Source organism: Aquila chrysaetos, chromosome 12, assembly GCF_900496995.4.
Source record: "Aquila chrysaetos chrysaetos chromosome 12, bAquChr1.4, whole genome shotgun sequence".
Classification (NCBI taxonomy): domain Eukaryota; kingdom Metazoa; phylum Chordata; class Aves; order Accipitriformes; family Accipitridae; genus Aquila; species Aquila chrysaetos.
The window spans coordinates 9,168,640-9,305,810 of NC_044015.1; the positions used below are offsets into that span (position 1 = coordinate 9,168,640).

Sequence of the window (137,171 nt, forward strand, 5' to 3'; positions counted from 1 at the left end):
ACCGTGGGATGTTGCCAGACCTTGCGGACGCGCTGCACGCTGTGGAAAGCAGGATGCTCAATGTGATGGTTAGGTACAAAGAAGCGACTCCTGCATAGGCAGAGCTTTTGTGAAAGTTGGCATGCAGATGTGAGCAAGCAATGCAGGTGTACATAAAGATTTGGATATGCATGTAAAATGCGCAGGACTTCATGCACCCCTTTAGGGTGTGCTTTTCTGCATTCGTGCCCTTGTGTTTGTATCCAGCCATGTCTCTTGTGTACATATGCGGATGCCTGTTTTGTGCATGTACCAACATAGCGTGGAAAGCCAGGTGTGATTTCAGCCCCGTTTCAAGTGTGATCTGAATCTTGCAGCTGGCACGGTTCGGTGGAGGCTGCTGGGGAGGCTGCATGGGCTCTGCACGCCGGTGTGCTCATCTTGCATTACAGGGCAGCGGGGGAAACTGCGTGGCACGTCACAGCCTGGGTTCCTTTACGTATTTCCTGCACACGCAGGCTGGAGGACTGGGCTGCCTTGGGCAGCACTGCGTTTACACAGAGCTGCTTACAAGGAGGCTGGTGCCCGGGCAGCAGGCAGCTGCCTGCTTACCAGCGTGGGTGCTGGTGGGAACACGCTGGCTGTGGCACAAACGGACCTGGAGCTCCGCGGTTCCCTGCGTGAAACTTAGCGGTGTGGCTGGTTTCCTCATGTGGATGCATTTACCAAAAGGTAAGGAAAAGCTTAAAATAAAAAAAAAGCAACCCAAACCGCGCTCCCCGCCCCGCCCAAAAAAAACCCCCAACCAACCCAAAACCGCAACCCAGCACTGGTGTATTTAAATGTCTCTTTGCCTTCAGCTCCTGCACTGCTGCTAAGCATGTTTGTAAACAGGGTCTATGTGTGTGGGACTGTATGGGGACAGCACTTTGCTCATGACCTCTCTGCTGTGTGCTTTTCAGTTGCCACCCCCCCCCCCCCAAAAAAAAAAAAAACAACAACCCAGCATCCCCCCGCAAGTGGATATCACGCTCCCAGGACTGCTCCTTCCTGGGAGGGGACAGCATATACTTGCAGGCTTTGCTGGGAAGCAAATACTATCTGGGGATACTTGCTGGGAAGCAGCAGCGAAGAGAGCAGCTGCTGCAAAAAGCTGCTCCCTGGCTCAGAAGGCGTTTTAAGCAGTGGCTGGGTTTCTGGCTGGCTGGGGGGGAACTCTTCCTCACTTTCCCTGGGGTGGGTGGTGGCAGATGACTCCACGCAGGGTTCCATGGCTTTGCACGTTAGCTGGTGCCCGTGACACGCAGACGCGAAGCAGCTCCAGACCAAAAATCAGTGGGATGGGATAGAAACTGTGTAAACATTTCCTAGGGTAGGGCGCTTGCGCTCTGCTGCTCAGCAGAGGAGGAAGAAGGTGTGCAGCCCCTGCCTTCCTCCTCCCCGGGCTTCGGACTTCCCAATGGGGTGCGAGGAATTTGGGCCCCACCGTGCCCAGGGAATGCTGCGCTGCTTTTCCAGCCAGGAAAGTAATTTTTTTTTTTTTTTTTTTAATATGTGGCAAAAGGCATAGAAGTTACTGCAAGTAAATGAAATGTATCTAAATCAATGAAATAGGGTATTCATTTCCTGCTGGGTGGGGGAAGAAACCATCCATAAAACGGTCCTTGGCTTTCTTGAGGGTAAATTAATGTGAATTTATACTTTGGCTTTATACCTTAAGACTTCTCTGTCCTTTTTCTGATTTGCTTAGATAATTTATTTCCAGTTCAGCTTGCCAGACAGTGACTCCTGAAAGCACTGGTAACTTGAACCAGCCTTTGCAGTCAGGAAAATGGGTATTGGAGTTCCAGCTTTTCTAGATACTAGATAGATATAGAGAGATCAGGTCCTACCTGATTAACCTCTTTATGTTGTGAAAAGCTTAGGAAAGGCTTCTGGTGAGGTAGGGTCTCCTAATTGCCTATGGAAGCAGGAGGGATTAAGGCTGGCTTTTTCTCTCTCGTTCCAGGTATCGGATCAGGGACTTACCAGGACCGTGTGTGTGGCTACTATCCAAAACTGAAGGGGAATGCCCATCTCTGCCTGCCTGCTGCGTTCACCACCTGAAAACATTGCTACAGGCCAGCTTATTAGGTAACCAGTAATAAGTCTGAGGTAACACTTAGAGCAAGAACACCCTGGGCTCTCCCCTGTCCCCTCAACCAGACACCCCAGGGGACGCCTGCCTCGGTTGCAATTAGTGCTGAGACCAGGCACACGAACACGATGGGTGCGTGTGTCTGGGTAAGTGCTAAAGTCATGCTTCTCGCCAGCCTTAGCTCTTGGCTGGCACTGGCGTTGCTGTCCTAGTTGCCCCTTGCATAGATCTGCAGGACATCAAGTGTAAACGGTGAGGTTTCACAGTCTAATAAAACAAGATTTTCTGTTTATTAACTAGGTGAAGCCCACGAAGCCCTTAAAATAGCAGCCTGTCCTACCTGGCGTGTTGCGTCAGCCAAACCCAGAGCATTCTCCACAACGAAGGCACTGAGCATTGCACTTCTCCCATCCTTTGGTGGGGTCTCTGGGCGCAGGTGAGGAACATCAGAGGTACGGAGCCCTCCCTCTGACCATCATGGAGCCCACAGCTCATAGCCAGCAGGAGGCATCTACCCTTTCCAGCACAGAGGCAGCAGAAGACCTTGCCCTCAAGTTAAATGCTGCTGTGAGGGACAGTAATAGAAAAGATGTGCTGGAGCTGCTGGAGAAGGGGGCAGATGTGAATTCCAAAGCAGAAAGTGGCTGGACACCACTGCAGAGTGCCGTGCAAGCTGATGATGAGGACCTGGTCCGGCTTCTGCTGGACAAAGGTGCTTGCCCACATGCCAGGAAGGACAATGGTGGCACTGCGTTTACTGAGGCAGCGATAGCAGGAAACGTCAATATACTGGAGCTCCTCCTTGATCGTGGGTTAAAAATTAACGACCACGACGACAATGGCTTCACAGCTTTCATGGAGGCTGCATGGTATGGGAATGAGGAAGCCTTGAAGTTCCTGTATAGCAAGGGAGCAAATGTGAATTTGAGGAGGGCAGTTAGCGAGGAGAAATTGAAACTGCATAAAGGAGGTGCGACAGCACTGATCGATGCTTGTCGGAGGGGCCACTTCTCGGTTGTAAAGACTCTTGTCCAAGAGATGGGGGCTGATGTGAATATTTGTGACAACAAAGATAGGAATGCCTTGATCCATGCCCTCAAGGAGGGCTGTGCCAAGGAAAGATACGAGTCGGCTGTCTCCATAGGCCATTTCCTGCTGGACTGCGGGGTTGATGTGAACAGCAAAGATGAATGTGGGAAAACTGCCCTCATCCTAGCTGTTGAAATGCGGAGCCCAGATCTGGTGAAAGCTTTATTGGAGAAGGGTGAAATAGATATTGATGACGCAGATGAGGAGGGCAACACAGCACTGATGGTGGCTGTAGCGAAAAATGATTACAATATAGCAGAGTTGTTGTGTGAAAAAGGAGCAAGGACTGATGTTGGGAACCTTATCGCTGTTGCGAATAGGAACCGTGCTCATAACATGGCACGTCTTCTTCGCCAGTATAATGCCAAGTTTATTCCAGAAACCCCCAAAGACTGGGAGCCAAAGAGCAAATGCTGGAGGGACCAGCTGAAAAATCTTCATAAAATATATCGCCCCATGATTGGTAAACTGAAGATATTTCAATACATCCAGCAGAGAATTTGGAACACTTCCCAGGGTGGCATCTACCTGGGGCTCTATGGTGGGACAGAAGTAGCAGTAAGAATAAGCCGCAGTACAGAGGGTGAGAAAGAGAAACAGTTCTTCGAACAATGTGGTAACTGTGAACATCTACTGAAGCTCTTCTGGGCTGAGAAGGCAAGAGGCTACATGTACTTGTGCTTCCCCCTCTGGGAGAAAAACCTTGAAGAACATCTGCAGGAACCAGAAGACCAAATGGATTACAAAGATGCTCTGAGGATGATCTTCCAAGCAGTGAGAGAACTGCATTCCCTTGGATTTGCTCACCAGGATCTGCATCCCAGCAACTTTTTCATAGGTTATCTTTTGCTTTCTCAATGTTTTCATTTTGCTTTCCTGTTGCCCGTAGTTTAGAGAAGAAGATGCTTCATAGCTGTCTGTAAAAAAACAGATGTCTTTATGCAGAACAGGGTGTCTGTGGCATTAGCACTCCTTTCTGAATAAGTATAGATATGTTCGCAGACAGCCACAGAGGAGTGAACAGAACGACTTTACGTCCCATTAGATCTGCCCTCCTTTCCAGGGCTTTGCAGATAGATCAACCCCCAGCAGACTTCTTCAGAGATTTGTCTTCTAAAGAAGGGGCCATCCAGAAGTCAGTGACAGACTGTATCAAGGTTTTCCACCATTATTTGTTAATAATTTCTCTTATTTCCTCAGATTTAGGTGGCAAAATTTACTTGGCGGACTTTGATAATAAAAGAAAGTTGATTGAAGGCAAAAAAGAACTTGTAAACTCAGATTTAGAGGTAACTTCCCTGCTAATCAATGTATGCTTTAAAATTTCAGGGTCTCTCTGATATCTTCTGTTGCTGTGAATCCTATGGGAAGCCTTTCTGCATCCTCAAATAGAAAACACTTTGATTTTTGGGAAAGCCCATATAACAATAGATACTGCATAAGAGTGATAGTGATTAGGATGCAAGGCTGTGGCTGGTGCTAGGATGCCTACATATACCCTGTGAGCATGATTATGGTGCCCATCTCCTCTGTCTTTGTGCACAGAGCTTCAAAGTTTGTGTGTATTTGTATACTTCTGCACACCTATAGGTGCATGTATGCGTCCACGTACACAGTCTGCTCATTTAGGAATACTAGTCCTCCTTCATTTGGTAGAAAGTTTTATGCATCTCGCACATGAGCAGTGATGTGTTTCTTTGCAGGCTCTCAGCAGGCTCATGCTGTATGTTTTAACAAGGGGTAGGAAACCCCTTCACCAGGTCAGTCCCGAGGATTTGGCTGATGATTCCCCAGATTACAAGGAGGCTCTGGATCTTGTAAGTAGCCTGGTCTCTCATGATGAACGAGGCTTGGAAGGTTTGAGCAAACATCCCTATTTCTGGAGCAAACAGACGTAAGTCCTGGGAGTATAAAGGAAAAGCTTTCGGTGCAGGATTTGTCTGTAGTGCTGGGAACAGTGATGTTCTGTTGCAGCTAACGAAGCTCCTCGTTCCACAGCAGGTTCAAGTTCCTGAAGGGTATATGGAATAAAATCAAAGTTCTCCGCAACGAAAAAGCTGTCTTTCAAGCTCCTAATACTACTGAAAGTTTTCCTTATCCATGGTGGACCAAAGAGGTAATCCTCTTCTCCTTGGATTGATACGAGGTTTGAGTTAGACATTTAGGCAGAAGCTTTGCCTGAGTGTTTCACAGGCCCTGTTTAAAAACATAACTGGAAAAAGTAGCCCCACGCAAATACAGATAACTGGGGGAAACAGTTACATCTAAGCCACGTAGTCAAAATACACCAGACTAAAGACATTGATGCTAAAGGGAGCTCTGTTGACTGGGGTGATAGTAGGGGATGGTTGTTATAGAATTAGCTGGCAAACCTTCAAGGGTGTTTGTTGGTGACCCCTTAAGACAAGGACCTCTGGCCCTTGCTGCCAGCAGATTTCTGGCAAAAGTGTTTTGTTAGATTGGCTCAAAAGCAGTGAGACCAGGCCTGCTTTTGCAGGTCGCATCCTGGAAAGACATGCTGCATTGTTTGAGATCTGACGGTCTTGGTTCTGTACAGCAGCCCATGTGGTCCTTTCAACAGTGGCATGGTTGGATCAAGATTCCCGAGTCCCTCCTGCCCTCCAGACATGCATGAAAATCTCCTGTGCCATGTTGACAGTCCTAATATGAGTGCCATGCCTTGGCAAGGGAGGAGAGGAAACGCTTAGCAGAATCAGGGGGTCTGTAAGGTGCATGTCCTGCAGAGTGAACTCTTCTGCTCATGTTGGGAAATATGCTTTTAAGGGTCACAAGATTTGTCCATGTAAGATGATATCCCTGCAGAAAGGCAGTGGCTGTGGTGAGTGGAGGTAGATGTGCTGCTTTCGTGTGTGTGAAAGGCAGAGAATAATCTATGTGCTTTTTTTCAGATTGACAAAAGTGTTCTGAATTTCATGGAAAAAACTGGGAAAACAAAACCATATAGCAACAGCATCACCGACTTACTGAGGTTCATGAGAAACCTGGATGAACACCCAAATATCAGGTAGATGTTCACATCCTTGCCCCTGCTGCCACAGTTGCATTGCATGGAGCATCTGGATATCTGCAAGCGTCAGTGAGTTTGAGAGCAAAATCTTCTTCAGATGCTTTTCCAGAAGGGTGAACACAACTGGGACGTGGGAGAAAGTCCGCTAAAGCCCATTTGTTAGAGGGGCTGTGTCCTCAGGCAGCACAATAGTGTGTGAAAGATTGTGTGTCACAGCAGCAAGCAGTCTGGAGTCAGCCCTCAAAATCGCCTTCCTGAGGGTAAGAAAAGGAAGTTAGCTCACAGGATTAGACCTCTGACTTTGAAGCAAAATCTGACTCCCAGATCATCTTGCACAGATGAACATCCTCAACCAGAGCCTTCTACTCCAGAGGGATAGCAGCAGCTATGAAGATTTGATGGCAGCTCCCTCTGCACCCTTGCCTTTGCAGAGCAGCCAGTGGGCTGGAGAGGCATCTGCAACAGCTAAGGCAGGTCATGGCTCTACAGCAGAGGACACTGTGAACGTGTCCTTCTGGGCTGGTATTTTTGCTACAGCTCTTGCCATAAATCCTGGAGGGTTTTTAGATCACTCTTAAATATTTGTGTCATCCTTTATATCTTTGAAAAGCCTCCTTATCTACCTCGCTAGTATTTCCAAAGTGCTGATGTTTACTGTGCTGAAGTGCTTTGAGATAGGGATCTGGAAGCACTGGTCCTGTTAGGAGGTCTTGACTCCTAAAGAGCTGCCACAGTCTCCAACCCTCTATGGTCATGGGCACTTACATGTGAGGTTAGAGGTGATGTTAGCTCCCAGTGATGGTTTCATTGATGCTGGTGGCCAGCACTGCTCTTCACTGAAGATGCAGGTGGGATTAGGCAGATGGAGGTGCTGGAGGAATAGCGAAAAAATGGATTGAGGGGCTTAGGGAAGGTATAGAAAAGCTGCAGCTCAAGGATTTCTAGGAAACCTTCTTGTGTTATCAGAAAAGCCTCTGGAATGGCTTTTTCTCTGCAAGGGAGGAACCACTTGAACCACTTGACTCCTTGGGCAAGCTTTAAAAGTCCATTTTGTTTTTGTTCTCTTTCAGGATCAGCAACAGAATAGGAGACCATGCTGAGTATTTCTTGAAGCTTTTTCCAGCACTTACCATCTATGTCTACAACAGTTTACGCCAGAATCCCAAATACAGTCACTTTGCAGACATTCAGGACCCTTCTCTATAGGACGTCATCGCCTCCTGTCTCATGTCTGATCCCACCATCACTGCCTCCTTTTATTCCCTATTTCTTCACCTGCAAGAGAGCTGAAGAAAGTGGGTAAGGAGATGGGAGAGAGCACATGCAGGGACAGAGCATGGAGGACTTAGACTAAGAAATGAAATATGCTTCAGAAGTGTTTGGTGTAACCACAGGCTTTGGAGAGGAACCAAGCTGAGTGCCAGCCTGGTCCCCCTTGACTACCTCTGTCCCTCCGGGCTTATCTGCCTCTGTGAGGTGGAGATCAAGGCCCTGATCCTTATGGAGAGCAGGGAGATGTGGGACAGTCCCCATATACCCAACGCATCTGGGAGGCAGGAGAAGAGCTCAGGCACTGCCAGACAACATGGGACTCTCTGATAAAGGAAAAGGAGTTTGAGCTCCTTGCTAGGGCCAATATTCCCTACAACTTGCACTGATGAGCGGCTCATCTACCCCTAGAAAGACATGGATTCTCTCTTCTTAGTCTTTTTGAAACACAGCAGCCAAAAAATGAGATGCCTGGGCAATGGTGTGGCTGCAGAGTTGCCCTTGGCCCGTTATCCCTCTGATCTGGTAGAGGCACACTCAGGCCAGCCTGCTGGGACCTCAAGGACTTCTTTTGGGGGACGCAGGAGATGTTTCCACAAGGAACGGACATAAAGAGAACAATCCCACAAAACTCTGCTACTGTGAGTAGTCCAGGCTCACCTGAAAAAGGTCGCTGGCGTCAAAGGGACTGCAGGGACCGGTGCACAAGCACTCCCTGCCTCCAAAACAGTGCTGCTGGTGGTGTATAGCTGTCCTCCTGCCAGACTGGGCTCCCTTGCACAGAGCTGGTGCCCATACAGCTGCAGCATGCAGCCAGCTCAGAGCTTCGATGCTGGAGGCTGGGTGGTACAAACCCATTTCTGAAATACTACGGCATGCAATGTCTGTCTGATTGTCCAAGGGCTTGCTTGTTTCTCGGCTGACACTCTGTTTTGCATGATGGTTTTATGTTGCTTATGGAAATATTTTTCAGCTGTTGAAAGGATTTTTAACTTAATTGCTGTTCTTTCAGTTAGCCTATAGAGAATCAAAATTGGAATAAACTTGCCTGGAAAACTGACTGTACACTCATTTATGACTGAGGTTCCCACATCCCCTCTGCACAGAAAGAGATAGTCTGGAGTACTATAAAATAGACTGGGATTTTTGGCCTCCCTGTGGAGATGCCTCTTGGTTGTTTAGGTAAGGTGGCGGATGGTTTTGTCACTGCTCAGATAAATTGCTTCTGGCCCATATGAGTATTTGATGGGAAAAGATGTTAGGAAGTACTGAAGCCTTCCTGTCCTCGGAAGCAAGCTGTCTCTTGTGAAATAATGGGTTGCATGGTGGGGGTTTTTACATTGTTTTTGTGGAGTCAGGGTGAGAGTTTCATGGATGAGTTGAGGTGTGAAGATGAACATCAATGCTTGCATGTGCGTGTTTGTGTACATGTAAAACTCTGGGAGTGGATGTGTTTGACCCATCTCCCCTACAACGAGTGGCTGCCCGAATGCATCATTGAGCCCCACACATCTGTTTAGCTGTGTGTGCTTATCGATGTATGTACCTGCGAACTAACGGGCATTGCTGTGCGTGAGTTGGGTTGCAGACTGCCATGCATGTGCTCATGGCTCATGAGGTCCATGTGCCAGCCTGCATCAGTGGTCCTGGCTCAGAGCAAAGGCCCTTTTGATGGTCTTGGGAACCAAGAATGTCGACTCCTCTTGTGTCAATATTTTTATTTTTTCCTTTCCTCCCTGCTGTTTTTTTCTTGCTCACTGTGTCTTTCTCATGCCCAGAAAGCAGGAGGACTCCCAGAGATGCATGTCCAGGTCTCAGCAGCGTGGGGAGCGGGGGTGCTATGGGGAGCACGGTGGCCCCATGCTGCAGCAGCATGTTTCTGCTTTTGCACAAGGACAGGTGAGGCCATGGGCTGGGCTCCTTCAACCTCTTGTAAAATGCCACATTTCTGGCTTGCTTTGACCTTTGTGTCTTCTTGCATCGCTCTGCTGTTTTGCTAAAGGGCTGTGACTTGGCAGCCTTAAAAGGCTGTGGAAAGGCCCTCCTGAAAGCAGAGAGCACTCAAGGATGTCCAGAGCAGAGCAATGATTAAACCCATGGAGGCTGTGACTTGTCTCTCTGGGTCAATCGGGCCCCTGGGAAGAATTTCCAGGGAAGGCTCATGTGGTCTGCAGGGCCATGTCCTTCTTTCCGATAAGCCAGAGGTGCCGGCAGGCTGGTGTCAGAGGAGAAACTTGAGCCATGCACGGCATCTGCAAAGCTTATTGCTCACAGAACGTCAGGCAAAGGGAAGAGAGGGGGGGATGCAGGGCTGGGACCAATGCTGGGGAAAACACCAAGCTGCCTCTTCCCCTCGCAGGGTCTGGGAGGATGGGCGAGCGCTGAGCGAGAGGCCAGGCAGGATTGAGAACCAGTGGCAAGGACAGCTGGACAGTATTGCAGCTGGCTGGTGTGGCATGCCTGATGTCGCAGCCTGGGGAAAAAGGTGTCCTGGGGAGCCAGGGGCAGAGCCAGCTGCTAGAGTTAGTGCTGCTTGATGTGCTGATGGCTCCCAGCATCCGTGCCCATCTGGGAGGTGCTGCTTGCCTTTGCCTTGTACAGGCAGGCTTGCGGACCATGCATACTGCCCAAGGGCATGGTGATTTGGTCCTACACGCTTCACTCCCCTGCCGTCATGCCTGTACATTGTGTATTTGCTGTGCCTCTGCCTTTTTCCTCTGTTCCTGCTGGGTGACCCCAGGGGCAGCTGGCTCAACCCAATGTGATGGGATCAGGTGCTCCCCATCCTGTCATTTGCCTACTGAGGACATAGTTGTGTGCACAGGGATGGCCCCAGGTCAATGTGTCTCATTTGCTGAACTGGGAAAAAAAAAAACCCAAAAGTCCGCAGAAACAGTGGCACTCTTAGCTGTGGTTTGCTGCATTGAGCTTCAGGCACATTTGTGAAGCCTTCTAGGGACTAGGGTCAGCTGGGATCAGGCTGCAGAGCCTGAAGTGTTAGTGAAAAGCACACAGAAATGCAGGTAGGTTTGGGGGCTGAAAGCTTTGGGGGCAAAATCAAGTTACAGCACAAGGGAAATTTTGAGGAGCTGGTCACAGTTCGGGTTGTAGGAGTGGCATCAGCTTCCTAAGTCCTTCATTTATAGAAATATTCTTGGACTTTGGGTTTGTTTGTTTTTTTGATCCTCCAGAAGCAAAGTGTTGATAATCATAACTGACAAATACGAAACATGTCATCATCTGCCTTAAATGCACCTGTGTTATTCCCTGGATGCAGTCTTCTAGGATCTGAGGGTTAAGAAGTAGCTAAAAATAGCTCAAAATTACAAAGCCGAGAGCTTGCGAGGGAGCTGTCAGAGGCAAGGTGCAATAAAGGCCATGGTTGTTTCTTCGTGAGGTCAAATGAACATTTGGAATTTCTGCAGCTTCCTGGCGACTGGGCAAAGCCACTCCAACTCAGTTTCACCTAGGGAAAATGAAGGTCTTTGATATGATTTGGTTAGTGCTTTGTAAACACACTGGCTTTTAAAAAAAACACACCCAGGCCCCAAGTCAGGCACGAGCTGATTTTGATCGGAAAATCAGAAAGGCTTTGGCAAGACAGGCACCATCTCACCACCCAGGGACAGCTGAGTAGTAAACCAGGTGGGCTCTCTTAGCCTTGCCACCCACAGGAGGTATTTAATTTGTGTGGAAATTGTGGAGGGGTGAGAAGCTGAGAAGGCTGTAAGCCATGCTGAGCAGAGGAAGGCAATCCCAGTCTTTGGTGAGAAGCGTGGCTCACTGCGCAGCAGGGCTGGAGCAGTTTCTAGGGTTGGGTGGTCTTTGAGGAGCCCCTTCCTCGGGCAAAGTATTTACTGTTGACTGCTTTGTGGCTTTAAGCACCTTCCAAATTTCTTGGGAAAGACCTCAAAGGTGGTGTCGTGCTGTGCACCCAGTGTGATATTTACACTGTTAGTGGGTCCCAGCTATGGGCAATGCAGTCTTTTACAGATACATATGAGGAAGGAGACTGGCGTGTGGACAAAGATATCTCCTCAGGGGGAAACACGCGTCGTGGCATGTCCCTGCTGTAGTTGCAGAGGTGCAAGCTGCTGTGCTATGTTACCATGCAGGCTGGAGGATGCTGTGAGTTGCTTTATTTTTAGGTCTTACTGCTGATTAAGTGCAAACTATGCAGTGTGTCTGGGCTGCTCAGCTTCCTTGGGGCACACCCCTGTCCTGCTTGGCGTGGACAGTGCGTTGGGAGGTCTGTTCTTCCTCGGAGGTCTGTCCTTTCCTCAGTGCCTGCAGGGAGGGGAGAGATGTTGCATCAGTGGCCACTGCTGGTGGAGGCAGGGTGCGGGTGGTCAGGGATGAACAACACAGCTGTGTGCTCCCCGGGGGATGTTCAGGGCATGGAGAGGTGCAGCAACTGGGCATTTTCTGTGCATGTTACTGCAGATGGTGGGGGTGACCAGCATGCTGCACAGACCCACCCAGTTGGCCTTTGGGTTTTAAGACTGCCTCTGTGACCACCTACCTGCTCTGCAGGACCAGAGGCAGACTTGCTGAATGAGAGCCTTTTCTCAAGACTTTGATCTGAATCTGAGAAAAACAACATGCACAAACTTCCCATCATGGACTGATGCAGGGAGCCCTAAATTTAGCCCAGCTCCCATCCTGGCAGCTGGAGCTCCCCTTGAGAGCAGGAATGCTCCTTTCAGCATTGGCTCACCTTTTTGCTCCTCCAGTGGCTCCATTTTCTTCTGGGGCTGGGGCAGCAGGATCTGGACCCCTTTCAGGAGCGTGAAGACAATGACGGTGTGATTGCCTGGTGAGGGAGAAGAGATGAAGCAGTACTGTGAGGCAAGTGCTCTGATGGCAAATGAGGGAGGACAGCAGGATGCGTTGTTCCCTTTGAATCCCACGGGGCTTGTATGGAGGTCAAGGAAAGGTGGTTGAGCAAGGACATGAGTTACCCAGGTCTCCTTGACTGCAAAGCTGTTTGGGGGCTGCGGGGCAGGGGTGACATCTCCCACCCTGGCTTTGCTGCAGGGTTGAGGTGTCCTGGGTGGCAGACAGGAGGTTTGCGAGGAAATGACATTTGGAGAGATGGGGACAGGCGTATGCACAGCTGCCCCCACACACAGATGTGCTCTCAGCTTTGTGCCCGCATGGGTGGCTTCTCCCAAGAGGAGCACCGTGTTCATGCCCATGAAGTGGGGTGCAGGCAGTATGTCCAGTCTCAGCAGGACCGGCCACTCTGCTTCGTGTAAAGGCACAGGCAGTGCCACAGTGACGCCTGGTGATGGGAGATGGATTCATATCTGGCACCTTCCCAGCCGTGCATGCACTGCGTCTGCGTGAAGCAGCAACCCTCAAAATAAGAGAAAAGCAAGACGTGGGTGATAGGAGGTTTTCTCTGGAATTACAGGTATTTTTCCCTAGCAATTTTAGTGCCTTTTAAAGACAACATAACCAATTTTTCCCAGCTGAAAAGCAAGCTCTTTATCTAAAGTTCAGAAAATCGAGATCCTTAGATAAAGGTCATTGGTGAAAGTGTGATAAGGTGCAGAAAGTGTCCCGAGCAAAAGGTGGCACTGGCATTAGCGCAGTCAAGAAACAGCAGCTATTTTTGGGTTGCACACTGATTTGGTTTGCTCCTCTCTGACAGTCAGGGTGCTGCAGTCGGGTGCCTGCGGGTTGGCAGGTGACGCAGAGCAGGAGCCAGCCTGCGCTGCACCCTGCGGGTACAGCTCTGCCCTACCAAGGCATGATGGCATCTGCCCTTCCTACTCAACCAGGCTGAATGTGCCAGCCATGCAGGCTAGGACAGGAGAAATGAGACAGGTCTGAGAGATCACACATCTCTTCCCAAGACACCCAAGCTGAGGGATTTTATCTGCCCAGCTCTGGTTATTCGTCCCTGTGAGGTGCTACAAGGAGCTGTGGCTTAGGGACAATCGTCCCAGGGACAATCACTGCAGGATTAATGTCCATGTGAGAAAGAGCACAGTCTTTTCTACATGTCCCCAGCTGTCTCTCCAGAGCAGTTTCTCAGTGCATTCACTCTGAGGCTCTGTGTAGTTAAATATGGGCTGCACTGCTTGGGCAGCGGTGAGATTGTCCTAACCCTTGCAACAGTTTGATTAAATGTCTGTCTCTCCCCACCGGTTTCCTGAAGACCTTGGCAAACATGTGTCTTTGTCCCAGATAACACAGCAGGTAGCTCCTGTGTAACACAACGCTTCTGGCTTGGCACTAGCTGGGAATATACGTGCGATGGGTTGGGTTTTGTCTGTTTTTCCTGGTGCTAATAGGCTTTTGCATTAAAACAGCTACGTTTGAGAAGATCGTAGAAGTGCAGTGAGGCTCTGTAACAAGGTGGAAACTCAAGCTGAACACTCCATTTTATCCAGGGGAATACCCAAGGTGTGGGGTAGTTTGAGCTAATAGACATGGCTTGGCAGTCTTGGAGCACGCCAGCACGGGGGTCTGTTACCCCGGCTTGGCTGCAGAGCGGTAGCTCAAGCACCTGCCTGTAGGTATCAAAATCCTATAACTCTGCTGATTTTTAACCAGAACTTGACAGTGATAAATGACAGGGAGCAGAACACCGGCTTGCTGGCACCCATCAAAGCAAGATTAGTATGTGCCTATTTTGGTTTCCCCTTTAATCAAAAACCAATTAGACAATTTCCAAATGAATATTCAGTCAAGAAGCCAGGTTGTCAGGCAGACTGACAGCACTTAGCACCACTTTCTTTGTGTTTTTCAGTTTAGAGTTATTCAGTGTATTGAAACTGAACAAGTGGATGAGGAAGGAAGAATACCTTTCTCTTTCCCCAGACGTGTCCCATTGAATGTCTCCTCAAATCCTGATGAAGCTTATTATCCATTCCATATGCTCAAAGCATCCTCTATGTAATGCCACTGAGCCTGCTGTTTGGCTGCATGGTTCTTTTCCTTTTCCTGCTCCCATCTGACTTGCAACCCAAAAGATTAGTTGCTTTATTTCTGTTTTAGGATGTGTGCAAAAGTATTTTTAACTTAGTTATCGAAGTACACAAGAGTTATGCAACAGCTCTTTGCTCACGAAGTCTCTGCACCCACTTCTCTATTTCCCAAAGAAATTTCTAAAAACCCACTGGGCAATTTTGACTGAATTTGATGGAAAGGAATGATTTCAGAGATGCTTCATTTTCCAACAGGCCTGCACCGCATAAATCCTCAAAGCTGTGTGAAGTGGCTGTGTGAAGGAAGGAGTTTGGCTCTTTTAAGGGGAACCCCATGGGACACCAAAACCCCAGGTCTGGACATCTCTGCATTGGAAGAACAAGCCTGAGGACAAATGTGGAGCAGGGAGACAGGCACTCAGCTTACTTGGGCTGTAGATGTCAGATGATTCAGAGGAGGTTTTTGTACTGGGGGAAGAGATTGGCACCCTGTCCTTTGCAGAGACCCGAAAGCTCCTCATCACCTTCCAGGTGCAGAACCTGTATGAGAAATACTGAAGACAGCAAACCTCCAAGCAGACATCTACACCTGAGCTCTTGGGGGATGTCTTGTCTGCGTTTTCATCATGTCAGAGGAACAGGTGGCTGGAGAAAAAGGCTGGCACCCACAGAGCCTCCCCCACCTTGGCAGAGAGGGTATAGGTACCTTCTCCAGAAGTGCATCAGGATGGGGAAGATGATGACCTTGGCCCTGTGGTAGAGGACACGGTTCAGTAGCCCCTTGGAAGATAAACTCCAGATTAAATCTCTCTCTTCTTCAGAGATGTTTACCTGGCCACAGAAGAGACCTTGCTTAACCAAAGCAGTTTGTGGTGCTCCTGATGGGCCCTAGAGGCACGATTCTCTCCCTGACCCCACCTTGCATTTCAGCAGTCTCTAAGAAGAAATACTAGTTACATCCTGGCTGACTGTCCCAGATACAAGGGCAGGATCCCCCCTGGATTTCTGTGGAAAGCACTGTGCTGTGCTTTCCAAAGGGAAGATAGGCAGAGCCATGGCTACTGCAAGGGGAAGAGGTGGGCGCAGTGGGGAGGTGATGGTGGTGACATTGACCTCTGGAGAGTGAAAGGACTGAATTGGTGGCGTGCAGCACTCATCCTGGTGCTTCAGCCCTGGCGCTTCTCCAGCAGGTAGGGGATTTCACCATCTCCTTGTCCACACACTGGTCCTCAAATTATCCCGGTCAAGTGCTAGCGTGGGTCTGGTGGTGGATCCATCCCATGCAGCCCAAGTGGAGGTCCCAAGCTCCAGAGCACACTCTGAAGCTTCAGAGCATGTTTTGCTAGAGCAGATGCAGACCTCTGCCTGGTTCCCCTTTCCCCACAACCGCTTGCAGCTGCGATGCAATGGTCTTGAGCAATGAGCAGACAGCAGCCTTCAGCCTTCCTGGGTGGGTCCCAGGATCTTACCCGCAGTTTGGGGGGAATATCAGAGTTCAGGAAGAGTTTGCTGATGATGGTGACTTTCCTTTTGAGAAAAGCAACTTCCTTTTCTGACTGCATGTTGCGGGCTGCCAGAGCTTCAACTGAATCAGCCAGCCTGGAAAACCTGCAAAGGCATGTGGGGTCTTGCTCTGAGACAAGTGCTCTTGACTGCTAGGCTAAGTAGTTTTGTTCTTGCTTAGCTTTGTATTTACTGGGCCAGAAAAAGCAATCCACAAGGTGTGGGACAGTGAAACAGGAGGGGTGAAAAGCCAGTTCCCTCTTCTACCACCCTTGTGGTCCCAACGTTCACCTGGGGGATGTGATGTTTGCCCTTCTTCAGGAAAAGAGGGGAACCAAAACCTGGTCTTGTGCGTGTGGGGGTGTGCTGACTGCAGGGCTGTTGCCCGTTGGCCAGGGCTTGCCCTTACTGGTTTGTCAGGGAACTGGACAAAGTCAATGGAGAAATGCCACAACAGGCACGTCAAGAAAGGTGTAGGCAAAATGTTAGATTGCTTGGGACTATCAAACCAAAAGTACTTCCAGGATACCCAAACAGGAACCCTGAGCCAGGGGACTTCTGGTTGAAATGGAGGCTTTTGGGGGCTCCATGAGTAGATTAGATGTAGACAGCTACGGGGTGAGACTTTGGTTGTGTCCTATGACAGCCGGATACCAGCCTTGCACAGAGGTGCTAATAGGAGTTTAGGGGTGGCACCACAGACCTTAGGATATGCTAATGAATCCATGGACCAGGCTTTATCTGCTGCTGAGAGATGGGCACTACCTGCTGGATGGGTTTGGGCCAGAGCCAAGGGAGACTGGTGGTACCTGAGCACCCGGTGGAAAGGGAACTTACTTGTCGATCTCCAGATAAAACCGGAGGTCATCGACGAGGAAGTTGACAGTAATGAGCTGGCTGTTAAACAGGTGGCGTTTCACTAGTACTACCTCCTTGTCTGGTGGGGTGCTGGTAGAGGCCGTGTGGGAGCGGCAAGTGCTCACGGTGCTGCTGCTCTGCATCGAGCTGATGGGCAAGTCTGAAAGAGGGGAGGAGCTGTTGTGTCCTGCTTCTCCCAGCACTGGGTTTGAGGCCAGCTGGGCATCTGATGCTGAGCTATACGCTGCTCCTTCTCCTCACCTGTGCTTGCTTTACCGGCATGCAAGTAATTTGCTGAGGGTCATTCTACCTACGTGGCCTACAGCCTTCCGGCAGCCAGGCTTTCCAGGGAATTCAGACCCATCCAGTGTGCAGCCTTCCCTCTAGCTTAGTAACCTCCATCCATCCTCCTCTTTGCACCCATGGAGTGCTTATGTTCATTGTTTTCATAGGGGATGGCCACAGTACATTAGATCAAAAGTCTGCTGGTCTGTCTAGCTGTTATCCTGTCTCTGATAGAGGCCACAAGAAGATAACTAGGGAGAAGGAAAGGTAAAAATCTGTGTTACTTCCCCCATATACAATATTCTCCAGCTTTCATAATTTTCATTTCCAGGGACTTCTTGATCTAGATAGGGTTTCTATGTATTTAGCAATTTCAGTAGATTCCTTTTCTAACTGCTTTTCCAGCCTCCACTCGAACCTGTGTGTAAACTTTCAGGATCGACATCCTTTGGCAAAGCACTCTGTAGGCCAGCTCCCCGTTGCATAGAAAACAATTTCCTTTTGTTTATTTTTTGGCCTGTGTCACCTTAGCTTCATTTAGTGCCTCCTGTTTTTCGTGGAAGAGTTGCAAACTTGCATATACATTATTGCTTGAGGATGCAACAGCATCATGGGGCACCCGCACCAGAAAACCAGATGTTGCATGAATGTGTATGTGCGCAAGTTGCCTGTGCAAAATTCTGGACCTCATCTCCTGACTCCAGCGCCTAAGTGCACAGATTTCTGCACAGCAATATCTGGCATCCTGAGATACCCGCTCTTCTGGCTCTTTATATGCCTCCAGCAGAGAAAAGTAGGTCATCATACGGGGATGGGAGATGAGCCACAGGTTTCCCCCATTTACTTCTCTGCCTAAACCCAGGACTGTCTTGGGGAGGGAGGAGAGAGGGTGGCAGGAGTCTAGCCATACTTTCCTCCTCATTTCCTAGTTCCCGACGGAGAAAGTCCTCAAACTCCGCACGGCATTTGTCATTGCCCATCTCTCTCCGGAACTTGCAGATGCTCTTGACCACGTCGTGAATGGCATACCAGGCCCACCGCTGCGGACACATGGCACAGCTCACTTCAGCCAGTGGCTGCAGTGATAGGGCTTGCTCCCAGACAGAGCCCTCCCGTTTGGACCTACCACTGTGAGCTGGACAACCAGAGCCCAGCCTTGGCAATGGGATTTGTGACCCAGCCATCATCTTTGCTTTCCAGTATTTCTTAGTTTCACTGGTGGCCATAGGTGATAGTGTGAATCACTTGGCCAGTCCTGACCAAATCTGGTGGAGCCTGTATGCAGCAGGACTCCAGAGCCGTTAGGAGTGAGGCTTTACCTATCAGCTCCATTTTTGCAACTCTCCAAGTCTGACCCTCTCACCCCATTTACATGAGCACCACTTGACCTGCACCATCTCCTCTCTTTCTTGCCTGGACAATATCCCCAGCCTGCCAGCAGAGAGGGTCTTTCCTTACCAGCTTGTCTGTTATGAAGTTCCTCATCCCGTGCTGCAAACAAAGGTTAGACTTATGTGTATCGCTCGGGGGGAACAGGTCCTGGTACTCTTTAAACCTGCCAGATGGGAGATCAGAGAGAGAGAGAGAGCATCAAGGGCAGCCAGACTCATGAGGAGTGGTTTGGTGGGAGGGTAGCTAAGTGGGGGGAGCAGCTGACAGGGATAGCCCTGGGGTTTGGGGTCCCACTGGACTTCTGCTCCTGGAGGAGGTTGGAGAATGGGACAGGGGCCTGGATCCCCTCCCCTGGGCTCTGTTCTTGCATGTAGCAGGCTTGGGAGGGTCTGTCCTGCTTATCTGCAGCACGTTTCCTCCTCCAGTCCAGCACCCTGCAAGCCCAGCAGTGATTTGGTCCCCGTGGGACCTGCCAGCCTTGCACAGGTAAATGTATCAGCAGCTGCAACAGCACTTTTGCTGGGGTGAGGGTCTGCCTGGGATTTTGATGCACCAGCTGGTAGTTCATAGGGAAATAGGTTTGTAGCAGTTGCTGCCTGTCACCTTGGGATGGGATGCATGTTGGGAACGATGTGCTTGCATAACCACTGGGCTTAAAGAACCAGCTTGACCCAGGTGCTCACCATCGTTTTTCCATTGCTTTCTGGACAAAGATCTGTGCTGTCATCAACATCAAGGGGCTGACTGTTTCAGCCTCATTTATTTCTTTGATGATAGAAGTGTGGCAATCCAGCTGTTCCTCTGGAAGAGAAGTGCAGTCACTGCGTGCCCCTGCCAGCCACCCCCGAACCACCACGACATCTCTTCCTACCCTCACATCTGCACGTGGCACCCTGTCCCATGTCTGCCTGCCCTGTCTTCTGTTTGCTGAATTTGGCTGTCTCATCCCTTTTGCTCTCTATACTGTGCTGATTGTGTACTTTGGGAGTGAAGCTGTGACTCTAAGAGCATCTAAAGAAGACAAGATAGGGAAAAGCTATTTCTGCCACTGCAGGAATTGCATGTTGCAGGTCTTGGTCCGTAGATCCTGCCAAAGAAGTAGACCACCTTCCTAGAAATATAAGCGGCGGTGGAACACCTCAGCAAATAAATGCTCCACTGGATGGGAAAGGAGAATTGGCAGGTCCCTGCAAGAGGATATAAAATCTGCAAGCAGCACCCAGCTCAGGGAAAAGAGGCTTACATCATGAATAGAGTAAAGGTAAAGTGCAGGTTGGGAAGGTCCTACCAGCTGGGATTTCGGCATGGAAATAATTTCTGATAATGCTGTTAATGAGGAAGCTCTTCGTCTTGGGGTTGGTCTCTGCAACTAGCCTCTCCACAGCCATCCAGAAACACAGTGGTTCATCTGCGTTGCGCTCCTTGAGGAACTGCTTGAAGAACTGCAGGTGGGCAGGGTTGTGCAGTACTTTCATGAAGTGCCTGTAGAGGAGGAGACACCAGGGGATATGATCTCTGTGCCACCAGTGACCTGGAAAATAGCCAGGACCTCGGTGTTTGCTTCTCCAATGAGAGAGAGACACCTGAAGAAGAGTTAGAAATGTGTGGATGAGTGGTGTGTGGGATCCGTGAAGCAGATGGGCCAGTAAAGGTAGGTGGAGCACAGCCTCCCTTGTCTGTCTTGCGCATAGAATCATTTAGATTGGAAAAGACCTTTAAGATCATCATCCACTGAGCCAGTGGGAATCCAGGGGGGATTCTCCTGACAAGCTGTTTCTTTTCTGCCATAGGTGTACCTGCCCAACAGTTTTGCTGCTATGTATCCAAAGGAACTGGTCTCAGCCTGAAGAGGAGGCTTCACCCAGGGAGTCAAGGAGAAGGCACGACTTTGGGTCTGTGATGGAGACCTCAGAACCTGCAAATGGACTGGGCAGCCCTGCAGAGACCAGGGGAGGGAGGCAGGTAAGGATGGGGCACCTGGAAGGACTGGTGGGAGAAGGAGGTAATGCTCTCCCCTCTGGCACTTGCTGAGAATAAACAATAGTTTGCCACTGGATGGCAGAGGGCTTCATGCGTTTGGCCATGGAGAGGGTGTTCTGGAGTGGAAAAACCTTGCCACTTGCAACTGGTAGATCAGGACATTATTGATAGATGTAAAGGCAGAGGACAGCTACATTGAAAAAAATCAGCAGAGCATTGGAAAACCAGAGCTGGGAGTGGGCTGGGATTTGGGGTCATTTATGAGGTTAGCAAGCCCTTATCTGAGGACCAGTGGACTGGGTCAACTATTTTCTTTGTTTAAGTGTGGCTCCTGAGACTGACTTTCACAATAAACAATAAATGCTGCCCTCACTCGGGACTTGTGTCTTGGTTACCATTTATATCCCAATGTGGAGCTGCGAGGACTCGCGTCTGGAGTATTCCCAGGAGGTGAGACATGAGCCACATGGACATTCACACGGTCAGTGAGTGCAGAGATCTAAGTGTGGTCACAGGTTGACTTTAAGTGATTTTTCTGGGAATCTGAGAGCTGCCCAGCTGCAGTACAGATGGCATGCCAGGGTGTGATTGAGGATGAAGTGCATGAGACATGCACAAGATGTGAGGAGTAAATCTGAACTATGGGGTTGGGGGCATGTTAAAGCATTTTTTTCCTTTCCCTGGTAACTCTACAGTTCAGACCCACAGGCCACCCATGCCTACATCTGAGAGGGCCCGACGATGAAGCAGGGAGCAGTGGTACTACAGGGAAGCACTGGGAAAAATCTGCTTCCTGAAAGAGTGGAAGTAGCAAAAAACAGCAAAGCCCTGTGCTGCAGGGTGCCAGACCTGGGTCTTCTAGACGGCTTCTCTACCGTAACAGTGGTGGACTTTGTCGTGCTTGATTTCGTTTTTCTCACAGGAACAGTCGTCTTCTTTCTGTTCTCGGGTTCAACAGCTGTGGGGATAGAACAGGGTTGGCCCCTTTCTTAGGTGACAGCCAGAGCCTGCTCACAGGTGTCCTCAGGGCAAAGGAACCTAAAGAAACCCAAGCTGTCCCCAGAGCCACCATGCTGATGTCTGCATGGTGAGCCCAGCTCAGGAGACACTGGGGTGCTGTGGGAACTCTGTGTGATTTGGCCTCCTTGGCATCTGCTTCAGAGAAACTCTCCCACTCCCACCTTCCCTGGCTGGATTAACACCCCAAAACATACGCCTTTCAGAGGTGGCTAGGCCTCTCTCTTCTTCTGGAGATGTTCTACTGGATGATGGCATGCAAGCAAGGAAGATCCCTGCTTGTCCAGTCCCCTAAGGGTATGCTGGAGCACCTTCAAGGGCATGAAGGTTGGAAGCCCGCCCACCCCCACTGCTTCTAGCCTGCTCAGACTGGACTCACCAAGTGATGGGCTTTTGAGACACAGAAGCTCATTTTCCTTGCTTGGGCTATCCACAGCCAGCAAGGGTTTCTGAACAGCAAGCACATTTGATGTCATCTTCTGGGAGTCTGCATCAGACAGAGAAGCCAGGACAGATCCCATGTTCATTCTTCCTGGCTATGACAGCCCTTCAGCACTTGCTCCGAGTGCTGTACTGTGACTGCTACCCACCTTTCCTTTCCCCTTCTCTGTCCTGTTCCAATGATCTACCCGTGACACTGCATTTCTCGGGTATGACCAAGGCCCCACAAGTTACCTAAGGGTTGCTACAGGTGACTGCTGTCATTCTCAGTGCACTGGCAGGTGCCCAGAAACTTGATGTCACTCTCAAAAGATCATGTGAGAAGAAAAATCTGAGGTGTTACACCAGCATAGGCAGTCCCGGTGTCCACAGGAGAAGGTCATGATGTGGAAGGGGGGTGACAGTGGCTGTTGCTAGCTTTGGGTTTCAGTGACTTTGCTGCAGCAAAGTCTGGTGACCCAGGCCAGTGCAGGGATGCAGCATCTGGTGCCTCTAGTACTGGCAGGAGGGAATTTGGCCCATAGGTCACTGCCAAAGCTTGGATTACAGCTCATGGCTCCCAGATACCCTGTCCCAACCCACTCCATGACGTCCACGTGCTGTCAACAATACAGCAATGCACTAAAGCCTTGATGAGGGGCAGTGGTCACCACAGATGCACAAAGCATGCTTTATCAACATGAGCCCTGGCAGAAATTCAGAGCCTCCACTTACCGGTCCTGCACAGGAGAGATTCCACCTCTGCCTGGATGGAGCCCCCTTTCTGGAGGTCCCGAGTGGCAATTAATCGCCAGTGCTTGGAGGAGAGACCTTCCAAGTTCCTTGTGCCATGCAAGGCCTGGCTCAGCTTCAAGGATTTGTTTATCCGCTGGGACAGGAGGAAACATTCATCTTTCCCGACAGCATGGCCTTGCATCTTGGGCATCAGGACATCACTCTGCAGAGACTACAGCAAGAAGAGCAGAGGGTGATTGCACAGAGCACGTACCCCAGCTTAGGAGCTGCTCCAGCACTATGCCCGATAGGCTAGCTGCATGTTTTACTGTGCCTTAGAGTACAAACCTACCCAAGTTAGATCTCTGCTTTAACTTTAAACCACCTGGAAGAAATCTACGTGAGCATGAAGCTCAGCATAGACCTTAAACCTACCCGTGCAGCTGCTTAAAGCTGGCTCACATCTGCCTGCAGCTGGGATGTACCGGCGACATGCAGCAGGTCCCCTGGGTAGTCCAGACAGCGGCTTGCCAGCAAAGGCAGCAGCTTTCCTGAAGAGGTCAACATCCACCCAGGAGGGCTGAAAACAACCCCGAAGGTGTCCCTGGCAGACAGGTAACCTCGTGTGCCTTTTCGGTTGGCTGCTATCCCTGGGGCTGGCTCTGGCTGCTGCCCTGGGAGTGCCTCCCTCACCCCCCACCGAGACCCTCCCACAGGTTTTAGCCCTCCCCAGGGGCGAGAAATTTGCACGACTCGCCAACCAGCAGGATCAGAGTAGCTGGTTTCTGACCGAGATACGTGCTGCTGAGAGCAAGCACCAAAAATAACCCTGTTAAGTCCCGGAGCAGTTCCCCTGACATCAGTGCAGCGAGACCCGGGAGGAGTTTGGCTTAGGGGATGGTGCCCACAGAGAGCATGGCCTCGACACCTGCTGAAGTGCTAATTGCACTCCCAGACCAGGTCTGTGCTCTGAGGGGTAATTTCCTTGTCAAGAGATACTTAAAAACCTGGGCAGCTAATTAACTTACAATCAAGAGCATTTAATGAATGCGGGTCAGGAGCTGCCAGCCAACTTTTCCAAAATGCTCAGCTCTCACTGACTGAGACACTGGCATCTCTGTGAGCCAGGTCTTTGGGGGCACTAGCACTGACAGCCTCTCCTTACCATTTCCAGGATCAGCTGCTGATTTTACATTGCAGTTTGAGGAAAAGCCTAACTGTTGGTTTGAAGGACACCGTCTGCAGTGAGCAAAATTGCCTGCATAAGTTGTGCAGGGACCTAAGCAGGTGGGATGCTCGGAGGTTTCTGTCTGCGAGGAGGTTTCCAGGTATAAGGCTAGCAATTAGGGTGTTAATAAACGGGAGGTATTAGTGGGATTTCTGCTGCCAGGAGCGATGATAGTCTGGGAAGATCAGTGCTTGTGTGACTCTGCTTTCTTAAATCATCCCTTTACACAGTGGAAAAAATATGTGGAAAACTTGAGCGTGGTTGAATCATAGGCTAAAAGGCTGCATGCCCTCTTCCCCCAGTGTGCTGGCCAGGCACTCGTGCTGGGACAGGGACATATGCATGTGTGTCTGCACATGAGTCACATTAATAGCAGTATTCACTGTGGGCAAGGAAAAAAGGGGGAGTTAATTCCCAGAAGTGTTTTGCCCATGAGGCAGTGCCTGCTGCTGGTGCACTGCCTGCTGCTGGTCTCACCCCCGCCTACCCTGAAAGACTGCATTTAAGTTTCTCCCTGCTTTTGGGCCGGGTCATGGCCCCTCTCAGGGGAGCTCTTGCAGGGCATGCCTGCAGTGCTGCTGACTTACAGGATGCCGCAGTGGAGGAGCTGAGGATTGTTGCTCCGGGCAGCTGGAGCAGGGCCGGCTCTGCCATATCACCCTGTGGCTGCGTTGGCTGGGGGACAGAGTGGGAGGCTGGACTGCTGCAGCTAATGCTAGGCTTCCCCTCCCTCCCTTTCTCCAACTTTTCACATCCCCACTGTTGCCTGTGCGCCCCACGAGGATGCCCGTGTCCCCCATGCGTCCCTTTTACCATAGACTGGAGGAACGTCTTGTCATCATCAGCCAGAAATTCTTCATAGCAGCTGCAGAGCACCTGAGGAGGAACAAAGGTGGGTTGTCCTCAGCCGGTGCTCCAGCAGCAGCTGGCACCCCCCAGCCCTGCTGTACCCTGAGGTTGCAGCTGTGACACCGTGGGCAGGTTACAGCTTGCTGAGATGCCCAGGACAGCTCTGCCAGGAGCTGTACACCCAGGTTGGTCCATTGGGCTGCTCAGTGGCTGCCCAGAAGGGCTTGGGTTGTAAATGTGTTTTACTCATGTTGTGCTGGAACCAGCAACTCGGACGCAAAAGGATGGCCACTGCCCTGCCATCCCTTGGCGTGTGCACCTAACAACTGAGGTCACCAGCTGCTAAATGACTGCTCACCTCTGCTCCGCTGCCCAGCAAACCAGTGAGGATGCTCCTCTCCACTGGCCTGGCGCGTCTCGGTCACTGGGTCCAGTGCAAGGTGGCTTGCGACTGTCAGTTTTTCCCTTCCTAGCCTTTTTTCAACTTCATTTTCCAAATACCTCAATTCTCAAACATGCCCACAGCCCTCATGACAGCCCAGGGGTGCCAATGCCAGCTGTGCCTCCCAGCCTGACCACTGCCATCACTGCTCTGTACCTTGCAAATCTCCTTCTGGGCTCTGAATATCCAGGAGGAGAATTCTCCAGACAACAGATGGTTCCGCAAGCTCCTGAGAGTCCTGGTCTCCAAGGGAAGCTGCTGGATGGTGCCCTCCTCCAGGTAGGTCTTGCATATATTCTTCCCGATCATATGACGCAGGAGGAAACAGTTTTCTCTGCTGGGGTCCAGCACCACGGGCAGAAATTCCTCCAGGTCATGCCACAGGTCCAGGAGATGAGTCTCCACAGGCCGGTCCTGGCACTTCAAGAAGTCCCTGAAGGGCTGACCTGCACAGGTGTCAGCACTAAGGGCCCAGGGAAGGAAACTGAGGGTCTTGACCGGATTTTTCAGGGATGGCAGATGGACAAGGGGTGCAGAAGAATGCAAGTTAGAGAGGACTTTCTCTTCACAGAGGTCTTCCAGATTAAGGACCCGCTCTGCACGGGGTCTAGGTCTTTTGGGAGAGGCTGCTCCTCCTTTGCCTTGAAAGGCAGTGTTTGCAGGATGCTCTGAATGCTGAGTAATCAATCCCAAAGCATCCTTATCTGGACGTGATTCCTTTGTGCTCCCAGCTGGCCCCGGCTGCCTTTCTCGTTGCACCTGAAAACTGGGCATCTTCATTTCTTGGGTGTCTCTTCCCTCCTTGACCAGAGCCCAGATCTCCGCTTTGGCCTTCTTGCTGCAGTAGGGCCCTGACAAACCCTGGCTCCTTTTAATATGCATCGTGAAGAGATTCTCTGAAAAGCCTGAGGGTTCCTGTGAGTTGGCCCGTAATAAACGCTCCTGATATTCCTGCAGCAGAGGCCAGCATGATTTCTCTTCCTCCATGCCCTTCTTGCAGTGGATGAAGAATTTAGGGAGCCAGTAACTCTGAATCATAAAGAGGGCCCGTTCCTGCATCTTGCTTAGGATGTCCCTCCTGGTGCTGATGGGCTGAATGTGCCTGGCTTTTGGCAGCAACCCTGAAAAGGATACAGGGGATTACGATGGGGAGATGGCTCCGTGCAGACTGTTGCCCAGCCAAACAAAGCTGGTGATGGTATCCCATCTCCCTGGGAGCGTCCTGGAAAGGCCACGTTTCTGGAAGGGCAGTGCTCGTCTCCAACTCCCATATTTCTTACCAACGATGGTCCTGCACAGAGTGACGACGCTGGAGCCTTCACGCAGGTGAGTGGCTTTCAGCTTGTGGAGCAAGGACATGTAGAGGTCCCTCTGCCTCGCGTCTGACTCGTCAAGCCCCAGGAGCCTTTCGGTGGTGAGCCAGAAGTTGGTCAGTTCTTCCCCTATGGATCAGATAAGGGATGGGAGTTGGAGGGAGTCCCCAAAAGCTCCACTGATGAGCAAAGTAGCCTGTGTTTAAAAAAAAAAAAAAGAAAGGAGGAAAGATCACCTGGATGAACTGAGGGAACAGTGTAGAGAAGAGCCGGGTTATGCATTGACCTGGCATGCAGCACCCATGCTGGGGCTCTGCTGCTGGCTCATCTTCCAAAGCTCTGTCTGGGGTCACAGTGTCTCCCATCCCACCAGTGCTTACCCATGCCCTCAGCTCCTGTGCCGGTGTCCTGCCAGGTAGCTTGCCCACAGCTGGCCGAGAAAGGGCTGCAGAGCACCCCATGCCCACCTGCTGTTCCTTGGATGAAGGCCCGAAAGTTCCACATGCCCTGGCTCCCGCTGATGCACTTCTCCAACAGCCACCAGTCAGCACTTTGCCAGTTCAGCAGTTTTGCTGTCAGAGAGAGTGCAGAGCATGGCATTAGGGGTTGCATGCAGGAGTGGTCCCCAAGAAAGCCCTCCAGACCCCACCAGCCCACAGAGGCTGCCAGAGGGCAGCGGTGCTGTGAGCCAGGAGACCAGCAAATCGCACTGAAATGGGAGTTTCAGACAGGTTGTGGGATGCACGTGTGGTGTTTGCAAGGACAATCAGCTCACGTCGGTGATAGCGTGCCCAGTTATCGTGCCTCTTCCCTTTACAAACATCCATCTTTTTTGCTTGAGTTTGGGGCTTGCCCTCAATCTCCTTCAGTCTGAGGTTCAACCCAACTGGAGAAGAAGCAGCAATGCATTCAAAAATGGCACTGGAGCAAGCCTTGATGAATCGCTTATTTCTTCTGAAATTAAAATCTGCATACCTGCTGCCATAGCTTTCCTTCCAGTGGCCTTTCCTTGCCTTGACATGCAGGCTGACAAAGCAGTTGGCTGGGCTGACATGGCTCATTTTAGGGGTAAACTGAGCACAATTCAGACTTGCTGCCGGTAAGACAGACCATGGCATAGGCCTGTTTTCCCAGCATCAGACGAGGAGTGTATCACAATACAGTGTGAGAGCTCTGGGCACCCTGCACAGCAGCAAACCTGAAACTCCAGGACCCCAGTTTCCTATGCCCGAGGATGCTCTCCAGCCCCGCTCCACCCCTGAACCACATGGTAAACCCTGCTAAGCAGCTATTTCAGCTCAACTCCACAGAGGCAGCAAGCCCATACTAACAGAGCTGTGGGCTAAAGCCCCGCTCATCCTGTGGAAACCCTGGGATCTGCGGCATGCCTAAAAATGGGACGTGCAATGCCTTTTTAACCCGGAGCAGAGGCATGACCCGCTGGGCAGGCACCAGGCGGTGACAGCCCTGGCAAGAGGAAGCCCTGCTGCAGCGACGAAGCCGCTCCGATTTCCTCCATGCCGCGATGACTCACCTGCTTCCCCCGACCGAATGAAACCCAGGAGCTTCTGGCAGAGGACAAGGTGGAGGCACAAGCTGGATCTGCAGAAGTGAGGCAGCCGGTGCGTTTCCAGCCAAGCCAGTAACGCCGCGGGGCCAGGTTCCTGCATTGCAACCCCCGTGCCCAAGAAGAGGATTAGGCTGTGAGCAAGGAGCCGTCTCTTGCCTGGGGATTAGGGTGAGTAACGGGCCCTGCTACGGGGGAAGGAGGCTGGGGAAGGCTCCCTGTTGCTAGACAGCGATGCAAGCCATCCCTGTGCTGAGAAAGAAGGGGAATAGTTGAGCTATAGCCCCTGCCTGCATCCCCACGAGCTCTGCTTGCAAACCTGGGAGACCCAGTGCTGTGTGGCTGCCTGCAAAGCTGCCTCCCCTCGCAGCCTGCCTGCTTTGCGGGAGCCCAGACAGGAAGGCACGGCATCTTTCCGGCAGCGCCGAGAGGAGCAGGTTCCCTTTTGCTGTGGGACCTGAGCACCGCAAACGGCGCTCGTGCCTGTGGGGAAGGGGGATGTCATGAGCCAGTTTGAGGATCAACAGGACTTCACTCCTGGTGAATGCAGGAGGAATACAGGACACCAGGGGCTGACGTTCGTGTCTTCCTTCTCTGCCACCACACATGCTCTCCTTAACTCCAGCTATCGATGTTTACTGAGGGCTGGATGGACCCCATAAGCTGCACCAGGACTTTAAATGTCTTATGCTTTTCCCAGGGCTTAAAAGCAAAATGACGCCTGGGTTTGACATAATCCCCCGGCTGTACGAACAGGAGAGCCAGAGAGTGGCCTAAGCAATGAGAAACCAGCTCCTTCCCTCCCCTGCCCTGTGCCCTTCCTCCCTCCTCCTCATCCTCCTCCCTCCTCTCAGGAGGCATTTTCTCACCAAGTGGCTTGGCAGCTCTGGCCAGAGGTCCCACTGGCCCATGCTGCTGATGTAAATGGGTGTCTGGCCAAAAACCTGTATCAAAAGGAAAGGGGAGAGCTGAAAGAGATGGAGGGTGGCAGGGGAGCCCACAGCCCAGTGGTTCTAGTTAGTCCTCACTACGGAGAAGGGCACTGTCTTCCCTTTCAGACCTCTGTCTCCAAGCTGAGGTCCTCAGGTTTCCCCTATTTTCCAGCCTGAGTGTGGTGTATTCCCAATTTTCCTGGGGGCCTCTAACACCACAGAAGCTGAAAGTTCACCTGAGAAGAGCTCAGAAACGTCCCAGGCTTTATGGTGCAGAGTGGACTTACCGGAAGATTCAGAAATGTGTTGAAAAAATCAACAAAAACATCATCTCTCAGCAGGAGCCCCATGTCCGTAGAGGCTATGGTTGCTACAGGGGGGGAGAAGAGAAAGTTACCTGGGCTTTGTGTTGCTGAGTGTGATATAAAGGTGAACTAAAAGATGAGTTTTGAGAGGGACAGCTCTAGAGGATGTGCGGCATGGGCTTGTCCAATGCACACGTGGGAGGATTGGGACCCGGAACAGTCCATGAAATTTGGGTCCCAGTGCACCCATGTGCTTTGGGTGGGTGGCACAGGGTGTTTGGAAAGCACCAGGTTCAGCTGCACACAGGAGCTGGAAAGTTCGAATGGCAGCTTCCTAAATAGCAAAGGTACATAGTTCATGGAGGCTAAGTACAAATGTGGTGGCATCTGCAGGGCAAGAGAAAGGAGATGCTGGAGGGAACAAGCTGTGCTCCTCCACTGTACCCAGACACCAGGCATAACCCTGCTATCATGGAGAGGAACCGTGTGCTGTGCTGTGGTGCTGCTGCTCCAGCCCCACTGCCCTGATGCCCTCTGAGTCCTCTTGCTCAGGTTCTGGTAGCAAATTCCTCCAAATGAGCAGGCACCATCAGGCTGGGAGCAGGTTGTGGCTCTGGGTAAAGTGACAGTAGCTGCAGACCTCCACCACGTGCACCCAGGACATCAAGGCAGTGTGCTACTAGTGCCAACACCTCCCACTGTCCTGTGAAGTTTTATTCATGTCTGAAAGATCTGGATGCAAAGGGGTGGGCTGGCATCAGCTAACTGATGGGTGGATGGCCTTGGAAATGTCTGCTTGTGTGAAGGCAGAGCTGTGTCACAAGGAGGACCCACATTTCAGAAGCCTAGCGCTGCTTTTCACCCACTGTCCCCTTTGGGGTGTGCTTGGAGGGGCTGAAGCCTCCAGCAAAAGTAACTCACCAGTGGCCGTCATGTTGCCGTGTCCCGGGGATGTGTTCTGGAGTGCCACGCTGCCTGTGACACGTTTGTCCCGGCGACTCCTTGGGGGGGCTGCAGGGCTCTTGGGCACTGCAGGGCTCTCAGCACCTCCCTCTTTGCTGTCCTTCAGGGAAATGTCACTTTTCTAATCACCAGCCCTGCAAGCGCACTTGGGCAGTCCTGAAATGAAACCCTTCCCCTCGCCCCACTTGGGCAAACTTCTTGCCTTCGAACTAGGTTCTTGGTAGCACCTCGGCACCGTGTGCGGTTGCTGTCAGCACATCTGCTCAGGTGGTGACGGAAATTTCACAGGAGAAACATCTCTGCTACATCTGCCCCAGACAGAGCAACCGCAGATTTCTTACTAGCTGTCCTGCTTCATCAGATCTGGGGCTGAGACCCAGTCTTGGAGACCCTCCAGTGGGAAGAGGAGAAAGAAAGAAGGAACCACATCTCTCTCTTGCAGCAGTAACCTGTTTCCCTGGCAGGAGGGGGAATCTGCTCCCCAGGTGGGTATTTGATCCCCCTGACCATAATGCCGTGGTGTCAGACCTGGCAGGACTGCTAGTGCCCTCCAGGTTTTGGGCACCGTCATGCCTGGGGTCTCTCATGTGCCCTGTAGCAGAGAAGTGGGTCTGCTCGTCTGTAGCTCTGTGCTGTCGGTGGGAGTGGAAAGGGTTTCGTGGCCTGTGGAGAGCGTGGAGCAGAGGTTTTGTGACCTCTCCTGCACTGGACATCTCTTCCGTGCTTGCCTAAGAGGGGAACCGCAGGATAGACTCTGCCAACCTTGTGTTTCTAAGAAGCCCTGAGCTTTCTCGTTCCGGCCATCACCAACACGCAGTTGCGTTGAGCGTCGCGTCCCCTTCTGTGGCCGTGGTCCCTGTTACTGTCACCTGCGTGGGCAGGTTAAAACGCACATACCCTGGTGCGCAGCCAGCCCGGAGCCACCTCTGCGCAGAGCAGCGGCGGGGCAGGGCAGCTGCCCGCACCCCACGGCGTCCCCGGAGCGGGGTCACCTCGCGAGGTGGCGCTGTCAAATCAGGAATGGGAAGCTGTCCCCAGCGGCAACAGGGCTCAGCGCCTCAGCCGTGGGCTGGGGGCTCCGCGGCCGCCAGGAGCACGGGGACGACTCCTAATTAATGGCGGGGCTGGTGCTGGCGACCCCAGGGTGATGGTCCTGGGCTACCGGCACCGGTTCGCTCCGTCACCCTGAGCGAGTGAGGGCGTTTCTTCGGGCATCACCGTGCTGCCCTGCGCAAGCGGGGTAACCGGTGCTACGCCAGGCCAGGGGGGACGCGACAGAGACTCGTGAAAGCGTGTTAGAGGTCACGGCTGAACCGTCCGTGCGTAAGTGTGTGCCCTGGGGAGGTCACGTCCTGCCACGCTGCAAGGCACCGGCCACGCTGCATTAGTTCAAATGGTCGAAGCTGTTGGGTTTAACGGCAGCGGGTGCTGCGCGCATCCTCGTGGTACGCATGGGATGCACGTCCTCGTGGTGACAACGAAGGGACGTTGTCCTTTGGGTGATGCTTTGCTTTTGGGCGGCGGGGGCAAGGACTGGCTTATGCCCTGCTGCGGGATGGCTTGGCAGTCCCTGCTCTGCGTTGGCCGCTGCGGCGATGGCTCCGGGACGGGGCCAAGCGCAGCCCCTTGGGGATGCACACGCACCTTCTTTTGGTCACAGCCCGGGCATATCTGCTGGTCACTATGCCAAAACCCAAACTGACATGGGGAAGGAGCAGCCATGAGCCACAGAACATCTGCTTGTCCTAGTGGTGTCAGGCAGAGCTGCGGGAAGGAGTTATGGGGATGAGTAGCTCCGATCACAAATTCATAAGGATTTATGCTGCTAAGCCCAAGAGATGAGACAAGGGGTTAGGGATGAGCTGGCGTGGTGGCTGTCTCACACATGAAAGACGCAAAAGTCCTCAGGGAAAGGTTGCAACTGTCAAAAAAATATATTTTCCAGTTGGCAACTGACCAGATGCCCAGTGAGCTCCTCAGAGACTGATGTAGCGCCGCTGGTGCCCGTCTGGCTCTGGACTGACCCCAGGGGGACTGTGCCAGTTTCTGCTGAGAAAGGACCAAGGTTGTGAGTAGGAACAGGCCAACACGGTTACTGTGGGAGTGCACAGGGCCATTTCCCTGGAGTCTCTCCCCAAAAGGAGACCCCAAGAGGTCTGGCAGAATGGAGCTCCGCTCAGCCCGGCTGCAGCTTCCCAGGGTTTGCTCGGTGCATGCATGGGCATGTCTGCCCTCTTCGTCTTGCTGCAATGGCTCCTTGTAAAAGGAGCTCACGTGAGCTGTGTGGCTATTAAGAAAAAAAAAAGAGGCTTAAAAAAATAGGCGGATACATGAGCACAGCCCAGATTTAGAAGGGGGCTCCGAGAGGAACGCAGTGCCTGGACTCTGTACAAAGATAAGGGCAGGGTTGCAACACCAAACACGTCAGAAGGGCTTTGCTCGCCCTCTGTCTGAGCCCGAATTACCCACGTCCTCTGTCCCCCCACACAGGGAGCAGCTCACCCTCAGCAGACCCGAGGCCACCTCTGCCAGCGGCAGAGCCTCACACTCCCGGGGTGGCAGAGGGGACGGGGCAGGGTTTCTTATCCTTGCCCAACGTAAACTGGCACGGCTCGCTGTGGCGGCGAAGTCCAAGGCTGCCAGACTGCGGGGTCAGCCTTGCCGCCTGTCGTCGCTGGCTGCTCGCAGCCTCCCCATGCAGCCCAACCTGCCCCTTTTGGTGCTGTGGGGAGGGTGTTTTCCTCCCCCCAGCTGCAGTCGGTACTTACTGACCCACAGCGACCCTGAACACCTCAGCATTGCTTTTGGTCTCAGGTGATGGTCTACAGCATCTGCAAGGTGGGAAGCTCCAGCATGAGGGAGCGGTGCAAGCACCTTGATGCACAAACCTGCTCTCCCTCTAGTATGAGTATTATATGCCCAGAGTGAGCTTTTGGGGGAAGATTGGTTTTTTCCCCCCCCATACAGCCCCAGCCTGTTCTCATATAAATAGTTTAGGACACCTCAAAGACTGTCAGCAATGGGTGTGATCCTTTTGGGCCCACAGCACCTTAAAACTGGAATTGTCTGAGGTCTCAGGTATGGCAGTTCAGCTTTAAATACTAATTTCTTTCTTGAACGTATTAGGATTATTTTTTTTATATGTGATTTTTCATGCTCGGTCTCCTGGGTGTGTAAGATTTGTTTGCTCAGCGAGGACATCTCTGGTATTTCCTTACATTAATTAGAAGTATTTTTGAGTCTATTGCCATCTGTCCATAGTTTCCTTGCTTGGGACTGACCGTGAAGGCTGGGCTCTGACCCGTTACACCTGGCAGCCCTGCAGCACATTCTGCATTTGCATGCCTCTTCTCCAGCTAAAGCAAAATCACTTGTGTAACCTTATACGAGTGTCTGGGTCTGTTGACTTCACCAGTCCAGGTTAAGCATGTGTTGTGGCAGGACGCGACCTAATTCAGCCATAAGGAAGGGACACGGACAACAGCACTTTGCAGTTACCCTTCATAATTTACAATGTTGGGCCCGGATCCTACCATTGAATCCACTTGGGCAGCGCTTTGAGGATTTCTGCACTCTCACTTATGGAGCTGTGAAGTGTATTAGGCTGAAATTAATCTGCCAGCCACAGCTAACACAGCCCTGACCTAGCTGGGAGTGTGTTTAGCAGCATGAACAGCGCTAATAAAAAAAGGCAAAAAAAAACCCCAACAAAAACAACCCTGCCAATGCACACTGTGACCAATTTCCAACTGCAGGGAAAGGCATGTGCTGAGCACTCCCTAGGATATTCTCCACCCTTGTACAGAGCAAACCGAGCCAAGCAATTTCTAGGTCTCAAATCCCGCCTGCCCCTGACGTTCTCATTTTCCAGCTTCCCCTGGTTGCTTTTGAAGGCGAGCACGTGCTTCTTGGTGGCGGCCCCTGCTCGCTGAAGACGCTCGGCCTCTGCGCAAGGTCTGCACGTGTGCAGGGCAGAGCCGGCGAGAGGTAGGTGCTGCCTGCCGGGGTTGCTGCCAGACTGGCCCCCGAGCTGGCAGCTGCGATGCCCCTTCTGCAAAGAGCCCTGCCCGGGGGGGTGCCAGGGAAGGGGGCTGCCGGGGCACGCAGCGATGCCACGGTTTCTTGCGAGGGGTGGGCAAGGTGGGCATTGGACACAGCAACCGGCACCAAGGTGGCTGAAAAAGGGGTGGAGAGGGAGGTGCGAGCAGCCCGGAGGGGGTTGCACAAGGCTTTCTGGGCTGCTGCAGTCCAAGGCCCCTCTTCCCCTAAATGCGTCATGGGCACGTATTGCAGTCGAGCTGCAAGGGGAGGGAGCTTTTTTTCTTTGCATGTGCCTCTGCACTTTTTTATTTATTAATTTGCTTTCCTAAATTGCCCTTCTCTGCAGCCCAGGTAATCCGCTCTGCCTCCGAAAGTCCTCTGATCACCAGCCCTCAGCTACCCTTGACCCTGGCAGCATCTTCAAAGGGAGCATGGGCCTGCTGCGGAGCGTGCAATGTTTGCTCACTTATCGGGCGAGCAGCTACCGCCTCCCTGCCTTGGGGGGTTTCGTCAGCCTCCCGCAGCAGTGCTCCGGGGGAGACCGGTCAGCCACCGCTGCTTGTACAAGGTCAGTCCACCCCAGCACAGACGTTTCCCCTGTCCCGCGGTGAGCTCCCTGTCCTCAGTCGGTGACTGCTGTTTGAGTCTTATCAGGGCAACTTGTTAATTAAGCACTCACTAAGGCGTTAGGTTTATTTTTCCAGCCCTTGCTAATCATGGGTAAAAGGGGCTGCATCTCCAGTTCCTCCAGCCCCGTGAGTCCCCCCGGAGCCCAGGCCCCAGCAGTGGTCGGCACGCCGTGGTGGGTCCAAGCAGAGGTAGCTGTGTGGAACGGTAGGCAGAGATGGAGGTGATGCACCATCAGGACATCCAGCCCATGTCTGGTCTCACTCGGGTGCGTTTCAGTTCCTTATGCGGGACCTCACAGCCCAGAGCTCTTTCCTAGATGGGTCTGAAAATGGCGTATCTGAATTTGGGAATGTTTTAGCTGTTGGGCACGGAGACAGGAGAGGTGCTGAAGATGTCCCTGCTCATTGCAGGGGTGGTTGGACTAGATAACCTTTAAAGGTCCCTTCCAACCCAAACTATTCTACAATTCTATGATTCTCTGCTCGTCCCTCCTCTCTCCCACCTGTGCTACTGCTAGACGCTGGGGCATTTCGGGTGCATCAGACCTCCTCCTAGGATCTAACTGGTCACAACAAATGGACCATTCCTCCTCCCTGTGTGACATCTCTTTAAAAAAGAAATCATTAATTTCTATTTAAGATTTATTTATTTTTTTTAGTGCTGGTAAAAGGCAAATGGGTACCTGGGCTTAGCAGACCAGGTCTGCAGTCTGTTGGGGCTGAGATCCCCAGGGGTGGCCAGCTCTCCAGCTGCAGGGTCTTCAGTGAGGGGCCACCCTTCGAAATGGCCCCAAGGGAGCTGGGGAAGAGTCCCAGCACTGCTGGAGCAAAGCCAACAGCCACCTGCCCCAGGGCCTGAGCCACAGCGAAGTTTCATATCCTGCCTTTTTAACCCTTGAATTCCACTCCCTCTATTTTTCCTCCCTGTGGTGTGACATTTCTGCATTTTAAGGCATTCCCAAATTCATAAGGCTGCACTTTCAGGGGGTCTCAGCAGCCAGGCGGGGGTGCAAGGCCCCTGTGCCGAGAGCAAACTGCCCAGGGCAGCTGGGGGGGGACATGAAGATGGGGAGAGGGGGGACACCAGGACAGGGATGGGGGGACACGTGGACAGGGATGGGTCACAGCAGCCCCAGCAAGGCACAGTGGGGAGGGAAGCCATGACCCCTTGCTGCTTGGCTCCTGGCTGGGGTTGCAAAAAGAGATGCCAGGGTGGTGGTATCAGACTGGGCACACATAAAAGTGGGCACGTCTCATGCCAACTGTGAGAAATGCGACTGTCCTGGTCCCCAGACCTCTCCCGGGGAGACCAGGGACTTGGCCGTGTGCTGTCCCTGCCAGGTTTGCATTGCTGCCTTGGAGGCAGAAGGCTGCAAAGTCCAGCCCTGAGCAACCCTCCTAGCTCACCAGGCGCTTTCCAACCCTGGCAATGCTCGCAGGATATAAACCGCGCCGGAGGGAAGTGCCGGGGCAGGCGAATAAAGGTGTTCCCACGAATTAATAGGAGGAAAAAAGAAAAACATGTGCCAGTTGGGACTCGCCCCCGGAGCGGCGCATTGTCTCTGGCAGGCTCGCTGCGCATTTAGAGCGGGGCCCTTTGAAGGCTGATTTAAATCCACTCCTGGGAGGTGTCACCTGTTGGCATCGTGCCTTCCCCAGCTCCCCGATGTGGTTTTTGTCTCGTTGAACGCTGGCGACAATAAGGGTCACTGGAGCACGCAGCTGGGCGAAGGCACAGGCTGAGTCGTGTTTCCCAAAAAAAACCCCGGCAGCCTGCAAGGGGAGGAGGGGAAGGCAAGGCTGTAAACAAGCCGCCCTGAACCCTGCGAGATGGCGAGGGGACGCTTCTATCGCCCGCCGGCCTCCCGGGAGAGGGCGCTGGCCCCGCGGCTGCAGCGCCCGGCTCTTCTCTGCTGGCTCGTAAACATGTTGTGCAGGGCGAGGGCAAGGCACTGGGACTGCCACCAAACCTCCCCCCGGGGCTGGGAGCGACGTCCTCCCACCCCAGCCGCGAAACCCTTGCCCACGCTGGGGGTCTCTCGCAGGTGGGGGTTTGCTGGCCGGCACGTATTTATCGCATGGAGAGGAGGTGTCTACCCCGCGAGCTGCCTTTGGTCCTCTCTTCCCTTCGGGGTTGTTCGGAGCTCAGCGGGTGAAAAGAGGGGCTGCCCAGCCCCGAGGCTTGGATGGCACGAGGGTCACCCCGCGCCGCAGGGACTTCCACCTGTAAAGACCCTGGGCTTGTTTGCAGGCAGCTCTGGTGGCCAAAGTATCTGGGAAGTTTGCAAGTAGCAAGCACGTTTCCAAGAATTTGGAGCTTATCGGTACTGTCAGTGTCCCGATTAAACAAATCCTGTCCGCAAACCTAGGGAAAAGGGCTGGGCACGGCTTTACATTGCCTGTGGCTTGACAGCTTCCCTTTATGGGAGCTATTTTGGGTCTTTCCTGGCCTGGATGGGTCTCGGCACCAGCTCCTGCCTCCTTTTGCTTCAGCCGAGCTGTTAGATTCAAGCGACCGCAGCTGGACTTGATCTGAATACGAGATCCTGAGCTAATTTCTATGGGTAAAACGCAGCACTTGTTTGAATGTGTTGAAGCCTTTGCTCTATACATGGGGTGCAGGAACTGGGGCAGTGGGGGAAGGCAGTTTCTGTTGTAATGCTTGTTGGCTTTGCCTTGCCCAAGCAATGGGAGGAGGTGAAAAGCACCTGCGTTTCACCTTTTCCTGGACAGCCTCGGGGGATTAACACACACTTGTGGCTGCTGCAAGGTGGTGGTAAAGAATGAGCCGGGTCATCCCAGGAGGTGTGTAGCCGGCTCTTGAGATGGGCCATAAATCAAGGCAAGGCCTTAGCCAGCACTTCCACCTTCTGGCTGAGGATCCAGCTCTCCCTGGCCACTTTCCCCCCAGGCTCTGGCTGTGCAGAGGCTGTGTCTTCAGTAGGGTGGCTGTGACGGCCAGGAGGGTCCCTCTTTTCGTGGGATATAGCAATTTTGGTGCCACCCCCCCAAAGCTGGTGTGGGGCAGCCCAGGATCCTGTCGCCCCTAGACAAGCGTGTGGGTGGTGTGTGCTTGGCCTCGTACCTGTGCGTGTGTGCAGGCATGTGTGCAGGGGCTGCAGCTCCTTCTGCTAGTGCTGGCATTGCTCTCCGGCCCCTTGGGTGTGGGCTGGGAGGTGCAGAGGGCTGAGCAGGAGCGGGGATGGGACAGTGAGCGAGCTGCCGGGGTGGAAAAATACTGGGCAGTGCCTGCAGTTTGCTGGGTGCCCCTTGCCACCCGGGTGCCTCTGAAGTGGGTGCCCCCACACCCACGATGGGGCTGGGGGATCTCTCCTCCCTCGTGTAACAGTGACCGATCCTGTGCCCTGGAGCGAGGGTTTTGGCCGCAAATCCAGGTGCTGGAGCCCGATACCCGCTCCGAGGGGCAAAGCGGGGCATAGAGCAGGTACTGCCTGTTCCCCCACCCCCAAACGTGTGCACCGAGCCAGAGCCAGGGCTTGGGGGGGCTCCAGTTCCTCCCTCTCTTCCCCGCTGCCCCGTTTACCCAGGGCGACCGATTTCCATCCCTGTGAGTTACGCAAAGGCAGCCGCTAACGTAACCGCCGCGGAAAGCCCTGGATCTGCTCCTGCCTCCGCTTTCCCAGAACTATGCGAGATGAGGGGTTATTTCTTTCGGGCCGGGAGGGTTGCAAAATGAAACCCCCACCCCCTTCCCTCTGCCTTCCGCTCCCCCTCCTTCCGTGTGGGGCGAAGCGGGGGGTTTCCCGGCGACTGGAGCGGGGGGGGGGGGCAGCCCGACCGCGGTGCCATCACCGCTGCTGCCGCCGAAGGAGGAGGAAGAGGAGGCTAAGGGAGGTGGGACGGCGGCCTCTTGTCCCCGGCCCCCTCCGGCCCCCCACCCCTCCGGCCCCGTCCTGCCCCCGGCCCGGCCGCCGCTGCCCAATCAGCGCGGCGGGGCCGGCGCTGCGCCGCCATAAAGCAGCGGCGGGCGCGGCCCCGGGAGCCGAGCGTGGGAGCCCCGCGCCCGCCGCCGCCGAGCCCAGGTAACGGCCCCGCGGGGGAGGGGGGTGCCCGCGGCCGGCCGCCACCCGCGCCTTCCCCGCTGCAGCCCCGGGGCGGGGGGAGACACAGCTCCGCCTTGTGCCGGGACCGGGGCTCTCCGGTGGCTACAGACCTTCCGGGGGAAAATTCCTGCTTCGCTTTTTTTTGTTGTTGTTTTTTGGGGGTTGGGGAGCGGAGAGGCAGCGCGGGTTTTCTCGCGAAAACAGATGTTCTTTGCAGGTTTTTTTTCGTCGAGAGGCTCCTTAGCTGCTTGCTAGAATAAGGGCGCTTCCCTCCCTGCCAGGAGATGCACGCGTGGGTGACGCCTGGAGTGGGGCCCGTGGGGAGCCCCCCCGGCCAGCACAGAGGAACCCCGCCATAGTAGGGTGGGCTGGGGAGGTGGGGTGCGCAGCCCGAGCCTTCCTGCAGAGGGTTAGGGTGTTGAAGTGACTTTCTAAGTCGCTTCAAATTTTTAAATAACGTGCGTTTCCGAGCTCCTGCAAACGCGCGTGATCCCCGGTTGTCGTGGTCCTGACACGCGGGCTGGCTGTCCCCGGGAGCCCAGCTCCAGGCTGTGCTGGGCTTGCAGGGATGCTGCAGCTCTCACCGTCTGGGAGCAGAGCCCCTTCAGCCTCCCTGTCACTGCCTGGAGGCTGCTGCCTGGGCTGCTCAGCGGTCGCTTGCGGTGCCCGTTGCTTTTGCGCTACCTCCTGCCCTAGACAAGGCTCGTATAACTTCAGTCCAGCGGATTTGAGAAGGCAGCTGGGGCTGGCAAGCCCTCCTCGCTGAACCGAGTGCATTAAGAAAGCCCCAGCTAAACTTTCCTGGGCATTAACCTTGCTCCGGTACAGCGGTGAGCGTGGAGGTGAAAAGTTCACACGGGGCTGAGGAGCACTTTTGGAGGCTGCTGCTTGGTGGATAAGACTTAGTTTATTGGCAGGACGTGGGCAGGAGTTTAGGTATTGATGGGATGCTTCGAAGGCATCGCTTCTGGAGCAGGGCTTTCCTAGCTGCCTGTGTCTGCCTGAGCTGCTGTGTTTTCTGCCTGCAGAACAGCACGGGACCGCTGGAGACGGCAGCCAGCCCCATGGCCGAGTTGTCTCATGCTCCTCTGTGGCTGGGGGGGTGAAAAAATCTGGGAGCACAGGGAAGGACTCACGGTTGGGGTTGTTTTTTGTATCGTCCCTGCAGGAACCCCCTCGTCCGGTCTGCAGCCATGGCCACCTCAGCGAGCTCCCACCTGAGCAAAGCTATCAAGCACATGTACATGAAGCTGCCGCAGGGGGAGAAGGTCCAAGCCATGTACATCTGGATCGATGGGACGGGGGAGCACCTCCGTTGCAAAACCCGCACGCTGGACCACGAGCCCAAGAGCCTTGAAGGTGAGAGGGCAGGTGCAGGATTTGTGGCCCCTCGCCAGGTGGAGAAAGCAGCCAGACTTGGCTGCTCTGGAGAAAGGATGCCATTTGTCTCTTTGTATGGCAGAAGGGTGGTGTTTGGGGAAAATGTTGCTCCTCGCCCCCTTCCAGTTACCTCCTTCCCCAGATACCCCAGGGGAATGCTCCCAGCTCTCCAGATGTGGCGTTTCAGCGAGATGCCCAGGGTTGGGAGCCCATCCCTGGCGCTGCCCCCGCTGCGGAGGGGGCTGTTGGCAGGGGCTGGGGGCTGTTGGCAGGGGCTCGGCAGCCCATTGACTCTCGAGTACTCGTTTTGGCCGGAAGTAGTTTGGCAGAAGAAAGTGGAGGGGAAAGAATGGAGCTATCCGGTGTAATTAAGAGCTTGTGTCCCTCAGAACAAACAGTCCCAGCTTACACAATAATAGCATTAGGATTTTCCCCAGGTTGCCATGGTGCTGGCTGGAGACAGTTATGAAATGAAAATACTGTGTGTGACTGAGCAGAATTATCTCTCTTTTTTTATTTTTTTTTTTTTTCCCCTCTCCTTTCCCCTTTTTCCTCTAAGGGAGTGGTTGGCACAGCTCCTTTGAAATCTTTGTGCTTCCCATCCTCCCACTTTCCCCCCAGGATATGGAGAAGATAACATTCCCCGGGTGGAGTTCACTGCTGCTCCCGCTGTGCTTTGACCTGGAGGGCAGTGCACAGCCAGGAGGGGTGGGCGAGGGGGCCAAGATGGCCATACTGCTCCTCCATGTGAGACTTCACCTACGTGTGATTTGTTTTCCCACTTTCTCCAGGCCATGCAACATGGATAAGGGTATTTCATGGCTCCCCTCATTCCTACAGCTTGAAGATGTCATGTGCTTTGCTCTTTCTCAGCTTGCCCAGCCACCTCTGCAAGGAGACTGGGTGCTCTGCCTGTCCCGGTGGTTGTTGTGACATGGGAAACATCTTCACTGCTGCTCGGTTTGCTTGGGTTTGGCCAGCAGCCCAGCTCCTTGTGTTTCCCAGGGTGGCTGGGGAGTTGCACTCCCCTGTTTTTTGCTCATTTTGGTTTTTGGGGGTTTTAGGTTTGTGGTTTTTTTTTTTTTTTTTTGCTTCCCCCATTTGGAACAAAATCAGCTGAGCTGGGATTAAACCTATTGTAGGCCTGTTGTTTATAAGCATCTTCACCTCTGTAGTACCGGAGGGCGGCAGGGAGCCCATCCTCCTGGTGACTGGGGACCCTGGGTCACAGTGGCTTATTCCTCTCTCCGCTCCAGATCTCCCCGAGTGGAATTTCGATGGCTCCAGCACCTTCCAGGCTGAAGGCTCCAACAGCGACATGTACCTGCGACCTGCTGCCATGTTTCGGGACCCTTTTCGCAAGGATCCCAATAAACTAGTTCTCTGTGAGGTCTTCAAATACAACCGCCAGTCTGCAGGTGAATGGACCTTCTCCTTTCTCCTGGTGGAGGTGGTGTTTCCGGGAAGGGGATACCTATCCAAATGTTGTTCGTGTCCTTAGCTTCATGCATGACGCAAAAATAATCCCTGCCCTGAAAGTAAAAGGCAAACAAAGTGCTGGTGGTGGAGGAAGGGCTGGTCCTGGGATTCTTCACCCACGCTGCTGGGATTCAAACTGTAAATGAAGTGGAAATGGGGAATGGAGGTGGAGATACTAATAAGCCTTGTGTTGCTTTTCCATTCTAGAGACAAATCTCCGACACACCTGCAGACGGATTATGGATATGGTGTCCAACCAGCACCCCTGGTTTGGGATGGAGCAAGAGTACACTCTTCTGGGGACAGATGGACATCCTTTTGGCTGGCCTTCCAATGGCTTCCCTGGACCCCAAGGTAATCTTTCGGGAGTCTGCGCCGGACCAACCTAGGAGCATTTGAACTGTAATCCATGTGACGCAGCTTAAGTGCTTCAGGCGAGCTGAAAGATTCGAGGTGTTTCTAGAGCTGAAGGTGGACAATAGCAAGCAGGATACTGGCAAAAATTAACCCACGAGATTAAGATTGTTACAGAAAGGCTGAGATGGTGATTGGCCACATCCAAATTTGCTGCTTGGTTTGTTAGTCTGCAGGTGACTTGAACTCATGCCCAGCATGACAGAGCACAAGCCCAGACTCTGAGGGACTCACTCTCCATCAGTGCTCTGCTCTGCTAGTGCTTCCATTAAAAACAGATTTGGGGGCTTTTCCACACATCCCAAGCCTTTGGAGAGTTCTTCCCTGTGTGTGCTCTGTCTTCACTGAGTTTGAGCCTTTTTCCTTCTGGAAACTCATGTTCCCCTTGCTGTTCACCTGTGCCATTGCAGGTCCGTACTACTGCGGTGTAGGAGCAGACAAAGCCTATGGCAGAGACATTGTGGAGGCTCACTACCGAGCGTGCCTTTATGCTGGTGTGAAAATTGGAGGAACCAATGCAGAAGTGATGCCAGCCCAGGTAAATTGTTTTAGGTGCCTCGTGGAATAAGATAGTACAGAAAAATCCCAGGCAGTGTGAGCTTTTGCTGCCTGCTCCGGGTCGTGTAGTTTTTGTCGATGACTGGAGCATAAAGGGGTGGGAGGTGCCTCACAGCGACTGTCTCTGCACCACTGAGCCAGTGACTCCTCCTCTTTGTAGTGGGAGTTCCAGGTGGGACCATGCGAAGGGATTGAGATGGGAGATCACCTCTGGATTGCACGCTTCATTCTCCATCGGGTGTGTGAAGACTTCGGTGTCATTGTGTCCTTTGATCCCAAACCCATCCCTGGGAACTGGAACGGTGCTGGCTGTCACACCAACTTCAGTACCAAGAACATGAGGGAAGACGGAGGTCTCAAGTAAGTTTGTTTTGAGATGGGCCAGTAGCATTCGTTTGCTAGGCAGCAGGCTGGACTTGGTAGCAGTGAGCTTTTTGCAGACCTTTTGCCCACATGGGAGACATCACTCTGGTGCTTGGCATTATGTTTGAGCCTTTCTTCTGGATTTTTTTAAAATTTGTTTATTTTGTATAACGATACGCTCCCATCTTGGTGCTGGGTGGGAAATTCAGCCAGCAATACAGCTCCATCGGTGCTGACGGAAGCACAGGTGGCCAGGATGCAGCTATTCCTAACGAGCTGTCCAGCTCTTGATCTGCCAATGCTGGAAACAAACAAATAAATTCAGCATTGGCCTTTTTTTTGTATAACTATAATGAAAGAGAAAGAGCGTTTGCTTCTGTCTAGGCCAGGCTGTGGAAGCAAATGCCATGTTTTCTTAAACACGAAGATCCTGGAAATGTAAAACCTGAGTTCCCATATGGGACTGATGTGCTGAGTGCAGGCAGGGACCTTACAGCACTGGGTTGCAGTGGAGCTCTATGAAGGGATTCCTCCTGGCAGCTGTGTTTTCTTGCCTTAATCTTGGCGATACCCTGAGATAATGAGCCAACCCGTGACCGTGTGAGCTTCCGGAATGGAAACTTCTGTGTTGAGACATCTCCCTTCTGAGAGCAGCTTCCCCAGGGGCAATGCGCCTGTGGGACTTGGCCATGGGTTGAACTGGTGTTGTCTCACACACAGCACTCCCGAGGAACCCTGTGGGATTTGGCCACGGGGATCCTTTTGTGAGAACCAGCTTTGGTCAGCAGTAGGAGTGGAGAGAAGCCCTGCGTTGAGATGATCAGAAAAGCGGGTTGTAGGGCGTGAGGCTTCATCATGAAGTGGCTTGGGGACAGCGACGAACCTGTTGTCGCTTTGATGCAACAGTCAAGAGTGGCTCAGCTTGTACCATCCATCAGACACTCACTGTGTCTTCCCCTATTCCTTGCTCCCTTTGCAGGCACATTGAAGAGGCCATCGAGAAGCTGAGCAAGCGTCACCAATACCACATCCGTGCCTACGACCCCAAAGGGGGGCTGGACAATGCCAGGCGCCTGACGGGTTTCCACGAGACATCCAACATCCATGAGTTCTCCGCTGGCGTGGCAAACCGCGGCGCCAGCATCCGCATCCCCAGGAATGTGGGCCATGAGAAGAAGGGCTACTTTGAGGATCGCCGGCCCTCCGCCAACTGTGATCCTTATGCTGTGACAGAGGCCCTCGTCCGTACGTGTCTCCTCAATGAAACTGGAGACGAGCCTTTTGAGTACAAGAACTAAGCAGACTGCGCCCACAGACACCGCCTTCCCCCCCCCACTTCCCGCACCCCTAAACTTCCCTTCTAGATGTAATCCCGAGGGTACAAGATAACACGTTTTGTGTCTCAGTAACTCTTGTTGTCTTGAGGTGGGGAGGAGGGCAAATTTAGTTTTATCAATGTCTTTTTGTCATTGACTCTTCAGAAGACGAGAGGAGGAGAGGTTGTTAGAGAACTTTTAACCACTGTTTTATTTTTTGTCTAATTCTTGTGTACATCTGATGGGATCCAGTGGCTTCCAGGAACAGACTGCACACACAGAAAGCCAGTAGATGAGTGGAAAGCTTAAAACTATATCTGACTTCCCCAAGAGGCAAATTTGGGTTGTTAGCCGGCTCTCTGCAGACTGATGGTTCTCTAAGGTTGGTGCCCTTCTGTGGAGAAGGGAAGACAGGAGCTGTGATGGAGCCCCGCGTGCTCCTGCCTGTATGGTGTGATGGGGAGATCTTCACCCTCTGGCCCCTCTGAGGTTTCTGGGAATCTTCTGGCATTGAGCTCAGCATAGGAGCATTGAGGAGAACTCCTGGTTCTGTCACTGGAAGTCAACTGGTCTCTGGCTCATAACACAGAGTGAAGTAGTATTTTTCTATTTAAATCTAAAAACAACAAAAAAATTATATATGAAAGTGGTTTGTTTTTTTGTTTTTGTTTTTTGTTTTTTTTTTTTTTTAAAAAGAGAAGACGTTCCAATGACTCACCCAGCTAGAGCAGGCAGAGCTCCTGAGGATGTTGTTGGAGGGCCTCCAGGTGGGACTGAGGGTGAGCTTGGAGGGTTTGGTGGAGGAGGCTTGGGTAAGATCTGTTTCGGCGTGGAGTGGAGTTTGCAGGAGGCAGTTCCCAGACCTGGGAAGCCTGCAGAAGCATTTATTGCTGTAACTCGAGCAGCCGCGACGCGCTCACAAGCATGTAAACAGGAGGAAGGTGTCCTGAACTAAGAGTTGACCGGTCAACTTAACTGTGTTCTGGACAGAGCTGTGGGTGTTTTACTTTTCCAGCAGGGTTAGCATGTCACTAAAGCAGGGCTTTTGATAAAAGAAAAAAAGTTTTAGATTTTTTTTTTTTTCATAATGTTCTTAGTTTCTAAAACTGAATGGTTTTACAGAGACCGTTGATGTCACTGTTGTGTCCTGGCTCTTGGGCTGCCTGCCATCCAGCTGTGACGGGGGCTAGGAGAAGGGAGAGGCCACCCCTTCCCTCCCGGCCAGCCCTGGCACCTCCCAGCTCATGCTGGGGGGTTCAAACGTTCCAGGATTTTACACTTGGGTATCTTAGATGGTGCCAGTTATATTCTGTTGCATTTGGACTTCTTCCGAATAGGTTTTTTTTTTTTTTTTTTTTTATAATAAAAAAAGAAAAAAAGAACAAAACATTGATTCCAACTTCTGCCTCCTTTCTGTGATTCATCCTGGCAGCTTCTTTTGTATGCATGTTGCCTTCACCATTTGAAGTGGGTAGGCTTTTGCTTTTCATTTGTGGGGTGTTTTTGGGGGGGGCAGGTGTCTTGCAATTCATGTGTGCTCTCCAAAAAAATGGGGTTTTCTAGGTGGCTATTGATTCTCCAGGGAATGATCATCCAGCTGTGACTGGAGTGGGAAAGGGACTGGGCTTGTGAGTGTCTATAGGGAGGGTTATGGGGTAAGTACAGGTGTTTGTGCGTCTCCCCAGCCTCCTCCACACAAGTTCTACACGATGTAGAAATCCCACAGAAAATAAAATTCCAGGAAACTTCATGAAAAAAAAGGGGCTTTGTGGAAGAGGACCCTTTCCCAGTCTGCCTATGGAGAAAATGCTGCTCATCTGCTTTTGGTATAAAACCAGGCATTTAGAAAAGTAAGCAAGGTAGTAGAAATGTGTCATGTTGCTCTCACAGTCCTTTATTTAGCTTGTGATGCTATTTCCCAGCTCCCCGAGAGGTACTTTGTTCAGGGGTGGATGCTTTAACCATTCCCATCTTTAAATCTGGATTAATCACACACAAACATACTGTTGGGCTGATGAGGCTGTTCCTGCCATCACGTTTTTGTGGACCAAGCAGTCTTTTGCATCTCCCTTCTGGGGAACATTCAAGGCAGCACCTTCATCTCCACAGTCCCAAAATTACCCTCTCTCTCTGTGCCTGTGTGGGGTGGAGTGTCACTGGAGCAGAAGCAAAGGGGACACCATGTCCTTTCCTCCAATCGTGATGTGACCACGAGGACTTTGGCCGCTGTTTGAGCTGGAGCAGGGGTACTGCAGCCAGAAGAAAGCCACGCTGCTCTGGAGTAACTCATGAGCCCAGAAACGTTGGGGTTTTCTGCTGATATGGGTGTGGGGGTGGGGGACAGCTACTGTTCTTTCTGCCTTCCAAGAAAATGTTACAGAGGAAAAAATGGATTACACCTAAATTAAGGAAACTTCTGTAAGGGCATTTGCACAGAAGGAAGGACAAGACATGGTAATGCTTTTTTTGAGATTCCTGTACCTTGGAACGCTGTGCATCCTTGAAGCTAGAGCCCTGTCCCTCCAGAGCCCCTTTTCTCCTGGGGAATGAAGAAATTGGTAAAAGGGGCCGTGGCTTAGTTTTGGCCACCAAGAAGCACCAGCAGCCAAGGCAGTAGCTGATGGGCAGCCAGATTTTGTCCTGGAGCTAAACAGCATCTCCCTGCGCCTCATCGATGTAGAGATGTGGAATACCATTTGCATGTCCCTGCAGAAGATGCCATCTCCAGGCTGGCCGTCAGGGTGGTAACAGGAGCAGGCATCAGTCCTTTGCTTCTCCAGCTGCCTTGAACATAAATTTAGGACAGGAGCTTGATGCTTAATGGTTCCTCTTGTTCTCAGCTGAGAAAGCATTTATCCACTCACTTCACAATTACCCAGCTGAAAACAAGGTCAAAACAACATTGTGCTGCAAAATGGCTTTTAAGATGATTATTAAAAATATATGTTAAAAAAAGATCATAATGAATTAGAAGGAAAAAAAAAAATCTCTCCTTTCCTCTAGACATTGTTTTCTGATTTTTTGCCTAAAACCTCCTTGCTGAGTCTGCTTTGCAGTTACCTGAACACCGTTTCCCAGCTACATAGGGTAGAGAGGCCTCCTCTTAAGGCTGTGGAGCTCTTGCAAATTGAGCCTGAAACCTTCAGAAGCTGAATTTACTGCTTATGTATTTATATAAAACAATTTGACTCTTAATATTAGCCTCTCAAGAGGAAGCAACTCCCTTTTCTCTGCTTGCTCACACATTCTTAAAATATGAACAATGATACAGAAATGTTCACTGAATACAAGAAAATGCAAGTATCAGTCCCAAAGGGTCAGCTAGGCACATTGGAGCATCAGGAACCGCTCCAAATGAAGCAGTCAAAAATAGCACCAGCTTTTTGAAGTGCCTGTTGATTGTACTCCCTTTTAATCAAACACCAGCTTAGGAGACAAGGCTGCTCCAAAATGATTAATATATCTGCTCACACACCAGGCTCTTCCCCATAACTGAATTTTAAGGCAATCAAAATAAGATTAGCCACAGCTCCCTTCAAATATAGCCTGCAGCAGATGAGCTAATCAAGATCACACTTGCAGCATCTTTTAACACTGGGCTGTGCCAGCCCAATTACCGTGAGGACATGAGGGCTTTTCTCTTCCTGAAAAGCCTGATGAATCAGATGTGTCTGCTGGGGTTTCTTCTGCCCTTTCACACTTTCAGAGTGCCCTGATGCTGCTCCAGTATCCACATACCACTTATTTTTTGTGTGTGTTTTTCAGTGCTATTTGATCTTCCTAGACTACCCTTTTTGGTATATGAGCTTTCATATCCTTATGCAGCCTCTGGCTGTGACCACATCTGCCTTCCTGAACACAGCTTCTGGAGGAGAAATCACCCAGGCTTACGTGGGTAAGGTTTTGCTGAGCTGTCTTTTGGATGCTGTTACCTGGGGGGAGCGGGGAGAGAGGCACTTCGTGTTGCGAGGCAAAATTGTTTTTATTTCTCCGAGTCTGTGTTTCTCCCTTTTTCTGGGATGTTGATATTGGCTCATGTGACTGTCCTCCATCTCTTTCTCCTGGTGGAGGATGGGGAGGGATGGTCCCAGGAAGGGAGCCAGACACAGACTGCTGAGGGGGTGATTTGCAGAGCTCTGCAAAAGCCTCTCTTTGTGCTTGAACCTCATGTTATCGGAGCAGCCTTGCTTTGCTCTCTTGAAATGCCTCCTGGAGGTCCAGCAGCTCCTCCAACGTGGTGTTCAGAGAAGTCCTGGCTAAGATCTATGCTTGCTGTTCATCGGCTGCATTGTGAGCTGGTGCAGAGCCATAGAAGAGGGGCTGCAGGTCCTTTGGCCTCTTGAAGGAGGCCAGGGCATGCTCTGGAAAGGTGCTGGGGCCCAGCCCACTGGGAACAGGTTAAATGTGGCTGGTTCGTAGTTTCTTGTGTGACCCAGATGAGAAAGGTGGTGGAGCTGGGAGGGGAATCCTGCCACCAGGGGTGTCAGTAATTTGGCTTCAGCTGAGCCAGGATTTCATCCTACTTCTTCAGTTACTGATTAAATCGAGGACAGCCGCTTAGGAAACAAGTGGGAGCTCTTGAAAAGGAAGGTCTGCTTAGGTCTGCCTGGCTTCTCCAGCTAGCTGGATGCAGGGTCAGACCTGGGGTGGCTCGTGAGTGGGTCCTCCACCCACAAGTGGTTCTCCTGGCTCTTCAGCTGGGACTAACCACCTATGTGCAGTGCCTGGTTTCACCATGCTGCCTCTTGCAGCTTTTAAATTGAGTCCTGACTCTCTTTGCTTGCTGATAAAGGGGCCAGTCCATCTGTAGGATCTGCAGTATGGAGAGACAAATAGCTTTTCCTGAGGCCGTGTAGATTATGGGGTATATCAGTCACTGAGTAATGACCCATCTGGATGCCTAAAGGTGTCACTTGTTAATTGCCTGGATCATGAGGAAATGGTGATCTCAGTTTGCTCCTTGTGACTGCTCTGAGCCAGTGCTGGGTGTTTTGGGACTGTCCCCCTCTCTTGTGCAATGACCTTTGATGAGAACATGCAGAGAAGGGCTCTGGGCAGACCCAACCCTGACGTCTGCATGGAAGCATCTCCACGGTCTCCATCCCCAGTGGGAGATGATGTGGATCAGAGCCTCTCCCAGCTGCTCCTGGAGGTGTCTGGCCTGTGTTTGGAAGGAATGAGATCTGGGGCTGGGTGCTTCTTACAGGCTAGGCCCCGAAACCTGCAGTGGCCTTGCATGCAGAACATGCATGGGTTGACCTCAACAGGAACCTGCCTGGCTGGGGAGAAACCCAGGGTCAGAGGGGGAAATTAGGGGGAAAATCTGTATTCTGTGACTCCAGAACAAGCACCAGGGCTGCAGCTCTTCACAGTCTTGTAGGATGACGGGCCCCTTTGCCTTTGCCCCTCCTAAGCTTTCTCCCTCACTGCTCCTTTCCTCCCTTCCCTGGTGAGATGGTGCAAGACTGCTGTGTGTGCAGGGGGGCTGCTAGGCTTTACCTCAGCCAAAAAATTTCTTTTTTTCCCTCCCCCCACCCCCCCATCCTGGCCTGCCCACAGGCTGGCACGGCCGGGCTATTTTGCTTTCATAAGCTGTATTATGTAAGCCACGTCTTGAGTGGGGATGCAGTGCCAATTTGGACTCCGCAGCGGGAAGGAGCCGCATTCCTCTGCCACAGGGTTTAATCCCTGCCTCCAGCCACAGTTGGTTTGCTGGGAGGAATCAGAGGGCTCTGTTGAGGTTTCTAATCCCTTGCCCCAGGTGGAGCCAGCTCGTTTCTGCCGGAGCCCTGCTTTCCTTTGTCAACAGGTTGTGCCCATGACTCCTCTTAGCAAGCCCTTTCCTTGGCTGCTTGGAGGGTTGGCCTAGGCATGCCCACCACACCTCGGGACCTTCCTCTCCTCCCCTTGTTGGTTGAACTCTCTGTGCCCTGTGGCTTAGATTGCACTTGCTCAGAAAGGCGGGGGGGGGGGGGGGGGTCGGGGGGAGAAAAACGGCAGTGGAGACTTCTACAGTTCCAGCCCAAAAAAGAGTGGCAAAGGTGGGTTGCCAGGCTGGCGTGGAAAGCAGGCAGGCCGCAGAGCCTGGGGAAGACCACGTCGGTGCCAACAGCTTCTCTATCTGTCCCACCGCTGACTGCCCTCCCAGGGTGCCATGTCTGTAGGACGTGACCCTTGTCCCACCAGGGATCTGGGGGAGCCCTGGAGACCCTGGACCCAGGGGTTCTGTGGCACCAGCCTGGCTGGGTGTAGGGTGCAGGACAGCAGTGGGTGCTCGAGAGGGTGGTTTTTGGCTCCCCAGCAGCCTGAGCCTGCTGCCTTAAGCCCCTGAGCTCAGGATTGATGATCTTCAGGACTCCATTTGGCTGGGCATGGGCCATACCGGTTCCGAAGGAATGGCCCTCTTCTTCCACTCAGGTTTTAGATGAAGCTGACAGCAGCAGTGCCTTGCTGTGTGTTTTCACGTCCTGTGGGTGGATGAGGCACTAGACTCCACAGTTTTTGCTGGCAGCTTTCCCCAGTGCCAAACATGCTGTTAAAATGAGAATTATTGATCAGATCCAGGTTTGGGCTGCTTTTTCTCATCACAAAGCCGGGTGGCTCAAGCCTGTCTGTATGGCTCGTGGAGACGCTGAGCAGCTGGCTGAATTGCCCAGCTGCTTCTGTCCTGAGCCAGAGCTTGGCCAAAATGCCTAAAATACTGGGAAAGCAAGCGAATAGGATCCTCCTCCCCTACTGAGCTGAACCTGTAGGATTCTGGAAAGTATGCTGGCCAGCAGGTATTTGGTAAAATGTGAGGATCAACATTTGCTTCAACCACAAAAAGCAATCTGCTCAATGCCTCTCCATGTTTAGGGGATCCTGAGCAAGCCACCAAGTTTGAGGTGGGAATAGCTGTGCCCAGGGCTATGTTGTCCGGATGCTGTTTCCATTTAGGAAGCTACCCAGGAACAGCTGGGCTTAGAGATGGGCTTAGCCTGTCTCTGAAACTTGGAGGCCAGAGCTTCAGCTGGCTGAATCACTGAAAACTATGTGCTTGCTCTGAAATACAAGATATTTTCAGACTATTTTCTGCCCAGATAACACATGCAGGGTGATTAACTGGCTCCATTTTTTCCACTTCTCCTTGTGGCTGGCTCTCCTGGCAAGATCTCCATCAGCTCTTTAAAATGCTTTCACTGTAACATGGATGTCTTCCCTTTGGCAAATAACCGTGCCAGTGATCAGTGGGCGACACTGTCACTGTGGGCTGTAGACCTATGAGGAAGCATTTCATTAAGAGAAGAGATTGCTTTGGCATGGAAGTTTTTGATCTGTAATCTCTCTACTGTGAAGAAAGCTGCTCATGAAGCTGGCTGGGGAAGGAGATGGTCTCTGGCAGGGCTGTCCTCTGCACCATTTTGGGGCTGTGCACAGAGCTGGGGGTGTGCCTCATGTACCAGGAGCAAGGGACACTCCATGGATGGTGGTTTGGGACCAGAGAGCATCCTAGCATGCTAGCAGTCTGTGCCATGGCAACGTCCTGGTTGGAGTGAGGTGTTTCATCTGGGTCGTTGGGTCTCTGTTTTCATGGGGAGGGAAAAGAGAGTTGGAAACAATGCTATATTGCTCTTAAAGTGCAAGTTGTAGAGCTCATGCATGGCAAACCCTACTCACACCTCTTGGTGCAGGGTAGAGCATAGCTTAGAAACATCACGGGGTAAAGGGCAGTATCCAGGGCCCTACAGAAGGTGTCTGCCTGGCTCATACAGGCAACAGAGAGCAGTAGGGGTTGAATACAGTCTGAATGACGGTACTGCAACAACCCTGTGTACAGGGAGCCGGGCTCTGGCATGGTGGGAGCAGAAGAGCTTTGAATGACTCCTGTGATGCACCCACAGTGGCTCCAAAGCACCCGGGAAGGAGCTGGCCATGCAAATTGAGCCTGCGCATGAGTAGGCACAAATCTACGTGGTTCCTCTTGAAACAAAAGACAGCCCTTCTCCATGTTGTGTCTTGCAAAGAGGCAGCCTGGGCTTGCTGGGGAGCTCGTGCTGGAGAAGGCCATGAAGCCTGAAAGATGGGAGCTTCTGCTGGAACATCTGGTCTCAGTAGAACAGAAATCTCTATGCAAAGGTTGGGGCGGAGGGAAGGCAATGATGCCATGTGGGTTCTGTAGAGCACCTGCAAGACCAGGGTGAATGGGTTTCTAACAGGCCGTAGCTGAGCTGGATCACTCCCAAGGTGCTTGTGCAAACAGTGTGTGACCCTGGTGTTATGGGGCATCTTGGGTGGGAGCTAGTGACAGCTCAGCCCAAAGAGCTCTCTGACACCCAGCAGCTCACTCTGCTCGTTTCCTCCTGCTCGTCTCCCCCTCCTACCCAGCCCGTGGAAACTGCTCACATGAAATTTAAAGCAAATGCTGCAATACATGTCTTTTTGTTGTGAATAATGTCAGGCCTTTTTTTGGCGTGCACTATTGAAGCAGCAGCTGTATTTCAACCAGCTGGCAGCACTCTGGGAGATCAAGTGTTCTTAGCAAAGTTGGGCCAGATCTATGGCTGGTGGAAATTGGTGTAATTCTGGCTGACCTCAGTGCTGAGCTGCTTTATACCAACTTTGAACTGGGCTCCCAGACTCAGGCTCTGGGGGATTTTGGGGAGAGGAGAAGTGCTCTTTGTAGAGGTGGAGTAGTCATGCATGCTGTTAGTGGTGTCTGTTGGAGCAGGAGGGTGAGGAGCTCAGCTGTGCAGTCAGGCAGCGGCTGCCGCTGGACAGGATTTCAGTTGTGTGGGGAGGTCTCTGAGCATGTGCTGTTGGATAGTCCTCTTCTGAAGCATGAAAAAAAAATTATGACACTCTTCTGTGTCCGGGGTATCTGGAGCTGTGTATGTGTGTATTGCTACACTCTGCCTGTGCATGCTGCAAGACCGGAGCACCAGCCCTGCCAAAACATCCAGCCCTTCTGGGAAGCGTCCGCAGCACTGTGTGCTTGTCCCGCAGGATACGCTGTGCCTCCCTCTGCCAGGTAGTACAGGGCAGGTGCCAGCCCTTCTTCTGGGCTTGGGAACAACTTGTTTTGAACATCGGTGGCAGGAAAAGCAGGAGCAGATGTGCCTGTGGGCACTGCTGGCCTGTCTCCCTGGCACGGGCAGGAGTCGTTCCTCTGGCATTGCTGCCCGCAGGCACCTGCCCCTGTGCTGCTGGACTCCTGGGACATGCTGGACCCCCCTGTACCAGCACTGCCCCATGCTCTCAGCCAGTCCCCTGTCCTTTGCACAGAAGGTATTGGGCAGCAAAGCTGCTCTGTGTGCTGGATTAATTAAAATAGTGTCTCCTCTTGATGCTCAGCTCAACCCTCCTGTCCCTCTGCTTTGCCTGTCCACTAATGGGTAGCTCAGTGTGGGAGTGGGATGAGAAGGATGTGGGGGACTGGAGAAGGCTGGGAGGAGCTCAGATGAGAGGTTTTGGTTTGGTTTTTTTTTTTTTTTTTTTGCTTTGGGCCATTTGTTATATTCTGGTCATGAGCAAACATGCAACCTTTCTCTAAGAAAACCCTGATTATTTTTTCTTCCCCCCCTGAGATTTGGTTCTTAGTCCTGAGGAACTGAGGGGACCTTTGCTGTCAGAGGCACTGTGTCCATCATCCTGCTACTATCAGAGACTTTGCTCTGTTTTGTACCTCCCTCTGCCCCTTGTTGAATAAATGAATGCCTCCGTCCTGGCTGTGCTGTTCCCAGTATGTGTGCTGACTGGTTCCAGCTTGCTGTGTCTGCAGGGACCGAGGTGGCTCCTCCAGAGCAATGTGGATGTGCCCCCAACACAGCGGCAAGTGGAAACAGCAGTGATGGGAGCAGCGGGGGTGAGAGGAAGGCACTGAATAAATCACGCCTATGGATGGCTTTTTCTGCCTGACTTGGTTTCTCTTTATGAGGAGCTGCACAGGGTTTATTGTCTTGCACATTTCTGCTCCGTCTCTAGGTTTGGTTGGGTGTGCTGGGCTCATGACGCATTTGCATGGGTGCGCTTTTCCAGTGGTGTTGACATCTGCTGATCTCAGATTGCTTTCCAACCATTAAACCCTATGTGGCAAGAGAGAATTAAAGGAGGGGAAGACACCTCATTAATTTTTACTCCACCCTGCATCCTTCCCATCTCTTTCCTCTTGTAGAGACAGGGAGGAATATTGTTTTGCTTGCCCTAGGGGGAAATTAGATGCTATTTAATTGCCTACCACCACGTAGCGTGGCTGTTGGAGTCAGGGGCTAAAGGATGCTGTGCTTGGCTGTCACTGCGTGGCACTTCAGACAGGATGGTACCTCCCAAATTGCTGCCTAGCCTGTGTCAAGGCTGCTGCTCCTATTGAAGCGGAGAGGGATTTGGGCAAAGTGCGTTCCTCCTTGCTGCCTGGATTACTGCCCTGAGCAGCTGAGTCCCTGGTGTTGGTCACAGTGAGCCCTGGCTCCTCTTTCTGCCTTTGCTAGAGCAGGGCCACCAGACCGATCTAACCAGCCTTCTGGGCAGTCTCCCAGTTCAACCTCCTGCCTGCCTTGGTCCCCGTGGTTTGCGGGATGCTCACACAGGCTGTGGGTCCCTGCAGGGGCGGCTGGGGACCGGGAAGTTCCCAGAGGAGGAGGACCAGGAACTGCTGAGTAACGAGGCCAAGGAAAGGGCGAGCTCACTTCTGCAGTCTGTCGTCAGCGAGAGCAATGAAATGATTAACATGGTGGGGAGGCTGGGGAAGCGAACTGTTTGGAAGAAGTCTCTCAAGCTAGCGCTTGTGTACGCTGTAGTTTTAACCCACGGCGGCACACAGCGTTCAATCCTTGCTTCGGCTCCTCCAGACATCTCCAAGTCAGCAGCAACCCTCACCTCCTCGCACCCAGCTGTGTGTGAGGTGGGCTGAGCCCATACCCCTGCTTCCAGTTGCAGTTCCAGAAATCAGCCGCCGCAGGGTAAACTGTGCCCTAGCAGGGCCATGCCCTTTGGGGTTTTTTTGTTGTTGCTGTTTTGGTTTTTTTGAGTCTGTTGCTATTTTGCAGGTGGTGTAGCAGAACACTGCTCTGCAAAGCAGCTCTGTATTTGAAAGCAAAAGTGAGGCATAGGACGTATGGTTTTTAGCATCCCAAATATATTGAGATCAAAGGCAGTTTTCAAGGAAAATGATGGTTATTGCTACCTGCCAGAGTGCCGATGCAGCCTGGGATCTGAAGAGACACATGGTGCACGACCCTGCTGGGTCCCAGTTTGGCTCCTGCTGTTCTCCTGGGCATGGGACCGAGATGGGGATGGCCAGGAGCCAGGCTACCTTGGGAGCTCATTCTGGTGGGAGAAGCATGAGCTTCCATCCTAGCCCAGCTCACAGTTTCCAAACCACCTGACAGTGCTGAGAGCAGCCAAGTGAGACTCAGGCAGCAAAGTCCTCCACTGATGGGTGTCTATTTTCCTTTTCAATGACCCCAGCTGATGTTTTATAGGAGCTGCAGAGGTTGAATATCTAAGGGCATTTTTTTTTTTCCAGGTGGGCTTTTTCTAAGCAGGGAGTTGAAAGCATGAACAAAGAACATGATGATATTCTAAAAGTGGTCATATTTTGCTGTAGCTAAATCTAGCCGTTGTGCCAAACGGAGATTTATTTCTCAGTGACATCATCTGCAGGAAGATGGACTGTGCTTTCCAAGCAGTAGTAGCGTTGTCGCGGCTGCTGGACTGGTTTCAGGTGATGGGCAGCACAGTGTTTGTCAGGAGAGGTAATACTTCTGTTAGACGCACTGGATTGCTGGAAGAGAAACAGGTGACCCCCTGGCACAAGGGAAAGAAAACAAGAAATGTGTAAGCAGAGATGTGGCCAGCTTCAAATTAGGTACATGAGCTAGCTCTGCTCCTGACCTGTCCTTGGTTTGAAGACTTCTTTCTCCATCTCAGACCTAAGATGGATTTGGGCCAGCATCTCTTTGGGGTTTTCCTAGCTGTCTCGTTAGAAGATAATTCCTTTCACTACAAACTTTAAGGACTTGACACCTGTAATTTATCCATCTTAACTTTCCTATGTAAACAAGGCTGAAAGAGAGACTATAAAACACGTATGGTGCTTTTCATAGCTTCCCACCCCACGGTGCTGGGGAAGGGGCGTACCGGGTGGGAGGTGAGCCTGGCTCTCGGGGAGGCAGGCGGAGATGGGGAAGGGAGTCTGCTCCAGGAAGGGTTAATGCAAACACCTGGCCAAGTAGGCAAATCCAGCCTCAATGGCTCCCAGCTCTGCTCCTGGGGTGATATCTGGGGAAAGGGCTGGGGTGGGGGGTGTGAACCCAATCCTGCTGTGGTGACGCAGCATCTGAGAAACGCTGCTGGAAGTTTGCTGTGGAAAAATGACTCCACCTCGTAGGTGTCACACCGGGGCTGGGGTGAAGCAGCAAGCAGGCAGGGGAAACAAAGATGCCTTTGTCACTGTTCCCCTCGCCCTGCAGAGCTGCCTGGCCCCATGCCAGCGAGGTGCCTGGCTCACTACTGAGATGAGAGGTTTGGGGGAGGCTGGCTGAGCAGCCAAGAGCTTCCCAGAGCTGAAATTCGGTGGTAGTTGCTCTCTCACGTGGAGGTGCAGCCTCCCTCCCGGCAGCAGCGTAATGGGGCTCGGATGGGGTAACTCCTGAAACTGCTGACGGGGCTGATGCTTTCCCTCCCAGCCCGTCTTGATGCGGCAGAGGTGCTTATAGCGGGGTGGGTGGCCTCTTGAGGTACATCTGTGCAATGGCCCGGGGTGGCCCCAGCGGGCAGGGGGGTGCAGGCATGCCTGTATAGCACAGAGCGAGTGGGCACAGGCAGGCTGCCTCCGGGAACGGGATGAGCGTCAATGCGTGGGTCCGCAGCAGGCGGGCGCGTTGCCAGTTCGGCGCTGCCTCTAATCGCTGGCGTTCTGACCTCGGCCAGAGATGCCCTTGGTCCCGTCTGTGCCAAACCACCCTCCGCCGCGCAGGGCTATCCCCTCGCCGGGCTGGAGGGAAAGCTCGGGGACCCACACGCACAGGTGTCAGGACTGCATTCTTTGCTCTGGAAGAGGGGGAGATGAGTCCCTCCAGGTCTAGGATGCACTCTTAGAAATGCCAAATTCTACCCAGGGGATGGAAAAATCCCATCCCCTGGGATCTCCAAGCAGCTCGTTCCACCAGCATGAAACCCATTTAAACTCCATCCTCTTTTTGGGGGTAGGAGAGGATGCATCCATCCTCACGCCCGTGTTTTTTCTCCGGTTCATAGCCACAGGGCAGGTGGGAAGCAAGATCTGCTCGTACATCCCCCCCTTCCCCGCGATGCCGTTCGTGTCACACACTGCTGCTCCTGTTCTGGAAAGCCCCTGGGACCGCGAGAGTTAATTCTTCATCCCAGCTGCTTTCCTCCTAGAGCTCAGCAGGAAGAGGGATTGTGCTAGGCAAGGGGCACCACTGCGTAGGGGGAGGAGGAAAAAAGCTTCGTGTTCAGACCTTTTACCTAATTTCCAAAGGTTCAGACCTGAGGGCCGTAGCAACACGAGCTGCCGGCCGGCATGATTGGAGGCGGCGGGCTGCCCTCCCAACCAGCATCCTCGTCGATGGGACGCGGCCAGTGTCGAGGCTGGCGTTGGCTTTCTGCCTCCCCTTCCCCTTGTCCGCAGGATGAGCTCGAGGCATGCGGTTGTGGGGTTTTTTTTCAGCTGATTGCCTTTGCTCATTTCAAGCGTGTTTTGCTTGGTTTCTATGAGTTTTTTTTAAAAACTTCTTGGTGCTTGTGAAATCAGATGGCATCCAGGAAGGGCTGTTCTCATGAAGACCTGCCTAGAAATTAATAGGGTGGTAAGAACCCAGAGAGTTGTCGTATATATTTGTATAACCATGTAGAAGTGAGAGGGGGTGGCACTTCGCAGCTACAGAAGAGAGTTTGGCCCACAGGAGCTTGAGTCCAGCAATACTTTCCTTTTACCAAAGTCAAACAAACCTTTGCAAAAATATCAGGGATTCCTGCAAATCAAAGACATGACTTTGGGGAATAAAAACTGCAAAAGGTTCTTGTTATGCCTATAGCTTGCTAATTCTCCTTTTGGATTTATTAGTGTGGTTCAACCATCAAGTTCATCTCCAAGCGCAGCCCATCCTGGCAAAACATCATGCAGTCTCTATGGGGAAAAGACCCAATGAAACTTGGATGTGTTCCTGTGGGTTTTCTGAGCAGCAACCTCTTGCTTTGGTGGCACCGTCCCGTTTTATTCCTTGGTAGCACTGCAGAGCTGATGCAGGTCATTGAGATCAAATCACTCGCAACACTTCCACAGCCGCTCTTTGGAGCAGAATTGCAGTTTAATCTGAAGATGTGAGCACTTCTGACAGTGCTGAATCTGTCATGGCAGTGAGTGGTCAGGGAAAGGAAGCAGTAAAAGTGGTTAAAAGCAAAAGCACTTGCTAGGGAAAAGATGGGGATTGTAGGAGCAACTGAGCTGATTTAAATAGAGCTAACCTGTATTCCCCAGATCTTCAGGATCACTCAAAGCTTCAGCAGAGCAGCTAAGTTTGATTACATCTGTGTTACGGTTCTCTCGTGCAGCAGGCAGCATCTTCCTTCAAGCCTTCTTCCTTGATGAACCACAAGTTTAGCAAAGCATATGCTTAAGCAATGCACTGAAACCCCTTAGTTCTCCTTACACTGGTGCCAGGTTCTCTGTCATGGGGAAAAGTTTTTCAATGCGAAGCTGGCTGCATTTCTACTCTTTCACCTAGCTTGTGCATAGCAGTGTGTGTTTACAGTTGCTTTCCTAGAGAGGATCACATGTTTCTGCGTGTGTTATATTTGTCTTCGAGTCAGAATTAGTATTTAAGAAAAAATAAGGTCGATATACTCCAGACAAAGCTACCTTTGTGTTTTCTGGAGGCTTGCTGTGCTCAAAAGCTTTCTGTGCATCCCTGTAGCGTTTGAACCCTGCCACAGAGCAGTGAAACACAGTTCATCCCTAGGGAGCTGTGTGCCGAGAGGATCAGCTTCCCCTGGATTTTAATAAGCCACGAAATTGGGTATTTGGCTGTTTGCATTATTCTAGTACTGTAATTTGTGTATAAAAAAATTTGCAATTTTTAGTGCATTCATCTTAAAGATCTATTGTCATATTTCTATTCTTAGGTGCCCTTTGAATGTAAGGTTTTCTCTTCAGCCACATCCTACTCCAGTGCTTATCAGCCAGTCAGTGGTCATATACAGCAGCTCTGAACAAATCCAGAGGTCTGGATTTGGGGCTGAATAGTGTTTTGGGGAAAGCAGTTGCAGGAGAGCTGCTGTGTGAAATGACTTTGGTTCATGTTATATAGGAGTGATTCTCCACCATTCCCTGTTCCTTCCACCTCATTTATAGGGTACTTCTCATGCACCACTGGATTTGTGCAGAAAAGCCTTGAAAGCTTGGAGCATCTCTTTTTCTCCTGGGAGCGCAAGCCTGCAGGCATGTTTCCCTTGCAGGCGTAGGGCAGACGAGCTGGATTGCTCACTTGCATTCAACTTTCTGTTCTTAAGGAATCATTGTAATATGAATAGCATCCCTATCAAACCAGGTTCATCCAAAGGACAAGGCCATATTAATTGTTTGCAGAACTCCAGCAAATAAAACAGGATTCCTCCTGATTCCTTATTTGCCTGCATTAACTCCAATGGCCAACTCAAGCAGAGGCCACAGAGCTCGGCAGCGGGGCTGGAGGGAGGCAACAGCCTTTGGCAAGTATTGGACTGTGCCCACCTTCCCAGGTGGTATGATCAAGCGTTATGGAAACAACTTCTGGCTGGAGCCTTTAAATTATGTATTTGGGAGAAAAAAAGAGTGCCTATCACATCTAGGGGTCTAAATGTAGAGAAGAGACCTGCTGTGAGCAAGGTTCTTTTCTTTGAAGCCATTTACCATGCTCTGGAGTAAGGTGGGGAAAATGGATAGCAATAATAGTGATAAAATAGAAGTGTGGGGCATGGCTCCCTTCCCAGGCAAGGACTGGCATCCTAAAGCTTAAGGGCCGGAGTGCAAGAAGCCAAAAGCTGTAATGACTTTCTGTGTCCCAGGGAAAAAACAGGTGACACAGGGCATGGCCAGGGCTCTCAACACCTGACATCTCAATTGCTTCTGGAAAGTCCTCTTTGGTCAAATTGGTCATCTGCCTAAAGAGAAAAATTTGCAAGCATCTTCCTTTGTGTCAATGCAGACCTGATGGCCAAAAAACCTTGTTATTCCAACCAGACTGTCTTGTCCAGCCATCGCTGCTCTCAGGAGCACATCTGGGTGGTTTCTTTGCTGATGGGCAGCCAGGGGTCTGTCCCACAAAGCACATTGCTGCTGAGGCTGAAGGCTTGGAGGCTGAGCTCTTGGGGAAGGCAGGATGCTTGCTTGGTGCACTGCGTGGCAAAAGCTAGTGTTGATGCTGGCGAGGCTGCTGGCTCACCAGAAGGGCTCATGTCTGCAAAATTTCAATCTAGGGCTAAATTTAAACACCAAAATGTAGCGTTTAGAAGCCCAGAGAATAGCCCAGCCCTCGTCTCCAGTGGCTGCCTCTAGCCAGCCCTCCCTTTGGCAAGGAAGAAGCTTTTGTTTTCCTAGGACTCTGGGCCAGCTTGGAATAATAACACCAGTGAAACCCTCCCTGCCCCAGCACAATGAAACAACACTCTCAATTCCCAGATGTGCAAGAGGGAAGTGCCCAGTGTGTCTCTTCCTGATGCTTCCCTTCCAGATGTGGGGTGGCAGGGAGCCGGAGGCAGCCTGTTGCCAGCTGGGAAGTGGGCTGGGGAGTGGGCAGCGGAGTTTTCCCCTGGAAACCCTCTGGATCTCACTGCTTGTGGCTGGGGGAAGCAGTTTGGACTGCCCCGCCAGCTATTCAGCTGGTTTGCAACAGCTTGAGCAGGCTCCTTCTGTGCTGCAGCAAGGAAGTGCCCCTCCAGCAGAGGTGAGGATGCCTTCCCTCCCAGACATGTCTTCATCCTCAAAGAGCCCTTGGTCCCCATCTTCTCCTCCTCAAACAGTCCTCGGTCCTCATCATCTCCTGAGCAACACCAGCAGGGCTGGACTCTGTTAAAACTCCTGCAGGCAACTTGATGGGACAGAGAGACCCATCACCGAGAGACTCATCCCTCTGCTCAGTCCCCGTGTCCCAAGGACAGGGGTCAACATGAAACCACCTGATGCGTGAAGCCTGGTGCCAAGGTCATGCCGAGCGAGTTCCAATTGAGCTAGTGGCCCTGTGGGCTGAATTTGGAGATTGGAGCCCGTCCCCCTGGGATGTGGTTGGGGATGTTTCAGGTTCAACTGGCCCATGAAAGGTGCCTCTTTTGGGCAATGCCCCAGACAGAGGGATTCAGGCAGTGTGGGAAGGGGCTGCCTGCTGGCACAGCTACGTCTCACGGTGCCGGTGGGCGATGCAAGCCGGGGGACTGCATTGCGTGACCCAGTTTGGCTGTACCTACCCGGTGGAAAATTCCTGCCCATGGGCAGCGTCCTTCTGCATTTCTTTTTAAGCAGTTCACTAAGGATGCAGCTAACACACAGAGATAATAGGTGCTGACAGGAGCCTGGCAGCTAATTGGGTTTTTGCCTGTGCTTACATGATATTTGTAATTAAAGGAAGGTGGGAGGGGGGTTTGGTGCAGGAAGGGGGCAAAAGTACATAGATGTGATGGGAGAGACCAAGTTGCAGAGAAGCTGGGGCTCTCTGAGGAGGTCACAGGAGGGGATGCTTACATTAAAAGTCAGTGTCAAGATTACTCATATCCATGGCATCAGCGTGGATTCCCTCCCAAGCTGTCAGCGTGCCAGGGAGGCTGGGGACAGGGTGTTCTCCCGTGTGGGATGGGGATCCAGAGCCCACGTGGTGTCAGAGCTGATCCATCCCCATGTGGCAACAGTGCTGAGCACTGGGAGAGGTCACCTTAAATTTGGGGGTGCTCATGGCATTTCCCTGCAGTCCTGCAGAGGCTCTCTGCTCTTCCTTTTCCCATCCTTCCCTTTCTCTTTCCCCCTTATTTTCATGCAGCAGTACTCGCCACCTGTGTTCTCAGAGCCCACCCAATTGGGGTGGATGCTATGCTGACTCTTTGCAAATCAAACCATTTATTTCCAAAGCGTTTTTTGCCCAAATTGAATTTTCCATTGGGCAGCAAAGGTGCTTTGTTTGGCTCTTTGTTTACAAGGAAAAATGCGCACCAGAAAAAAGCCCAGTAGGTGTAGGTTAACTTTCAGCTTGAAGCTGTTTCACTTGCCATGAAGGAATGGTGCAGGTGTCTCAAATCAAACATGTGCATGAGTCTTTGCAAGATTAGATCTTGTAGTTTGTCTTCCTGAATGTGTAAATATATCCAAGGGAAACCTTTGCCCTGGTGGCAACTCAGGATAATTTCCAGTCTATCTCAAAAAGAAATCTTGAATAAAAATAGGAAGATTTAGACACACAAAACCCTCCAAAAGACGTAAACAATCTGTCTTCAGAAGGGATGTATTTAAAGCAAATCAGAGAGCAAGTAATATCAGGAGCCTTATGGAGATGCTGGACATCTGAAACCCCATGCTGGAAGACGTTACACAAATGATGGTAATTCAGGTAGGGCACCAGGTAAAGCCTAGCTGTGGGTCATGCTGCTCCAAAAAGGGGGGGAGCATAAATGTTTTATACAGGGCCGAAATGCCGGGGCTGTCCTCCTGGCTGTGGAGCTGCCTATTGCTTGATGCTGGATATGCAATTCCTGTCCAGAAGGGCTCACATCCGCAAATGAGGTATACAGGCTGAGGAGCGCTTTGAACCAGCATCTACAAGCACTCATGTCCCTCTGCCCTGCGCCGCTGGGATCAGAGGCACAGAGGGGCTCGGGGAACAGGGCAGTGCGAGCAAGGTAGTGGCGAGCCATGTCCTCTGCGTGCCCGTGAGCACTGAGGCTGAAGGAGCTGGATCTCAAAACAGAGGTGCAGTTCCCAGCTGGGCCAACCTTTCCCATTTCTCAGGGATGTCGCTGGGATGTTAACAGGGATGCAGGAGAGGCTGGCTGGGAGAAATCTAAGCGGCTGCTTTTCCCAGGCTCCCCAGCAGTGATGTATCTGCCCAGTGCCAGTGAAGTGTTATTGCCACGGGCTGGGTGGTAGCCCCAGGGCACCCTGCCATCTCTCTGAGTCAGCTGGCCCAGATATGAAAGAAAAAACAGAGGTGGGACCTACCAACCCAGCAACTGCCACCCCAAAATCTGCTGGCATGGAGAAGGCATGTTGGTAGGGCTGCAGAAACAGCCTGAGCTATATCCAAGAGGATGCCTTCAGGTACCGTGCAGGGAAGATTTCCAGGCTGAGCTTCTGGGTAGCAGTGTGGTGTCAGAGGTGTGCAGCATGTCCGTGCATGGCCCAGGGGAGGCAGGAAAATCTTCCTGCTCTGCCTTCATCCCTGTCTGCCAGATGGAGGGAAGGTGTTGCAGCATCCTCAAACCCCAGTGCCCTGGGGCCTGAGATTGCTGTCCTAGTGCCTGGGTTTGCAAGTGATGCTCAGGGTTTGTGACTGACTCACACCCTGTTTCCCTGCATGGGTAAAGGGCTCATATACCACTTAGAGAGCCTGGACTCCAGGACTTCATTCATCCCAAAGTGGCTGGCTGGGGCTCTGGTGTCACCTGAGCAGTCTGATGGCACAGGGCGGAGGAAACCCAGGATTTAATCATCTCATCAAAGGTTTGGAGACCTCCAGCATCTCCAGCAGGGCTGCCACCTCTGCTTTAAATTAAGAGGTAGGAAAAGTTAAACAGAGTTAAGAGGAGGGGAAGAAGAATAAAACATGGATGGAGCCAGCCCTGTGTTAGAGATAGGAGGCGTACGGCTGGGGGAGGAGGAGAAGAGCGAGGAAGGGGCTGGCTGCTCCCTGCCAGCCGCTTGGGTAATATCAACGGCGGTCATGTGCAGAGATCTGCTTTCGGCATAGCCCGCATGTTTGTGCGGCATGGGGAGGGGTGCGAAATCAGCTCCCGCTTCCAGGAATCCTCCCAGCACAGGATATGCGGCGGGGAGCTGGTAAACATGATACAACTGCTGAGCTGTAACTCAATCAGTGCCCTGCATTAGCTGCTCCCTGCCCGGGGACCTCACTAGCCTTATGGCTTCTTGGGGTGTCAGTGCATGGGACAGCGTGTCCCAGGGCAAGGGGCATTGCTGGCTGTGGGTTGGGAGTGATGGGAAGCGTGGTGGGGAGCTTCCACCGAGGGTCTGGGGGCCAGGGCAGCTTCTCCAGCCCAGGGCGGGTGGATATTCCTCGGGTGCAGCCTGGGTCCAGCTGCTGCTTGCAAACCCTCTCTGGCCTCAGCCACGGGCTCCTGATGTCAGAAATAGCCACTTGGCCGAGAAGCAAACATCTCCCCCGACCTTCCCTTCCCCACCTCCCCATCCCGGCGGCGACAGGAGCCGCGGGTAACAGCCTGCACCCATTCACAGATAACACCAGCTCTCCTGCGCCGGCTGCCAGCACGCCTCGAGCTGCTCCTAATCTGCCTGTTCGCAAAAATACATCTCGCTTGGGCTTTTTGTCCCCCTCCCTCCCTTCCCTGCCACTCAGGAGAGCTGAGCTGCTTTATCACTGCGCGCAGGGAAACCATGACCTCCACTGCCTGCTGTCCCCTTTGGCTGCTCATCCCTGGGAGCGGTGGTGGGCTGGCATGCCAGCTGGGGACACGTGAGGGGACATGCGAGGGGACACCCGCTGCTGTGCGGTGGTGAAGGCAGAGCACCTGGGCCCTGATTTCGCTGTGTCCCCAGATGCGAGAGGAGCAGGGTGGGAAGGGGATTTTGCTATCACAACAAGTTATGTTAATTAGACCAGTGTCAGGCTTGCAGATGGTTTCTGCTAGCAGCCTTGACGTGGGGGCTGAGTATTGATGACCCCAAGCACGAGACCTGGGTAGGTAGGAATGGGAGTGAAATTAGTTACTACGGAGCATAAAGCTGCACGGTGAGGATGGGGAAGAAAAGCTCCTGCTGCTGCTTTGGGGCTTCTCTGAAGTGGCAGCGGAGGAGATGCCTGGGGGCAAGGACATCACGAGGGTGAGATGCTCTCGGTGGGTGGGGACGGGCTCCCCACGGCACAGGGGACCGCTGTGCCCAGCCTGGCCTGCCTGCAGCAGATTTGGATGAGCGGGGCAACAGGGTGCTCGGAGGGGTGGGAGAGCCCAGGGGAGATAGGAAGAGCTTGGCTGGCCTGGCTTAGCAAAGCAGGGAGCGCAAGGGGGACGTGGAGCCTGTCCCCTCCTGACCCCATACCCAGTTCTTCAGCAAATTGGCCCCAGTTGATTTCTAAATATATTCTTCAGCTGAGACCAGGGAAGGACAGGATCTGGCCTTTTTTTTTTTTTGTCCTCAACTTCATTTCTTTCACGAAGGGGGACACAGCCAGGGGAGGCAGGGCCTGGCCAAGCAGCCCCCTGTGGGAAACGGGGTGGGTTTCGTGCCACCCGCCGGTTTATTTGTATTTTTAGAGCGCGCCGCAGGCACGAGGTCACCAAAGTGAGTGAAATTCCACCCCGGAGTGGCTCCCCGTCCCCATCCCACTCCTCGGGGACAGGCTGGAGTCAACAGCTGAGCCAGGGCTCAAGTGTCCTGGCTGCGGCAGTGCCCGGCTGAGGCGAGGGGCTCGGGCAGCTGGGTGGGTGGGTGCCGGGGCTCTGGGTGGAGGAGCTGGGGACCAGCAAGGTGGTGGGCAGAAGACAGCCCTCCTGATTTTATCACTCCTAGAAGACCCCCCCGGGAGTGAGGGTCTGGCTGTGCCATGCTGGAGACCCCGGTCTTGGGGGTGGCACAGGGTGCCCGAGGGCTCTCGAGGCAAGTGATCTCAGCAGGGGATATGTTTGGTAGGACAATGGGCACCCTGCCCCGAGGGAGCTGGGGCCCGGGGATGCTGAGACGAGACTGGGACAAACTGGGGACGGGTGGGGAGCCTGAATACGTCGAGGAGGAAGCAATGGTGTACCATGGTTGCTCAATGGAGTGATGAGTTGGCAACGTGGTGAGTCAAAAGCTGGGGAGGGGGGGGAAAATACTAGCAAACAGGAATGTGTGGGGGCTTAAAATGGCACAGCACATCTTCTTGAGGACAGGGTCTCTTCATCATCTCCAGCAACAAGTGATGCAAGTGAAGCACCTCACTAGGGCTTGGCATCGACAGCAAGTGAGTCAGGCAGGCGGGAGTCCCACCTCTTGAATCACTGCTGGCAGCGATGCTGGACGCAGCCTCGCCTTGGCACTGGGAGCTCCCCCTTCCCGCTTTTGCTTGCAAGGGGTGATGGAGTCACAGCCCCCATGGGGTGGCTCCAGGGGAAGATGGTCACTTTATGAGCTAAACCTGAAATAAAGAGAGAAACTGTCCCCTGGGATGCTGACCCAACTGGAAAGCATAGTAAGAGATGCTCCCAGGAAGAGCAGAAAGTGTCAGATCCTTGCTTTAAGGCAAGCTGAGAGTTGTTTGAGAGCTGCTCCTTGCGAGGTGTGAAACATCTTCCTCTGCTTTTTCTGATGGTCTTCTAGGAGATGGTTTTCCCTGCTTGAGCTACCCAAACGCTTGGCATCGCCCGGTTCAGGTGGCCCAAGCACCCAGCGGTGATCCCATATGCGGGGGGGGCCAGTTGCTTTCATCCAGAGATACATACACTGATAGGAGTCAATAGGACAAACGTTCAAACCATGGCTTGAACCTCAAAGGTAGTGCCGAGGAGCTCTGCGCAAGGGAGCCGAACCCCAGGAGAAGGGGATGCAAAGCACTGTTCTTATTGCAAGAAACACAGCACAGCCTTTTCCACGGCTGCTGTGTGGCACTTTGCGGGCTTGCATCAGGGAATAACATACCCTGTTATATGTGGCCTGGCATTTCACTAGCCTGCCCCCCACCCCCTTTGATCTCAGACCTGGGGACTGGGATCTCTTTTCTGAGCCATCCTTCCCTGGTGTGGTGGCACAGGACAATGTGATGGGGAGAGGCTGGCTGGCTGTGCAGGGCAATAGAGCGGGCAGGGAATGCCCCATGGGCATGCTGAGTCCTCTCTGCCTGTCCATGCTGAAAGCAAGGGCTCCCTCCACCCTGTGCCCACACCTCACCTCCAACGCACTACAGTTTTGGAGTGATTTTTTTCCCTCTAATACACAACCCAGTGCCTGCCTGCACCTCCTGGGTGTCATACTGCCAGACCATGGCTCTGCTCTGGAGCATCCCCTCTTTTTTTTTTCCCAGGCCTTGTTCTCAAAGATTCATCCCCCTTTTTTCCAAAGCAGGCTGTTTCCCCTAATAGCAAGCGCCCAGCCGCCAGCAGCTGAAGGCTCAGTTGCTTTGCCTTATGCACAAAACTTTCCACTTGTGCTTTTCGTCTTTCCAGCCGAGGGAAGCCTCTCGCCTGCAGAAGCGTGCGGGAAACGTCTGCCCTCCTGTGTTCAAAGTCCCCTCCAAAGAGAAGCCAAGGGTGCACTGACCTCACGGAGTAAATATTTTCCATGACATCTTCCGACATCTCCTTTTGGGCTCTGTACCTATAGCTGACCCGGCTCCGGGTTTGCAGCCAGCCTGCCTGAACTCCGCTGGTGCAGGGAACGGGGCTGAATTCTGCCTTCTCCTTGCTTCCCTACATGTCCCCATAAAATGCCACTGCCTGAAGGTTTCAGTGACCTCTCTGGACCACCCCCCCAGGGACTTTGCTGGCAAACGAGGTGGCTTGTAGACACTGAATCCTGCCAACTTGCTGTGATGGTTTCTCCAACACCTCCCCTCACCCACTCGCAGATATAACACACTTGTGGTTACGGGCTGCTGCCAAGCCAGCTGGGATGCTGGAGGCAGCAGCCTTAGAGCAGGCGCGAAGCATCCGTGGGCCAGAGCTGGGATGCAGGGAGGTTGTTTTGAAGTGGGAGCAACTTGTCACCAGGCAAAGGAGGGGACACTTACTGACTCCGTATCCTTGCTGCTCACCCAGCTGAATGAGAAGGATGATCCAACAGCTATTTTCCACCTCCAGCCTCTTACTGCTCTTGTTGTGTTGTTCGCCTATGGACTCCTTCCCCTGACAGCGCTCTTCTCGAGGGGACAGTCACATCTGGCGCTGATCCACGATGGGTCTTGGCTGCTGGATTTACAACGCAGGTACTGCAGAGCCCAGGGCTCTTCATGGACGAGCTCTATTTTATTTGCAACCACAAAAAGTCGGTGGCTTTCCCCCACCGTTGGTTTGCTAAGAGGAGATGCTGTGGTCATTGTCCTCTCGGGGCTTTTCAAACCACGTGCTGGTTCCCAGGCCCAGCGCGGTCTCCCGAGAGGGACCAGGGCGTTTCATGCCACTGCGTATAGGATTGGATCCCTACCACCCTTCCTCTTGTGGAACAGGGAGAAAACACAATATGCTGCCAGAAATAATGCCAAGCATGTGGCACACACCAGGAGGTGTCAAAAGATGCTCACGTCAGCCTCACAGGCAGCCCTGTGCCTTCTGCATTGGCCATGTAGGGAGAATTACCCAAGCAATTTGCTGTGGGCATTACAGAGCCCTTTATTTCTAGGGCCAGGTGTCACCTATAGCAAAAGCGCCTCTGCAAATGAGGCAAGGAGACCAGCTATGCCTGTCCTTCTGGTAGCTCCTCCTCAGTTTGTGTAAGAGATACCAGTGTTTCCCAGTTCTGCATGGGAAAAGTGCCGATCTTATCTATAGAGTTATTAGTGCTAGAGAGAAAATGAATATTAAACATCCATTAGCCTGGGTGGTTTTAGGGGTTCTTTTTTGGCTTCTTAGCAAGCTTTTTTTTTTTTTTTTAACAGATCTCTTTTCGGCAGCCAGGGAAGTGTTTTCCACTTGATCCACAGCTTGCCTGGTGGTAGCTTCACAGGAATGCTTAAGGATTTAGTGGAGTGCTTGGTTGGACCAGCCTGTGACTTCCAGATATTGTTCTGCACCTGCTGCAGAGCAAGTGATGGACCTCCTCCCTTCATCCCATGCTCTTGAAGAAATGTGTGTGTCTATGTGTGTGGTGCCCAGCACTCCCCTATGGCTGCAAGCCGCACGGTCTTGTGCTGACGCATCAAATGCACAGGCTGCTTTTGATGAGCTGGAAAAGAGGGTGAGCTCATTTGCCCGTCCACTGAAGATGCACATGTCACTGGCACATTTTTGCACCTATTTTTGTCTGCTCCTTGGAAGAGGCATGAATCCTTGCTCTTAACCAAGTGCTGCACTCCTCCTTGCAAATACCAGGGTGGATCTCTGCTCCTGGAGGACATGAAGGCTGTTATGGTGTATCCCACCTGAAGGTGACAGCTCAGTATCAGGGGAAATGGGACTCTGCTGGAAGTACCTGCCTGTTGGACATGGCAGGCTTTTGGGGAGGGGTGTTGCATCATATGTTGGAGGTTGACACTTCGCTGGATGTATAAATCTCGGCTTTCCTGGAGGCCTGGCTCTTCCCTGGGGCTGCTGCTCTGTCTCCTCGTGTTTCTGGGTAGAGGAAGCTGCAGCTAACCTCACCACAAACACAAATTAGTTGTTTTTTTGTTGCTTTTTGGGTTGCGGGGTTTTTTTTGGTTTTGTGTGTTCAGTTGGAACAATAAAACATCTGTTCCTGAGCCCAGCAGCTGGACCAAAATGAAATGACGTTAGCATCAATTATCCTCCGGGATGGGGAGGCTGACGGGAGAATGGTGCAGATTTCCTTAACACTGAATAACAAATGAGAACAACAGCTTGGCTAGGTGGCTCGTGTTCCCGGAGAGTCTCCAAACAACCCGCCAGCTCCAGCCCTCACAATGGGGCACCCACTGTTGTGCACCGCTGCTCTGGGTACCAAACATTAGCTGTGGGGTGAGTGGCAGAAATGCTTTTGCAATGATCAGAGAATGAGACCCATTTTTGGTGGAAGGGCTTACGGATACTGTGGTGGCAGAGACTTTTCTGAATGCACCAACACAATAAAAATACCCTGATACAAAATCAAAGCACTTTTTGGGGGGGGGGGGGGGCGTGCTGCAGGGCTGGATGTGCACCCACCTGCTGCAGGGCCAGCGCAGAGAGCCCCAGCTGGGACATCATCTATGGTGGGCACAGGCAGCCAGTCTGGAGCAGAGCTGGGGTTCACAGAGGGATGGGATGATGCAGAATCACGTTCCCTGGGTACAGAAAGGGGCTATTAACGGGGAAAAAGGGAGGGGGGGGCGATGGAGCACAATGGCTCTGATTTGTTGGCAGTCGTGACCTACAGTCCCTGGCAGCACCTCAAAGCAGCTGTGAAGTGCCAGTCGGTGGCGATGCTTTGGCGCGTGATACGGGCGCCTGACCCTGGCGTAAGGCTGGGACACGGGCTGCCCAGTGGGGAGGGCACCGACCCGGCTTCTCCTCCCTGGGGCCCTGCAGAGGAAACCCGAGCACACTTGTGATGGGCTGAGCGCTCCTGGGACATGGTGGCTTTGCTTTCCAGGGCTCTCCCCAAACCCATCTGCCCTGCTAGCCATGCCTGGGTAGATTTTACCTCTTACAGGACTCAGGTTGCCTTTCTGCCCAAAGTTGGGTGGATGCAGCCGCCGCTATGGACAAGGTGGTGTCAGGTTCCAAGCCAAGGATGGACGTGCAGATACTGCGAGCGTGCACACACACAAAAATACCCTCCTGTCCCATCCTGAACAAGCTCACTGGAAGGTGGTTATTCCCCCACGTCCCGGTAGCACAGAGAAAAACCGTGACTGTGGGAAAACTCAACAAAATTATGAGAGAGTAGCATTTTTATGAGCGAGCTGCTTTATACCTGCACAGCCAGATGCCTGAATAACTTAAAGCAGGCTTCAGGAAATAATTTGGGCTGCTGCAATTTTGAAGCCTCTAAAATAGCTTTCCTGCTCCCAGGGGAGCTGTGAATTTTTAGGCCTGACAGCTTCCAGCACCCCGCAGGTGAGGTACAGCTGCTCAGTGTGGAGAACCCCCCCGCCGTGGGGCAGGGCTGGGGGAAAATGGGGCTTATGGGGCTCACTAGTGATGCTTGTTGCAATTTTTGGAAGGAAAGTGAGTGTTTGGGATGAGAAGCAAGGGAAAAAGCGCCTGCTTGAGAATAACAGCTTGCTTCGAAAACCCAGCAGCATCAAGCACCCATTTTGTCTGGCTTCTTCCTTGAACGTCATGGGTACCACCACGGGACAGTGTGTCTGTGATGGGTGCGTGCCCTGGGCTCTGTTGCGGTGCATCTGCACACCCAGGTGCACTCCAGTGCTGCAGCTCTCGCAGGAGCATCACTCAGCAAAGACACTGCTGAGAAAACCCCCTTGCTTGCTTGCCTGAGCTGTTTTACTCTAATCCCTATTGCCTTTGGCCTCCAGCCTCAGTTATATCAACAAGGCACACTGGGCCAAAACTACCCCAGGTGACACGTCCGACGTGCATCGCCTCTCTGCTCCGAGTCTGGGCTCTGTGGGTGCTCCTGCCCTGCCCTCTCCTACCAGAAAATGGAGTCCAGCTGGGAAAATCCCCAAAACTTCACTCAGAAGAAACTTGGCAGAATTAGGAGCAAAAGTAAAGGAAGCTTTAGCTTAAAAGAATAATAATTAGAAAAAAATCACTTTTTGTCCCAGAGCAACTGAACTTACTCCAGTATGTCTATTTTTTGTTATTTTGTGTACTGTACTTCAGCCTGTTTTCTCAAGCCTTGCAAAAGTGAGTGTGTCGTCATTCTGTTTGCCTGTCCGTTCCCTTACTAACATGCTGAACTGGCTGATTTTGGGTAGGTCTGGCAAAGACATTAATTCCTCCGCAATATTCAGGTCTTTCTGGCTGTATGAAAATAGGTGCCAGTGCTGGAAGCTGGGCTGATCTCTTGCAGAGGGGGAAAGGCCTGTTGGGTTCCTGGTTTCCCAAAAACTCCCGGGGCAGTAATCCCATTACCTGGAGCATCAGGCAGCCGGGGAAGTGTCCGAGTCGGCACACAGCAGCCTGGGCAGCAAGGGGAGCAATCCGGGATGCCCTGTGCAGGATGCGGGCGGGCAATGGATTTAATAAGAAAAGCTTTTTCCCTCCCTCCCAAGGATGGATTAGGGAAGAATTCGTCAGCCAGACGTAAAACTTGGTAATCCCTTTGTGCCGGGATGAGGAGGGCTGTGCTGAGAGCCCAGGGTTTGCGTGCGGGATGGGGTTGCCCTGACTCCAGGCATCTCTTCCCCTCCCAGCCTGGCAGCACAAACAGCTTGGAGAGACCCTTTGGTGCATTGGGATCTGGAGGGATGGAGCCAAGATAAAGGCTGAGCTCCCTGCACCCTGCCTGATTCTCCGGTGATCCATCTGAAGTCTTGCCTTTTCTTCTTTTGACCCAGTTAGCAGTGGCCTGCTTTTCCCAACCTGCTTGGTAATCCTAAGTAACAGGAGGCAGATGCCTAAATGTCTCTTGAAGAGCTGGACCTTAATCCCTACCTACAGCTCTGGTGCTCTGGCTCCCTGTAAGCTGTCACACATCTGCAAGGACTGAGCCTCCCGCGCATCACCCTCCCCTATCCGGGACAAAATGTGTCCTGAGGGGCGCGGGGTGGTGGGAAACAGGGTTTTGTGGTCACCAGCCAAGGAGCCAGTGGGGCAGAGCTGGGATATGCAGCACCCACCTACGGATCATCACCCAGAGGAGGGTTCAGAGAGCTGGATGGGACAGAAAATGCTGAACAAGGTGCAGGAGGAGCACTGGGTGTATGCAATGCAGTCGCTGGCCTAGGGGAAAGGAGGTGGGGTAGGGAAAGAAGAGGAAAAAGCAAGGCAGGGGCAGCGTGCTGTCTGCCACATGGCATCTGAGACACTGGTGGGATGCTCCGTGTGGGTGGTGACCAGGCAAGGGATGCCCGGCTCTGCCTTGTCCCAGTGGCTCTGGAACTCTTCCTGCTGCTGGGATAGGGCATAGCCCCAGGCTGGGGTTAAAAATGTAGTAACATCTGCATCCCACCTCAGTGGGTGTTTTGTGCTCCCTAGGGCTCCCATTCAGCCCTTTTGGCTCAGGGGCTGCCTCCAGCCCCCAACCCAGCCTCGGGCAGCTCTGGGGGGGGGCTGTGGGGCTGCTGGGGCCAGGAGCTCTCCTCCCCCCAGCCCCCTCACCCCTTCATTTCAACACACGCCTCCACCTCTGGCTTGTTTGCACAGCTCAAAATGTTCCGAGCATTATCAGTGTTTGCACTTTTGCCACTGTTTGTGCTAGTTGCATTTTAAAGGCAATCAAGTCAAGCATTGTTTGCTTACAAGGGAACCGTATTTTTTTCCCTCATTAGACAATCCAGCACTCCCCCTAAAACACGGCACCAACCACCCCTGTAAGCCCTGGGCCTGCTCAGGCTACCGGGGACGATGTCCCTGGAGGAAAAGGGGCGTTATGTGTGCAAATGGACGCCGTGCATCACCCCATGGCTCTGCCTGCCAGGCTCTACACTCCATGGAGGGGGCTGAAGCCAGCATCCCCCCTCTTTCACCTTTCAGCTCGTCCCCTGAAGCAGGTGCCGAGGTATCCTAGGCCACACAGCCCCGGCAGGCCCTTTTCCAAGTGAACTGGTATTACCCCTGGCAAAGCCGCTTCACCCCAACTAAGTCCCGGGGCTTACGGGAGCAGAGTGGGAGCCGGGTGCCGCTGACGACACCGGGTGATGCAGGTCCCACCGGTGCGGGAAGGCGACCTCGCGTGTGCTGCCGTCCCCGTACGCTGACACCGCCTCCCACGTGCCAGCTCCGACATGCTGTCCCTGTCCGGTGGGTTAAACATTAACAGGTTGGGGCCAGCGCAAGGCCAGATGAGTCTCAGGAGTGACTCGGGGAAGGATGTTATTTCTGGAGAAAGCAATACTAAGAAAGTGCCCTCCTCCATGCTGCTTGGTAACCCTCTCTGATCTGGCTGCTCCTCCATCCCTGCTCATGGAAAGCTTTCTTCCATCATCCTCCTCGGCTCCCCAGCTGCTTTCTCCATCTTTCGTTCTGGTTGAGCAGGGGCTTGCTGAGCTGCTCAGCGTGTTGCTCCGTGGACGGTATATTTCATACACCATCTAAGGCTGACCTGGCCAAGGAGATGCTGCTGGGGTGTGTGCTAAGCCTCTCGGGGTGATGCCAGCTCCGCCACTGGCCCCGCTGCCCCTCCGAGCCCTTGGTACCACTCCAGCACCCTCGCAATGGGTCAGAGCCCATTGCAAATCCTGCTCTCCGCAGCCCCTGGGGCTCGGTGGCTGGAGGGCGACCACAGCTGCCCATTTTTCCTGCAAAGGCAACGCTTCTTGCAACCAATCCACAGATTAACGTAAGGCATTTTCTCTGCCCTGCCAGGGCACACATGTCCTCTTGAAAGAGCAGCCGTGATGGCTCAGCACCAGAAATACAGTGTAAACAAGGTGTCTGCCGGCACCCAGCTCTGCAGGGACAGCCTGGGGCTGGAAGGGGCCAGAAAAGGCACAAACCACGCAGCTGTCAGTGGGATTTAAGCTCGCAAAAAGAAAAAAAAAAAAAAAAGAAAAAGAAGAGCTGTGGAAATGGCAAAGCTCTCTCTGGGCTGTAAATAATGGCAGCAGCCGGCTTGCCGCGACCCGAAATGTCGGTGCTGTGCTGCAGTGCCGGGCGGCTAACCCTGCCCTCTCCTGGACACCAGCTCACCGGCAGCCGGGCCCCTTGGGGAAATTTCCTGAATTTTGAAATGATCCCCCAAGAAATGCAGCCTTAGCTGTTTGAGGGGTGCAGCTCACACAGGCCTGTTGGGCCAGGGGGGCTGGGGGAGGATGGTGGCATAGCAGAGCTGGTTTAGACCGTGAGGCCGTGCTCCTTGGATAAGGAAGAAAGAAACGTGGGAATGCCATCTGCAAACCAGGACTAAAGCACGGGGAAGCCCTAAGAGAGAGGGGGGCATGTGGAGGAGCCCCACAAGCTGCATCCCCGCAGCGGGGATGAGGTCCTGCAGCTGTGGGACACGGCCACGGGGCAGGATGGGACTGACCGAATCGGCGTAACCCCTCTGGTGTGCCAGTGGCACTGAGCCAGGGACAGCCCTCGCTTTCCTGCAGCACTCATGCATTTGTGTGCAATGCCTGGGTTCGTACCCTCAGGTCCTGGGGCTGTTGTTTTCCACCCCTGCTGCCCAGGGACGAGTGAGTGCTGCTGGCACGGCAGTGCAGGGAGCCACGGGAAGGTGACTGCTGTCCCACCACGCTTTGGCCTGACGGCTGGTTTTGCCTGGCGTGTCATTTCTTTTTTGGTGGCTGCTGGCGTTACCTGTAATAAAGCAAACAGTGTGCCTGACTCAGCTTTAAATCTGTGTGCTGTGTTTACTGAGATGGCCAGGAAAGTTTGGGCTGGGATCACTAATGGGAAGCACAGATGGGACAGGGAAAGGCACATCGCTTGGTGCATCCTCACGCCTCCTTGGCCTTGGCAAGTAAGCACTGGTGGCTCCCTGAATTTCCCATTTTTCTCATGGGGACCATTTTCCAGACCAGGAATGAATGGCCACAGTCTGCCATGTAACTTCCAGCTGCGCTCTCCATCTCAGAGGGGATGGCTGCTGCAAAGCAGAGCGAGGCTGCAGCAATGCCTGGCTGCCTGCAAACCCAGCGCTGCGGCCCCCAGCCTCTCAGTAATGCTGGGGGGGGTTATTTGGCAAGCCAGGGTGGATGTCACTTGCTCTGGGGAGGAGGAGGCACCCACTGCAGCTGTAATTCACAGGTCTGGAAAGCAGCCCGGGACGTGCCTGGTGCCGCCTGCTCCCACCCAGCGTGGGTTGAGCCGTGCAGGTGGGCACAGGGCGCCTGGCACACGCTGGCACTCAGGGAGCTCATCCTTGCCCAGCGCAGCCTTGGCTGCAGCTCCTCTTTCCATCCTGTCCTCCCGGAGCATCTCTCCCCCTCCTCCTGCCACAGCCAACAGCTCACCCCCGCTTGCAGGTCCGGGCCAGCGGCACTCCTTGGAGTACTCCAGGCTCTGCCAGTGCTAATTTCCCTAAGAAACAGTGATGCCAACATGTTGCAGGCACTGCAGCATGGTGCAAGCTTATGGGATTAATCCTGCCTTAGCCCAAACCCAGGCACTGCAGTGTGGGGTGAGCTTGGGTAGGAGACACACTCGGCTCCCTGTATCGCATCCCAAAGCCCGCAGGCAGGGAGCAGGGGCTGACATGAACATTCCCATGGTGCTAATTGCTGTCTGTAATCCCAGGATTATGTTTTACTGCTTGTTATATCCCTCTCACAGCTCCCAGCTCCGTTCCCTACCCCAGGCCAAACCAGAGCACAGCAGGCCTTGGGATCCTCCTAATTAAATGCTTTTTTTTTTTTTCATTGCATTTTTTAATGCAGTTTAAAACACATGACATAAAGACACAGCTCAGCTCAGAGACCCACATCCTTCTGCCACCCAGCCTCCAAACCCACCCAGCATGTCCCTTGGGATCAGAAACCGAGTGGCGAGCCCGAGGGGACAACTGCCACCGGGCTCTTGGTGGACCCCCCAGCACCTTCACTTGCGGTGGCTATAAAAAAGGACCCATTTTTTGGGTGTGTCTCGAGCTGCTGGGGTCCATCCTGCAGCACTGGGCAGAGCAGAGCCCCGCTGACCCCAGACAGAGCAGCCGTCTGTGGCATCCATCAAAATGCAGGCACCTCCTTGGGAATGGCCATATTTCATCCCTGGATCCGGAGCTGTTTATGAAATTATCAGGGCTAGATGTATGGTGATTTTTGTTTCAGCAGACACGCTATGTGCCGGGCACCTTGCGGGAGATAAATCTCTGACCTGGTAATCATATTTCTCCTCCTTTCTCCCTTCCTGGCTTCAAATAAATAGGTTTAAACTGGTCCCAGGTCTCTGAAGAGGTGGTGCTGAGAGATGGGAAGAAAGGAGGAGGGAAGGGCAGCAGGAGGCTCTCCCAGCCCAGCATCTGGAAAGTCCTGAGGGCCTCCTGAGCAGTTTCACCATGAACCCAGGGGCCTCCAAGATGCTGCAAGGGACCGCGTCTACTCATGCTTTTCCCTCTTTCCCACCTCTACAACAGATCACCAGCAAGAGGGTCTGCTGAGGTCGGGGAGGTGGAACTGGATGAAACCTCTCACCAGCTCTTGCTGCTCTTCTGCAAACACCTTTCTGGCACCAGCAATGGCAGCCGTGCTGTAGCTTTGTTGCTTTATTTGATTTTACCAGGTCTGGTTTTAATGGATATTTTTGCCTTTTATGTGGCCCAGTACTCAGCATAGTTCATCTGGGAGGATGCTTGACCCATACGCAGCTCTCCATGGACGGTATAAAAGCAGGGGATAAGGAGACTCGAGGTCCCACATAAGTGAGACAGAAGTGGGGGGATTTGATTTATACCACACTGTGGGCAACGGTGCTGTGGGGCACCAGAAGTAGGCTTTTAGGATCTGCTCAATACAGGATTGCAGGCTTCTAAAAGGCTTTTGAGGGTGTCTTGTGCACAGCCCCAGATTCCTTTTGAGCTTTGCTTTCAATAGTGAAGAACCCATCAGGAAACCGCAATGCAAAACCATACATATACCTGCCTAGAGCAGGGGTTAAATAGTGGGGTTTTTTTACACAGCTTCATGCTTTCCTGCCTGTCTGAACACTTGGCAATAGACTGTTTGGTCCATGGGTTTTTTGTCCAGAAAAAAGCAAACTGGTCATGTTTTTAGAGGTTCAATGAAGAAGCATGAGATCAAGGACAAGAGCTCACCTCATGACAACAGCTGCCTGCCTTGGTGCTTGCTCAGTTTGGCCGTACTGGTTAACTCCTCAAATTATCAAAGTTTTAGAAAGCACCTCTCTAAAAAAAAAAATAAAAATCCATACACTGATATCTTTTGCATAGCAGCCATGGACGTGTGCATCAGCTTTCGGCTCAGAAAGGCTGTCAGGGTGGGTCTCTGCTCCCTCTTCCTCCATGTAACAAAAATTATTCAAATTCTTCTCATCTAATAGCCAGCTAGCGGTCTTGTACTGCGTCGGCTGAAGAGCAGATGCAGCTCTGGCAGGCAGTCAGAAAAACACTAAATGAGCAAGTTTTTCTTCTGCTTCTCACATCCGCACCATTCCTCGGTGCTTGCAAGTGCGTGGTGTAATCATCCTCCGTTTGTTTTTACGGCTTCAGTTCCAGAATAGATGGGAGCAGAAGCTACAGTAAACTCTGCTCCTGCTGCCGAGAGCTGCAAGAAAAATGAGGACGAGTAGGAGGCAGTTACTACTCTGTCCCCTTGAGCTTTCTCTGTTAAGCACTTAATAACTGAGATACCCCAAATCAAGCATGACAGGTGCCAAATGGCAAAGGTGCTCTTTACTGTGTAAAACACTCACAGACATTTGCTATGATCTGAATATCCATGAGCTCAGCCTGCTTCTCTGGCTGATTTACTTCACCAGCTAAAATATAGCACCATTCCCAACTTCCCGTCAGCTGGAGAAGAGGCTGGGTGGAAAGCAAGCAATATTTGCCCTTACACAGAGCACTAGACCCCAAACAGCCTGGGAAAATTGGCGAGGCTGTCGGACACCAAGCCTGTTCTGCCAAAACATAGACTGGGATGGCACAACGTGCAGGAGGACGAAATGAAAGATTTCTTGCATGGAAAGGAAAAAACCCGAACGCTTCTTGCACCAGCAATTGGAAAATTCTTGAAGAAAAAAACCCTTGTATTTTATCTTTTTAGGTAATTTATGTAGTTCCTCTGGGGACAGGTAGGAACTGCGTGGTGATGGAGCGTGTTGGTGCGACCCAGGCACCCAGGACACGACGCAAATATTGCACGAGCAGAAGGCAGAAGGTCCCTCCACTCTTACCTTTGCACCTCACTGGTTTATGCCCCTCTCCTTCTCCCCAGGTACTGCCATGCTGCTGCGGGCTGGCTCTTTGGGCTAACTCTCCATCACCTTCCCACCAGGCCAAGGACAGTGCAGGGGGTTTGCTCATCCTCCCACCTCAGCTGTGCAACCTGCCCAGCGCAGCCGCCCTGTTCAGGCAGGCTTGGCACGCCTAAAGCAAGCTGTTTGCAAACAAAAACACAGCCAATTGCCGCATCTCCCGCTGATTTATGTGCAGAAGGAAAAGCTAAGCTCAGCCTTGATGTCCTGCTTTTTATTCTACTTGGTTTTCCAGACAGGCAAGCCGGGGCCCAAGGAGTTCAATGAGTGCAGCCAAGATCAGACCACAAATCAGGGCTCCGTCAGCCCGGGCGCGTGGGAGCCTCCCAGCTCAGCCTCCCGGCCAGGGGCTCCTGCAAATGATTTATTTTTCACCTGCTGCTTCCTTATTATTAGTGCATGTGCTGCAGTTCCTCATTACTTCCGAAGAGCTTATTTGGGACTCCTTGTCCCCGTGCTGGAGGGTCAGTCGTGGCCTCACAGGGCGGGCTGGTCCCTGCCGTGCATCGTGCAGTGGGGCTGGAGGATGCCCAGGGTCTCCAAGCAATGGAGGTGCCTTTGCTCACCCAACTGCCAACTGTAAGCAGGCAGACACCAAGGAAAGAGCTGGTTCTTCCTTTGCTGGGATTGTGTTTTTGGAGCAGCGTGGTGGAGGGCTGAGTCAGTGGGGGCTCTGCGAGCCTTCCCACGCATCCTGGGGCTGCAGTGAGAAGGGAGAAGCTCCACATGCCTGTGTGACGAGGGTCTTTCTTTACCTCAGCCATTGCACAGCCTGAGCTTTCAGGCAATTCATTTTTCCCACCCTTGCCTCTAGGCAGGTTTCATTTGAAAAGGTTAATCTCTGGGACAGGGGCTGCCCGGCACAGATACAGCTCTGGCCATGCACTAAGACCTTACCAACGAGCAGCAGCAGCAGTTCATAATACCATGTCGCTCCAAGCACAGCTCCACCACAGCCTTTGCATGGGAGCACAGGTTATTTTAGCTTGTCTGAACCTGCAGCGTGGTTGCACAGTGTATTGGGTTTGCGTGGCAAGGTTTTGGTAGCGGGGGGGCTACAGGGGTGGCTTCTGTGAGAAGCTTCCCCCATGTCTGACAGAGCCAGTGCCAGCCATCTCCAAAATGGACCTGCCGCTGGCCAAGGCCGAGCCCATCAGCGATGGTGGTAGTGCCTCTGGGTGAACAGATTTAAGAAGGGGAAAAAAGTTGCTGCAGGACCAAAACTGCAGCCAGAGAGAGGCGTGAGAACATGTGAGAGAAACAACCCTGCCGACCCCCCAGGTCAGTGAAGAAGGAGGGGGAGGAGATGCTCCAGGCGCCGGAGCAGAGATTCCCCTGCAGCCCATGGGGAAGACCATGGTGAGGCAGGCTGTCCCCCTGCAGTCCATGGAGGTCCACGGTGGAGCAGATATCTACCTGCAGCCTGGGGAGGACCCCACGCCAGAGCAGGGGGATGCCTGAAGGAGGCTGTGACCCCGTGGGAGGCCCGCACTGGAGCAGGCTCCTGGCAGGACCTGTAGCCCCATGGAGAGAGGAGCCCACACTGGAGCAGGTTTTCTGGCAGGACTTGTGACCCCGCGGGGGACCCACGCTGGAGCAGTCTGTGCCTGAAGGACTGCACCCCATGGAAGGGGAATTTCATGGAGGACTGTCTCCCGTGGGAGGGACCCCACGCTGGAGCAGGGGAAGAGTGAGGAGTCCTGCCCCTGAGGAGGAAGGAGAGGCAGAGACAACTTGTGATGAACTGACCCCAACCCTCATTCCCCATCCTCCTGCACTGCTGGAGGGGAGGAGGTAGAGAAATCAGGAGTGGAGTTGAGCTCAGGAAGGAGGGAAGGGTGGGGGAAAGGTGTTGTGTAAGATTTGGTTTTATTTCTCATTACCCTACTCTGGTTTGACTTGTAATAAATTAAGTTAAATTTTCCCCAAGTCGAGTCTGTTTTGCCTGTGACAGTAATTGCTGAGTGATTTCTCCCTGTCCTTATCTCAACCCACGAGCCTTTTTTTATATTTTCTCTCCCCTGTCCAGCTGAGGAGGGGAGTGACAGAGCGCTTTGGTGGGCAACTGGCATCCAGCCAGGGTCAACCCACCACCCACAGCCAAGATCGGCTGCAGTTAGAGATCCTGGTGGAGGGGCTTAATTTCTTAACGCTTTTCAATATTCATCATTCTTAACCCCAGCTTAACAAGGAGCTTTGTATGCGCAACCTCAGAGACATCCTCCAGACCCAAAAAAGATGGACTTGAAGAAGGTGGTGTCTTGACAAGCAAGACCTGTGCAAAGTGGAGGCTGACATTTAGCCGGGTGTTGTTCCATGCCTGGTGCTGCTCACTGTGGCTGAGCCAGCATCACAGGGGCATTATTCTCTGGGTCCACCAAAATACCCCAAAGCTGGATCGGGATGAGCAGAGGGGTTGCCTCTCTCCCTCCATGGGCGGAGAGCCTGGCACCCGGTGTCAGCAGGGTGGCCCCGGGACACAGACTGTGTCACAGCCGTGGGACTGACGCTGGCGCTGGCCTTAGGCCAGCTGTGGGAAGGTGTTTACTGCTGCCATAATAACAGCAGCTAAACAGCTGGCAGCTTCCTACAGAGCCAGCACCCTGCTGGGCTGCTGGGGGTGGGGACAGGGACTCCAATGGGCAGAGCCTGCAGTGGGGACGGTGGAGAGGTGGCTTTGGGGAGGCTGGCGGGGCCCTGGGGTGCTCGGGCTGGGAGCTGTGCTTGCCGGGGCTAGGGTTTGCATGGGGGGGGGGCTTTTGCACCTCCGTGTGCAAATCCAGGGCATGTGGCTTGTCTCAGCTCTTGAAGGTGGCTTTCCTCGGGATACATGATCTGGGGCGACACCGAAGCACCCCAGCACCACAAAAAGTGCAGAGCGCCCGCCTTGCTGGGTGAGCGGAAAGCCGGGTGGTGCAGGGATCTAGCAGGGACAGCAGCCCGGGCTGTGACAAACAGCATCCTCTGGTCACCGATCCCACAGGGCTCCAGCCCCAAAGACGACCAAGATGTTATAAGGCGGTTTAAAGATTTGTTTGCAGTTCCTAGGCTTGTGGGGACTGATGGCCGTGTGAACTGCCCCCTCTTCAGGCAGAAGGGTTTAAGATCTTCTCCCTGGCCCCATTCCCCCAAATCAGAAGATTTCAGTACACTACAATGCTATAAAACACAATTTGAGGTGCAGGGAGGTGGGGTTTCTACTTGTGGTGCCAAACATTGCCCTGCAGCGAGGAGCCACCAAGGCCCCCTGGAAGTGCTGATACCAATGTGTGATGCTCAGCAGGGGTTACTTTGACCTACAGTGTCCAGGGCTGCAGCCCTTAAAGTTGTAACTTGATTCTGCAGCCCTATAAATATGACTAGTGCACCCTATAAATATGACTGGTGCAAAACAGTAACGGTAACTGCAGTAACAGTCATCTAATCCGATTAAATATAACAACTATAATCCAGCAGATTAACCGACTGAGTTGTAGGGACCCCAGGAGGAGTCTCTGCCTGGTGCTGGCTGTGGGCACAGTGGCCGAGGAGAAACGCCAGCCAGCTCTTCATTGATGTGAAAGCACACTGAGGATGAGGAGTTCTGCAGCGGTGAAGATGGCATATGGCTGTGCAATGGTCCAGTTCCTAGAGAGGTTCATGAGGAATTCGGTATGCATCCTTTGGGCATGGAGTCAGCTCTCATGTTGCAGTGCAGATGTTGCTCCATACCTGTTAGGAGCATGGTCTGTGTCTGGTGGTTGTTGGAGACTGATCTCTCTCTGAAGCCACTGTGCCCTGCCTTGTTACCAGCCACAGGCTCATTACCTGCCTGGGAGCTGCACAAAATGCTCAGCTGGTGCCTCCCTGGCACGACCCACCCATCTCGTGGGTTTTACACTGGGAAGCTGTTTCTTCCCTTTATATAACCTGCCTAAGCATGGATTCCTACATCAGTCAGTGATCAGATGACACCAGAAGGGGAACAAAGGGGTTGCAAACAGATGTTTCAAAGCCTCCCTCTTTTTCTGCAAGAAACAGGAGGCTCATAGCCACAGCCAGAGTGAAACAGCAGAAAAACCTCCAGCAGAAATTCTTTTCCAGCCAGAATTGTCCCTCTGTCACTTCGTTCCTTCCTAATATCCCTGCATGCCCCTTTCTGCTGGATTAGTTGGTGCTAAGGCTTCAACAGCCTGTGAGGAGACATCACCCTTCATCTGAGAAGGAATGACAGAGCCTGAGACCTCACAGCCCCATAACACTGACATGGAGCAACCTGATTTAGGGTGTAGGAGATGCCTGTTCTGCCCATGGCTCCCTCCTTTCTTTATAACTCAGCTTTCTGTCCCTTATTGCCCACCCTAGGCAGCATCACCAGACAGGAACCGGCAATGGCCACTATCGCCTTGCTGTGATTTTTGTATCAGAGATGATGAGGAATAGCAGTGCACAGCAGCTACAAGGTGTCTGTCCTAGAGAGACCAAGCATCCAGGCTGTCTTCGTGTGCAAGCACAGGCAGGTGAGCCCAAGCACCAGTGCTTGAAAGCCCATGCTCTGAATTGCATTGACTATTTGGGAGCTTTGAGTCTTCCTTTGGTGGGTCTGAGAGTGAAGATCACCGAAGGAGACTTGGACCAGAGCTGGGCTCTCATGCATGCATTGTGGTGGGAATCACAGGACCATTCATTTGGAGCTGATGTCGGTGAGGAATCAGGGGGAGGGTAAGTGTCACCTGCTTCTCCAGTGACTGGAGAAGACCGACCTGGAGGTTGTCAGCAGGGCCCCATGTTGCAGGGTGCTCCCCAGCCTCCCCCAGGCATTGCCCATTGGCAAGGGGTCTGGGCACAACTGGGAATGAATGGGGCCCAGGGGGACTCAGGGGCTTTGCCAGACCTACCTGCATAGTTAACCGCACACTTCCAGGGAAGAGGAGCATGTGGGGTAGAGCCATAGGGCATGGACATTTCTCAGCTGCAGCACAAACCACATCTTCCTCTTTTTTACTACTGTAGGAAACTTCATTTGGAAGAAAATATTAGAGCACATTGCCTGGCTGGCTCTGCAGAATGCGGAAAATAAGCAGCAGGGATGGGAGCCGCAGGGAGGGGTGGGCAGACTAGAGGAAAACCTCACCCCAGGCAGAACGGTGCAAGGGCTGGGGAGAAACTGTCTGCATGCCATTTGCCAGTCATCTTTGCAGTCCTGGAAACAAGCGCCGGATCCTGGAAACGCTGCTGGAAGAGAGGCTGTACCATGAATTTGGAATGTAAGGCAGCACCAAAGAGCCAATAAATACATTTGCATGCACATCCACACAACCAACCTTCTCACCTCTTCCCCCTTTGACACCCAAACATGGTATTCGACCTCTGGGATATATTCTCCCCCGCTACCAGAGGCCCCACCTGAGTCCTGTCCAACATGTCATTCCCAAAGTTCACCCTCCTGTTAATTATATTTCCCTCTCTGATCCTCCTGCCCTGCCCAGGTTGGCTCCTGTCCGAGTGTCCAGGGCAATATATGGCAAGCAGGAGGGCATGGGAATCACGGGGCTGACAGCAGTAATTTATAGCTCATACTGCAGTGGTTCTGAGTTCATGAGGGTGGCTGGAAGAGCAGTTTAATGAAGTGCAAAGGAATGGGCAGCATGAGATACTGAAGCTGAAAAAAATACCAGCCTACTGCTAAATAATTTTCATCTGACTAGGCATGTCCTGCAGTCTCTAAATCCTTCATCCCTGCTTTCCCCGTGTCCCCCAAACCAGACACTCTCGTGTGGAAGGTGGGTCCATCCCCCTGTGACCTCCACAGTCCACAGCAAATGGATGGGAACTGGTCCCAGGGTCATCCTGGCAGGTCCATCACGCCATTAGCCAACGAGGAGCGGGGAGCAATGTCCCGGGAAGGTCAGTCACTGCAGCAAGGCAAGAGGATGGAGATGGAAAGCACTCGTCCGGCTTCTGAGTTGCTTTGCAAGAGAACTGGGATGGAGGTGAGAAGCTGGTGCAATGAAGGCATACTGGATACCATATGCACCTTTGATCCCATCTTGCTTCCAGTTCCTGGAGGCAAATGGTCTGGCAGACACTGACGGGATCCCCCACTGCCAATCAGCTTCTCCTGTTCCTGTTTAGCCCACAAATTAGACTCGATGTCATGGCTGTGGACAGCAGTTTCCAGACTAATGGGGCAGAGCCGGCATCCTTATTCCGACCTTTCTTTGTGCCCACGTTGGAAGGAAAGAGATGTGAGTGGCTCCTTTCCCCACGTGCACTGAACGGGAAGGTTGTGCAATGACACAGGACGGTGGTGGCCTCAGCGATGCCCCTTAAAAGCCTGAGCAAACCAGAGGCCCTTCGGGGCACTACCGGCAGCGGGCAGGGCTCAACACAGGCAATGCTGCTTCTGCTGCTCGCTCCTTGCTGCTGCCTTGCTTTATGCCTTGAATGGATTTCAAAGCTCTTGGCACCACCCCCGAAGAGCCACAAAGACCCGGCCCTGGAAGAGGGCTGCGGCTAGAAAAGCAGATGCTATATCACTCCTCTTTGCTGGAGGACGGCTGGGAAGAGGAGGCCCAGGAAATGAGGGTGTATTTCATGTTGACTTTGCTATTTGGTGCAATGCCAGAGTATTCAGCAGTGGGGGAGGAGGGGAAGGTTATCTTTGCTCCAAAGAAAACTGAGTCTCTCCGCCAGGGAAATCTCCTCTGAGACTTGAAAACCGATGGGAAGGTTGCCCTTGATGCTCCGGACCGGCGTGGCGTGCCCTGCCACAAGGTCGCTGCCCCACAGTAGGTTCAGCTCAAATCACCGGCAGCAGGGGGAATTACTGTAACCGTAGGGCCATGCCACAGCTAACACCCTCCTGAACATGTTTTCCCTCCCATAACCCTGATGCAAAGCTGGATGTCCTCCCCTTGCTCACTCCCTGCCAGCTCTTTCCCATCCTCCCAGCATAAAAGGCTGAGCTCGAGCCCAGCCAGCCCCTACCCTGGTTGCCTCACGGACATAGGGCTGCTCTGTAGGGACAGACACTCGTCCTGCTGCTAAGCCCATCCGTATCCCTACTGTGAACTTGAGTTGGGGAGGGAATGAACCCCCTCTCTTTCTTTGGACTGTGACAAAACCAGCCCATTTCCTCCCACTGCAGCTCTTGCAACATCCGATACGAAATCCAGCTCCTGAGCTGTTAGTTTGGCTGATGTTTTCTACAGCGAGCTGTAGACCATGTCTGTATTTTATACCATGATATCATATAGGATATCCTATATATTGTGCCTGCATCCTACTTCTCACTCAAGCCCAAGTCTGAGTGAGCAGGTGTCTGGGATGACCAGTTTGCCCAGTGAATACCATAACCAGCCCAGGGGCACCCAGCACCTGCCCTCTCCCTGGCTCTGCACCTATGGGTGAACAGAGCAGTGAGTTTGCTGGATGAACGTCTACCCTGCCTACAATCAAGTCTACTAGAAGACTGTATCTGTCCTTCAGCCGTCTGACACCAGCCATCCTCCCAGCTCCACTTTCCAACCTGTCGTCGCTGGCAGGGCCCTGGCTGCTCTTCTGTTACCTTGCGGGGGTTGTGTCCATGGGTGTAATTCAGAAGGGCTGTAAGGGTTAAAGCTTGGGGCTTTGAATCTTCCAGTGCTCCTCCTCTGGCTGTGTGCTGCAGGTGTGCAAAGCCAGGAAGCAATGGCGGTGCTGGTTATCCATGCAAGGTGCGTGCTTTTCAGGCCAGATATTCTGTGTCCTGATAGAACTCAGTGGAGTCAATGAGAAGGGCAGATGCTGAGAAACAGATGAGGGAAGCAGGGCACAGCAGAAAAAGACTCTGAAATCTTTTTAAGAAATAACACCTATTTATTGACACAGCCCTCCCCGGTGCTGCCCGCCCCATCCCTGTGGAGGGAAGATCCCGCACGGCCGAGCTGGTCCCACTCGCCCGGCAATGCCCTCGCCCCCCAGGAGCTGTAATTCGCAGTGTTTCCCGTGGGCCAGTGCAGAGCGGTCCATGGCCAGCTCCAGCAGCTGGTGTGGGAAAGCTGCCACGGGAAGTCCTGAGCTGCTCCATGCCCCCAGGCCCCGGCTTTCCTCACCCTACGCAAACAGTTTGTGCAAGAAACCCCGCGCTCAGCCTCTCCCCGGGGTGGAGCACCACCAGCACACCCAGGGACGGGCTGCCCTTGCCAGCCTCTCCCAGCCACCCCTGGCACAATTTTGCCTGCCGTTCCCCGGGTTGTTTGCAGTCCAAGCTCCGTTCCTGCAGTTTACCCAATGGCTGCACACAGGGCCTGCAGGATCCCGCCTGCCTGCTCTTCATTCACAGCCTAGGGCACCAGCTTGCAGCAGTCGCTGTTTTCTCCCCAGCCATTTAGGGCCCCTGGAGCCAGCAGCATGTTTGTCCCATCCTCCCTTCAGCCAGTGCTGTGTCATGACACCCAAAATGACCAGGGGAGCGTGACAGTCCTCTCGAGGTGGCTGCAAAATGTTCAGATGTCAGGACAATCCCGTCTGGTTGGTAGTACTGCTGGCAGCAATTTCCCTGCAAGACATGTAAGCTGCGTGGTTACCTGGCATCCAGTTTTGCACCCTTTGCAACAAGGCCACTACCTTCAAGTCCTCAACTTACTGAGATCCCATAAGGATTTGGTTGCATTAAGCCACTACACACCTTTCTGGGCCAAGGCTTCAGCACGATGCAAATCAGCAGAGCATCACTGCCATCAATGCAGCAGAGCTCCTCCAATGCTACGGAAGAGCAGCTGCAAGCTGGCCTCCACCTCTCATCAGGCATTGCTGCATCTCAGCACAACTGTGCATACGAGGAGGCAACATGGGACACATTATCCAGCTTGCCCTGCCAGTCCTGGGTCCAAAGACCCATCCCTTACATCAGGGATGGGCATTGGACATCCCTGATACCTCTGTGCACTAAGCGTGGCTCATATGTTGGCAAGCTCATCCTGAGGTGCTGGCCCATAAACATGCCAGAAAAGACCAAAATGTGTTAATTATTTTGCGCCTTGTAATTGTCAGGTCATGTTCTGTGGCTGCGAAGCCCAAGGGACCTGCAAAAAGCCCTGATACAGGGAGGAGGCACAGGGACAGGCAGCTCCCCTGCAAAGTAGCTGACGCCCTTCAGTTAAACCCCCTGAAACCCAGCACATTCAGTGTTTTCATCCCTGCACCTACCACAGCTACTTCCCGGGGAGTTTCGGAGGGCAGCAGGCTGGAGCCCAACAGGCAGCCTGCTATCAATCACACCCCAGCGCCCCAGGACCGCTGGATTTACACCAGCCCAGCCTCCCTGCAAACACAGCAGCTGCTGCAAGCACGGTCAGAGACAAGGAAAAACAGCAAAGCAAAGAGGAGGGGACAAAAAAAACCCTCAGAGCAGGCAGGAAAGCCTGAAAAGATCTGGTTGGACCCAGGGAGGATGAAGCCCTGCTTTCCTTGCTCTGCCCTCCCTCCTTCTCCTTCATCCCACCCCTAAAAAAAATGCTTCTCTGCCTGCAATTAAAAACGAGGCTTCCTTGAGCAGCAATGAAATCTCATTTTTTTGTGGGGGTAGGCTGTGTTACTGGGAAAGGACAGGGGCTGCCTCCAAGCTCCGACCCACGCCTCCCCTCCGGCCCCGAATTAAAAAACAAGCAGCTCCAGAGGAAGAAGGCAAGAAGGAAAACATGCCGTTCCCTGCAACTCTACCAGCTCCTGCCTCTCGCATCTCAGCAGCGGAGGCCCTGGCCTGTTGGCAGCGTGCGGATTGGCCGGGGGGGGTGGGAAAGGGAGCCCAGTTTGGTGTTACTGGGCAGACTTGGAGATTTTGGGGGAACGGAGGGGGGGACGCAGCACACACACGCGCTTGCGTCAGAAGGGGAGCGTGCACAGGGCTTGTTTTGTGATGCTGGATTCCAGTTCGCCTCCGCCAGCGCGCTGGGACACAGCGTCAGCTGCTTTCTGTCTCACGCTGCTATTTGGGAGACGGCGATAGAGGGGGGACGGGGATGGCGGGGGGGTGTCTCTGGCTCTGGGTTGGTGCTGGGCTATGCGGTGCCCGCCTGAATGTCCCCATTGTGCTGCCAGGGAGCGAGCAGGAAGCGCTGGCATCACCCCTCTGCGCGCCTTGGCACCCCCCCGGCACTCTGCCAAGACTGGGGACCCCGGGAAAGGGGCTGTTCCCCCAGGGCGATACGGGGGGGGAGGGAGGGAGGGGAAATAGGAAGGGAAAAGAAGGGAAAAAAAACCAAACAAAAAAACAGGGTTTGGAAGTAGAAAATGTTACCGTGCAGAAAGGGGATTGAAAGGGAAGGGAAAACCACAGCCAACCCCTTTGTCTGCTACACTTGGGCATTAAAAATGGCATTTTTCTTGGGGAACAGTAAAAATATCCCCCTGCCACTGCCCCCAAATGCTAATTTCATTCGAGAAGCTGGGTTTGCACAGGTGGCTGGCCCGGCACAGGGCTAAACGGATCCCAGCAGGATGTTTCACCCAGCCCTGAAGCCCACTGCTGACTGGTCCCTGGAGCCACCCCTGTGCTTTACCGCTGGGGCTCTCCCCATTTCCACCCAAACTCCCCCCTCTCCCTCCCTGCCCACAGGATGGGTGCCAGGCAGGGGCACCCTGGGTGCCTACACCCATCCTGACCACGTGTGGATGTAGCCAAGCCGAAGAGCCTGGGTTCACCTGGACGATGTCTCCTCCATCACCAGTGCGGGCTGAGAAACTCCAAAGCTGCTCAGCACTCCCACACAGCTTGACAGCACAAAATTAAACCCGAAAGCAGAAGACAAAAACTTAAATGGGAACAGGAAAGGATTTATTTTTTTTCTTCCTTAAAACGTGTGAAAGCCAATTGATTTCTCTAGGCCAGAGCCCAAGTACAGAAGCAAAATCCTTTCCCAACTCACCGTGCCAGATGCCTGCTCCATCCTCCTGGGCAGGGGTCTGGGGTACCTCCGGACGAAGTCTGTGCCATGCTGAAGGAAGTATGCAGGAGTCAAGGCTTGATGCATGGAACTGAGGGGGGCTTTTGCCCCCCAAAAGTTACCTTAACAATCCTAAAAAAAAAAAAAAAAAAAAAAAAAAAAAAAAAAGATATTTTTGAGTAACGTTTTGAAGAGCAACTACATGGCCTCAGGGCCCTGGTGCCCTGTCAAGGGGTAACACAGGCTGGTAGGACCCTTGTGTTGGCCTTCAAGTGACAAGTTGTGGGGCTGGCCTCATTCAGCTTTTTTTACGTTTTAATTTTGCTTGCTCATTAGCGTGCAAACCAGAAAGTCCACCACCCTGTCCTGAGCAGAGGGAATATAAATAGGCCCACGGCGCTGGCACCATGGAAGCAAGCAGGACTCACCCCATGTGAATGAGAGAGGAACCCACCCTGGTTCCAGTTTCCCAGTGCTTAGTACATGACCTTTGCATTAATTAAAGGGCTTTGACATTGGGAGGAGCAGAGACTCGTTTATTAGAGTAGCACCTGCAGTTACAGCGCTGGTGGGGAACACCACTCATGAAACAATGTGCCCACTTGTTCAGATCCCAGCACATCACAGGCAAGCACACAGAGGACAACTTCCACCCCGGGGAGACCGACCAGGGCCCACCACATCCCCCTCCGAGGGGGTATCTCACCCTCCAAGGACTTTGCTTACTCATGCCTTCATCATAAACACACAGGACCGCTACAGATCCACCTTGGCCACCCAGCACAGGGAGGCACCTTCCTGGTGGCCCTCAGAGAGATGGGGTAGGTGACAGCAGCTTGGAGGCCAGCCTGGAAGATGCAGCCCAGGGCACCTCTGAAAGCCAAGCAAAGCCCAAGACAAAAGCATTTGGAGAGCCATGCTCATTAGAGAAGAGAGTGAGGTGTTTTTCACTTGTGTGATGTGAGCTTCTATTCATGGTTCCTCATTAGGACTCAAATGACCTGTGGACCTATCCCAACTTTTGGTTGGCAGTATCTGCAACTCCTATCAGCTTGCAGTCATCCATTGGGCAGGTCACTCGAGGAAAAAAAAAAAAAAACCGTGCAATTATAAACCAGGTCCTTCCTTGTGTTCAGCCTCAGTGGACACTCTCCTAGGGTGACCAAAGACACTGATCTGGGCCTTCTGCCCTCTTCCCATTCACTCCACGCTCTGGCCAAGGTGAATACCAATGGATTTTAATTAAAACTTCTTTCCAACCACAATGGTGGGCATTTTGTCTGTTAATTACAGAACAGACAGCCTCTCAACCAACTGAATGACTGTCCAGTTGGCCAGCATACCCTTTGCAAACCAAGAGTTGGGAACATTAGCACCAAGCACAAGAATGGTCTTTCATAGTAAGGACACATACAAAACAAGAGGTGAATGGTCATCATCATCATTAGGAGGCAAAAATGAGAAGAACATTTTCTTCTGCTGGGTAGGGTGGAAACTGGGCTCAGAGCCTGTCTCTGCTATGTTGAAAAACCAAGATGGGAGAAGGACAACCACATCTGACCCTCACACCTATTTCACTGTTAGAGCAAGCAGGACAGTTCATTTGCTTTGCACTCACTCCACTTTAACCTTTTCTAGTGAAAGGATGATCAGATTTGTACCCGCTGTTCCAATGGAGGTCTTGGTGGCTCTTGCCCTTAGGGTTTTAAGGTCAATGGAGAGGCCTTGTCGTGAGAGTCCTCTAAGGGTGCATCTGCCTTTTGCATGACAGCATTCAGGCAGTGGCTCACACACACTGTGAGATCAGCGGATAGTCGGAAGCCCTTCTCTGTTACCTCCAGAAAATCCTATGAAGTCCTATCTTATCATATGTTGTTTCTTCTCAAGCTCAAAGACTTTGTGTTTTATACTGCTGAGCTTCATACCGTTGTTGTTGCTCCCGTCTTCCAGGTCATCCAATTCTCTTTTTATAACACCTATAACTTCCTATACTGTCGATACCCTCTCAGTTCTGCCTCATTCACACATGTCAACATTGTTCTACTTTTTTTGGTCATTCACAGAAATATGAAACAAGACAGGCCCCGAGGCTGACATCTGGGTAGCTTCAGATTCTTCACCTTCCCTTCTGCCTGACAATTCCCCTTGCAACGCCAGCCATGGCCACCTGATGTGCAGTCAGCCCAGACCCACCTTCATCCCACTCTCCAACCATTTCATTCTTCAAAATCCATTGGAGATCTTACAGCCTTCCCTGGCTTCTCCAGTGCAGTCCAACCATCCACAACAAGGATAGGCATCCTCTACATCAGAGGACCGGCTTTGGTGGGGATATTGGAGATGAAAGGAAATCTTCCAGCTATGGCATTTCTCTCTTTGAAAACAACCCGAGGCACACACGTGGTAGACTTGGGCTGTGTTTGTTGACACAGCACCGAGCGTGGAGCAGCGTGCAGAAAACCCACACCACCCTTGCCAGGAAAGAGCATAACGTCGCTCACCATAACAGCCCACCTGGGCTGGACACCACCCAGCTGCCAAATCCACTTCCCTTGAGCCGTCCCCTCATTAGGCTGATTATAATTACCTGCCAACCTAATTGCATCCTTTCCTTAGGGAGAAGTAAGCTTAGAGATGCTACTCCTACAGATCGTGGCTGGGAAGCTACTGGTAATTGGAGGGATATTTTTATAACCTATACCGAGTGCCTTAAATCAAGAGAGTGGATCTAGGCATGCAAAAAGCTGTGGTGTATATCTAAAGCATGCTGCTCATGCTCCTCACGACTTAACATCATCATTAGCACAATTCACTTGGCAGACAGGAAAACCCCAGCTTCTGCTTTCATGCCCTCCAAGGGCTACAGCTTCAAATGTGACACAATTTCAAGGGTGTCCTGGTTGGTTTGCTTGCTCAGAACTTAAGCGTGGCTTTGCCTATACAGGGTAGCACAGAAAAATGACGTGTTCTTTAGTGACAACACAGAAAGATTCACCTTGAAGATAAGAAGACACCCCCCCCCCCCCCTCAATTTCTAAGCGTGGCATATGCTTCAGGAAGCCATACTGTAGTCTTTCTGCCCTAAAATCATTGCCAGCTTTCCCCTGGAAAACAATACGGGTGTATTTGTAATTGAAGGATGTCGACCGGAGGATGAATACAAGCTGGTAAGCAAAGTTTTCACTTTCAAATGCTACAGCTTTGCTGTTTGGAAACTTTCTCTGTTTCATGTTCTCCTTTCCAGCCAATTCACATTTTTGTTTCAATCTTTACAGCCCCAGCCAGGCACTTCTGTGCAGAGCTGTTGTTAGTGTGTCATGGATAGCAACACATACCTAAGGGAAGGAGTCAACGTTTGCTGGAAACAGGCCTGGCTGAACTCCCTTTCCCCCTCCCTAATCCAAATGGCCCCCAGCTTTGGAAAAGTTTGCCTCCAACTCTGAACTTGTTTGGCCCCAACTTCTATAAATAGTCGGAACAAAACCTCCTGGGCCAAATGCCCTGAGTGTTTAGAAAGCTTTGATCCCGCACTGCTTTTTGAGAGCTTGAGCCTTTTCAACTTGTGCAGCTTGAGCCCATATTGCTGCTCAAAGTGGAGCCAGGGAGACCCAACCAGCGGGCTGGGAAGCAGGAAGGTGTTGAGCCCTGTGTGCACCCTGAGTGCGGACCCTCCTTATCTCTCCCATGGCGAACCAGCAGCAGTGCAGGACCAGAGGACAGAATGCTGAATTGGAGCCACAACACCCGCTTCGAGTCCATGGACCTCCCCGAGGAGAGCCGTCCCTTGGCCGCAGCCAGCAAGAAAACCTTCCTCCTTCCTCCCAGCTGCCGTGTTTGCTTTCTGTCCCCATTTCCCTGCGGGTTGAGGGTGCTTTGCTTTCCCCTCCCTCTGGGTGTGCCTGGATCTTGTGCCTTGGCACCGCTCGCCTTGGCCAGAGACGGAAGTGGAAAGACACAAACATCGGGGGAAAAAAACCAAAACAAAACAGAAAAAGGGCTGCTCTTGCAGTATTTCCAACCCATCAAGCCTGGAGTGGGAATCCTACGAGAAAGCCAGCTCTCACAAAACCCCAGGCCAAGAGGTTTGGATAAGCAGCCCCAGGATTTGCATCCCCCCCACAAAGATCCTGATGGTTTTGGAGGAGCACGGCTCCTTAGCTCTACTGGCCGCTGGCGCTTGCAGGGGTGCTCAGCACCCACAGGCCGGCAGCTGGAGCAGGCACCTGGGCATGGGGCTCCTCAAGCCTCCCCTGCCCAAGGCTGGTGCGGCTGCACAGGAAGGCCCTCGTACAGCTCCAGCCACCAGCTTGTTCTTCCCATCTGGGCACAAGAAAGGGACTCTAAAGGCCGCTCCAGCCCGGCTTTCTAGGCTCAGTGCTGCAGCAGGCAGTACCTGCCTTTCCTACCTCTACATTTTCCATGGGTTTTTATGTGTGCGGCTCAGAGCCCCCAGGTCCCAGCCAGGAAAACAGCTTTCTGCCTTGGAGGAGAGGGGACCTTGCCACCCACCATGGCCGGCAGGACAGACAACCAGGACAGATGAGTTTCCTATGAGTTTTGCTGCAGCCTCACACTTGGCCAATGCTTTTCCCCAACCAAGTGACTTCAAGGTAGTTACAGGACACTTTGCTCCAGAACAAACTCCACTCAAAACTCTTGGAAGTATTTCAAACCCCAGCAGCAAGCATTTGCTCCCTGCCTTCTCACCTTGCCCTGCAGCAGGCTCACAGTGGTGAAATCGTGGCTCTGTGGAAATTCAGGGGAGCTGGCATGGGCTTGGGATGGCACATCTCTGGGGACCCAGCTTAGCTAATACTGCATTGGGAAAGGGCTGAGGTCAGCCCCATCACCCTCTGTCACTGACAGGCATCTAGCATGGGGGCAAGACAGCCTGGAAATTACTCCTTAGAGGAAGTTATAAAGCAGCCCAACTTTAAGGGAGCAGTGAAACCCCACGCACAGAGCCCATTGCAGAGAGGACCGGTGTTCGACGCGCTCATAGCCCCGCTGCGTCCCATGGTGTGTCAGACGGGGCTTGGTCCTGCTGCCTCGTGGGGCAGCTGAGTCACAGCAAAACCCTTGCAGGGGACACCCAGCCTGGCCGGTGTCCGCATGGTGTCCAGCCTGGTGTCACTTCTAGAGCACCCATCCTCGGCTCTCCGAGGCCATGGGACTTGCCGCCTGAGCCCTGCCAGGGAGCTTTGCCCCCTTTTTCCTGTTTGCTGCTCACCAATACCATGGGGCAACCCTCACCCACCTGCAAAAATGGCTGCAGCACCCAGAAACCCATCACCTCCCCGCTTCCCAGGCTGCAGCACCCCGGCTGGGGTGGCTGCTCCCCAGGGAGCACGCAGCGGGGACAGGCCACCCCACTGGGGGTTTGGCAGCATGCTGCCTCGGAGGCAAGAGCTGGCCCGGGGCTTTGTTTTATGTCCTGTTTATCCTGCCGAGAAAAACAGAGGAGTTCAGTGTGCAGGAATCTCGCGCCCTCGCCCCACTCCCCCGCCGCATGAAAGCTGCTGAGCAAACAGGAGAAAATCAAAGGCGATTGCACCCCACTGGCAGCCCGCTGGGTTTCCGCACCGCCGGCCCCGCTGCCAGCTCTTACATAAGCCGCCGGCTCAGCCCGGCACTGCGCTCGGGGCTTTTTTTCTTGTAAACCAAGCAGCTGCCCCAGCGGAGCCTCTCCGGGACCCTGCAGCTGTGCTACCCCCTCCGCTCGTCAGGGAAGACTTCTCTCCTGCCTCCTTGCCAGCCTGTCGTTTCTTTTTTCCCCCTGTCAAATAAGATGTGAGACCTGGGCAGCCCCTCTATACACAACCATGCTCCATTCAGCTGGTCGTTGGCATGGCGGGGTGTGGGTGGCGGTGACAGCATGGCATGGCGGTGACCATGGCATCCTGCAGCCTCCAACACCATGAGCCACCATCTCATTTCATCCCACCCTCATCAAGACTCAGCACTGGGGCATGTTACCTTCTCCTGCTGGAAAAAGGAGATGCTTTGGTCCAAATCTGAGCTTCATAAGATCAGACCTCACTTCTCTCTGCTTTGCACCCAGAGCATCACAGGGGCAGTCACAAGAGGTTCGGCACCGGTGGCATGGGTGTGCATCCTCTCCACCAAGCACAGCCTGAAGCACCAGGGCAAGCTGTCCCTGCTTTCTGTAAGGGCGTCTTGATCCTGTCATCTTTGGTTGTCAAGCAGTCCCCAGGTGTAAGGGCATCCCCAAACACATGCCCTGCATGGGTTATGAGGACTCATTTCCCCATCTCTCCTGGGCATGACCTCTCAGCAGAACAGGAATGAAAACCCTGCAGACATAAAAAGAATAGGAAAATCCCCAGGAAAGAATATTAAATCCCCTACGTATCCACTCCTCACCATCAGCATAGCCTCACCTTCCCCTCTACCACAAGGTTATTCTCTGATTTGGCAAGGTGACAGCTGCCAAAGGAGGACAAAGAAGAATGATGTCACCCTACCTTCTCTTTTCATCCCTACCCCTTTTTTTCTCTCTGCATGCCTTTCACTGCGGGAAAAGGAAGAAAGCAAAGTTTCATGCTTTGAGAGGTCACTGGGAGCCAGTGCGTGAGCAGAGGTGGCTCTCAAGGGCCCCACGCCCCTACCCACCCACCCAGCCACACCAGTCCCCCTGCTCTGTGGGGTACCCTGGAAAGAGCTCCCCAGACCATTGCTTTAGCAGCTCCGTCCAACACCGGCTAGACCTGCCATCCATCAGTCTTCGGCAACACGCTATCATCCCCTACCATGCAAAAGTATTCTTACTTCCTACATGTTTTTTTACTCTGTTTAATAGTTTCTGATGAAAAGCAGTAATAAAAAACAATATCAAAATGCCATTTTCCTGGGTTTCACCATCATTCAAACCTAACAGCATGGCAGCCACGTTTACCTGCATGCTCCCCGAGACCTCAGTAGGGAACTCCTCGCTTTCCAGCATGCACAGTGGAGGGATTAGATCAAATTAACTCATACTTGGAGCTGCGGCAGGATCAGGCAAATCCTGGCTCAGCTATCTCTCTTTAGACTACATCGTGCAAACAGAAGGGCTGGAAACAATTTTACTTTAATTGCTTTTTAAAATGCAGCCAGCAGATGGTTTGGTAACCCGAATTCATGACTCTTTCCACAGCTCCAGGCTGCTGGCTTGGAAACCAAACCCAAGAACGACCCAGGTAGTGAGGGACCCATCCTGCCTGCTTTACCAAAGTGCTGGCCATGATGCCCAAGACAGGACAGCCCAGGCTGGCCGAGAGGGACACCTCAAGGCTGCCAGGCCATCGGTTGCCTTTGTTGCATGTCCTGTCTGCAATCCCCAGCCACCAGCACCAGCGGAAAGTTTTCTCCATTTCCGGCTGTTGGTCTCAGCTCAAAAACTAGCCAAATATCACTTGGGCAGCCCAGGACTGTCAGGGACATTAAGCAGGCTGGTCTCCGGTCCCAAGTGTTATTTTTGGTCGGAGGCAACAGGCTGGCTTCTCCTGAAGAGCACTCGCTCAGCATAGGACAGCCAGAAATAAGGGACAATTTGAAGTGCACCACAGCCTGTGGTGTCAGGGCCACCATACTCAGAAACACCCTGGTAAGCCTGGAGAGCCCATGAGCATATAACATGGTCCGCAGCTTCCCGGGAGAGCATGGCATGGTCTCTCCAGGGCACGGGGGGGACACTCCTTGCCCACACATCCCTTTGTCACTTGGTCCCTGGGGGCTGTTCTCACGAACCTGTGCCTGAGAGCATCCTAGCTGCTCCTGAAAGGCTCATGGGTTAAGCAAGCAGAGTCCTTTTCTTGCTGGCTCTCACCCTGACCTGCTGTGTGACTTCCCACTAGTCCCTTCACCTCGCCTTCTCCACGGCGGTCACAGGACTGCTGAGCCAGTGTTTGCGATGTCTCTGTGCCCATCAAACTGGGAACGGGGACTGACAGGGCTACACGCTGGTTGCAGACCTGTGCACTACAGCAGGGTTTTAATACATCCAGGCTGACTCTCCTGACCCGAGTGGTTTATCCTTCACATGTAGTCCCCACCTCTCTACGAAAACCTACGCGCTCAGCATCCCACTGTACCCAGCTGCAGAGCTCTTCCCCAAAACCAGCCACATCACAGTGCGGAGAAATTAAGGTCGTCCCAAGAACCTCGCTAACGTCTCGTGAAGCAGGCTTGTTTTTCTGTTACAAAGTAATTTGAAATTCTTGGAAGGCAATCAGGAAAGTACAAAGTATTCCAGCTCAGGACAGCCTGGGACTCATTCCTTAGAGGCACAATGGTTGTTTACTCAATCCCTCATACATTAATATCTAAAAATTCATGAGTTCAATTGTAAACAAGAAGTACTGGCTTTACAGTGTTGTCTATTTAACAATAGTGGTTCCAGCCTGAATGCTGATTTTGTTGTTATCTTTATTCTAATCTATCATAGGGTCAAGATCTTGCAAAATTATGGGAAATATTTCAAGCCCATTTATTTCTGGTTTTGAAATGCATCCCTCTGAAACCCAAGGCCAAAGAAAGACTATTTCAAATCAACATTGAAGAGTACAGGCAGGGAAAAGAGCTGTTTGTGCCAGCACTGTCCTCTGGCTCAAGAATAAATGAGGAAAAAGCCGGCCATAGATACATTTGTGCTGGAAATCTGTAGAAGATTCTGAACAATTGAGAGGGAAGCTCCCCAAGGCAGTCTCCTAAGGGAACTAGTGGATACAAAATAACCCAAACCCAACCTGTTTCCAGGACAAAGCACAATTGGTTTCTGGAAGCACTTGTACCAGCGGGTTGCCTGTGGTGAGCAGAGGTCTCATCTGCATTCATCAGCCCAAGGACTCGAAGCCCAACAGTCCAGGAAAGTTCCCAACATTTCTGAGGAAAGCCTCTGAAACTGCACCCTGATGGCAAGCTGGTGAGCCCAGTTCCCTCTCCCAGAAGGAGCTATGGGGGATGAGGGTAGAAAGCCTGCAGGATAGACATGGCCCACAGCTCATTGGAGCTCACCTCCCCTTCCATCTTTGCTGACTGGCTCTGCCACAGACCATTCTCATGTCAGGTCTGTGCAGCCTTGAGCTCCCCAGCTGGTCCCGCTTACAGACCTCTCTTCCTTTTGGGTCTGATGCTTGGCAGAGGGAGAAAGCTGAGACTGTGGCTGTGAGCTCCAGGAGGTTCACCAGGACATTCACAGCTAGGTTGGTGGCATTTCCTGGCTCCTTTACAGTCCTACATGAACACACTACTGTTTCAGGCATTATGGTGCCAGGGAACATGGTTTTAGCTCAGCTTTCTCATCTCTCCTGAGCAACAGCTACTTGTTTAGGTAGCCTAAACAAGATGAGATCCATCCCTCTTGCTTGCAGACTCAGAGCAGATCAGTCAGCTCCACCCTGATGCTTTGCCACACTTGTGCAGAGCTCAGACACCTCCACACAAGCCCCTGCTCCAAGTGAGTGAGGAGAAACAAATCAGAGAGTACTTTCATGGGTGATTAGGGCTGTGTGTGAAACCCCAGTTGCTTCTCCTGGGGACAAAGCCCCAGGCCGTGAAGCAGCAGACTGCATGCTAATCTCAAGGAAGCGATGCAAGAGGAGGAGGGTGCTTCCTTGAGCAGGAGGTTCATATATCTTTATCTTTGCTGCTGTCAAAGGGCAATAGCTGAGACTGCAGTGTCTTGGAAAGGCCTCTATGCAAGCTATCTCCCGAGGACATCAACAAGTCTGGAAAATCACCTTCACTCTCTTGATAAAGGTTTCAGTGAACAAATAAACTCCAAAGCAGGTTCACAGGGAGCAATCACCTCTACTGGCTAGAATACATCAGCTTACATCTGAGCGAAGCCTTTGGCTTGCTTGAACCACAGGTACTGCCTGAAGCTGCACAAGCCTGCTCTCCTCTTGAGGTTCACCGCTGTTTCAGCTGTAACTTCTGCCCTGCAGAAACCAGCCAGACAGGAGGGGTTTACGGGGTGGTCATTCGAGTGCTGCCAAATCACTACTCAAGGGCAAAAGCTCTCAGACAAGCCCAGATTTCAACCAGTGAAGAAACGAGAGGAAACACTCCATAATTCAATCACTCGCCCTTTCTGCCCCATGAAAGACGGCAGGACATGTCATTCAAGAAAGTCCATGAGCCTTTGATCTTTATTGCTGTCTCTTCAGCCAAAGAGACCTCCACTGAGGAGAAGTCACTGCTGCATCAAAACCTGCAGTGCTACAGCAATGCAAGAGGTAGCATCTGGCTCCCTGTTCACTCCAGCGAGCAGCTACTTCCATGGGCATTATGGGAACGTGCCCTTTGGGACATTTATCTCTATTTGTGAACACAAATGTTCTCACTGGAAGAGCCTAAAACCTGTCTCCAAACACTGTCCCCCAGCCCACCTCACCAAGGAGGACACGATCTGCACCAAACCTGGCTGGGACCATGCTGATGCCACTCAGGCTGATAAATATCCTGTTCTGATGAAAAAAATCCATCAGAAAACATAGCCTCAGGCTATGGTGGGAAAGGCTCCTTCTGCTCCCTGCATGGGCTCAGGGTACCATCCTGCAGCCTGTGGGCAGGGTGGGAGCTCCTCCCCGACCGCCTGCGGTGACTGCAGCGGAGCACAAAGCCAAACTGCTTTTACAGCTTCGCCTGCCCAGATCCCCGGCTCTCGCCCATCCTGCCGGTCAGCCAGTCCGCCCCAGAAGGCAGCTCTGTGTTTGTCTTGGATGACCTCCTGCCGGACCAGAGCTTTCCACAGTGTGGCTCTTCTGCACTGCCAGAGAGCGGATTTCCTGCCGTTTGATCTAAATTTGCCTGTCGTTTCACTGAGCGCCTCCTGATTTCCTTCGTCAGCCCCAATCTTTCCATCAGGGAGACAGCCCCGAAGCCTGGGGCTCTTTGGCAGGGAGCTGGGGGAGAGGCCTGGTGGTCAGAGAGCAAGCACTGCTGGTCCGTGCCTCTCCTCTGGCCCTGGAGCTGGAGGGGTGGAGAGGACCTTCCCTCCCTTCCCAGGCAGATCAAGCCTGGACGTGCAGTGCCCTCTGCCGATCTGGCCCCCGAGGGAGATGCAGGAAGACGCAGCATGCAGGGCTCTCAGCAGCTTTGCAAACGTCTGAATGGGCAGCCGAGCCTCCAGCCTCCCTGCTAGCTCTTTGTTGGCAAAGCAGAGACAGTACATTTCTCTCTGCTGATAAATTGCCATTAATCACAGCTCTTGGAGCAGCTGTTTGAGAAGCCAAGCTGGTGGAACAGGCCCAGGTGGTCCCATCAGCCAGCTCCACACCTGCAAGTTATAGCTACCTAAAGAAACCAGGACATCTTCACTACCCTCTGCAGTCCCACCCACTAGGCTTGAGCAATGCTTTCCTTCCCTGTGCCATGGGGAGGGGAACAGCCTAGCAAGATGGGCAGAGCGTTAATGGACAAGGAGCCAGCATGGGGGACAAGACAGTGTTCCTTTTTCCCTTGACCAGAGGCTCCCTTTCCCAAGAAAAATGTGCTGCTTTATCTTGAAATAGTAGAGGGAAGCACCTGCACGGGGAGGACAGGCTGGTGGTCCAAACCATCCCGGGGAGCAGAAGAGCCTTACCAGGAACTGCATGGATCAGGTGTGAAACGGAGGCATCGCCCGTACCAGGACCTCAGTGAATTACTGCTCTTGCTACAGAAACTTTCCTGGGAACACAAAGATAGACATTAATTAATCAAAGGCCCAGAAAGGTCCCTCGCAATGTGACTGCTTGCAGGACTGTAGGCGAGGTTAGCTGTAGCCCAGCATTGTTAGCTGCAAGTCCTCTACCAGTGGACTTGTGAACCAGCCAGGGGAACTGCAGAGCGAGGGCAGCTTCCTCCTCCAAACGGGCAGAAAGAGCATCCCAACTGGTTTTGCTGGAGTTGGTAGAGCCCTACTGAGGCCCTGCAGGTGTGATGGACCTGGGTTGCTCCAGTGCAGAGGAAGCCGAGAGCTTGGCACAGGGCCCAGACCACTCTGGATCCCCACCATTGCAAACCTGGAGTTGCTCCTGAAGCTGCACCCAGCCATGCGGCTGGCAGGACACCCATGGCTCACAGCAGCTCACATTGGAAGAAATCACTTTGTTTTTCTTTTCCTCCACCCTGTCAAACCCTCTCCACTTCACCTGAGGGTGAAGAACCTCTAGTGAGGTTTAAAGGCCACAATACAGACAGCAAAGTCCACTCCTAGTTAATAAGATCCACTTTAAGAGATAAGGCCTATTGGCATCTGGAGAATTATAGAGGTTTATAATGCTGGCAGCAATCTGACCCCCAGCAGGTTTACGTGGCGCAAGCAATGTCCAGCTAGATAGTCATGTCCTGGACTGAAATCGGCTCCTTCCCCTGACTGCAAAGACTGCATATTCCTTATCTCCACTGCAGGGGAAGGTCACCACTAACACGCAATGCATTCAAGTTTTGATTGCTCTCCCCTCTCCATTAATTTTTCCAGGACTTCTAGGTGATCAGGACACAAAGCAAGTGGAGAAGGATCTGGCTCAGTTTTGCGCTTGATTCCAAGGCAGGGTTTCCTTCCTCCTCATTTCTAGCCATGGCTTTTCTAGCACTGCCAGTCCCCCTCTCCGGGTACCCACACCCTCTCTCTGCTATCGGTCCCCGCTTGTTACATATCACTCTTACCATCCTCTTGGACAGAGGAGACCTCTGCGCCTTCGCACTGTCCCTTGGTCTCCTTGGTGCTCCTCCAGCTGAGGCAAGTGTCTCAGCTAGGGGCTAATGTCAAAAGTCAAGGCTCTGTAAACCAAAGCATAATTTCAGAGTAGAGGAGCACACGAAACCACACATAGCATCAATGCAGAGCCCAGCTTGAAAACCTCAGTGCCTCCCTCAGGATCTCTCATTCAGTCTGATCTCTCTCTCATGAGCATCGTTTGTGATGTTTCATGGATGTATCAGCCCAGGACACTCTTCCTTCCCCCAAAACGTAGCTGCTGCTGCAGCGGAGCCTGGCCGCTGTCTAATGGATGACAACAATGCCATGCTTTAGGTAAATGCAGAAAGAAAACAGAGCCACACAAATTCTCCTAAGAGGAAGATATTGGGCTCAGGCCACACAGACCTGATGCCTTCTGGTATAAAGCCTTGATTTTTTTAAGGAGCATTCCAAAACCAGCAGCTTCCAAGGTACTCACATCCTTTAGCATGGAGCTGGGGATACAGCTGAGGGTTGGTGACAGGGGCACCACGAGGACCCATCCCCGTTTCCATGACCTGCATACCCTTTTGACAAAGCCACCTCTGGCCCTGGCGTGCTGAGAGTGCACAGCCAGTATCTCTGTATTGCACCTAATCAGAAGACACCGGCCAGGATGACCGCCACCCCTCTGCGCACAGTATCTTCTTGTTATCTCACACCCGCTGTAAAGTGCTGGCAGGAGAAATGCTGAATCAGGAGCGCTCAGCTGGAAGAAATTAATTTGTTTTTTAGCACCGGCATGGCCCTGTGCCAATTTGAAGCGTTCCTCCTCTGGGAGCAGAGGATGGCCCCAGTAACTGCAGTTCAGTGCCTCGCTCCCTGCGGAATAGCTTGGTCCGAAACCAAGATGACGTGTGCTGCAGCTGGGCAATGGGGAGGCCAAGGAGACCCACAGTACATCTTTTGACAACTCAAAATTATTTCTTAGTACCTTCTGACCTCTCCTTCACAGGCCTGTGATGAGGTGCCTTGGCTGCTGATATTACTTGCAGCGGCAGCACCCAGGAGCTCCCACCTACACCCAGGGCCGATGCCAGCCCTATTTTCGGTACCACTGATGCAGTCGCCAGCATGTTGTTAGCCCAAGTAAGTCAGCAAAACCCACAGCCACTCCTCAGGCGCCTGCCCCGAGCACGCAAAGAGCTCCCATTTCCCTGAGCTCAGCAGCCCTGCCTGATAAAGGATGGGATGGAGCCGCTCGGAGAAAAGGAGAAGAAAATGCTTTCAGCACTGGCTCTCCTCCCATCAGATAGAGAGTGCACGGCCGCGCAAAGTCCCCAGGGTACGGCTCTGGGATAGCCCCATGGCCCCGGGACGCAGCCAAGCCAGGCAGCAACAGCTGCAGGGAACAGCCCTGCTTTTCATCCTGCCGGGACTCTGTGGGGCACAGGAGCGGTCCCTGAGCACGGGGGGGGGGAGATGCGGCCATCCAAGCCCCCCAGCCTGTTGCACCCAGAAAATACTCGCTGGCACTGGGGTGAATCGGGGAGAGGAGGCATGACACCCCGCTGAAGCTTGTGTCCTGGCCATGCCAAGCCTTTACCAATGCTCAGCTGTGGGAGCAGCTTCACGCCACTGCTAAAAACAACAGCCAACCAGCTCCATAGTGCCTCCAGTACCCGTTCACAGGTGCGTTCCCTGCCTCAGTTTCCCCAGCTGTCAAAATCATACCCCCGCAAGGCCTGGCAAGAACCAGCCTGGGCTATTTTACATCTTGGGGCTATTCCAACTGTGAGCAGCCCCGTGTGGGCAGCCCCACAGCAGCCTCTGCCAGGCAGAACGGGAGGGCAGCAGGCAGAAAGGGGTGCCCCTGCCCGCTCGCTCGCCTCTCCCGCCTGGGTGGCCACAGGGAGCAGGGAGCCGAGCTAACCCGGGGCCAAGGAGCACCTCTACCAGGCACCCAATGCTGCTTGAAACCCTCCAGCTTCTGCTAAAGAAGCTGGGCCCGCTGCCGAGGGGGTCACTGCGTCCCCTGTCCCCAAGCTGTCAGCACAGCAAGCATCTACCTGCATCCCTGCCTGCCTGCGGTTCTCACAGGGCAACATTGCCATCTGCTGCCTGCTGCTCGGCAGGACACGCCAGCCTGCCTGTGCCACCCAGCCCTGGCCCTCCTCCATCCCTCCGTGCAGGGGACCGTCCCTGCGGGGACCCTCCAGCACCGACTGCCACAGGCGCTGGGGCAGCACCCACGCCACCGTGTCCACAGAGCCGCCTTTCGCGGATGCCCCACTGGCACCAAACCCTGCGGGCAGCGCAGAGCCCACGGCTCCGGCCCAGCGGCAAGGAGCGCGAGGCAGCCGCGCTTCAGTCCCACCAAGCGCCTCCAGGTCTACCCTGCTCAAGGGCTTTATATGTGGCTGGTTCGCTCGTTTGCAGCTAATGAACATGCAACTGCCCAGCAGCACAGGGACGGCGGAGCAGTGTCCCAAACCAGGGCCGCGTCCCCTGCGGACAGCCGGGCTTTGCCAGCACCAGCCTCACCGCTCTGAGCTGCCGTGTTGCAAGACCCTGGCACCGAGTGCTGCCCTCGGCTCTGCTGGTGACTCACCCGCTGAATGGGAACACGCACCTCCAGCTCTTCTGCCTTGGATTCTTCATCTGGAAACACAAAGATGGTATTTTTTAACTCACAGCCACACCAAGAGACATTCACTTATTTTAAACTTTAAAGCAGCTACATATTGTTTCTACAGCTTAAGATAGAAGATGCCACCAAAGGGAGGAGAAGAGTAGTAATTATCTGCAGTTCAGAAGTTTAACCTTTAGAGAAGGAACTGGGTTTCCAGCTATACTTGTTAAATGCTTATAAACTGATCTTTTCTAAGAGGCTGTGCAGTTTATAATTGAGATTACCCACCTGAGACAGGAGGTTTTCACAAGCAGGCCTGGATTTACGGGTCATCGGCACAGACTAAGGCTGATGGTTGCTCTGATCTTCAGTAGGGACAAGGCCACAGAAGATGGCATTGCTGGAGGTCACTGCAGGCAAAAAACAGAGGAGAAATGCGGACTCCCCTTCCCAGTTACTGACATGATGGTGGGGGCTATCCCCAAAGCCTGGCTGGAAGTCAACAAGAGGCATCACACCACGTGACCTCTGCAGGGGTCTAGATGGTATCTTACATGAACTTACAAACACAGCAGCGCTTCTGTAGGAAACAGCATACAACATCCTTTCTTGCATTAACTGGTGGAGAATGCTGGGGGGGAGCGGCTACCAGCACTGGTTGCTGGATGATGCAAGAGGGGGAAGGTGTACAGCAGGCTTTGCGTGATTGCTGTTGTAGGAGGTAGAGAGTGGTCAGATGTGAGGGATTGCTAACCTTTACCTGGAAAGCAATGAGGGCTGAGGAGAGTTCTAGTGTGAATGGATGCGATCCTCATTATCAATTCCCACTTTATGTTGGAACAGCAGTTGGATCCACTGAAGTGGGACCTGCCAAAATACAGGAGGCTTGAGGACCAGCCAAGCCCAGCAGGTCCAGAAGGCTGATGGCTCTGCTTTGAAATTCACTGGTAGGATCTGAGACAATCAAGTGCAGAGCAACACACTCAAAAAGTTATCCAAAATGTGGGACCCAGCCCCTGGACCAAAGGGCCTTGCTTTGTAGGTCAGCTGCCACAGCAGAAGTTGGAAACAAGAAAGGAGCTCAAACTGAGCGGGAATGTCAGTACTAAAACAGTCATAAAGAAAAAAAAATCTAATTTTAAGGTGTTTCTCCATCTCCAAACAAGAGAAAATGCTTTTCTCTGTGGTGATGGGTATGTCTCCTGTTATCAACAGTGAGCACAAATCTAACGAGTGCATCTTCCACCTCCACTTTAGGGCTGCAGTGAGTTACCGCAAGAGATCGGTAACATTCACACTCCAGGATGCTGAGATTAACTGAGGTGTCTGAGCTCACATTGCTGCCAGGTCCTAAAGGGTGCAGAAACGCAGTCAAAACCAGCACAGGATCACCAAGCTAACTAAGGCCTGAGAGACTTGAGGGAAGCTGAGAGCCGGTGTCCCTTGTCCCCGCTGTGTCCTGGACGGACCATCGGGACACACACCGACTGCTGGACAGGCCACCTGGCAATATACCTACGGTGCTGGTGTGCACATGGCCCTGTGGGACAGTGAGAATGAGTGAAATCAGGCCTGTCCAAGAGCAAAATCACTTTCCCCTCCTACCAGGTCTGGCACCGAGATTTGCTGTGCCATTGCTAAATGCTGCAGTATTATTTCCTACACTTTCCACCCACGTGGCCCCAAACACAGAGTCTACCCCTGTAGCTGCCCCTGGATCCCAGTCTTCCCAGTTGCTGGCACCTGCACGTGCCACAGCCCCGGTGCAGCTGTGGCACAGACCCCCAGCAGTTGGCCGTCGACATCCCCAAAAAGCAGGGACATCAGTATCAAAAATGCTTGGGAGAGCTGCTCCAGCTGCCTCATCCTGATGGCCCATGGGGCTGGGAGTCTCCTGAGACAGCCCCAGGGTGTCCCCTCCTCTTGGGCTGTAATTTGGGTTCCAGTCTGCCTTTGTGCCTCTGACAGCTCCTGCAATGGGCCTGGGAGCAGTTGGGACAGGGTATTATTTGGGCTCCCCATCATGATCACTCCTTCATGGGCATGCAATGTGGTGTTTATCCCATAACCTAACACTGGTAACCAGGCAATACACCAGGCAGATCTCAGATCAGTCCAGGTACTGCAAGGAAAAAGGGAGGGCTTCACAAAGAAAAATAAAAAAAAAATGCACTTAGCTGTGTGCTGTAGATTTTGTGACATCTTTTTGCTCTTAAATTACCATTTTCTCGCCCAGGTTGTATGACTTTGTGCTTTCCTAGTATATGGCATCTTACAAGACTTTTTCTTGGCTGCATCTTCAGCACAGAGCTCTGCTGCAGTGAGAAACCAGCCCAGGAGAACACGTTACTCACAGACCTGAGCAGGGAGGACAGTTTGTTTTATTTTTGCTTGACAACATTTATCCCCTATTTCAAGAGTCTGAAGTGGAGAGTGATATTCATCAAAATTACCTTTTTCTTCTGCAGCATTTCTTTTTCTTTCCGGCTGGCCATAGCAGCATGCCCGCCCTGGGCAGGGAAAGAGCTGTGCATGGGGAAGGACCCCCCCAGATACCCCAAAACACCCAGCATGGCTGGAGGGGGCCCAGCAATGCCAGGGTCATCATGGGACCACACCAGCCTGGCACTACTTTTGGCAACCTGTGTTAGAGAAGGAGCTCCAGCCTTGGTCCCTGCTCTCTGTAGCTTGTGAACAGGCCTCAGCTGGCCCCAGTGACGATGCTCCTCTCACCATAATGAGCTGAACCTGCCTCCAATCTCTGCAGATCTCTTCCCATGACTTTCTCTTGCCCTCTGGTTTTTAAACCATCCCCAGCTTGTGTTCAGTGACAGCTTCCCCACAGGTTCAAGTCCTACCACTATCCCCCAAACCAAGCTAAACCCCTCTCCTTCACAGAGATGTGGCCAAGATCTGGTGAATGCTCTTTGCTGGTACGGTGTGGTTTGCTCCAGTTTGCTCCAGTGCAACAGGAGGCTACATGTGAAGGAGCATGAGAATAAAACTACTGGGAGGAGGATTTCAGACTACCGGGAGCAGGGATGCTAACATATGGAGAATAGTTTGGGAAGCCAGTTCATTTGTATCACATCCCTGCAATAAATATTGGTTTCAGCCCATAGGAGAGCAACAGTGCCCTTCTGAAACAGCCTGCTCACGGGTGCTCGCATACGCCATCACTCAGCAGTGACCTTGTGGCCCAGTTGGCTCTGGCTCCAGAGAGAAATGGGTTTGCATGTCTCTGGTTTCCTGTGGGCATCACAACATTAATTCCTTCGAGTTATTGGATCTAGAGCCGTTTCCGAGACACATGCTATCATTTACTGCATGCAAGTTGTCCAAGAGAGGAAAACTAGAGGAAACGAGCACTCAGGGAGCAGGCAGTGGAACTGCGACAGCTTTGTCATGCATCCACCTGGTGAGTGGTACTGTGCTCTGGACCACCCTCAAGATGCTCCGAGTGCAGCCCGGGGTAACTACCCCTTCCCACGTGCTCCCCCAGTTCCTGAAAGCAGGATCATATTCTCGTATTTGCACATGCAAAGCCCTGATCAGCAGTGCAGGACTGAAGGCTGCTTTGTAGCGTTTTTGGTGAAATATTACCTATTGCCAGGACTTCTTGGGATTTAATTTCTGCTAATCCCAAATAAAACAACTGTAGGCAGAGAGTCCTCGGTGCTGAGATTGCCTATGAAGTGAGTCAGCTCAAAACAAAGGGAAAAGTTTGATTCCGATGCCAGAGAGGAGACAGAAATCCCCACTATAAGGAAAGGAAAGCTAAGCAGCATGTGCACGAGAGGCAGTAAGAGAAGCAGGGAGGAAATATCCCTGCAGGAAAGCTCCCACACTGGGGAGAGACAGCAACACACACACTGGACTTGTGGGGAGGGAGAAACTGCTCGCGCGGTGGCCAAGGAACAATCAGATGGCAACAAACACATCTTGAAGGGGAAGAAAAGCAGGGATTTAGCGCAACGCACTGGAGATGAGTTGAAGGTCACAGCATGAAGTCCTGGGAGGAAGGCAGGGGAAAAGCACCCAGTGAGCACTACTGGCGCTGGGGCTCTCTCCAGCAGAAGTGGAAATAGCATCTAAAAGCCAGGAGCAGGCAAAAGCCTCCTGGTAGGTGCAGCGTAGGAGGCACAACTCAGCAGGCAGCTGGTGCTCTCCATCGCTGGCGGGCAGGAGGAGAGGAGAAGGGCGCAGGCAGGCAGGACAGCCCTGCTGCATTTCCCAGGCTTCTCTCTTTGATGCAGGCAGCAAGGTTGGGGTGAGGAAAGAGGCCCTACCTCCGAAGGCTCTGCAGCTACTCCACTGGACGCGAAAGGGTGAGCCAGACACCAGCACACTTGCACGGCATGCTCTGTCCCGGCCCCACTCGTCTCCCACACAGGGGCCAGGGTGCTGCTCCTGCCAGGCCGGCTGCCCGCCCATGCTCACCCATCAAGGTCAGGCTCTGCCAGCTGGAGCTGGGAGCTGGAGGGAGGTAGGCAGGCAGGGCTGAGGGTGATGGGAAACAACATGGGTGGGGGACCCCAGAGAGGGTACAGGCAAGAGGCTGCTGGGGTCTGTCTCCTTCTGCAACGAGACCTCCAAATGCCCCTGGCATCACCTTGCGGACCGAGGGTGGATTACTGTCTTTGGAAAGCTGCTTCAGGGGAACAGGTTTGCCCTCAGGGTGCGTGTGAGCAGCTTTCCTGCAGGTGCTCTCCCACCTCTCTGCAGCAGTGTGCTGCACCAGGCTGGACAGCCCACACACCACTGTCCAGAGCTTTCCCCTTGGGGAGCAAGGAAATGGAAAAAAGCAGTGTTGGCATTTCCTAACGCTCGCAAGTGCTGTCTCTGTCAGCAGCAGGCTTGCTCATGCTCAGCCAGCTGGCTTCAAACTATGCAGCAGCCTCTAAACAAGGGTGCTGGGGGATACTAGTATATCAGCATCCAAACAGGAATTCAGCATCCAAAGCGTAATTTGCTGCGCCTCTTGTCAGTGAGAGGAATGGGGCTTCTTCCTTTCTCTGCTGGGGTTTGTAACCGCTTTTGCCTTCCTGAGAAGCGATTGCTCACGTGCCCTCCTCCCCATGCTGCCCCAGCCTTGCAGCAGCATGGGGAGCAGATACACGTTGCTCTTCAGATTCCTCACGCAGCAGGAGCTCCTTGGGCCATTTTACACGTGCGCATGACAGCAGGGCAGAGCCCGCTGACCTGCTTGCAAAATTGCAAAGAGCACTGGTGAAAACAAAACTGTCATGGGCCAAACCTCCCTCCTCGGCACTACATGTCCCACAAACAGGAAACCCACTGGTTGCTGGCTGCATCTGGCTTGTGGTCAGGGTCTGATTTTAATTCTCTTTAAATGTTCTGCATAAAAGAGGGGAGTAGAAATGTGGTTGCACTGCTGCTTCCGTGCCTAGGGGCAGGAGGCAGCTTGGCTTGCCCACATCCGCTGCCAGCAGCATGCAGGGCATCTGCTCTGCTGAGCCAGCCCCATGGGCTGTCAGGCAGCTTTCTCACCTTCACCATCACAGCTCCAAGACATTGTCCTTGGTTTCTCACACTCTTCCTATTTTTATTTCTCTGGAAATGCTCTGTGTCACCAGGTGACCTTTATTAAGACCAGTTTTTTTAATACTGCATGATTCTGCATTAACATGGAGCTCTTTTCTCTACTGGGCCCTCCAGGAATGGAAGAAGCAGCTACTGCTCACCTGGCATTGTAACATGTGAGCTCCTTAGCTGTCAAGACAAACAGCCACCGGATCTGAAACCTGGCAGAGTATCAGGGCCTCTGTAATTTAATAACATCTGCATTTTGTTTCCTGGTGATTCTGTATTTTAAAAAAGCAGGAAAATAGTTAATAAAGTGCAGAAAATGAAAATCCATGCTTTCAAATAAGCACTGTAGCCATTAGAAGAAGGAAAAAGGACATCAGATCCAAGCATAAATCAATGTGACTGAAGACAAAACCAGCTACATTAAGAAACAGCTGCCTGGTTGCTTTCTGCTCCTCACGCCTGTCATCCTCTCCTGCTCCAAAATCCAGGTCCCCTACAGCAATGGCCCCGGAGGTGGAGGAGCCTTAGAGGTGTCCACGTCTGACACAGGCGAGGAGCACGGCAAGCCCAAAGCGCCTGGAATGCCTGGACCAGGAGTACTCCAGTGGCAGCCTGGAGGAGAGGAAGGGGGTCCGATGTGCACCGCCTGGAGAGGAGGGTGGTGGCAACGCTGATGAGGAGGAAACAAAGGAGAGCAAGCACAGCGGTCCAGGGAATGGACCAAGGGAGGACGTGCCTGTGGACCTGCTGGGCCAGGAAGGTGAGGTCTTCTACAAAACCTTCACCTTCATCAGCGCTAACAGTGTAGCCAGGAAGCAGAAGCTGCTGGTAAGCCTTCATACCCTGGGTAGCGAGCCCAGCCACGGGGAAGCCCTGTGCCAGCAGCACCCATCCCAGATGGACAGCGGGGCCACTGGGCCCTGTGGCACCGAGGACACTGCAGTGGCCCTGGGCAGCAAATCTGGGGAGGTGTCCGGAGTTGGTCACTCCAGCCACGTCACCCGGTGAGCACCGGCTCTCGCCAGCGCAGAGGCCATTGGGCCAGGGGGTCCGCAGGCGTCCACCTTGGAGGAGCATCCTTACAAGCGCCTGCAGTGCAGGCAGTCCTTCAAGAAGCCCAGCAACCTGCTGAGCCACCGGGAGACGCACAGCAGGGCCAAGCCCTACACCTGCGAGCTCTGCCGCAAAGCCTACTCGCACCAGGGCACGCTGCAGCAGCACCACCGCCTGCACAGGGGCGAGCAGCCCCGCGAGTGCCCCTTCTGTGCCAAAAACTACACCTGGTCCTCGGACTACCACAAGCACACCCGCACCCACACGGGCGAGAGGCCCTACGGCTGCCCCGACCGCGGGAAGGCCTTCGCCCTCTCCTCCGACCTCTGCAAGCACCAGCGCAACATGCACCGCAACAAGACCTCTCCCTGCCCCGACTGCGGACGCACCTTCAACAAGCCCCTTTCCCTGCTCCGCCATCAGAGGGGACACTTAGGGGCCGTGCCGTTCCCCTGCCCCGACGGCGGGAAGGCCTTCACCGTGGCCAGCCAGATGGCGGAGCATCAGCGGGTCCACACTGGCGAGCGACCCTTCGCCTGCCCCCACTGTGCCCGCGCCTTCGCCCACGCGGGCACCCTCAAGCGGCACCAGCAGCTCCATGGCGGCCCCCTACCAACCCCAACAGCTCCTCTGCACGGACCGCCGTATCTGCCGGCACGGTGCGGAGCAGCCCTCACCTCCCTGGGATGGCTGGGGGAAAACCACGTCTGGGGCTGCGAGTGCCCCTGCGCCCCAGGGAACCCCCGGTTCATGGCTGGCGGGGAAAGGAGGAGGCAGTCAGCAAAAAGCAGGCTGACCAAGCACGGGGGAAAGAGGCAGAGCTCAGTCACTCATACATTATTTATTTCTGACCGCTATCCCTCCAGGTAAAGAGGATGCCAGCTTGCCTGGCACGGGATCCATTCCTCTAGCAAGGCTGAGCACCCTGCCCTGGCCATGCAAAGGTGCCGCACACGTTCCACAGACAGTGAAAACCCCAAAACCCCTGTGGGTTAAGCAAATACACACCAGGTTTAAACTCCACATGGGAATGAGCAAGGAAAACCAAACCAAAGCCCAAACCCTCCTGTGCTGCCAATGATATGAGCACTGCAAAACACAACCCTTTCACACAGAGTGCGCTGGATACAGTAATTACAAGCAAAATATTTGCACCCATTGCTCTCCTCTTGGGAGAGCCCTTTTCTGAAGCAGAAGCGCACTGAGAGTTCCTACACCAATAAGCTGCTTTCTGAGACCAAGAACGGGGACTGGAGAGTTGGCAAAAATGGCTTCTCTCAGATACCTGATAGCTGAGGCAATTAAAAGAAAATTAAACTGACATTTCTAACTTGCAGTATAAGAGAGATGTGCAGTTGTGAAATAATAAAAAGTTACTGCTGAGAACATACTGTTTTCACCTATCTGTTGTGAAGAACAAAAGGGCAAGAAGCATTTTTGGCCTTTTTTTTTTTTTTTCCTCTTCTTTTTCTTGAAAATTAATCGCTAGTTATTGCTTTGTCCCCACATGCTAGACCCCAAGGGTTTTCCAAATGACAGCAGAGATATTTAGTGGTCGGTACCTGGTTTATCCAGCCTCACTTGGTGACAAACGATGTTTTGCCAATCAGATCTCCCTGCTCAAGTTATTCACATGAAGGGCTCAGAGCTTCATTTTCTGGTTTATAGCACTTGCCTGAAAGGTCTTCCCAGCAACTGCCTGGGAGCGGCTCCATGATGAAACTGCAGTCCCATCCTTTGGTGTCTCTTACTGTCCGGCATCGTTTGCTTCCGCACCAGTTACAGTGGTGTACCAGCTGCATCTGAGCCTCTCAGGCAGGGGAAGTGGTTCTCTGTATGGGAACCCACCTTGGAGCACACTCATGCAGATAGGGCTCACGCTGCCTGCTCCTCCCAAGAGCTCAGGTGGCCACCTCTGGAAAGAGACTTCCCAGCTGTTTTTCACAACTCCAAGAACCGCTGCGGAGGTACCTGCAGCCACCTCGGCAACACAGTCCTTGGGAAGGAAGATTCACTCCCCACCTGAGTGTCCCGTGGGATCAGAGGTGGGCCTGGAAAGACAAAGAATGGCCAGGGGACACAGCAGATGTGCCTCGCTGACCTCTTCATTGCAGCGAGGGCCCTGGCACAGGGTGAGAAAACAGAAAGCTCCTTCCACCTTTCTCATTAGCTAAAAGAGTGATATTTCTTAAGTGCCTGCTCACTGGATGCCAGCCTGGTCAAGATCCGAGTCCCAGAATGGTCTTCGCAGGAACCTCATGCTTCTTGACACAACCCCCAAGTCATCCTTGCCCTCATCATTACCTCCAGCAGCCATGCTCAGCTTATGCTTCAGCCCGTCACCCAAGGGCACCTCTGCCTCTGGCCCTTCCTTCCACCCCTCCTGCTATGCCAGCCCAATGCCAGGCTCGTTTGCAGGAGACAACAACAGTACAGGAAAGTTTCTGATGTTTCCCAAACCAGAGTATCCCTGGATTTTAGTCTTTCTCATGCAGAGCGAGGCTGAGTATACCCTGGGCTGGCATTTAGGACTGACCTTCTGGAAGAGAGAACGGAGAGCTCTGCCTGGTTTTAGGACGAGTATCCCCTTCCCCCACAAGGTAAGCAGGTGAGGGATGAAGCCCAGGACCATAGTGGGTGTGTGCTGCTCCAGGGTCCGTATTGCTCTTCTTCAGCCTGTCCAACCTCCTGCATGCAAGCTCTTCCAGGAAGGGTTTGGGGACCAGTCTGGAAGAATAAGGAGGGTACATGCTAGGCTGACTCCATCATTTCCACTGCCAGGGGTGGTGGTCATGTTTTATTGGTCTGTACACAGTCAGCCAGCAAAATCTTTACAAAACAAGACAGAAAAGTCACTTAAAACTCTTCCTCAAGGGTGTTTCCTGATGAGAGAAGCAAAAAAGCAATTATAGCAAACTGTGAAATAAAAAGGAAGTCAGGTCAAAAGACAGGTGAGTGCACAATGCACTCAGCAAGGCTCTGCACTGGAAATTGCTAAAAGCCCCCCAAATTTGCTTCCCCCTTTTGAGTATGAACAAAACAGATCAAGCTGGGCCTTTCCTCACTCAGAGCCGGCTGTCTTCCATCGCAAGAAATCACATCAGTTTGAGGAAGCACGCCCAGAAAGAGAGCTGTCCTTGTTTCCAGTTTGGAGAGGAGCAGAGAGGTCTTTCCCCTTGCTGCCTTAGTGGGTCAGACCTTTACAACAACATTGCTGCCAGCACTACACCCCTGCACTTTGGGAGGATGTCCTGCATTGCTTGATGTTGCTTCTGGATTTCTTATTCTGCCCTTCATGGTGGTAAAAACCTGCTGAAGAGCCGAGCCCTGGTCCCAGACCACCTGGCCATGCAGTGCTATTGAAGGCATGTAAATATACCTGTAAATGATCATATATAAATGTGCTTATAATAAATGGGCTTGCATTGTAATAGTATTGTGGCTGCCAAGGAGGGGGGGGGAGCCTAGCTTTATTTTTCACTCTTGCAGTGATTACTGTCTGATTATTACAAACTGGATGCTGTGTCATAGTATGCGAACAGAGAAGGAAATAATGTAGTTAAAATTGGGGATAGTCTTTGTGTTTACATGAACCTCCCTGTCCTGGAGCTATTTTAAAGCTGCTGGTATATCTCAAGTGAATACACTGGAAATAAACACTCTCTATCTACTCACATATGCCATGAACAGTCTAAAAGAAAATCTCTTGTGCTTTTAGCTCACATGTGCTGCTGTGGTCTTGAACAAATCCAGGTATTTGTACAGATGCATAGCATATTTCTGTGTCTATTACTGTATGCAAGGACTGTGCATCTGCACATGTTCAGAAGTGAAGTAGGACATGAGGTCTTGCAACTACTCACAGGTGTCTTCCTGTACCTCAACCCAAGCCTGCAGGTATCCCTAGGGGTGAGTTTTGGTACATGAGAAGCAAAGGCTGGTGGGAGGCTTCACAGCGGGTGTGCAGGCAGCCTTGTCTCAGCAGGGGCTCAATCTGTAGGACCACAGTCACAAACATGGACCTCAGCCTTCTCACATACTGCACTTCTGTCGTGCTCGCACGCTGCTGTGCTGTAACCAGGAGCTGACGTGCAGATGAAGATGGGACCAGCTAACCATCTCTCAGTACTCAGGAAACACAGCCCCCAACCTCCCAGCTCTCTGGGGAGGAAGCATCTCCCAAAGCACACTGCACCAGGTAAAAAACATCCCCAGTCCACTGGATTTGGTGCCAGCAGCTGAGGCAGTGTGGTGTAAGTGCCCAGATTTTCCTACAGTGCTCCAACACAGCCGTGCTTTCTGGCAAGGTCAGCTTTCATCCAGCAGATATAACACTGCGCCAGCAGAAATACTTCCATGGGGTTGCACTGAACCTCACTACAGAGTACAGACTCTTCTCAATGCAAAAGTCAATGCCTTCTTTTTTTCAGGCTCTTGGGGCAAACCACTTTGCACAGTCAGCACAGACTTCTACAAGTGAGTTCATCTTTTTAAACACATAAGGTATAAATATGAAATCTAGCTAACAACTGGTCTAAGAGCTTCTTAAATGCAAGTACTAAGACACACATACTAGCAATCTTCCTAAGAGGTCCCACAAGGAAGGCCAGTTAGATCAGGCTTTAATCTTGGGGCCTGGGAGATCGAACGTTGAATTGTACCTTCTCCCAATTCCCTTTCCCAAACAATGAAAATAAGTCATCCATCACTCACACCACTTACCAAGCAGAAGTCTTCAGACCAAATACTTTAACAACTGCTGACACCTCAGGTTTTAGTAACTCCTCTTTCTAAATTGCTGTCAATCCACCAGGCAATCCAAAAGAACCCACTGAAGTCACTAAACCATCCCTTCCATCAACACCAGCAGTATTTTCAGGAGCAGCAACGACGGTCAAGGTATCGAGGAGGAAGAAAATTACCACATCCTCTTTCAAGTAGGAGAACAGAGGCTGGGCAAGCAGGCCAGCAAAACATGCTGACTCTTTTGGGGTAAAACTTAACACACTCAACAAAGAACATCCTTGCATCAAGGAAGATGTTCCTTTTTAAGACACGCCAGGTAGTTATTGGGAATAGCTGTTAAATGGCAAGCCTGTGGCTAGGCTGTTAACCTGTGCATGGCTCTGAGCCCAGGGACCTTTTCCTTAAGAGTCCCTTGCAGCCAACAAGATGTGTCCTGGTAGCTTGTACAGAAACAGACCTGCTCAGAACAAATCGCTACTCCTGCCTTCAGATTTGAAGCACATAAGCAACAATTAAGATAAAACCCTTAATGAGAAAAGGAGTTGATAGCTCTAATGTTTTCTTCTAGCAGATAAACAAGAGGAAGGCCATTACATGAACTGCACGAGCACATTCATTTGAGCACACCCTCCTCTGGAAAATAACATTCTCACGTAGCAGGGGGCAGTTCAGCAGCACAGCCATCCTGCAGTGAATTTACAAGCGGGCTGCACTCCAGTGCAGAGACCTGTATTACCCGCTTCACAGGCTAGCTCCCATTCAGTGGTTGCTCTTTTAAGATGACTCTAACCTTGCAAAAGCCTACTATTTTTTAACTTCTCAAAGGATCAGACACAGCTGGGATCACCAAAATAAAAACATTGTTTTCCTTTCTATTTCCACTATATTATCCTAGCAAAATGCTATTCATCTGCCGTTCTGTTGGTGAGATCTCAGCCCCTGCTCGTTTTTAGTCTGTAAGTAGGAAAACCGCAGTGGGGACTCCTTATGCCAACAGAAACTTTACAAGATCAGAAGCAGATCATCACATGATGAAGCCTCATTTTAAATAAAAGCTGCCTACTCCAGAGATTTCAATGCCCTTTGCTCAGATTAATTGACAAATGATGGATTGCTTAGCGCTCCCTGTTTACATCAAAGACTCCTGCTTCAGACTCCTCCAGTTGGGAAAAGGCAAACACTATAAAAGGAGGATGATGGTATGCAGAGGAGCTGAAAGACTGTACAGTAGTAGCTTCTCCTTTGTGCAAGGTGCTGTATCTGCACTCCACAAGCACGGGCGTATTTACTATGCAACACCTTTGCTAACAAAGTAAGAAAATAGTACTGTTGCTGCCAAGGACTGGCCGGTGATTCCAGGCCAGTGAGGGCCAGAAATCTGCATTGCTGGAGCTATTCTAACTTCTTAGTCTTGAGACAGTTTTCCTGTGATGGAAATGAGTTGGGCAGAAGCGATATAGTGAGGGGACAGGAAAATTAGCAAAGAGCAAAGGGTATTTCTATGTTCCGCTGTTCACAAATACCATCCAGTGATCAAAAGGACTCGCACGATCAGGATCCCCTGCCTAGCTCAGAGCTCCAGCCCTGTGCTTGTGTCCCAGTGCTTACTGTAATGCCCCAGCAATGAGGGCCTGTGAGCGAGTCCTCTGCACAGCACAGCATCAAAGGGAACCACTTCTTCCGTGGCCTTTACAGACGCAAATGAGCTAACAGATACACTGGCTACTCTGAACAAAGAAAAATTACTTCTGCTGAAACCACACACTTCAAAACCTCTCTAATGAAGCAGTGCTGTAGAGCAGGTATATTTGCTCACTCTCTCCCTTCCTGTTTCAGCTAGGTATCGTCACTGGCTATGTCTGTTGTAGGCTATCAGCAACTCAGACTGACACTGTGACAGTGTCAGGGCCTGGGAGAGATTTCCAAACCTTTATATTAAACATGTAAAGTGCAGAAGTGACAATCTCTGGGTTAAATTAAGCTCCAAGGGATTTCCTGTAGCTTGCACAGGAGTTAGTGGAAGTTTCTTTGAAGAGGGTTCAACATGCTTTTCCCAGAAACCATCACACATTTTAATTACTCTTTTCATACATCCAAGCATTTTATATGCAAGCCAACCTTCCAGGCAAGTATCTTTTTAATAACCTTTTAGTTAAGCCTAGTAGTTTTCATTTCACCAACCATTTACTCTTCCCATTAAACAGACCTTTGTTCAAAACACTTTCACCATTATGCTCTTACGGGTACAAATTCCATCAACTGCTAACACCAAAAAGCAGAATAACTAGATGTTCACAATTACCACAGCTGTCTAAGCATAACAGTCACACAACATAAAGGTGCGCATAGTGGTGCAGTTTAATTGGATATTAAAAGCCCCTGCAGCAAGAGCACTGCATACCCAAGGGAGAAGCAGGATGCTGAAAAGGGGAGACTGTAGCTGACAACTTCAAAATGCGTTTAGAAGATGAGGGTGGAAACTTAATGCACGATAGCTTCTGGAACGGCTTTGTCACCTTGCTATCTGCCCTCTCTCCAGGTCATTTCAGGTTGTGTTGAACAACACAGTCCCCACAGAAGAGCACTGATGACCTCTCTCTGCAGTTCCTTTACCCACAGTCTCCTTTCAGCCAGGATTTTTTTCATGCAAGGATCTTTCCTCTTAGAGAGGCTAAGCAGTCTTCAGATAAGACCAACCCTTTGCCAAGGGGCCCCATCAAAATCCCTTTGGAAACCTAAAATCATACTGGAACTACCTGCAGAGGGGAGTTTGGAGAAGTCTCACTCACAGCTGTAGCGAATGCATATGGTACGCAGGGTCCAGTCATCCCGGCAGAGGTATCTGCATTACAAAAGTACATCATTTCAGAGACAACATAACACATCCCTAAGAAGTGGGATGTAGATCAGTTCCCTAATCTGGAGACTTCTTTGAGGAATGAAATTAAAATGACCCATTAGTGAGGCTGGGAGAATTAGTCTCCCATTCATAATCAAGCTAAAGTGTTGCTGTGGACAGTGGTTCAGCTTGATCCGAGCCAAGGACCTCACTTCAAACACGACAGTACTCACAACTGTAAAACGCCTGCTCAGCTGTTGCATGGGTGGAATGTGCTGAGCAGCCATAACCATTTTTTACTCTATGAAATATGCAAACAAATGGCACAATCAGTACTTTACATTAAATAGCCTGGTAGTAAATGCAAAGGTACATTACCCTGAAGCTTTACTTTCACTCTGCTGTGCAACTGTCTGCTGAAAAGGCAGAACGCGTTAGAAAGAAATTAGTGAAATTATGGCAGCTGGCAGGGGAAAGGAAGCAAAGCTTTCTGACACAAAAACGAAATTAAGACTGCAACTTAAGTACAAACTGGATGCTTCTACCACAGTGGTTAACAGTAGATTAACTGTCATTTTTAAGTTTCAAAGTTAAAAACCCCACTGCCGTAACTGAGGCAATACGTACCTCTTTGGAAGTTACAGCCTTGGGGTATTTGGCAGCACCTGCCTGAGTCTGCCAGGCTGGTTTCTAAGGGAATTTTTCTTCACTAACCATTTGAATCTAAATCAAAGTGAAGAGTCAGGCAGACAGTTTGGGTAGTACTCAGACACCTCATAACAAAACCGTGTTCTCTGACAAGCTTCCTTATGTGTGAAAACATTTAAATGAAGATGACTCCTATACAATGAGTAGCAAAGGTGGCTTAAATTTGGTCTTCCGCTCTTTGAATTTTGTGTTCTCAAGCATTTCCTACTGTAACACTCAGCTGGACAGATTTAAAGTGCACAGTTCCATCAGAGACACAAATGTATTCAAATCCCTCACCCCAAGAACATGCACCGTCATAGCGAAAATAAAGCTTTTTTCCATTATGAACAGAAATTCAACTAATCACACGAAAGTACGTAAGGGATCGATACTCCCGTAGATAGAAACATTTATGAAATACAGCTGGTAACTGTTGAGTTTATTAAGGAACTGTTTTGTGGCTGGTTTTTTTTTTTTTTAAATAACCAACATGATACTTCCCCTCAAAAAAAAGTAATGGAAAGAAAAACTTAGCAGAATGCAAGGAGAGAAGGGATAGAGGGACAACTCTGGACTGTTCTGACTTAGCAAAGACCTGCAACAACAGATCTTCAAACCCAGTGCCAAAGAGGTACCACACTCGAGAGGGCAGGGCCAATTTATCCAGTGACCAAGACTGCAGAGAGAAGTCTCACAGCATCCTTGCAAAAAGCTTAAGCTGATGCATTGTCAGTTCAGCTAATTGAGACAGTGCTAGCACGTGTGAGTGATTTCAGTCTTCTCAAGTCTCACATTTCATTACTCAGTGGTAATTAGGTTATTTTTTCATACAAAGCCAGTTTAAAACCAGTGAGTGCAATCTCTACCAGTACAGGTTCCAGAGATCCCCGTGATCTTCCCCGGAGATTTCCCCATGTCAGCCACTGCTGGGAAGTGGGTCTGGACTGGCCAGAGCACATGCAATGGAGTGCTTTCTCCAGCCCAACGGAGCAGGCCTCCTGCAGGTAAGAAGCAACCAAGGAGACCACAATCACGAATGAACTAAGAATTAAGATTTGTCCAATTTGTGTGTGCGCTCATGCCTCCGTAGGGTACCTGACTCGGTGAAGGAATGACCACAGTAATTGCAAGAGTAGGGCTTCTCTCCAGTATGGATGCGGTGATGGCGCTGGAGCGATGCCAGCCGGGTGAACGTCCCTCCGCACTCCTCGCAATAGAAAGGGCGCTCCCCAGAGTGAGTCTGCTGGTGTCTTTTCAGCCTGAGCAGCTGGACGAACGCCATGCCGCATTCCTGACACTTATAGGGCTTGTCTTGTCGGTGGATCACTTTGTGTTTGGAAAGCAGGTTAGGCTTATCGAAACCTTTGCCGCAAGTTGGACAGGCATAAGGTTTATAGTCGTCTTCCTCAGACTTTTGGTTTTCTGCACAAGGCTGATCAGTGTACTCAACAGTGTGTTGGTTACGGTGCACTACTGACCATGGGTTCCTAGCCATGCCGTTTCCCAGGATCACCATGGAGCGCTCTATCTTGTGTACGTTGCGTAGGTGCCTCCAGACATCAGCCGTGCGAATGAAACCCTTGTCACACTCCGGACATTTGTGTGGCCTGTCACTAGAATGAATGAGCTTGTGCATTCGCAAATTTGCCGCACGGAAGAACTCTTTGGCACAGATGGGACATCGGTATGAGTTTTCCACAAGGTGAGTTCGCTTATGTTCCTGCAGCTCGCTCATACCATGGAAAGAGGAACCACACTTCTTGCACCGATACGGCAAAGCTTCCTCAGAGACAGGCTCCAGGTCCTCATCAAACACATCAGCAAGAACGGTGTTTTCGTTATTGTCATGTAGCCCTCTCCATGGTTTCTTGGACCGCTCAGAAGAACAGTGCTCTAAATCTTTATCTTCACACTGCAGGTCAAAGCTGGTACTGGAGGGGACAAATACCCCAGCTGTACTCTCACCTTGTTTCTGGTAGTAGGTCTCATAGGTTTCTTTGTCTTCACACTGCAACTCTGCAGGAAGCTCCTGCTTACCTCCTGCTGAAGGTCCAGCAGAGTTGCAACAAGGACTGCACGTCTGTGAGTAATTCATGCCTACCTCCTTCTGGAGGCTAGATGTGTGGCCCACCTGCTTAGTGGTGTTTCTGGAATAATTTGAATGCTTCTCACCTGTGTCACAAATGTTATTCTCAGAGTCTCAGTCCATGTTCACATCCATCCTCTGAGGCGTACGCTGTGTTCATCTGCAGCTCATTGATGATGTGTATACCAAGAGCTTCAGGTCCTTCATGGTAAGTCCATCTCATTCTCAGCTCTCTTTACAGTCCTCCCTAAAAAATAAAACACTCATTTCATCAGTGATTTTTCTGATATTAACATAAAGCTATCACAGTGAAGATTTTTTTTCTGATTAAAAGAATGGACTATTAGTTATGCAGTAGAAGAAACACAATCATCTACTATTATATATGTATAAAATATACATTCAGCAAACAAAATACAGACAGACTACACTTAATGAAGTTAAATCCTCTATCATAATCCAGTCTTCGCTACAAATATAAACTGATAAACAATTTCCATTTTAAATTCACCTAAAGACGAGAAATCTTCAGAACTCTGGGGTGCAAACACTTTGCGCAAAGTCCTACACCGCAGCTGTGCCGACCACAGATGTCTTTCCAAGGATTCATGCTTAATCCTTGTTTTTACCTTACTAAATATGAACTAGGAGCACCAGTCACAAGGTGTGTTCTTTCAGAAACTAGTTAGGTAATGCAATGAGACCCAGAACGCGTGTCAGTCAAACAGCCAAAACCAGATGCAATGTATGGAAGGGGATTCTGGAGAGCTCGGGAGCACCTCTGGCCTCCCATCCTGACCAGCATTATTTTAACCGTCTTGAGGATATTTGGGGTCCCTGTGCCACTACCAGCTAGCACCATACAAAGAAGACATATGCAAGGAAAGGCAAGAGTGAGCTGTCCAGAAAGCTTACTAATCGTCCTCCCAGGCTTCAAAGCACAGCTAGTAATTCTCCAGAGCTGGCCCACTGGAACAGCTTCAAATTCTCTGGGTAAACTCCCTTTGCAGACCAGTCTTGCTAGCAGAAAATATGAGCGATGGTAATTGGTGAGGAATACCTGTCCGAGTCACAAACTTTCTTGTGAAGAAGATGCTTTTGTTCATGCCATACCAAGGCATGGATTCGCAAGAGGTTTTCTAGATTTGTCCCAGCAGCCTCTGTTGGCAGCAGCTCCCCAAGGAGCTTTCACTCACCTGGTTTAAACCTGCATTCACGCTGAATTGCTAACCTAAGATGAGAAATTGCATTTTTCCCACCCTGATGGATAGCTTGGCTGCTCCTCCGACCCCCACCTTCTCCCTTGCACCCACTTTTCATATTTCCTTTACTCCCACTATTTCTTCACTTCCTCTTAACTGCTTTTGTCTGGGCAAAACTTCTCTGAATACAAGCACATATATATACAATAACATATATGTAAAAATGTACATATTTCTTGTATTTCCATGCAAATGTAAATATAAAGCTTGTCTATTTAGCTTCAGTAGGTTTAGATAGTTATAAAGGCACTACAGCAATGTGCATTAAGTGAAAGGTCTTATTCACATTTCAGAAAGACCAGCTTCATTTGAGACACAAGCTGCGCTTTCTTCTGCTGTGCTACAGAAAACAAGCTGAATTAATCTTCTTCATTAGCCACTGCCTGGAACAGAATGGCTCAAGTCACCCGCCAACTTCAACCGTTCCCATTAATTTAATAACGAGCGCATGAGAACAGGAACTATTCCTCACCTCCTGCAAGGGGCTGAGCACCTCCAGCAGCACACCGCCGGCTCCCGAGCCCTGGCACTCATCTGCTATTTCCTTTGTTGAAGCAAAAACTTTTCAACAGAGGCTGGCACTGCTTGGCTTAAGAAAACTCCCTGACAAAGGCCCGTCCGGTTTCCACGGGGCGGGAGGGGGAATATTTCAATCACGGTGTAGGCTTAAAATTAACAATAAAAAAAACCCCATAAAATAAAATTTTAAAAATGTATGTTTGTGGGTTTTTTTCCCCCAGCCAGAACGAACCCCCAAACTTTTCCCCGCGGCGCAGGCGACCATCCCCTCTCCGCAGCCGCCGCTGCCGCGCACACCGCCCCCCGTCCCCCGCCGCCGCGGAGCGGCCGCCGCTGCCCGCGCCCTACCTGCGCCGCTCCCGCCCCGCCGCCGCCGCCGCCGCCGCGCAGCCCCTCGCGCCGGCGCGGAGGCCCCCGGCGGCGGCGGCGCAATCGCAGCGCGGCGAGGCCCGCAGCGGCCGGCGGCTGCCAGCAGCGGGGCGGGACCCGGGCGGCCCCTCCGCTCCAGCCCTCGCTTCGGCAACGCTCGAGCGGGGCTGGGTCGGGACCCCCCTCCCGGCTCCGGTGCCCGTTTCAGACTGCTGAGGGAGCGGCCGGCGGGGCCGGGAGGCGCGCAGAAACATCCAGGTGGGTCAAGCGTTGGCTCAAAGCGAGCAGGTGCCCTTCCCACCCGCTCCCGCTGAAGGGCCCTCCGGAACGCCCCGGTGCTGCGGGGGACTGGAGCCTTCCTTCTCCCCAACTCCAGCCTGCAGCAGTTCACAGGGTGTTTCCCCCACACCCAATGGCAGTAACTGTGCATCTTCCCATAGAAGTTTGGTGGCGATTGGATTCACGTTCAAGCTTTGCTTTGTCGGAAGAAACAGGCTCTGCTCTTGTAAGGAAGGCTCGGGCCACAGCCCCGGCCTCTGTCTTCCTTCCAGCTTGAATGAGTATTTCTTCACACCACGTGCCCAGAACTGCAGTCGGTATCTCCAGCAAAGTCTCACCAGGGCCCTTCATGGCAGCATCATTTCCTTATTCCCAGTGGAAGTCCTTTGCCCGACACATCCGAGGATCCCACTTGCCTTTTCCAAAGCCACAGTACAACCACAGTCCATAGGACTTCTCAGGCTCCTTTCCTCCACCCCTTATAGCCGATAACCCACCCACCAATTTGGAGCAGAAATTTTCACCATTTCTCTACCACCATTTCTGGAAGACTTCTCATTCTTCTGTGGCTCTGCAGCCATCCCTCCTGTTCATACCCCCTGTCAGCACATTTCACTCCCAGGTGTCCATTTTTACATTCCCATCATTAATGTAACTCTTCAACAGGAGTCATCCAAGGTCCAGTCCTCCAGGAGGCACCATCAGGAAGTTCCCAACAGCTTCTGTTCCAACTACAACCAGTGGTCCCCAACCCAGTCCCCTCAGCGCTCTGCATTTGTCCCCCCCATTATCGTACTGACCAGTTCTGCACTTCCTGCAGCCAAAACTACTCTCCAACACCGCCATGTAATCTCGCAGAGATTGCTCCTGCTTTTAACACTGCAGTTATGTTGCACACTGGACAGCTATCTTGCTGTCTTTTCTTAACAAAACTCCTACAGGTTTTGGAAATGGGCTTCTACAATTAACAGCAAATACAGAACCGAAATTAAAAATGAACAAGAGTGTGTATTACTAGCATGCAAATATGGTATATAAGAATGCCCCAATTTCTACGTTTTTATGATCTCACAGATCTTTCTAAAAATAAACGTGAAACTAGAAACTACTCTGCTGGGAGTTGAGGGTGAGGAAAAGAACCGTACCTACTCCTTTCACACAGAAAAACGAGCTACTTTTGAGAGCAGAGTAAGTGTCAGTTCAGTTTCCTCAGATCAGGCAGTTAAAAAATGTTAGCAACATTCCTTTAATGACAGTCCTTGAACCCATGAGAAACTCACATGCTCCTTAGTACGGTGAACCTTGCAGAGAAAGAACCGTCATTCCAATTCTCACAAACTAAGAAAAAAACCTCACAAGATTTTCATTATTTTTATTATCATTTTTCTGAATTTAAAATTCTTAGCCATTTCTTACTGCAATGCAGTAGCTGGGCAGGGTAAAGGCTTTCTTTCACCTAGACCCAAGACGCACGGAATCACGTACCCCTTCCACCTCCCTCATGGAAGGTAAGCACGCAACCCTTCCCTCGTTCACCAGTTCTCATAAGGAAAACGCTAGTAATATATAAGCACATACGGCACCAATATCTCCACAGCCAAGCATGCTTGTGTGGGGTGCAGATGATGAATGGCCATTTTTTAAAAATGCAAATCATGGTTTATTACAACTAATACATTAAAACATGAGAGGATGTATGGACAGAGGAAATGGATGAGTCGTTTTGGCCAAGTGGGCTGTGCAGCCTAACAGTGATACTTTTGCAAAACCAGCCCCAGAGGGTGCTGATGATCTAGATAGCAACTCTGTAACTTAGAGACCATGTGCACAAGAGCTCTAATTTAACGCGTCGGTCTTGCAAGCATAGATGCCCAGATGAGTCCAGGTAGTCCTGATCATATCCAACAACTGCACATCTCTTTTGACTTCAACCTGATATAATGGCAGCACTTCCTCTTGCAGCTGCCAAGGAATGGTGTAATGCCAGCAAATGATGGTCTTCCTCATAGGGATCATGGAGGAAATGACCAAAGCATCTCCAGGTCCTCCTCATCCTCATCCTCCTCCTCCTCAAAAGCATCAATAAGAATGATGCTTTCATCATCCTCACTTATCCTTTTTTGAGGATCCCCAGAGTGTTCAGAGAAAAAGCATTCTAAACATTCATCTTCACACTGCAGGTCAAAGTTAGTGGGTTGGTTGAATTGCGCTTCTAGTAGTAAGTTTCAAAGGTCTCCTCTTCTTTGCACCGCAGTCCTGTATGGATTTCTTGTTGGACTGAAGGTCTAGCAGGATGCACCCAGGACTAGAAGGTGGTGAATAATCTTCCTCCACCTCCAGCTGCAGGCTGGCTTTGCAGCCCCCCTCTTCTGAGGCTTGTCTGGAATTACCTGAGTGCTCCTCACCTGTGTGACAACTGTCATGAACAGAAACCAAGTCTGCCTCCATCCTATGATACCATACAGGGCTTACTTGTTAGTAATTGTGGAGACAAGCAGTACAAATTCCTGTGACCTATCATGGTTCGCTTCTTTCGTGTCAGCTTCCTTGGAAAAGAAACAAGAACTTCACTACCTGCCAGGCAACGTTAGCATTTAAGATGTCAGTTTAATTGAAAATACTTTAGTAGTAATAAATAATGCAGAACACTCCAAATGGTGTCTCATGGGTTAGATCAAGGACCCAGGGCAACTCTGTTCAGTGCACAGTGTTTTCTGTTCTGAGACAGAAAAGGGCTTCTATGGCAAGGTAATAAAACCAGCACATACACACCCCAACACTTAGACTGACAAAAGTGTCAACACACTCATAAATTCATGAGCACAGTCCCACAACTAGCCTCTTGCTTTCAGTAATGAAGAGCAGGCCACTCTACTTATGTCTCCCTTTTAACCTAAAATAAAAAAGGAAATTTGGAGGTCTTATTTCATGTACATTGGTCTTCAGATGAATATACTTAGCTCTATCAAGTTGCACATATTTTAATTTTTCCTCCTAATACTGAGATATTTAAAATGTACTCTGCCTTCTATTTCATCTGCTGCATTTATAAGCACATGATTTCATTAAATTCTGCATTCTAAGGCCTTCCCATCAGCCTTGATGAGTTATTCCAGCACACATAAAAAATAAGCTGTAATCCTCAATGAGAAGGTGGCAGAAAAATAAGTGAAACACCTATCTCTCTACAATATATGATTCCTATTAAAATTACATTATTGGTGCTTTGTACCCGTCCTACATTTATATTCCCAACACACATATATGGATGCCAAATCCTTCTTTTTATTTATGCTATCTCACTTTTATGTGTTCTAAATGTGAAGAGCCTGTCAGGACAGATGAGTATCTGTAATCCATTTGTCAGTTAGATCTGCTTTGAAGTCATTTTTTAACACTGTTTTTTTTTAAAGGATTAGACTCTACACTCCCATGTTTCATTAAATTCACTAAAAAGTGCAAACTCGCTTGCTGTCACAATGGGAGGTTAATATATTTTATGAAGGGTTTAAACTCACATCCCATCAAATTTGAATTTTTATTGGCCATATAGGTTTCTCCCCTGACATCTGGCTACTCTGTTTTAGGACTGCCATAAACACTTTAAACATCTGAGCGCTTCAGACTCTTCTACATAAAACAAACAACCACCAAGTTTTCTTCTAAGTAGGAGCTGAATTCCTAGAGACTTAACTGGTATTTGGCTGAAGCTTGAACTTTTAACTCCCCAGGGCTCCGTTTAGCACACTGAACGCTGGTGAAAGACCAGCAATAGCTGTTTACTGTTAGAGATACTGAATTTTGCAAGAACACCACCACAGCACCCAACAAGTGCTTTCCTACCAAAGCTGATTACACCACATGCAACACGCTACAGCCAGAGAGAGAGTGAGCAGCCAACACTCCATCAGTACTCTGCTGAAAGTGTGATTAAAAGAAGGTTCAGGATCTCTGAGGCTGTCCTCTCTCAAATCACCTGGAGCAAGGAATTGTTCCATTGTCTCTAGCCAGCTCCAGCCTGTTATCATAGCACGCTTTTTTCTGCAAAGCCTGCCAAGATCTTCTAGGTCTTTGGGTCCCAGTCAACTGGCATCTCGTAAACAAGGCATTTGGAAGAAACGAATACATTGAGAAAGCAAGTCCTAACTACAGCGAAAGTCAGACACAGTTACAAAATGTAAAGTCAAGCTGTAAAGAGCATGGAACAATTAACAGGAAGAAACTGAGCAAGGACTGCAAAAAGCAGGCTAGTCAAGTAATAACTTTCTGGCATGCTTTAGTTTCTCAAACTTGCATTTTCCTTTGCACATATTGATCTAGCCCGTCATCAAATTTCTATGCAAAAACTACTGTCTGATTTTGCAAACATCCCCAGCCCAACTCTGACAGGTCAATTCAAGTGCTGGACATGCAAGACTGTAAAGCAGTCTGCAAAGCAAGAAGCTGACCCTTCTGGTGCAGGACAGAAGCTGCATATGCAAGAACAGCCACGCTCCATGGCTTCCTGCAATGACTGGCTGTGGTTTTAGAGGAGATGTGTCTGTTATCTGCACATGTAACTTACACATGGTTAGTTTTGAAAACCCACAAAATGCATACACAAGCTTGTTAAGGAGTTAAAGGAGAAATCGCCACCTGAACAGCCCTCTCAATACCCTTGATCTGTGCTCATTGTTTTTTTATTGTAAGTCTTGGATTACTAGGTTGACTCAGAAAAGCATTTGATATTCTACTCAAATAACCATTCAGGATAAAGGGTTTTTACTGGTGTACCTGACTAAGCCTAAGCCGGACGTTTTTAGTGGTGCCCCAGGAAAACACACACTCTCTGCCAGTTCTTTTTTGATTAAAAAGGAAACTGAAAGAGCAGCTCTGACTGAAAGACGGCACTTCACTCCAGAGACCCCAAAACCCCGCGAGGGGAGCTGCCCAACCCTCTCCTCCCAGGGCAAAAGGGCGATGGACGGGCGGGACGCTCACACTGCCCGCGGCCCGGCCCAACCCGGCCCCACCCTCCCCGCAGCAGCCTCTGCCGACCGCACCCCCTCACCGTGCGCGGCGGGGCCGGGCCGGGCCGGGCCGGGCCGGGCGCCCCCCCCCCCCCCGCGACCCCGGTCCCCGCCGGCGGAGCGGCGACCGCCGCGTTCCCCCCGCGCCGGGCGAGGGCAGCGGCACTCACAGCCCAGCCCGGCCGGCCGCCGCCATGTTGTGAGGGGACCCTCTTACAGGGAGGGGGTAAACACACCGCCCCCGCTGATGACGCGGCCGCGGCCCGCCCCGGCCTGACGGACAGCTCCCGCCACCAATCGGCGGCCGCAGCCCGGCTGTCGGGCAGCGCCGGCGTCACCAGCCGCTGCGCGCGCGAACGGCCGCCCGACGCAACCCGCTGCCGCCCCCAGGAGACAGCGGGGCTCGAGGCCGGTTCCCCTCAAACCCTCCGGTGGCCGGCACACCCGGAGAGCGGCCCCCGTCACACCTCCAGTGAGCGACGCAGGCAGAGATCCGCCCCTGTCACACCCCCATGGGACTGACACTCAGAGGCCGGCCCCCGTCGCGCGCGCGGCGGGACTTTCACAGCTGGAGAGTGACCCCTGTCACACCTCCACTGTGAGTGACACCCAGAGACCAGCGCCGTCACACCTCCAGTGTGAGCGACGCAGCTGGAGGCCAGCTCCTCTCACAACCCTTCGTGTGAGTGACATGCTCCTGCCGCATCCCCAGTGTGACCGACACCGCCAGGGACCTCCTCTGTCACACCTCCGATGTGACTGACGCAGCCACAGGCCGGCCCCCCTCACTCCCCGCAATGGGAATGACGCAGTCACGGACCAGCCCCTGTCCTGCCCCCGGTGTGACTGACACCCAGACGCCAGTCCCTGTTAGTCCCCCAGTTTGACTGATACAGCCAGACACCAGCCTCCATCACGCCCCCAGTGTGACTGACAGCTGGAGACCAGCTGCTGTCAGAGCCCCAGTGTGACTGACACAGCTGGCGACCGCCCCTGTCACACCCCAAACGTGACTGACACCGGCAGGGACCGCCCCATCACACCCCAAACGTGACTGACACCGGCAGGGACCGCCCCATCACACCTCAAACGTGACTGACACCGGCAGGGACCGCCCCATCACACCCCAGTGTGACTGACACCGGCAGGGACCGCCCCGTCACACCCCAAACGTGACTGACACCGGCAGGGACCGCCCCATCACACCCCAAACGTGACTGACACCGGCAGGGACCGCCCCGTCACACCTCAAACGTGACTGACACCGGCAGGGACCGCCCCGTCACACCCCAAACGTGACTGACACCGGCAGGGACCGCCCCATCACACCTCAAACGTGATTGACACCGGCAGGGACCGCCCCGTCACACCCCAAACGTGACTGACACCGGCAGGGACCGCCCCGTCACACCCCAAACGTGACTGACACCGGCAGGGACCAGCCTCCCAGTGTGACCGAGACTCTGAGGCTGCCCCGCTGTCTCAGGGACCAGCCCCTGCTCCAACCCCCAATGTGACTGACATGCTGAGACCACCCTGGTGCATCACACCCCCGTGAGGCTGACACAACCGCCGCCAGTGGGATTGTCACTTGGAGACCAGCCCTTGTCACCCCCCAATAAGCCTGACACAGCCAGAGTCCAGCTCCCACTACAGCCCCTCAGTGTGGCTGACACACCTGGAGACCGGCTCATCTTTCCACAGCTGTAGTCTGACTGACACCCGGGGCGACCACCCCAGTGGCACCCTGTACGCAGGCCCAGAAAACCCGATGGGAAACGATACCAGCTTGCCTACCATTCTCCCAGTATGCCTGACAGGGATCGGTTGCCTGTCACAGCCCCTAACGGCCGTGATGTCCACCCTTCTCGCACAGCCGGCGAGCCCAGGCCACGTTCCTCTGCTGGGCTGAGGAAGCCAGGGAGCAGCCTCTGCTCACAGGGGTCTCACTAGACACCAAAAAACACAACAGGAGACAGCGCTGCCGCACTCACAGGAGGAGCACGCTGTTCTGTAGGGTCCTTAGCCATGGAAAACAACTCGTGAGAACAGAATGGACTCCAAGACAAATAAAAGTGCCCTACCTCTGTTATGTGTTCATGGCCACCTGCTCAATCCTTCTCCAAAACACACCTGTCAGACAGGAAGGATATTTGTCTGCTGGATATCTTTAAAATAAACACCTAACTTGGCCTTATGCTGGTACAAAGCCACCTAAATGCCCACAAATTCTTTAGCTGCCAGTTGAAAATCATTGGAGTGCAACAGTAACTGGGTTAGGGATGCTGAGACATGGTGTGACACAGCTGCTTTTCCTGCACCTCATCCCAATTTCATGCTGATAACCTGCATCCCAGCTTTTCAAGAAGCAACCCCCTCAAGAGTCTTACATAGGTTCAACAATTCTAGGGACAATTTGTAGTTCCTAATTGAAAGTCATGGCATTTGGAAGACTGAGCACTCTCCTGGGGGCATCAGTTCCACCAGTTACCTTCATCACTGCTGTTACACACGGTCGATGCAGTTTTTCATATAAAATCTTCTGGCTGTACATTAACACACATTTTTTAACAACGCAGGGTGTCTGGATACAGAGTGGAGATCCAACAGCAAGAGGCCATGCCCCCAAGCCAGGGTCTGCCACGCCTGTTGCACACCGTGATTTATTCTCAAACCAGCTGAGCTGCCCACAGATAACAGAGAAATGACTGCACGGGAGAGCGTGAGTACACAGTGTATATGAGCAATCCCCTAAATATATAGGCTATATGGGAGAAGCCTCCAGATCCAGGACTCTTCGCTAAATCAAGTCAGGGGTATGATGCCTGTGCTATGCAGATGAGCTGTCATATTGTCTCCCACACAAGACCGTCTCCAAAGGAACCTACACCTACTGCAAATATCCTGCAGCATATGGACATTTATAGGTCAACCTGGAAAAAGTGAGAGTAATGATTGTCCAAAAAAAGCAGGAACCCAAATAGTTTTCCAGTGTTATTTTGGAAAATGCAGACATGGAACAGGCTGAATTATACATACCTGAGAGCCATTAGAAAATGTCAGATCGCCTCTAAAATGCATTAGGAGAAAAAAAAAAAAAAAGCCTCCAGCTTTATTGTGCAAGAAGAGAATGCAGTATGTAAATAAGATTCCCTAATAAAAATCAGCACTGGAATGAATTTGCAAGCATATTCTAACCCTCTCTTATGATGGGGACAGAGTCTGGAGTTTCATCCTAACAGCCAGAAACATCATCAGGCTGAAACTCTGACAGAAGAGCTGCACTTTCACTGCAGGAGCAACCATGATGTATAATCCAGGAACTCCTCCCGTAACGATTTCAGAGTAAACCCAGAATATTTGTTACCCTTCTCGAAATTGAGCTGGAAAAAAAAATAACTTCTGGTGCCAACTCTATGAAAACAACACATGTGTCTTGACAGCCTAGTGCTAGATGATTTAAAAATGAAGACCAACCAACAATGCAATATTCTAGGTGTTCGGGCAGGAAGGAGATGGGCAAACCCCAAAGTCTGTTTGCATTTCCAAACTCTCAGCGTTCACCTCCAGCGTGTACCTGCCACATCTCCCAGTTGTATACACCATCCTCAGTATATTTTTCCAAAGCTTCAGCCTCTGAAAAGAGCCAAACCCTCTATTGACTGATGCTTCTGCTGGAGAGCTGAGATTTCTATAATTAACATCAGAGAGAATTTGGGGAGGGAGCTGACTCTTTTGGTCTGGGAATTTTTTTTCCGGTAAATTTGGGTGTTGCACATTTTGAAACAAAACATTTTACTTAAAACATCAGCACATCAGTTCATAATTGCAGAGTGGAGACAAGGAGCACGTCAGTAGTTGAAAAAACATTAAATTTGCAAGGAAGTGACTGAAGCGTTTGCACAGAAGGGGGCAAAGGAAGATAAGACAGGCAATCTGCTTGCATTCAGCTGTCAGGAAACTTGTACAGCAGAGACTTACCCTTTGTAAGAGAAGCAAGGGGGAAAAAAAAGAGAAACTATAGAAACACCTGCTTTCCCTTCTCTCCTATGTGTGCAAACTCTCATTAGATGAATTATTGGACCACAGTTTGATCAGTGGAGACAGTCCCTTGCCACCAGAACAGATCCCTCTCACACCTCTGCTGGGATCTGCGCACTCACTTCCAGTTGCAGGACTGTGCTGGGAACCATGTTCACAAAGGTCCCATCATTCAAGGGGGAGAAACCCTCTGCCCTGAACATTTTGGTCACCGCTGGGATGACCAAGGTGCCTGTCTTTGCACATTTGTATGAATGCCTTTTCATTTGGCTCCTTTTTAGATTTCTTTGTCATAATCCTCAGGAAGAGTCAAGACATAAAAATCCCTTGCCAATAGGCAGCTGTTGAGCCCAGATTGGCTATTTTTTAGCCGCTGCAGGCTGTCATCTCCCATGAAAGAGAAACTTGGAGTGAAGATGGTCATGTGGGACTAGGCACACTCGGGGCAGAACAGAAGCTTTGCTTTCAGCCCTGCAAACACTCCATAAGAGCCTTTTTCTGACAGGGAGCTGAATCTGTACTGTCCCATGTCTACAAGGTAGCCGTGGCAGTACTGGCAAGGTTCGTGCCAGCATCACAGCTCTCCAGGCTGAACTGCTCCAGCAAAATCCCTTTGCACTGCCTGCAGCTACTGACTGCACAAGGAGGACACCCAACTTCTATTAAACTCACAAATATCTCAGCAAAACCCCTCTAACCTATGAGGCTCAAAAGGTCTGGTTTGATTTGCATTTAGCAGCCCTTCCTGACCTGAAGTATAACAAGCACAGTATCGTCTACTTACACTGGGGAGATATCACAAAATGCTTACCTGAAATAGAAGCGTCTATTCTCCATCTGGTAGGAAAACAAGCTTAACATTTAAAACTGTCTGCAAGATGGGAGCAAATGAAGTCCTGAATGAGTGCATAAAGGAACAGAACGTAATAAAACTAAACAGGTAATTGCTGATAGATTATCTGGAGACACTGGCTAATGCCAAACAAACCAGGAGAGAGAGCTTAAAAATAACTGATAACCGAAGCGCAGCTCCAGTGCAGAGTGTGGTAACAGGCAATCTCATTCTTGACACCTCTGTATTTGCTTTTTTTGAAACTCTGCAGTTATTCAGATTTAAAAACATCACTTGCTTGAATCCAGCTAATGTTATTCACATCATTTTGCACATAGATACTCTACAAGTGCCTCTGTGACTTCACACAGAAAGTAAACATTTTACATAAAATGATTGACTTGCCAAGTAAAATATAAGTTGTCCTCAATTTTTTTTCCCAGAGAACTGAAACTTGAGCTAATGAATCAGAAAATGTAAAACGATCAGAAAACACCTGGAAAAAGAGGTTAAAATAGTTATTCTTGTTCAGCTGAAGAATCTTGTGGTTATCTGTCCTAGAATTAATTAGTGAAAACCACAAAGATTGGCTAGCTCAGCACAAAATTTCTGACCTGAGCCAATTTCACATTTGACAGCATAAAATGCCACTACTTAGAAGAGCTAGCTGAACAAGACCTACGAAGCATGCATGCTGATGAGCCTTCAGAGGGGAAATGGCTTTACAAACCCAGCCCCATTCTGAGGAAGCATAATTGAGAGATTCAACGAGTGTGAGGAGTAATCAGGGCTCAGCCTAGATGCCTTTGGGTACCCAGGACTGCCTTGGGGTGTGATTCTGGCTGCTGTATCCTTTTGGGTGACTTTTAAACCAAAGGATCACAGGCAATGCAGAGCAGCCAACATAATCAAAGCCACTGTCATAGGTAATAACTTCAAGATTCCCAAACCACTTATAAGTACATGATACCCATATAAAAATTAATGACCCATTGACTGCAAACAGCAAAGTACAAGGCAAAAACAGATTTGTTGATGTATCTATTTGCCATTTGCTGCCTGTCCTCACACTAGAAGTGTTTCTGGTTATGGTTACTGTTAATTGCTTTTTGTCTGACAGTGGAGCTAAGAGGTTTCAGCTGAGACGGGGTTTCACAGTGTTAGGCAATTACACAAACATCCAGATGCACAAAAATTCCCTGGTTTGTAATCTGGACGAGGCAGAACACAGTGAGTTGTCTCAGGCCTAAAGAGAGGTTTCTGATCTGGAAAAAAACAAGGTCTGACTGACCAAGGAAGCATCAGGGAAGGTGAAAAAATGAATCACTGCCTCCTTGTGCTTCATCTGTTACAGCTCACAGATTAAAAATTCAGCCACAGTTGCCTGAATTTTAACTCATCAACAGGAACACACAGAAGCATCGTATTTTCAAACACTCCACATCTTCTGAAGACATTCCTCCTAAGGAGGGCTTCCTTGTGCGGTGTCATTATCTCCGACAGATCTGCTTTGGAAATTTCCTCTCGGGGCTCCTCCAAGTTGACAAGTGAATTCTCTGCATCAGAAATATTTGTTCAGAGGCTGCCAGGCTCATCAGTCACTTCCCTGAGAAGGAGGTGGTCCGGGGGGGATTCGGCTCTTCCCCCTCCTATTGCCCCTGCAAAAATGATGTTTTTGAGGGGACAATGACTTCAGCCACATACCTGTGCCACTTGTCTCTCTGTGACACTGCTCATTTCTCTGTGTCAGGTCTAGGAACAATGCTGCTGCCTGGCCTTGGCCCTCACAGCCACATCACAAACATGCCAAAGGTGAGAGAGTAACCTGAACTGGCCTGAGCAGGACTTCCAGCCCCTTGGGCACCCTCCTGCTCTGGGGTTTAAGAGGACTAAGACATCCCTGCTGCCTGCCATCCACCAACACAGGGCTAATTATCTGAGACCTATCCAGACGGAAGGGAAACAAAAACATCCCAGCATGGGATTGTTTAACACGCACCTTTGGTCTGGTGGCAGTTCTTCATGGAGTGTACAAGTGATTTATAGCATCTCCATGTAGCATCATGGGTGGATGAGGAGAAGATGGCTGGATCTCAGGCAGCATCGAGACTGGTGGGTTACCAAAGGCCTCTGACAGCTCCTGATTTACTTAAGGAAGAGCTCCTTCCTACAGCTCTGACTGCCACTTCATCATTCATCATTAACAAAGCACTTAGGTGTCTTATCTCTGAACAGTGAGATTTCTTGTGTACACATAAATCAGCCTCTCCCTAGCAAGAAAGCTCAGTTTTCACCTAGCCAGCTCTTTCTGAAAGCAAAGGCTCTGCCACAAGAAGGAAAAAATACCTTCCCCTTTTCATTCTTAGACATGC

At 51.9% G+C, this 137,171-nt stretch overlaps 4 protein-coding genes and 1 long non-coding RNA gene across 16 annotated transcripts; 3 read left to right on the forward strand and 2 right to left on the reverse strand.

Moving 5' to 3' along the window:
- The first annotated feature begins 457 nt into the window (after nt 1-457).
- On the forward strand, nt 458-26,388 carry RNASEL (ribonuclease L). Of its 8 annotated transcripts, none has more exons than XR_003925920.2 (9): nt 459-711; nt 1,988-4,043; nt 4,406-4,494; nt 4,909-5,099; nt 5,204-5,321; nt 6,115-6,230; nt 7,304-8,202; nt 14,212-14,214; nt 26,368-26,388. XR_003925920.2 is itself a non-coding variant. In XM_041127641.1 (9 exons), exons 4-9 carry the CDS (start codon nt 2,594-2,596, stop codon nt 7,437-7,439), a joined length of 2,100 nt encoding a protein of 699 aa, XP_040983575.1. In that variant the 5' UTR covers nt 466-711; nt 1,351-1,505; nt 1,988-2,112; nt 2,417-2,593; the 3' UTR covers nt 7,440-8,562. The 8 variants fall into 8 exon arrangements, 6 of the variants coding, with proteins under 6 accessions (XP_029887781.1, XP_029887784.1, XP_029887782.1 ...); XM_041127641.1 differs by lacking the exons at nt 14,212-14,214; nt 26,368-26,388 and adding an exon at nt 1,351-1,505 and having other exon boundaries at nt 466-711; nt 1,988-2,112; nt 2,417-4,043; nt 7,304-8,562; XM_030031921.2 differs by lacking the exons at nt 14,212-14,214; nt 26,368-26,388 and having other exon boundaries at nt 1,988-2,262; nt 2,417-4,043; nt 7,304-8,562.
- On the reverse strand, nt 9,229-30,433 carry RGSL1 (regulator of G protein signaling like 1). Of its 3 annotated transcripts, XM_041127637.1 has the most exons (22): nt 30,188-30,433; nt 29,249-29,331; nt 28,899-28,973; nt 27,997-28,126; nt 26,930-27,034; nt 26,430-26,591; nt 25,306-26,270; nt 24,672-24,734; nt 22,631-22,862; nt 21,855-21,962; nt 21,308-21,416; nt 19,767-19,960; nt 19,162-19,279; nt 18,545-18,641; nt 17,997-18,126; nt 16,781-16,961; nt 15,910-16,048; nt 15,147-15,271; nt 14,868-14,980; nt 12,220-12,315; nt 12,025-12,089; nt 9,229-11,789 (listed from the first exon to the last, which is right to left on the reverse strand). In XM_041127637.1, exons 1-22 carry the CDS (start codon nt 30,198-30,200, stop codon nt 11,697-11,699), a joined length of 3,396 nt encoding a protein of 1,131 aa, XP_040983571.1. In that variant the 5' UTR covers nt 30,201-30,433; the 3' UTR covers nt 9,229-11,696. The 3 variants fall into 3 exon arrangements, with proteins under 3 accessions (XP_040983571.1, XP_040983573.1, XP_040983572.1); XM_041127639.1 differs by lacking the exons at nt 27,997-28,126; nt 28,899-28,973; nt 29,249-29,331; nt 30,188-30,433 and having other exon boundaries at nt 26,430-26,658; nt 26,930-27,012; XM_041127638.1 differs by lacking the exons at nt 27,997-28,126; nt 28,899-28,973; nt 29,249-29,331; nt 30,188-30,433 and having other exon boundaries at nt 26,430-26,658; nt 26,843-26,994.
- A 6,841-nt stretch (nt 30,434-37,274) lies between these two features.
- GLUL (glutamate-ammonia ligase) lies at nt 37,275-45,153 on the forward strand. 2 transcript variants are annotated; one of them, XM_041127642.1, is made up of 7 exons: nt 37,275-37,463; nt 40,132-40,322; nt 41,600-41,761; nt 42,030-42,176; nt 42,647-42,774; nt 42,955-43,154; nt 44,137-45,153. In XM_041127642.1, exons 2-7 carry the CDS (start codon nt 40,157-40,159, stop codon nt 44,453-44,455), a joined length of 1,122 nt encoding a protein of 373 aa, XP_040983576.1. In that variant the 5' UTR covers nt 37,275-37,463; nt 40,132-40,156; the 3' UTR covers nt 44,456-45,153. The 2 variants fall into 2 exon arrangements, with proteins under 2 accessions (XP_040983576.1, XP_029887787.1); XM_030031927.2 differs by lacking the exon at nt 37,275-37,463 and adding an exon at nt 38,815-38,942.
- An 18,093-nt stretch (nt 45,154-63,246) lies between these two features.
- On the forward strand, nt 63,247-72,407 carry LOC115349647. The gene is made up of 3 exons (XR_003926180.2): nt 63,247-63,746; nt 67,826-68,583; nt 69,253-72,407. It is a non-coding gene; the product is annotated as an uncharacterized LOC115349647 (long non-coding RNA).
- Nucleotides 72,408-82,102: 9,695 nt separating this feature from the next.
- Nucleotides 82,103-129,961, reverse strand: LOC115349006 (zinc finger protein 737-like). 2 transcript variants are annotated; one of them, XM_041127915.1, is made up of 15 exons: nt 126,067-129,961; nt 124,223-124,415; nt 121,498-122,735; nt 119,663-119,715; nt 114,664-115,009; nt 111,227-111,346; nt 106,276-107,836; nt 105,810-105,931; nt 105,501-105,550; nt 102,877-102,990; nt 101,752-101,895; nt 100,059-100,163; nt 96,199-96,536; nt 90,205-91,095; nt 82,103-87,082 (listed from the first exon to the last, which is right to left on the reverse strand). In XM_041127915.1, exons 3-5 carry the CDS (start codon nt 122,495-122,497, stop codon nt 114,980-114,982), a joined length of 1,083 nt encoding a protein of 360 aa, XP_040983849.1. In that variant the 5' UTR covers nt 122,498-122,735; nt 124,223-124,415; nt 126,067-129,961; the 3' UTR covers nt 82,103-87,082; nt 90,205-91,095; nt 96,199-96,536; nt 100,059-100,163; nt 101,752-101,895; nt 102,877-102,990; nt 105,501-105,550; nt 105,810-105,931; nt 106,276-107,836; nt 111,227-111,346; nt 114,664-114,979. The 2 variants fall into 2 exon arrangements, with proteins under 2 accessions (XP_040983849.1, XP_040983848.1); XM_041127914.1 differs by lacking the exons at nt 82,103-87,082; nt 90,205-91,095; nt 96,199-96,536; ... (6 more) ...; nt 111,227-111,346; nt 114,664-115,009 and adding an exon at nt 115,574-116,121 and having other exon boundaries at nt 119,630-119,715.
- Between the last annotated feature and the right edge of the window lie 7,210 nt (nt 129,962-137,171).

Excerpts from the sequence above, each read along its gene's own strand:
- RNASEL (XM_030031919.2), top strand. The coding sequence starts at position 2,594 with ATGGAGCCCACAGCTCATAGCCAGCAGGAGGCATCTACCCTTTCCAGC. Across the intron at positions 5,322-6,114 it reads ATCCATGGTGGACCAAAGAG|ATTGACAAAAGTGTTCTGAA; the intron begins GTAATCCTCTTC and ends GCTTTTTTTCAG. Across the intron at positions 6,231-7,303 it reads GATGAACACCCAAATATCAG|GATCAGCAACAGAATAGGAG; the intron begins GTAGATGTTCAC and ends GTTCTCTTTCAG.
- RGSL1 (XM_041127637.1), bottom strand. Across the intron at positions 12,316-14,867 it reads ATCTGACATCTACAGCCCAA|GCAATCACACCGTCATTGTC; the intron begins GTAAGCTGAGTG and ends CTCCCTCACCAG. Across the intron at positions 12,090-12,219 it reads GCCACTGGAGGAGCAAAAAG|ATTCAGATCAAAGTCTTGAG; the intron begins GTGAGCCAATGC and ends TGTTTTTCTCAG.
- LOC115349006 (XM_041127914.1), bottom strand. The coding sequence starts at position 122,497 with ATGAATTACTCACAGACGTGCAGTCCTTGTTGCAACTCTGCTGGACCT. Across the intron at positions 119,716-121,497 it reads TCATTCCTTCACCGAGTCAG|ATACCTCTGCCGGGATGACT; the intron begins GTACCCTACGGA and ends TTTGTAATGCAG. Across the intron at positions 116,122-119,629 it reads CTCCAAACTCCCCTCTGCAG|ATTGAGCCCCTGCTGAGACA; the intron begins GTAGTTCCAGTA and ends GTGGTCCTACAG.
- GLUL (XM_041127642.1), top strand. The coding sequence starts at position 40,157 with ATGGCCACCTCAGCGAGCTCCCACCTGAGCAAAGCTATCAAGCACATG. Across the intron at positions 40,323-41,599 it reads CGAGCCCAAGAGCCTTGAAG|ATCTCCCCGAGTGGAATTTC; the intron begins GTGAGAGGGCAG and ends TCTCCGCTCCAG. Across the intron at positions 42,177-42,646 it reads TGGCTTCCCTGGACCCCAAG|GTCCGTACTACTGCGGTGTA; the intron begins GTAATCTTTCGG and ends GTGCCATTGCAG.